This window comes from Fringilla coelebs (assembly GCF_963513975.1).
Source record: "Fringilla coelebs genome assembly, chromosome: 12".
NCBI classification, from domain to species: domain Eukaryota; kingdom Metazoa; phylum Chordata; class Aves; order Passeriformes; family Fringillidae; genus Fringilla; species Fringilla coelebs.
The window spans coordinates 10,754,912-10,898,723 of NC_140038.1; the positions used below are offsets into that span (position 1 = coordinate 10,754,912).

The 143,812-nt window shown below is 41.3% G+C and overlaps 4 protein-coding genes across 6 annotated transcripts; 1 reads left to right on the top strand and 3 right to left on the bottom strand.

The window, feature by feature from the left end:
* Positions 1-7,651: 7,651 nt before the first annotated feature.
* SCG3 (secretogranin III) lies at positions 7,652-32,494 on the bottom strand. Of its 2 annotated transcripts, none has more exons than XM_084213539.1 (12): positions 32,230-32,494; positions 31,477-31,529; positions 30,893-30,938; positions 30,588-30,803; positions 29,414-29,556; positions 28,121-28,282; positions 27,630-27,807; positions 25,663-25,779; positions 14,448-14,531; positions 13,719-13,847; positions 12,097-12,177; positions 7,652-8,022 (listed from the first exon to the last, which is right to left on the bottom strand). In XM_084213539.1, exons 1-12 carry the CDS (start codon positions 32,312-32,314, stop codon positions 7,904-7,906), a joined length of 1,413 nt encoding a protein of 470 aa, XP_084069665.1. In that variant the 5' UTR covers positions 32,315-32,494; the 3' UTR covers positions 7,652-7,903. The 2 variants fall into 2 exon arrangements, with proteins under 2 accessions (XP_084069665.1, XP_084069664.1); XM_084213538.1 differs by having other exon boundaries at positions 12,109-12,177; positions 32,230-32,357.
* A 4,195-nt stretch (positions 32,495-36,689) lies between these two features.
* AP4E1 (adaptor related protein complex 4 subunit epsilon 1) lies at positions 36,690-56,751 on the top strand. 2 transcript variants are annotated; one of them, XM_084213713.1, is made up of 21 exons: positions 36,690-36,857; positions 37,173-37,244; positions 38,101-38,224; positions 39,317-39,390; positions 40,661-40,782; positions 41,563-41,722; positions 42,204-42,370; positions 42,938-43,011; positions 45,094-45,216; positions 45,305-45,414; positions 45,680-45,819; positions 47,059-47,171; positions 47,312-47,430; positions 48,126-48,428; positions 48,984-49,098; positions 49,458-49,593; positions 50,168-50,423; positions 51,161-51,739; positions 53,099-53,283; positions 53,977-54,134; positions 54,575-56,751. In XM_084213713.1, exons 1-21 carry the CDS (start codon positions 36,696-36,698, stop codon positions 54,733-54,735), a joined length of 3,453 nt encoding a protein of 1,150 aa, XP_084069839.1. In that variant the 5' UTR covers positions 36,690-36,695; the 3' UTR covers positions 54,736-56,751. The 2 variants fall into 2 exon arrangements, with proteins under 2 accessions (XP_084069839.1, XP_084069840.1); XM_084213714.1 differs by having other exon boundaries at positions 36,784-36,857; positions 37,177-37,244.
* A 4,495-nt stretch (positions 56,752-61,246) lies between these two features.
* On the bottom strand, positions 61,247-103,675 carry TNFAIP8L3 (TNF alpha induced protein 8 like 3). The gene is made up of 2 exons (XM_084213847.1): positions 103,581-103,675; positions 61,247-61,948 (listed from the first exon to the last, which is right to left on the bottom strand). Exons 1-2 carry the CDS (start codon positions 103,630-103,632, stop codon positions 61,386-61,388), a joined length of 615 nt encoding a protein of 204 aa, XP_084069973.1. The 5' UTR covers positions 103,633-103,675; the 3' UTR covers positions 61,247-61,385.
* A 24,585-nt stretch (positions 103,676-128,260) lies between these two features.
* On the bottom strand, positions 128,261-141,211 carry CYP19A1 (cytochrome P450 family 19 subfamily A member 1; the record flags this gene model as incomplete). Its single annotated transcript, XM_084213473.1, has 9 exons — positions 128,261-128,527; positions 131,466-131,707; positions 133,075-133,237; positions 133,825-133,939; positions 135,727-135,841; positions 136,556-136,732; positions 137,395-137,549; positions 139,961-140,111; positions 141,067-141,211. 9 exons carry the CDS (start codon positions 141,209-141,211, stop codon positions 128,261-128,263), a joined length of 1,530 nt encoding a protein of 509 aa, XP_084069599.1.
* Between the last annotated feature and the right edge of the window lie 2,601 nt (positions 141,212-143,812).

Sequence of the window (143,812 nt, forward strand, 5' to 3'; positions counted from 1 at the left end):
CTGCCCTAACCCTAGGCTGATTGGCTGCCCTGCCTAGGGTTAGGGTTAGGGTTACGCCTAGGGTTAGGGTTTCCGCAAACTAAAAGGCCCAGAGCTCCGGGCACACTGCAGCTGCAAAGGGCATCCCAGGGGCATCGCAAAACTGCCACAAGCTGGCCTCCTCGAGGCCTTTCTCCTTGGCACCTGCCCTAACCCTAGGCTGATTGGCTGCCCTGCCTAGGGTTAGGGTTAGGGTTACGCCTAGGGTTAGGGTTCCGCAAACTAAAAGGCCCAGAGCTCCGGGCACACTGCAGCTGCAAAGGGCATCCCAGGGGCATCGCAAAACTGCCACAAGCTGGCCTCCTCGAGGCCTTTCTCCTTGGCACCTGCCCTAACCCTAGGCTGATTGGCTGCCCTGCCTAGGGTTAGGGTTAGGGTTACGCCTAGGGTTAGGGTTCCGCAAACTAAAAGGCCCAGAGCTCCGGGCACACTGCAGCTGCAAAGGGCATCCCAGGGGCATCGCAAAACTGCCACAAGCTGGCCTCCTCGAGGCCTTTCTCCTTGGCACCTGCCCTAACCCTAGGCTGATTGGCTGCCCTGCCTAGGGTTAGGGTTACGCCTAGGGTTAGGGTTCCGCAAACTAAAAGGCCCAGAGCTCCGGGCACACTGCAGCTGCAAAGGGCATCCCAGGGGCATCGCAAAACTGCCACAAGCTGGCCTCCTCGAGGCCTTTCTCCTTGGCACCTGCCCTAACCCTAGGCTGATTGGCTGCCCTGCCTAGGGTTAGGGTTAGGGTTACGCCTAGGGTTAGGGTTCCGCAAACTAAAAGGCCCAGAGCTCCGGGCACACTGCAGCTGCAAAGGGCATCCCAGGGGCATCGCAAAACTGCCACAAGCTGGCCTCCTCGAGGCCTTTCTCCTTGGCACCTGCCCTAACCCTAGGCTGATTGGCTGCCCAACCTAGGGTTAGGGTTAGGGTTACGCCTAGGGTTAGGGTTTCCGCAAACTAAAAGGCCCAGAGCTCCGGGCACACTGCAGCTGCAAAGGGCATCCCAGGGGCATCGCAAAACTGCCACAAGCTGGCCTCCTCGAGGCCTTTCTCCTTGGCACCTGCCCTAACCCTAGGCTGATTGGCTGCCCTGCCTAGGGTTAGGGTTAGGGTTACGCCTAGGGTTAGGGTTCCGCAAACTAAAAGGCCCAGAGCTCCGGGCACACTGCAGCTGCAAAGGGCATCCCAGGGGCATCGCAAAACTGCCACAAGCTGGCCTCCTCGAGGCCTTTCTCCTTGGCACCTGCCCTAACCCTAGGCTGATTGGCTGCCCTGCCTAGGTTTAGGGTTACGCCTAGGGTTAGGGTTCCGCAAACTAAAAGGCCCAGAGCTCCGGGCACACTGCAGCTGCAAAGGGCATCCCAGGGGCATCGCAAAACTGCCACAAGCTGGCCTCCTCGAGGCCTTTCTCCTTGGCACCTGCCCTAACCCTAGGCTGATTGGCTGCCCTGCCTAGGGTTAGGGTTAGGGTTACGCCTAGGGTTAGGGTTCCGCAAACTAAAAGGCCCAGAGCTCCGGGCACACTGCAGCTGCAAAGGGCATCCCAGGGGCATCGCAAAACTGCCACAAGCTGGCCTCCTCGAGGCCTTTCTCCTTGGCACCTGCCCTAACCCTAGGCTGATTGGCTGCCCTGCCTAGGGTTAGGGTTAGGGTTACGCCTAGGGTTAGGGTTCCGCAAACTAAAAGGCCCAGAGCTCCGGGCACACTGCAGCTGCAAAGGGCATCCCAGGGGCATCGCAAAACTGCCACAAGCTGGCCTCCTCGAGGCCTTTCTCCTTGGCACCTGCCCTAACCCTAGGCTGATTGGCTGCCCTGCCTAGGGTTAGGGTTAGGGTTACGCCTAGGGTTAGGGTTCCGCAAACTAAAAGGCCCAGAGCTCCGGGCACACTGCAGCTGCAAAGGGCATCCCAGGGGCATCGCAAAACTGCCACAAGCTGGCCTCCTCGAGGCCTTTCTCCTTGGCACCTGCCCTAACCCTAGGCTGATTGGCTGCCCTGCCTAGGGTTAGGGTTAGGCCTAGGGTTAGGGTTCCGCAAACTAAAAGGCCCAGAGCTCCGGGCACACTGCAGCTGCAAAGGGCATCCCAGGGGCATCGCAAAACTGCCACAAGCTGGCCTCCTCGAGGCCTTTCTCCTTGGCACCTGCCCTAACCCTAGGCTGATTGGCTGCCCTGCCTAGGGTTAGGGTTAGGGTTACGCCTAGGGTTAGGGTTCCGCAAACTAAAAGGCCCAGAGCTCCGGGCACACTGCAGCTGCAAAGGGCATCCCAGGGGCATCGCAAAACTGCCACAAGCTGGCCTCCTCGAGGCCTTTCTCCTTGGCACCTGCCCTAACCCTAGGCTGATTGGCTGCCCTGCCTAGGGTTAGGGTTACGCCTAGGGTTAGGGTTCCGCAAACTAAAAGGCCCAGAGCTCCGGGCACACTGCAGCTGCAAAGGGCATCCCAGGGGCATCGCAAAACTGCCACAAGCTGGCCTCCTCGAGGCCTTTCTCCTTGGCACCTGCCCTAACCCTAGGCTGATTGGCTGCCCTGCCTAGGGTTAGGGTTAGGGTTACGCCTAGGGTTAGGGTTTCCGCAAACTAAAAGGCCCAGAGCTCCGGGCACACTGCAGCTGCAAAGGGCATCCCAGGGGCATCGCAAAACTGCCACAAGCTGGCCTCCTCGAGGCCTTTCTCCTTGGCACCTGCCCTAACCCTAGGCTGATTGGCTGCCCTGCCTAGGGTTAGGGTTAGGGTTACGCCTAGGGTTAGGGTTCCGCAAACTAAAAGGCCCAGAGCTCCGGGCACACTCCAGCTGCAAAGGGCATCCCAGGGGCATCGCAAAACTGCCACAAGCTGGCCTCCTCGAGGCCTTTCTCCTTGGCACCTGCCCTAACCCTAGGCTGATTGGCTGCCCTGCCTAGGGTTAGGGTTAGGGTTACGCCTAGGGTTAGGGTTCTGCAAACTAAAAGGCCCAGAGCTCCGGGCACACTGCAGCTGCAAAGGGCATCCCAGGGGCATCGCAAAACTGCCACAAGCTGGCCTCCTTGAGGCCTTTCTCCTTGGCACCTGCCCTAACCCTAGGCTGATTGGCTGCCCTGCCCTGCCTAGGGTTAGGGTTAGGGTTACGCCTAGGGTTAGGGTTCCGCAAACTAAAAGGCCCAGAGCTCTGGGCACACTGCAGCTGCAAAGGGCATCCCAGGGGCATCGCAAAACTGCCACAAGCTGGCCTCCTCGAGGCCTTTCTCCTTGGCACCTGCCCTAACCCTAGGCTGATTGGCTGCCCTGCCTAGGGTTAGTGTTAGGGTTACGCCTAGGGTTAGGGTTCCGCAAACTAAAAGGCCCAGAGCTCCGGGCACACTGCAGCTGCAAAGGGCATCCCAGGGGCATCGCAAAACTGCCACAAGCTGGCCTCCTCGAGGCCTTTCTCCTTGGCACCTGCCCTAACCCTAGGCTGATTGGCTGCCCTGCCTAGGGTTAGGGTTACGCCTAGGGTTAGGGTTCTGCAAACTAAAAGGCCCAGAGCTCCGGGCACACTGCAGCTGCACCGGGCAACTCAAGGGGAGCGCATAACTTCCACAACGTGGCCTCCTTGATGGTTTTCTCCTTGGCACCGTCTATAACCCTAGGTTGATTGGCTGCTCTGCCGAAATTTTTGGTTACGCCCAGGGTTAACATCTCGGAAACCACAAAGCCCGGAGGGCACATTGCAGCTGTTAAAGGTATCCCATGGGGATCGCTAACCTGCCACAACATGCCTGTCTCTATGCCTTTTTCCTCTCAAGCAGCCTTAGTCCAGGGCTGCTTTTCCCTCTTAGGGTTTGGCTTCTAATAATCACAAAGCTCCACCCGGCAGCTCATCCCCTCACTCTTCTTAGAGATCGACGAGCTAGTTCTGCATGAGAGTGAAAGGCATAAAACTCCTAAGTTCAGATAAAGCCAGTTTCATAGGTAATGCAAAAGTTGGGCATGAAAGTAAAGAGAAGGTATTCATTCAGGTCTTCCCCTGGGCAGGCAGCTTTTCAGCCATCTCCAAGAAGGCCGGGTTCCACCATAGCTCACAGTTATTTGGGAAAACAAACAATTTTACTCTTAACACCCCTTTCCCCTTCCTCCTCCTTCCCTGGCATTACACACCAAGCATGGCACCACACAGTCTTGTGTTGTCATCTTATTGCAAAGCTCCCATACCTTTTCGGTGATATCTCATGGGCAGCTCCTCACAGCACTAACTCCTTTTCCACTGCACAGCCAACAAACTGCAGCTCTCTCCTCACCCAGCTAACCCACTCTGGCATAGCACTCATTAGACTCAGCTGTGGCCTGTTAAGGGCAGGCCTGCTCCTAATCTTTGATAATTAGTGCAGCTGTAAGCCCTAAGGGGTGAAATTAGCTTCTGCACTATATTTATTTTCTTACATTCTATCCCCCCACGGTCTGGGACATCCCTTGGTTAGGGTTAGTGTTTAGGGTTAGGAGATAAGGAAGGGTTAGGAGATAAGGATCGGGTTTGGCATAGGGTTTGTGTTAAGGAATTTGGGATCAGCTGTCCTGCCTGGGTCCCCTCCCAGCTTCTCATGCAGCCCCAGCCTCCTCAGGGGTGGGGTGAGGAGCAGGAAAGGCCTTGGCTCTGTGCAAGCTCTGCTCAGCAGAAATGAAAACGTCTCTGTGTTATCAAGACATTTGTGTTTCCAGGACAGATCCAAAATATAGCCCTAAACTGGCCACTGTGGAGAAATAAACTCCACCCCCACCAAAAGCAGCACACTAATGTAGCTTGTAGTAAAGTGTTTAATAAAGTACAGTATCAGAAACAATAGTCTATTAGAAAAGCTCAAAAGGTGAATACTATATATATTGTACTTATTACATTTTTAGTCATAATTTAGAAGTGAAGGATTTCTGAAGGATCCAGCAGAGATAGAAACAACACAGAAACAAATTTTTGTCAGTTTTGAAACAGAGGTGTGTAGTTGTTGAAAACACCTTTCTTATCAGGAAGAAAGCAAGCACTATGATTTACTAATTATGGCTAAACACACAGCAGTGCATGTCAAGTCCTAACGTGCTCCAAGTGTTCCCTGCAAATAAAGTACTGATCTGTGATGCAAGTTGAAACTTGCATCACTTGGTTTGATTTTATTTTGGGTAAGCCACAGCCCTTTAGGAATGCAGGGTGATTCATCAGGCTGGCTGTGTTCCACTGTCTGGTTCTGAAAGGTGTGATGTACAGATAGATGTCCATTCCATGTACCAGCAGTGGAACCAGTATTTGAAGCATTCAAGGAACAAGTTGAGTGGGCTTGGTCAGGATGGAAAGTGAATTTAGTTTGAGGAACTGTAGCTGTGATTTCTGGTCTATCTGTCAGAGGCTTGCTCTGTTTTCAGCTACTCATCAGGCTGCTCCAATTATCTCCATGTGTACCCCCAGGGATGCACAGCAGCTGGGTAAGTACAGAACAACTCCAAGAATGTGCACACTCTGAAATACAATCAGGGCATACCCATTGTTGGGTTTTTGTTTTCCCAAGTTATGCCACTGATACTTTGTTCAAGCTATAAAATTTGCAAAACTCAGAGGTTAACAAATATCACCACACACTGTACATAGTCACTGGTCACTGGTTGATGACATCTGCCTTTTAGTACCAGGCTCGTGAGAGGACAAAGCAAGAAACTGGCTTCCAATGAAAACTGGAATTATTTTTATACTACTCATCATGTTGACAGGAGAAGAAAATTTGGGGCCTTTTAAAAGTAGTCATTGGAGAAGGACAGTTTGTCCTTTTTTGTTTTTTCAAGTGCAGATCCTAAGTCACTGCCACTTCTCCTATCTGTAGAGGTCTATGGTTAGTTACCATCCTCCTGATTTCTGTCATAAATCCAAATTTGGGAAACAGTCTGCTTTTCCCACGTGATGGTCATATAAGAAACGAAGTCTGAAGCTGCTGCAGAATGCAACTGAGATCTATAGAGACATAAAGAAATTAGGATCTTTGGGAACAATAGCAAGTAATAATAAACAAAAAGAGGGTTTAGATGAGAAAAAATGTACTGATTTAAAATAACATTAATTCTTTTTTCCTAATTTTTTCTATATAGTTTCTAAGGGACTATTTGTTAGGGGAGGATTACATTGAATACATTTTTGAATATGGTTTTTACCATTAGTGACTGATACTGCAATTCAGTGATTCATGTCAGGATGTGTATGAGCAGGCAGTGATGATGTATTTTGTGGATGCTAGAAAACATTCACTGGCTTATGTTTCATCAGTCTGCAAGGAGTTATACTATTACACCTCAGCGCTATCACATTCACTTAATGCTGATTATCAATAATGCTCAGTTGACAATTTATGTTTTGCAGGGATTGCAGAGTTTACTTCAGTTGGCTGAGAAACATTGCTGAAATCTCCTCCTCTTTAATCTCCAGCTGTGAGGAAGGAAATGAGCCAAGGAGTGACTCAACACAGATCTTTGTGCTGTGCAGGCAGTGCTCTAAGTTAGTATCTCCATTCACTGGCAGGCAAATTCCAACCTCTGCATCAGATAACATTTTTTAACTGTATCAATCTTAGAGATATCATAAGATTAAAAAAAAAAAAAAAGAGAGAAGGGATAACCTCAATTATGAATGAAGAATCTGTAAGTAAAGAGTATAGGACTTTCCTGGAGTTCCTCTACTCAACTGAGTCCAAGGCTTACATCTTCTGGGACTCTAAAATTTACCTTTCTAAATGCTGCTTTACCTTTGATCTTGCTTCGTTAGTTCTTCATACATAAAGTTATCCACTCACTTTAAGGTTAAAGACCTCATAAACCATTTTTCCAAAATTTTGTTAGATGAGGAAGAAGGATGAGGATGACATTTTTGGGTTTTTTTTTGATTCTTTGGCAAGTACCAAATTCTTGGCTAATGCTAGCATATATAGGCCAAAAAAATAAAATAAGTTCTCCAAGATAATACTGCTCAGCACAGAACAGAGGTCATTAATCAGACCACAGCCTTGATATTCAGCGATACTGAGATACAATAGATTCTTTAAGTCTTTCTGAAAAGCAGGGCCCCTGTTCCTAAAAACCCATCTCTAGTCGAAAACTTCCCTTTCCATACAAAATGACTTGAATTGCTTTCTTTTTATTTTCTTTAGAGAAAAGAATGGCTATTTACACTTGCTATCAGGATACTCACATCAGGAATTCAATTAATTATGCATGCACAATCATCAAATGGTGCGAAGAGAATGTTCACACATGCTGAAGAAGAGAATATTCTTCTAATATGGAAGGCAATTGTAATGTCAAAGATTTTTCAATTTACTAAGGACACTACAGTCCACGTTACAGAATACTACATATAGAAATAAAAAAGAATTTTAAAAAAGTGTTAGTATTTAAAACCAAAATAAATGAATATAAAATAATATTAAGATTAATGAAAATTTTAATGGGTAAATTATTTTCAAATACTTTATTTAGAGAACTATGAACTATTTTCTAATAATGCCCTTTACATAGTTGCATCTATAGAAAGCTTGTTGAGTGAAAGCAAAAAAAGTAGCATTAAAAGAAATTTCCATCAGAAATGATTGGTTTAGCTACAAAAGTAAACCAAACATGAACAATAAATCAAAGAGAGCATTACAGAAATATTTACCTTATCAAATAGAAATTCAGTGTCAGAATTTGGTGTTTAGAGTTGATTTGTGAATGTAGGAAAATACCGTATGCAGAAAGTGAATGGAGCACTACAGCTCTTCATTTCTGTCTAGAGTTGTCAGTACAAGGTAAACAGAGCATTTCTAATGATATCCTCAAATTAACAGATCATAAGTCATTGAGCCAGGAGTGGGGGAAACTAGCCTAGATTCCTACAGGTTTGGCAGTCACTAACGATTACAGGCTGCCATAGATGCGTTTAATTACATCGGCCTCTTCCTTGTCCAGGATGCCCTTGTCCACATAAGCATCAGCCTGCTGATCAATGAAATCTCTCAGCTTTGAAAGATCATAGTCTGAAAAACAAGAATTCATTTGCACAATGAGTCATTGCCATTATACTGCTTCACCTAAGAAACAATGTCATTGTAAAGTTATCCAACCAATGCACTTCATTACACATGAAGAGAATTCTCTCTAAGTGCATCCCAGGAAAACATGAAAAACCCCAAAATAGCCGCACAAAGTCTTTTTACACACCATGGTGCTTTTATTATCCAAGAGAAATAATAATCTCTTGCTTTTGATTGATTGCTATCAAATGCTAAAGCAAGAGTATTTTCCAGTCCAGGGACTTGATGTTCTAGTCTGCACAGCAAAAGCTGTTGCACCCTATTATTTTCACAACTGTCTTGGAATCAGAAGAAAGTATTAAATAGACTATTTCCAGTTGAAATCCCAGTAAAATTCCCACTTGCTACCATTGTAGTGGAAATTCATGAAAGCAACTCCCTGAAAATAGATCAAAATAATACAATTATTTACCTTGATACAGAACATAATATTCTGGTTTGAAAACTACTGCAGTGAGCAGCCTTTGTGACAGTGTTAGTGTCAGTTTTTGACAATCTTCCTCTGTCAATCTGCAACAGAGTGCTGTAAGGTCCTTCCTCCTTTTCCAATAGATCAGTGCATCTGTGCAGCCTGATTCACAACATATGCATTAAATAGACTTCTCCTATGCTGGAGAACATCACTATTTTCCATGAAAAGAATTCTACTGCAGAGCAATTTTTCAAATAACATAGAAAGGAAACCTATTGTGTAGTTGTGACTCTGGCAGCACATTCAGTATATTCATATATAAACCCAATAAAGTTTCAGTTACATAATTAGCTGGATAAATGTAAAGCCTAATTTGTTAGAATCAGAAGAACATCAATGTTTTAAATGTTCATACTAAGTTAAATGAATTAGCATCTTTCACAAGAATGAATACATTCTGAATTTTTCAGTATAAATTACTTATTCCACAGACTGAGCCTTCAGAATACATTAAAACTGATTTTGCAATGTCCAATGTATAACATCACACAGCAGTATGTGGAAGAACCTTTTTTCAAACTGTGCATTCTTAACAAAATAGACAATAATGAATTTGTGGTTTTTTAGGTTTCAAAAATTGACCAAAACAGGATAAAAATAGAAAGATATTAAGAACCGAATTGATGCTTGTGATCATTTTTATAAAAGCATCAGGCAATTTCAAATGAGTAATACAGAAAATTTATATTCAACATTCCCCACTCCTGCAGAGGTGTTCTCTCCATATCTGAGTTAGCAGTAATTTTGCCATTTGTTGTACTGAGGTGAGAATTTCTTCTCTGCTGTGTTACTGTCATTACCTAAGAGAATGTAACCTGCTTGTGTCTCCATCCTGTGTGAGGAACAGGGACAAATAGTACTGAGCTATTTTGTAACTGGGATGAGAGATTTTATTCATCTTGACAGAATGAGGGTCTCCATTGAAAGATACCAAGGAATGGAAATGAAGGAAGAACAAATACTAAATTAATTTAATATCCACATTTTTCAAATTAAAATATCTGTGCTTATTTTACTTCTAGAATATTTTTTCTAACTCTAAGATTGTTATGTGGAGATGTGAAGGTTTAATTACTAAACATCCTGTATGGGATTGCAACCATTATGACATTATCCAATTCGGGATAATTTGTATATCTCACAGCAATTTAAATTGTTTTTTTCCTAGAAATTGATAGCTGCCAATTTCTAATACTTACTTAGAATCTATTGTAATTAGAAAAATCAGCTTTGCATGCTGATTCACTGCAACAGCTGCAGCATTACATGGAGCTGTGAAACAGCTCCAGTAAATGAAGCGAGCTCTTATTTGCATATTCAGATCGAGCCATTTCCCATTGAAATTAATGATAGGATTTACTTTCATTTCTAAATGGCTGCTGTTAGTGAGCTGAAGCTCTGAAGTACCTAAGTGTTTGTTGAACAACCCACTCATGCTCTTTGCCTGTATTGGTTAAATGCTCAGCTCTGCAATGGTTTCAAGCATCAAGCCCGGTCTGGGAGATATGAAGGACAGGCCCATGGTGTCTGTAGGTTGTAAACAGGCAAAACAAACTTTGGACACAAAAGGCAATGAGCCCCAAATCCAGGCTTTTGACATGTTTGTCTTTAAATCACCCCAGCCACTCAAGCTTACCAGCCTCCTTAATAGGCAATTGATACTTCCAAACTGCAGAAATGCAAATCAACATTTCCAGGGTTATTAGTCATTGAATGAATAATATCTACTGAAATTCATACAAAATTAAGGACCCACAAACATTTGCTTGAAGAAAACCTAAACCTCTTCAAGGGTATTTGGTGAGTAACCCAATCCATGAGTAGGGCTGGGAAAGTCTGGCCATTTTAATACATGAATTACTTTGAGAATTGCTTTTCTGCCAGCCCCCAGGTGCCAGCTGGAAGTGGAGAAATGATTGATGAGCACAGCAACACCACCTAATCTTGCACTGAAGAAACACTGCAATATATTCATAGTTAGATAAGCTTACCCTGACTGTCCTTCCTTTAACATTGTCCATGGGGAACTGAATTAACATTTTACAAAAATAAAGAGTATGAAAATGCAAAATAAAGATCATGTATCAGAAGAGTAAAAATCCTATTCTAATTTTGTGATAACTTACACTCACTTAAAGGCCTATTTCCATTGCCAGAGGATAATAAAGATAGTTTAGTGCAAATGAAAATCCATCTACACAGATATATATATCTTCGTGCATCCATAGGCAGTAAAACGCTATTGATCTGCAGTCACAGCCATTTTCAGACTGCAGCAGTGCAGAAGAAGGATTACTACAAAGAGGAGTGAGGGGCTGCTCAGGCAGTATGTGGGATACAGAGATATAATCACACATGATGGAGATCTAATTACATCAATGAGTACATTGCTAAACAGAACCATTAATTAAAATTGGCAGGAAAACTCTTGAGCAAATATGCAGCCCTGCTGCTAACTGCTATCCCTGGCATTGTGTGGAAGTGATTTGAGAGATGGGAATGGTTTTTTTAATAGTCTTTCCTATTACAGCTTCTGTACAGCAAAATGAATGTGCTGGGCTGCAGGCATGCACTCATCTCTGAAATGGAATTCATACACACTTCAGCTCACAGAGAGGATGGATAGATGACCCAGGGCTACTCTCATCTCAGATCACCCTCTGCTTGGCTGGTGCAAGAAGGATCCTTCTCGCCAGGCACCACTCATAGCCCAGGGACAGATCCCCCGGCTAGGAACCTTCCCTTCCAGAGCGGGCCATGGCAGAGAATAGGGATTGGAGGGAGGCTGGTTTTATGTGAGAACTTGAGGGAAAAGATGGTATGGAGGAATAAAAATCTGTGAAAAATAAAGGAGAAATTCTGCTGCTGTTCTGTCCCTCCAGCAGCTCTCACACGGCCCTGCCTCCAAGGAAGAGGCAAATGGTGGGACAGCTGGTGAGCAAAGCCTGTGCAGCTGCTTCAGTCACTGCTCCCTTCTACACAGCCTTGCATGTGAGAGCTACAAGTCATTCGAGTTGATTTGGGCAGTAATCCAATGTATTACAGTGCTACTGACATAAGTTTGTATCTCAGCTGTTCCTGGTTATGGAACCAGACTTGTTGCTGTTGGTGCAGGCACGCTAGCCAGATACACCGAGCTCCTCTAGACCTGTCCAGACATCTCATCTACAAAGCCAGAATCAAACATGATGAGCTAAGAAATGAAGCACCAGACCAGGCTGACACAGCTACCTGGTGACAGGCAGAGCACCATGACAGCACATGACTGACTCCCTGCTGGTCAGCCTCTGGGCTTTGTGGCCAGTGGCCATTCGACCCAGTTTATATTAATCTACCTTAGTTCACTATTTATGTTCATTGGCTTAACTTTTACATGACCTCTATTATTTAACTCTAACACCACTAATGACCACTATAATCTAGACAAGCAGAGTTTCACATTACTATTATTTAAGGTATAGCACAAGTTATACAACGCCATATAAATTACTTGCTTTTTAATGCATATGGTGCCCAACCTAAAGTCAAGACCTTTTACTTCATACCTTCTTTGTTACCTTGTTTATTATGTTTTTTCAGCCATTCTATGTTCTTCCGGATTGCTTCCAAATATGCCTCAGATTTCCCTGGAGGAAAGGATGAGAGAGAAATCAAGCACTTACATCAATGATTGATGCAGCTTGCTTAACTGGGTGAAGTTGCTCACAGCAAAGGCAGATTAAAACTATTCTTAGTTTCTGTTTAAAACCTGAGTCCTGTCAAACTCAGTCAGGCAAAATTCCCAGAGATGGTTGCCTGTGCAAGATTAGTCATACACAAACCTAGGAACATGGTTTTTTTGATCTTTATACATAACTTTTGGTGGCATCCACAGAAACTGCATATGTGGATTAAAAACAACCTGTAGCTTTTTGATCATCATAATTGTTCAGCAAAGAAAAAGCTGTTGAGATAGCAAGGAATGACTTAATTAGGGCTGAGAGCTTTCAGTATCAAAACTCCTCCGTACAGTAGTACTAGCAGCATACTGCAAACCTAAAATTGTGATATTTTGGAAAGACAACTTGAAATGTATTTACTGAGAAAAAAGATGTATTCAAATTACCATGATAACTCCTTGTTATAGTTTAACTTTAAAGTGAGGGCTATTTTTGGATCAGAAAGCACACGGGAGACAATTAGTACAGGATTACCTAATAAGGCCCCTAAGAAAATATTCCAGCTAATGGATTTTGAATTCCTAGCTTGGCTGGAGCTTTATTGATGTAATGTTCTTACATTTGTCAGGAATAAAAACCTAGTGTGATTAGTGTGTAGAAGGTACTATTGCCAGCTATGCAGGTCTGCTCCTGTCAGTAAGTGGATACAGTATTAGATACACCCTCATTTTGGAGCTGGGAGTGCAGTAACTTTACAGTAAGTTAAGCAAGGGCATTGCATGATGAGATAAACAACAAATACTGATCCAATTTGAATTTTTAAAAAGCTATTAGGCTGAAGATAAAGGAAAATAACCTGAACCAAACTGAAAAGACAAATCTTCAAGAGACAAGCAAAATGTGTTATCACTTCCTACCAAAAAGTAATTCAGCACATGTCTGTGAAAAATAAAGGAGAAATTCTGCTGCTGTTCTGTCAGAAATAACTGTTCTGACAGAAATAACTGCACTACTGTGCTAGGGTTCTCAGGGAGACACTAACTTACTGTAACGTTTTCAATGTTACATTAAATAGGTTGATTACTGATAACCTTTAACCTCTGGCAGTGGGAAATGTAAATTGTGTCACTGCAGAACTCCTCACTGCCTTGGAGTACCAGCTTGCTTTAACACAAACTATAGAAATCAATGAGCCTGCTCAGATATTGAATATTCTGGCTATCCTGAAAAGCCACAGATGCAAAGAAGCAAAATTTCTTGGTACTACTGCATCAAACTGCATTTCCTATTGTTCTAAAAGGGTCTATGAATTCTGTGAATGTCTGCTCAGCAAGGGATGCAGTGTCATACGTTTAAAACTTGGCAGCTAAGCACACTTCCAAATCAAGCTCTTGTGTGCTGACTCCCAGTGACTACAGACTGAAGATATTTATGCTAACACCATGGAAAATCAATACCAAAGAGAGGAAAAGACTCCAATCACTTGGAGGAAAAGCAATATTCTGTACCTCTGGATTCTTCACTGTTTCCCGCTGCATTTTGGCCTTCATTTTTTGTAGAATCCTTTGAAACTTCATATTCCTTTTCCATTTTAGCTGCTTCTTCCTTTGTACTGTCTGCTTCTTCACTGCTCTTGTCTAAAGAAATAACAAAAGCAAACAATTTTGTATCAAATGTCCAGGAGCATTTCCCAATCACATCAATACAATCTTGGCAAGTAAAGCATTTTGACTGCTGCTCAAGGAAGAGCCTCATTGGAGCCTGTCTCAAGTGGTTCCTAAAGGTCATCTCTACTCCAGACCTCTGGAAGGAGGAATGCTTGTTTCTGCTCTCACAAAAAATAGCTGAATACAGGTGACTGCAATGCAAAGGCACATTTCTTTGTGCAGAGAAAAAAATCTGTGAAATTTGCATTTGCAACATTCTAAGTCAACATATAATGCTTTCTCATTATTATTTTAGCATTAAAAAGCACTGATACAGCTTGCTTTTGTATATGTGTAACATCTAGACTCCAGAGAAGCAGAAGAGAGTGAATATACTTCTCAAAGACTGTGCAATTAAGTGAAAATTTCTCTCTTGTTGTGAACTTAGACAACCAAGCTATGGCTTGGTGCAGGTCCTTGAGAGACTGTGGCTTTAACAAGCAGTCTGGCTGCCAAAGCAATTAGCATACTTTCAACTGAATAGGTGAAAAAAAAGTGTTATTCCAGAAAAGAAAATTGTAGACTAAGTACCTGCTGTTAGTTTTGTCCTGGTTTTAGTGGAAGGGTTCTCAAGCTTCTTCTTTGTCTGCTCAGCTATCATTGTATCTAGGTTTTCTAGAAATCAAGGCAAAACAAAACCAAACCCCAGTTATTCTCCAATGGATAAGATGCAGAATCCATACTACATTTTCCCCACCACCAGTGTGAATGGTAAGTAGAAATCTAAAAGAACAGCCTTCATCCTCCCCCCTGAACAATTAATGCAGAGCCAATGCTAAAAGAACAAACAAATATGCAATATCGATCAATCTTATTAAAAAAATTAACAACTGAATCATGACAATGTGAGTACCAAATAGTGCCAAGATGCATAAAGTCAGTAAAAGTGTGCATCCTGTTCCATATTTCAGTCATGTAAGTCACAAAATACTGATGACTATCTGTAGCAATTTATTCTGATGAAAGCAACGAAAGGCTTTAATTAACTTCACAAAAAAGACAAGACTATGAAATATGTGCTTCATCCTGGTGGGAAAACACTATCCCAAACTGCCTGTGTGTCTCAATTTTATATGGTTTCATTAGAAAAAATGTCTAGTAAAAGGCTTTAAATTGTATTTAGATGAAATAAACATGTAAATTGAAGAGATGAAAACAAATACTTAAGTTGCTGAAGTCAAACATTTACCTGAAAACCAACTAGACAGTCGTGGCCATGTACACAGCTCTAGAAGACTAGAAAATGTATTTCCATGCAAATTTCAGGGCTGAATTAATCTCATTTGAAAGTAAAAGCACCTCTTCATAAAGATGGATGTTTCAGATATAAACATTGTATGATTATGTGGGAAAAAGTCCTTTTGGTACCACACTTGGTAGATATTCAAAATACCGATCACCTACAACCTGCCATGTTTTCTCAGTCATATTATGGATACAGTGTAGAATTTCCCTTCCTTTTATTATATTTAAAAGTTCAGTTAAAAATTGATTCAAAATTTCATACATACTATCTTGTTGGTGGGTATTTTTGAGAGATTTTGTTTTGAAATTTATCAAAATTCCATTAATATAAACAGCTGAAACATTCAGTGTGTGATGTGGGAACTGTGGCAGAATAGATATAATAAGGATAATAATATTTTAAATTATATTTTCTGTATAAGGCCAGTATTTTATGCATCAGCTGGGAGCATTTTTTCCTTTAGAAAGATACTCAGCAGTGAAACCTAAGCAGTAGTTTTTTAGTAAGCATATTTCTCTTTGTGATAGATCACTATAAGCAATTGTGCCTCCCATCTGATGAGAAATCACATAATCCTGTCTGCCTGCATCTTCTGTATTTTCTTATTTACATAAAATTAAAATGCAAGCAGTATTTGTTGGCACCCTGCCTGATTGCACCCTCTCAATTCTACATCACATACTGGTTTTTTTGGGAATATTTTCATTTGGTACATATACCTTTAATGTGATTCCTGACCTTGCCCCATTTGCCCTAACCAAAAGAGATCTGGGCTGTGTTACAAGCTGGATCAGACATCCTGGTGAAATAAAAAACAAGCTAGAATTATAGTGGTAGTATTGATGCCTCACTAATCACTTGATCCAAAGCTTATTGAAAGGACTGTAAACATCCCTTTCAGTTCATTTTAAGATTCTATTTTTCATCCTGGATCAGTACCATACCAGTTTTCCAACAGGAATATAAGGATTTCTCTGTTGCAAGAGGCACAGTTTTCAGGATAAGATTCTTAAAAACCCTTTGTAAACTCAAACAAATAGATTATTCTCCTTCGCTAATTCATGCAAATGCAAAAATGTCACTGATTTTGGAGCTTAATCTGGCATGTTCTATTAAATTAGGCTTAATTTTAAAAAATAAGAGTATTCAAAAATTTAAAATATTACACATATATAAGTGCGTTGATTCTTAAGTGCCTTTCATGTTCTTCCTTTAAAGTGTCTGCATTTAGGCAGCAAGTTTCTATTAGCAGGAAATAAAAAGACTCTACCACCAGATAGATTAATAACCTGCCAAGACATCTTTGGATTTAAATGTCTGACACTGCTGTTTCTGAAAGGTTTTGTTCTGTCAATAGATTGTAGTGTTTAAAAGTTGTACATATATCCACATACAGCATGTGCTACTGCAGGCAATGGGATTCATGGTCCTCCATTATTTATTCACTTCTATAAATAGCATCAGGAATTGTACAGTTTCTCTGAGTCCTTTGATTTGGGTAACAATTTCATGTGAGTTCACTCTCACTCCTTGGTGAGTGCAGAATTGCTGCCCAGCCCCATGAAGGGTAACAAGGCACTGCCAATGACCTGAGCTTTGCCACTGAAGCCAGACTGAATACCATAATCACTGTGTTCCATTTCCAGAGCTTTGTTTTGTCAGTAAAGATGTAGACAAACTTACAAGACAGGCCTTTTCACAGGCACTACATTTGACAAGAGAAGTGGTGAAGTTAGCCTGCCAGCTGGAGGGCACATCAACATGGATCTGAACATTGACAATCAGCTGCATTTCCTGAGTGACAGAGTCCATGTTTGAGGGGCTTGTTTGATGTGCCTACATGTGTACCCTAGAGAGAATATTGCCAGATAATCCCAGCTCTTCCTGAACAGGATTTATTGCTCTTGCTCCGCATCAAAAGTAATGCTTTAACAGCTGGTATTGTTTCAAAACGTGTTTGTACCTGCCATGTGTGGCTGGGCCAGGGCTGAGCAGTGTTTGCTCTGGGTTCCAGTGATGGAGTGAATCATGCTCTGGAGTGAGCTGTGCCTCTGAGCAGCTAAGCAACGCTGTCCTAGCCAGGTCTAACCAGGACTGATCACTTTTCCAGTGTCGTCTCCTGGGCAACCTCATTTGCACAGAGGAAGTGCTCAGAAAGGTACTGACCTTTCCACACTGCTGGCCACTCATTTGAAATGGCACTAATTAAAACAACAGGACAATAACTACTGAGCTAATGGAAGTGACCCAGGCTGGTAAATAGGTCAGTGCACTGGCACAGCTTTCTGCAGAGAGGGATAATCTCCTCATCCAAGCAGATACCTGAGTCACAAGATCTGCTTTCTGCCTTGCCTCACTTTCTAACTTGCTCTTTGATCTGGGATGACTCACTGGAGCATTCAGGCTGCAGGAGGGCTTCTGTTTTGAGTAGGCTTTCTGAGACATCCTAGGTCCAGTTCCTACACTGATAGATGCTCTTAATTCCACCTGAAAATGCAAATTCCCAGCAGTTTTGAAACTCTAAAGTCCTTCAAGTTGGGCATCCAAAAATCTGAACTGGCATAAACCCAGAATGTTTTATCTTTACTCTGGGAGAATGTACTGTAGTAACAACCTCCAAATCCATAGGATACTACATGGATTACTATTGAGAATTAGATTACTTTGTTCTGATTAGAGAGGCAGAAACTAACATACCCATCTGAGTATTTAATGGAATTGGTAATGGAAGCCTGACATGGACCTTTCTCCATAGACAGATTCATGGTGTTTTCCAGACTCTTGCACATTTTCCTGCAAAGGGTTTTTTTTCCAGCATAATTATCCAGTACCTCGGAGGCAGTTTCACATTCTATCCTCACCAAATTGACTGAAGCTGAGATTCTGTGTCATTAAATTGCTACAGAAAGACCTGCTTTGCTGCTCTGTTTTCATGCAGCATAAAAAGACTGTGTTTATTAAAGGAGAAAAGGGATCATCAAGGTACCTAAGATCACTTTTAACACTAGCTAAAAAATTAGTTTACTTAATGAGTTCATAACTCCAACTGCTTCAGCTGGAAAGCTTTGTGCTGATGACTGCTTGTGTGACATGCACATATTTCAGGCATTAAGAAACCACAGTTCTCCTAGGGCTTTTCTGTCTCCTGTTGTAGATGATCCTTAAGAGTTTGCAAGGCCATTTTCCATCTCTGAAAAATCTCTAGACATCTCAGCATTTGCTTGGGACTATTCTATGGGAAGAGTATATCCAGTTAATTCTTTGGACAAGTGCATGTCCAAGAACTGTCAATCTCCATTGGATTTTCCCCAAGGTAGCCAAAAGCAGAGTTTGACCTTCGGTCAGCTATAGCTGCATCAAGCATATGTCACATAAACTACTAAAACTGTGATGAACAAGAGAAATTCCTCCATTGTGGAATTACAGATGGGTCTCAGCCTTGCAAATCTCCTGCTGCTCTCCAACTCCCTGCCTTACATGTCAAGATAGGGAATTTTCTTTCTGAATCTCCCTGTTTGACTGATTTGATGTGACAGAGTGTCTGAAGCCTAATGCTGCCATGGGGAGTGACACATCAGGTGACAAGTCCCAGGTCATGGCATCACTTGTAAAGAGATTACAGGTGAGATGGTCAGAATGATCTGAAATTAGGACAGCAACAGTATCACTTGGCAATCAGGTTAAAAGCAACTCCAAAAGTAAAACACAATTAAATAGATGTGCTTTGAGGTAAACATAGCTCTGACCAAGTCTCCTTTATCATCCTCATTAAATTCCCTACCTCACAGGCTATTTCTCAGATTTATCCTTTTAATATTCTACAGGCATTTCTTTTGCATTACTGCAGGTCTCCTAGAGCTGTGTGGTGCAGTCCTTTGCTAAGCCTTTCCCATCCTGGAGCTGTTCCATGGCCTGTGCCCACATTTTCTGTGTTTTCACAGCATGCCCTTCACAAGCATGATGGTTTGGGACAGAAGCAGCACAGAGCTGCCTCTCCTGCAGGAGTGGGATGGAGTTTTCAATGTTCAGTGACACCTTCTTTACCCCACACCCACATAATCATGTCAAACTTACGGTCTCAGAGCTCAACTGTCAACAGGGTGGCTCTGAATTCAGAAAGTAGGGAGGGGTTTATGGAGCTATTAAATACAGTGAGAAAAAATAAAAGCTTTGCCCTCCTTTAGAAACACCACTTGGGAGGGTGCAAACCCTAGATTTTCAGGAACCAAGCAATATATTTGTCAAATAAGATACTATCAGAAGATGGAGATTTCCATCCAGTTGGGAAAGCACAGAAGAGACAGTGAAGGGAAATGGAGGAAGAGGCAATATATTTGCAAGAAATAACTGCAAATTTAAAGGGCAGACAGTGATAAGCAAAGGAATGAACAGTAAAGTATTTATTTGGATTCTTGAACACATGATTTGATAGTCATGTAATGTGGTGGGAAAAGCAATTAGTAAGGCTAAAACTCTTGGATCTCTCCCAAAACATATCTGAGAAGATTTAGAACCTGTGGATACAAAAATACTCTGCTCTCACACGCAGTGTCACCCTCAGGTGATGCCCAGTTTCCTGAGTTGTGTAGTGGAACTGTGAGGTCACAGACTTTCCACACCACAGCCACTCATTTGTTTTATTATGCAGTGAGACTGAATGGGGGAAAAGAGGAGATAAGATCTAAGTAGCGGAGTAAAAAACCACATTCATGTGTTTATTTAAATGCAAAAGTAGCAGGGGACAGACATGGAGGTGGTTGCAGAAAGAACAGCTATAAAGGTGCAGTGAGATCTGCAATCAATATACTGCCTAGATTCCAGTCTTGCCTGGGGTCTTTGCACACTCTCTGTCCCCACATAATTTTAACTTATCTCTATGCAAATTCATCTTGGGTTTAACTATTTGCATGTACTTCACAGAACCACTGCTGCTCCTCAGTATTCAGCTCACTCTTGCCATCTGAGGTGTCTCTGATTTGTACTTTTCAGATATAGTACAGTATACTGACATCTGTGTGACTTTAGTTCATAAGATAAAAAATAAATAGCAGAGAAAAGAGCTGCCTGAAATTAAATAACTCCCACTGGCAGCTGTATTCATCATTCACATGATAAATACTGGGTAAGGAAAATCACTAAAAGGAAAATTAAGGTAGGGAAAAAATTGTTAAATAATTTAATGTTTATGAAGAAAATTTGCAGTAGCAACAAAGAGACCTTTGGGAAAAAAGGATTTTTTAAAAAGAAAAATATGGTATTATGCATAAATGGTTCCCTTCATGAAATACTGTCAGTGCCCTTCATGGCCCAGGTCAAAATGAACAAAAGTTCCACATGACACTGTCCCTATTCCACTTGCAGCCTCTGGCTCTGCTTTAGCCAGACCTTCCCTCACCCTCTGAAATCACAGTCTGCATCAGGGAGCATCAGCTTATGGTCACAGTGAGGAGAGGAAAGATGATGCCAGTGTGGGCTGTGATCTGCACTTTGCCTCACACTCTTGGCTCTCTGCCTGTTCTTGGCTAGCTGAACAAATATCAGGATCAGATCTTTGGCCCGCAGCATCTGTGCTGATGAGAATGTCAGGCATTAGTCACATTATTCACACAAGTTCTCCTCTCCCAGGAAAAGGCCAGATTGTGGCTACTGTGCACTGACATCCAATGGGGAAATCACAGAGCTTTGCCTTCATCAGAAGCGGAGCTGTGGGAGGTACCAAGAATGAATCCGAGAGGCTCAACAGCTATTTCATATTCCTTAGTGTGGAGAGGCAGGGACACGTCAAAAATCAACACAGGAGACTTTCTGCCTCTTTTCCTTCTCCTCTCACACAGGCTGTCTGCCTAAAAGACAGTATTGTAGTAAAACAACATCCCAGCTGGTCCTTAGGAAAGGACCAGACTAATGAGAGCTCGTACTCTCCAGCAGAGCTCCCCACGAACAATCCATCTCCCAGTGCTCCTGGGTCCTGCAGCTTGGTCCTCTCCCCTGCTGGCCACAAAGAACAAATGATGTGAGGGTGGAAAAGGTAAACAGAGACATCTGTTCATGCCCATTTCCAACTAACACAGTCTCCTACTCAGTCACGGGGGACAGTGTGGGTTCTGACAGTGAGTCAGAGCCAAAGGGAGAGGTGTGAGAGGTGGCTTTGGTTTGGTCTAGGGAAGAAGGCAGCTGTGACTCAAACACTGCACTCTGATCAGCTGCAATGATTTCTCTATTTCCCTCCTAAATACAAGGGGGTTTGCTCCTCAACCAGTCTGCTGTGGGCTGTGTTCTACACTGTGACTCCAGTAGACTAAATTTTCAGTAGTCTTTTTACCACAAGGAGGTAAAAAGTGGGATCCCCTTCAAATAGAGCAAAGCTACAGAGTTCTTAATTTTCTTCCCAGTCCTTTGCCCCTTTCTTTTCTCCAATTGTGGAAGATACAGTATTTCTCTATCTCACAGATGTGACATAGAGAAGTACTGATGGCAAAAGTTTGTGCCACATGTGCTAGTCAATAAATGAGAACTCCACACAAGGCTACAATGTGCACATAACTAATCTGCATTTTTAGGGCAATAGTTTATTGAGTAACATATTTTTCACTTGGTTGGGGTGGCAATGAATACATTTGCTACAAATCTACTCTCGTAAACAGCACACAGCAGGAGAATATAATTAATCTACTGTGTACAAGGATTCATATATACACACTGGTGTCTCTTAAGAATTTGTCCATCATCTCTGAAAGCTGTATTTTTTATGGCCCCAAGCCTCTAATTGCAAATATTTCCTAAAATGGTTCTAAAAATCACTCATTATTTTGGTCTTATTAGTGGGAGATGATTTACAACAGTATCTGAACAAACCGGCTGAAACCATTTGTTCCTGTTTCTAAGCTGACAACAATATTATTAAAATAAATCAATTACAAAACTATAGTTTACATAATTACTATAAATAGAGCTTTTATCAAGATGGTAGAGGACTGATACGCTTTAATTTTAAAACTAGTTAGATAGTCTGGCATATACAGGGCAAATCACCTGTCATACAAAAAATTCTTTGTGTGGTGTAAATGAAGATTTTCTTTAATATTTATCTGGTCTGTGATAGATGGCTTTGGTGGAAAGGCTATCAGAGCGAATCTCCACCATCATGTTACTCAACAGACAGAAGGAGAATGAAGGAAAGTGTGATATAAGTCACAAACTAATATTCCAACAGTATCTGTGCAATGCATGCCTTGTTGTGCTCTGCTGAAATCAGTGAGTTTTGCAATTGGCTCAAACAGTTCTTTTTCTCTTGAAGCACTCAGCACTGTGAAGGATAGTCCCTTCAGTTGTGCATGGAGCATCAGATATTTATGCATCAGTATCAGCTATTTATGCAATATAAATATTATGAGTGCCATGAATAATGAAATATTTTATGCTGAATCAGTAATAAATCATCTGAAAGCCTCCTACTGCTTTCTGCTGGTCACTATATGGGAGAGTTCCAACACTTCCACTCCCCTCTGCCACTGCACCCTTGCCAACAGCAACATCATTTCAGTAACTGTCCCAAGCCCTTTCCAAAACTCAGCTTGTTCAGGGAGAGCAGCTTGTACCTCTGGAAGGCTGGGGCAAGCAAGAAGAGTTCAGCTGTTTGGGGAGCTTTTGCTGGATGCTGCCAACACACCCAAAGGGGGCTAAATTAATACTACAGTTTGATCTAATTCATGAGCTACTTGTGCTCCTGAGATCCTGTGTCACAATTTACTGCCTTAAGCTTTCTGTGCCAAACAATGTTTGTCCGTTCTTTTAACTGCAAAAATGATTTTAAAGCGGCTTTCAATATTCAGAGGGCAGATGGTCTTTCTAGAAAGATTTCTGAAAGCCTTTGAACAGGCTAGAAATATATAATGAGGCTTTCACTCCACAGAAAAATTTGCCTTCTCTAACAGCAGAAAGTAAAGAGTGATAGAAAATTGTGGCATTTTGCCACATCAGGATAATTATCAAATAAGGTGCACCTCAGCTGAACACACATTTTCTATCAGTTTGTTACAGTCTCTTAATGCTTCCAGAGCTATACTTTCTGAACATATACTGTAAAAGGTAGGCATTACTTTTTCTCCTGATTCATATATATAAATATGCTGGTCTGGGCTTTCTGTATTCTGTTACAGATTACATTTAGCATTTGGAAAGATGTTAAATATGCATTACATAATATTGAATATATGTATTTAAAAAAATAAACTTATTCCTTGTGTTTCCATGTACGTGCATCTGTGTTTTTCTTGCACCACACTGCAGCTAGACCCTTTGTAACTTTAGATAAACCCAATAACATCAGTCACTGCTGCAGCAAAATACTTTCCCCTAGAGTAATATACAATGATGATGACATAATGCTGTGGTTTCCAAATCCCAAGCCAGCTGTTACTGGTATATGCATTCAAATTCACTGTCTCTGCACCTCTGTGACAGGCAAAAAAGCTGCACCTTGTGACTTGATTCAGTAAATGATTTATCATTTTGAATGTATAATTCAGAGGCTTAGCTTACGCATGGCTTCAGTCACAGAGTGGGGAAAATTAATTTAGGCAGTTTCCTACTGTAATAAAATGGAGAGAGGATGTAATCCATCTGCACAGACCCAGTAGGTATTTTCCACCAAGCAGCACAGAATCTGCTCACTGACTGGGGAAACAACAAAACAGCTGTCAATTTTTTCCATTGATTCTTCTCTCTGACAGGTATTCATACTAATTCCTTTATCTGCTATAAATAAGCACAGCTGTGTATCAATCCCCTAATCAAAACTGCACCAAGGTGCACAGTAGCTATCCAGCTGTTACAGACTATAGAACTTTCAGTTCAGTAAGAGTGGCAATAAAACTGCTGCCATGCTTAAGGATAGTGCAAGAAGCTAAAATGCTCCTGTGGATTCTCTTCCTCATTATTTGAGAGTATAACCTCAATAAATGAAGGTCAGCTTTAAAACAATTTCTCAACAGCAAGTCTAAAAAAAGAATACCACAGAAGCAACCTGAGAATCTATGAGAAAGCTTTTTCCACTACAGTAAGTTGCTTTGATGGAGCACAAAAATCCATCTCTGCATAAATCCCTCATTTGCAAGGCAGAGTCTGGATACATCAGTTGATAGTCTTACTTTAAATCCAGACTAAATCAGACCTCTTAAACTCTTAACCCAATCCTTGCCTTCTGTACTACGTCATCAAGGCAATTTGTTTCCAGGGTTACAGTATCTATTTGCTCAAACAAAAGTCAATGTGAACAACTGCCCTGAATTTTAGCAGGAAAAATGCTTTCCTAGTGCAATTCCATTATCTGCATGGTCTTGCATCAGGGATGAATTTAGCCTGTTAAGTTTTGGCGATGTCTAATCAAGCCATAGTATCTTCATTTCTAGAATGACACTGAAACCACTGTGCTTAAAATCAACCATTTCTTTATGTACATTTTCTTTAGATGTACTGGCAGACAGAGAAATAAAGAGCTGGACTGAGGCATAAGTTGTCCAAATATTCCAAAATTCAAGGAGATTTCTTGGTCAGATCATGAATTCTTTAGAGAAGAGGTGCAATCATGCACTGAATGTGAGTCATGATTTACTGGATCTTTTGTAGGCAGGTAATTGATAATCGATCCATATAGTTACAATTTCATCAATCAAGTATCTGCAACGTAGAAAGACTTTTGCCAGTCCTCTCTCTGTGACAGGCTGATTTATGAAACTGAGAAATTTCCCTGATGCAAACAAAAACTTTTTAGACTAATGCAGATCAGAAATACTTCAGAAAAATGAAAGAGTTGAGCAGTTTGTACCGATGACCCCTTCTTCTGTAGGTCAGCATGTTTAACTAGACAGCCTACAGTGAATAGAAGACAGTTTGTCAAAGCCAGGAAAGGTGTGTGAGACACAAACCAGGCCATGCCAAATTGCCTCTCCAGGAAATGCTAACAATTTTACAAAACCTACATATCCACAGACTCTAAAATGGATCCAGAAAAGAGCACTTCAAAATCTGCTCCTGTGCCAGGATGTAACACGCTTCATAGATGGAAGGAGTTTTACTTGATGGACAAACTTAGCATTAGGTCCCATCTAGTTCAGCTACCTGCAGCGAGAGATTAAAGCAGTTGAAGTGCTGGATTATTTCTGGGAAATGCAGAATCCACTTTAATAGAACAGAGAAAACCCTAATATTCCCCTGACATAAAGTAATTGAAATAAATTGTGCTTCACAGATACAAAAGTGTAATAATACTCTACATGCATATCTGATATATTACCTTTCCTTCATTAGATGGAAATATTAAAGCAGTATGGAGTTGAACATTGCTGTAGGGAATGATCAATAATTTAAAAGCTTTAGCATTTTCAATGAACAAATCTGAAACAGGTTTCATAAGAGCAAGGAAGATCAGAAGATAATTATCACTGCTGGGAGAGGAAGAACACACCATTAATAACAGTTGTATAAAGTATGTACTCTCACCAAGATAGGAAACTCCTTCTTCTGGTGTGATTGTTCCATATTTAACCATCATCTTCACAAAATCAATCAGGGTTTTCATGATAGTTATCAAGGTCTCTTTCTCTTTTGTCTCTGTCTCTGTGTGAGGGGATGAAGCAAAACTAGTCAACCTTCAGGCAACTTGGAAAAACTGTTCTGCAAACTGTGCAAAATTCATGCATCAAGAATGACCTACTCATTAAAAGAGAAAATGCTGTGCTGGATTAGAATGAGAATGTACATACACGTTTCTTTTTAAGCTGTCCCTGCAAGGTACATACTTTAAAACATCAGGGGTAGGTTCTTCTTGATAGCTTTTTGTCTTGAGAGGCTGTGTCATTGGCTTGGAAGGCCAGTGGTATTAATTCCATTTTACAGCTAAGAACACTAAGCACAAAAAGATGGAATGATCTGACAGTTCAAACTGATGTTTGGAGGGCAGATGTAGGTAGAGTTTTCTAGAGTATGTAATTTTCAATTTATTTGCTTGAAAGTATTTAGTAGATCAGTCTGGCTCTGTATGAAAGAGATCTTTTCTCCTACAAGATCCATGGGTTCAATGACAAAAATATGAAGTGTCCCAAATGAGATTGTTACTTGGACAAGTCCATGACTTGCATACTGGGACAACAAAGCATTACGTGGCTGGGAGGATCATGACTTCAGAAAAGGATTCCATTAAAATTTTTTTTTATATAAATAATCAGGTTTTGCCCACACTTACCTGCTTCTTAGCTTTTCTTTTCCCACTGTGTTTTATGTGCTGAACAATATTACTGCTATTTCTGCATCAGCAGTGTGAAACTCCCCCATGACAGTCACACAGGCTTTCCCCACTGCCCAGGCTGTCACTGAAGGACCCAACAGAGGCAGGGGCACTGTCAGTCAGGGACAGTCAGAAACATACTCCCAACCTTGGCAAAGGGCCAGCCACTCTGGAGAGCTGCTGAACAGGCTTTTTATTGCTGCCTGCAATTTAACCCACAGCTGTAGGATGCAACTGAATCCTCTCCTCCAGCCCGATACAATCTGACAGGTGAACACATAAAGCAGGAGATGTGCAGCCAGTGGACCTGGTTTGTTTGCTTCATAACCTGTTAAACCCAACATGCCTGCCTGTATTGTGAGTAGAAAACAGAGGAGAACTAGCATGCAGAATTGCCATGGGAAAATTAAACAGAACAGGAAGAAGAATTCAAAATTTGTCGATTGGACTTGAGCAAAACATGCCCTCAGGTTTTTCATTTCAGCTCTCCACTCAGGTGCACATGGGGACAATTTGAAGCAATTATTAATGCTCCTGCAGGACAAGGGATCTACAAAATACCACCCTCCCCCATCCCTCCAAAAGTTAGTGTGTGGCTGCAGAGAGTGGGTGTGTGTAGAGGGTGATGACACAGGGAGTGGCAAGGAGCCACAGTCTTGCCTGCAGTAACTGGAAGCTGTGATGTCCAGCACCGGAATAGGAAGAGACTGCAGGGCTTTCACTGCAATAAACAGCAAACCTGTGGTTTGTGGAAAGGCTGGGAGGCTCACACTCATTTACTGGTACCATCACTGTGAGGATTCTACTGTGGCTTACTCGTATCTCTTGGCTTAGAAGACATGGATGTTACTGGAAAGATCTCCAGGGAAAACCATTTGCCAGCTTTTCATCATGTCCTTACAGGAATTAAAAGAATTCGGGACTTCTGAATCACACAGCACAAGAAGGGAAGGGCTGTCTAGACCACACTCTTTGCAGTTCTGAGTGTTGTTCCTGCCAGTGTTTTGCCATCAAAATCACTAATCAAATTAGTTTCTGCTATGTATCTTACAGAACATTTTCAAAGCACATGGTCTCTCGCAACTGGGGAAGCTGTGGGGAAGAGACAAGAGGAAGAGGAAACAGAGAATCTTAATTCTTAAAGTTTTTTCCTAACATTTCTGTAACCACATGACAAGCTCACCTGAGTTAAGACTTTTTAATAATGCATAAAAATTTGGAAAATACTGGAGGTCTTCGAAATTATCTTCAGAAGGCAGCTCATTTCTTCTTTCCAACACATTAGATGAGGACCACGTGTTATCCAGTGTATCATCAACTTCTCCATTAATGAAACTATCCTGATCAGATTTGCTTGGGGTCTCCACATAAGACATAATAAAAAAAAATAATCTTTAAGCACATTGGTTTGGATGATAGAGTTAGTAGAGCAAAAATTTCTATCACAACCTCATGCTAACATTGTCCTAATTGCAAGGTGAAGACTATAGTATTTTCTCAGTTATTTCAATTGACATCTGGCTTAAATTTTAAAGTAACTCATGATTCTTTTTTCTATCAGACAGAATTTCTTTAAGAACACCTCCTCTTTCCAGATTGAACTAACTATTCCCTGAAGAGCACAGTACTAGTATCATTTGGCAAGCAAGACAAAATTATTGGCTAAGAAATTACCATTCTCTCCTGTTGCTTTTCTTTTGTATCACTATCTGCTCTGCTGGCAGGGTAATCAAAATCTTCAGACTCCTTCTCACGATCCTTTGCTTCATTTGCAATTAGCTGCTGTAAAACCTCTGCCACTTCATATTCCAGGGTATAGGCCTGACTCTCTGTGATCTGTTAAAATATTTGTGCAGAGTACTTATAATATACTGTGCTTTTTCCAAATCAAACATCAGTATGAAACCTGATATCAATATGAAAATAGGTTGCTGTATGTTTGCTTCAAAGCTGAGCATAGCCAAATGAGGTGTAATACCTGTGTGTACATATAGACATGTAAACATGTGTACATTTATAACACTTCTATACATATATACATAGAAATGCACATCTAATCTGTGTGTACATATAAACCCCACCCAATCACACATACAGCCTTCAAACCAAACCTCTTTAGGACTTAACACAGTGGAGTGCAGCTTGAAAGATGGAGCTGCAAGTGTTGCACCTCCCTATATGTGTGTCCATGTGTGTGTATATAGAAACACATTTGCTCTGCAACACATCTATGGGCAGTTGAATAATTACAACAGAATTCAGTAATACAGAATGGGAAAAAAGCAAACAGCTTTCTATGATATCATTAAAATGCTTTCTCTTTGCTTCATAACAGCTGTCACTTGAACAAGAACTCTCCCAGCAGCTGTCCCACAGCTCCCTCTGTAATCAGTGGGGCGCAATACTCAGCTGCAAAATCTAGTGCTCAAAAGATAAGGTGAGTATTTTAAAATATAAAGATCCCAATGGCAATGGCTAAAGCCATTGAGACATTCAGAGGTCAGAGACAAATCCACCCTTCCTAAAAATCAGTAATGTAAAATATCCTCAACTAGCCAGCAACATTATGTGTTTGCTGATGACAATAATCAGCATTAGGTGGATAGGAATGAGCTCAGACCTTTTCCCCCTTTAAGTATAGAAGAGAAATTAATAATAAAAAAGTACTCAGAGAAAATCAGAAGAAAAAAATAAAGGAAGAATGAGGGCAGAGATGGGAGGAGTACAATCAGCGAATGCTTTTTCAACATCAGAAACATTCTGCAGTTTGGCCTATTTTGTTGCAAAGACATCAGAGGAACAACAATGTTATTGCAGAGCTCAACCAGCAAGCCCAAATAGCTCTAGAAATTTGCTTAGACCCTGAGTCCCACTCGCTTCAGACAAAATGTGCATCTGAATTGTTTTCAGAAAGAGCATTAATCCAATCCAAAACACAGTTAAATGATGATTTCCCAAGATACTTACTAGCCCCAGATTTAGAAGTTTTGAAACAATCTTGTCAAACACTCCTCTGTCATTTTCCTCATAAATTCTTGCAGCAATTTTTTGAACAATGTCTTCAGCAGTTAAAGGAGTGCCATCTAATTGATGGAGACCATCTGGATCATCTGAAAGGATTACAGTTTTACTGTGTGCTGACCATCCTAACTCATTTAGATTAAACATCTCATAAAAAAATATCTGCCCACATCTTTTTCTCTTCAGAACAAAGCTGCATTTTTAGATACATTAGGAATATACTTCGATACACACTTTGCAAGCCATTAAATCAGTCACAGGGAAAAGTTCCTTGTGTCAATTTTACACATCTGAAATATATCTTTCTGAGTGGCTCTTCCGAAAGAGCAGAGATGAACTTTCGGGGCTTCCTCTCCTGTTTATAGAAAATATTGGTAGAATTTCTATATCCACTTATTCGTGTCTTCCTGGTACCTACTTTCATTGTATGGCCACTTAAATCAAAACAGTTCATTACAATAGCACATAATCTTGTTTGAATTTCAACAAATTCACTTTAAATTATGTAATTGTTACCTATGGCAAATAATATCATCGTGACAATGGGAGAGGGAACACAATGAGTGAGCTTTGGTCTATGATCAGCATACTTTGATATAATTAAAAATATCCTGAGCTAAATGCTGTTTACAATTCTCAGAAGACTCACTTAAACTACAAGTCAATTAACTACTCCTGTAGCAAAGGCAAGTATTCTTTGGCCTTTGGTAATTTCTTCTAGGTTTGTGATTATGAGAATTATCTAAACTGCTCATAATATTTGGAATAAATATATGTGATTTAGCTGCATATAGAAGTGCTTCTTCCTCACAAACCAGAATAAATATATTTTCATCCAAAAATATGTCCCATTTTCCTTCCATCAAATTTAAATTGCTAAAAGACATTACAAATTACACAATTAGACTTTCCTCCATGGAAGTCTGCTAAAATCAAAGCAATTCTTTTGTACTGTGTTTCAATAACCTAACTGTAATACAAGCTTCCACAATTGGAAATAATTGAAACTGCACTCCAGTAACAAACAGAGCTCATGTTTAGTGGTGAATGCAACATTCATGAAAGCAATCAGTTTGCAAGAAAAATCTAACCCAGAAGTCACTGAAAGATTATGGAATACCTTGGAATTTATAATCCAGCCCACTTTTAGTGGAGTCATAGTCATCCACAAGCCTGCGGTTCTTGGTGGAGTCTGCATCATCAATGGCCACTTGCTGTTCATACAAAGAGCTTCTAATTGACTCCCTCTCCTTCTCATGCCTTTCTCTTTCTGCTACTGATTTGAGCAGGTTCAGGTCATCAACAAAGGAATAATTCCTGAACTCTGGCTTGTTTTCTGGAAGATATATCAATATCAACATAAAATCTTATACCGCTTTGATTGCCATTATGAATATTGTTATTAAACAAGGAAAGATATTTTACCTGTGGGAGCGATTTTCCTATTCTTGTCTGCCTCAGCTTCAGCAATCTAATATACAAAAATAAAGCACACAAAATAGCAAACAGGTAGAAGGAATAAAATGTGTGATCTCTTGATTTATCAGTATTAGCAGAGGGCTTAATGCCTGATTTTCACTCTTAGTAAGAAGTTTGCCTGAATGAGTAGAACGGGAATAGGCACGAGAGACTTTCATCAGTACCACCCACCTTCTGATCAGAACCAGACATTATGAGAAGCTGCATTTTAAGAAAAATGCAAGTTACAATTTCCTTCTTCATTCCAAGCTCATGCTACATTCCCAAAGGATTTCAATAGACAGGCACATCTGTGAGCTGTTGGAGCTAACAGCCTGCTTTTAGAATGCTGGACAGCGAAAGTCTATATGCCATTTAAAAAAAAATTATTGAAACCCTATTTTGTATCTAACCCCATCAAATATCACTTTATTGACAAATCTATTTTTTACCTATTCATGATATTCATGGATCCAGTACTGGAAGGCTAAAAATATTTACAGGAATTCCACAAAAAAAAAAAAAAAGCAAATATGTTTTATTTCACTCACCTGTTCTTCCAAAGGTCTTTCTACACTTAATTGTCTGTTGTGTATAGCTTTATCTAGAATAAACACACACACACACATATATATATACTCAGTTATATGATATATGCAACTACAAAGAGACAGGACATTTTTCCTTAATTTATAGTTTTCTCCAGTGCAACATGGTGTCTTAATAGGATGCCAACTGCATCCTTTTTTTTTTCTTGCAAAAAAAATACATTTCAGTGTTCCTAGAAAAATGGGAACACAATAAAAAAAGTCAAACCTTTGAACAAAGCATGACTGGGGAAGAGGGAGAGGTTCTGCAGCAGACAGAAATACAGTTATAGACTCAGCAACCTCTTTCCGATCAGAAAACTCACGAATTGGGGAAAAAAGTGCTGGAGGAGATTGACTAAAATAGCAATAATCGGATTGGCACAAGCAAGAGATTAAAAATCTCCTCCATCCAGAATGCGGCGGGAGACCGGGGGAAGCCAAGACTTGTGCAGACACTGATGCAGAATGGATGGAAACATCGCTTGGACAAGACGGAAAAAATTCGGAGCTCTTCCCTCTACCAACACCTATCCCTTCACTTTAATATTAGATTGCAGCTTCAGTGATCGGTGCCTTGCACCAGGAATATTGTCGCTTTAGGATCTCATTGCTTTTAGCCAAGTGGAAGGAAAGTTTTGACCATCCTCTACGTCTATCCCGCAGAACTTTCCCCATCCGCGGCAAAGGGCGAGAAGGCTCGGGGCGGGCGCTTACCTGTGCCCGCGGGTTTGGGGAAGCCGTGCCCGCGGCTCGCCAGCAGCGCCAGCACCTGCAGCGCGACGGCCAGCCCGAGGAACATGGTGCGGCCGCGCCGCCCGGGCCCGCCTCGCTCCGGGAGCCGCCCGCGGGAGCCGCCCGGCCCGGCGGGCGCTGTCCGGCCCGCGGTGCTGAAGCTCGGGGAAAACGCTGCCCGGGGCTCGGCCCCTCGTCCCCGCGCCCGCAGAAATGGTCGAGCCCGGCCCCGGCGGCGGCCCCGGGCACGGGGAGGAGCGGGGGGCGGGCCGGGCCCCGAGCATGCGCGGGCCCCTCGCCCCGCGGCCGGGCAGCGCCGGGCCCGGGGCGGCGGCGGCTCCGGAACGGCCCCGGCGGCGCCCAGCGGCCCCGGGAGGCTGCGCTCACAGCCGGGCGCAGGGCGAGCGGAACGTCGGTCCCGCACGGGCCGCCTGTGAATCGCTGCCTGTCATCTGCTCAAAGCCTCTCCACGGGGCTGAATTACACAGCGAAGGCACAGCCGGCCGTGACACTTCTTACGACAAAGAGAGGACGTGGAAAGTGTAATTTTAGCACATCCTGCTCTTTAAAATTTAGGATTTAAAAAAGCAGAAGCACAAATGACAATAAGCATGTAGGGTATTTCTGAACGTTTTTAATATTAAAATTTAGCCCTTGTAGACGCAGAACACCAACAAATCCCCGGGGATCGGTGGAAGACATTTTCACCAGTGCGCGGCTGAACAAAGGATTGCAGCGGCAGCTCTTTTCAGAGCTACAGAAGCTGCTTCCAAAAGAAATCACAGTGTTCGTTCTTCAGAAAAGAGCTCATAATTCTGTAGTCACAAATGCACGCACTCAGGGAGCAGACGAAAATACTTAAACGTTAGAATTGTCAGTTCTTTCTGACTGCTAAAAATGGCTAAAAACTCTTATTTGAAGAGATGAAAAGGACCAGTGCTTTCACAAGTTAAAAGCAGGAACACAGCCCAACTGTTCATTCCTTTATTAATGAATATATACACAGCACTATAGCATAAACTATGAAGAACACACAAAAAAGATAAGAGAATGATAATTAATTTAACCACAAGCACTAAAAACAATTACATTTTTTTTGCCTTAGCAGCCACTGTATATTATAGTCAAGCCTTTGCATATAATTTAGATAAAATGATGCTCTAATTTACATCAGATTCACTTCTATAAATTGTTCTTCAACATCCAGAGCAATGAAAATAAATTCCAGAAATGTACTGATAGCTTCAGAATCCTCACTTATTATCAGGCTTGGTAATTCTTGGAGCTGAGCCAGAGTTAGGAATTGTAGAATATTTTGGATAAAAACCTTTTAAGCACAGTTGCATATAAGAAGAAAACAGCCTTATTTACGCATTGCTTGGTGACCTACAAGGAAAACTATTATAATAAACAGATCCTTCATTTTAGAAGCAGAGAAGATAAGCAGCTTTCACAAGGAAGTGTAGAGTAACCTCCCCTGGCATCTTCAGCAGATGTGTGTGTACACCAACAGGAACCTCAAAACTACAGAATAAGCCTGATAAAGAAAAATTAAAAGATCAGTTCTTACTTTAATGTAGTTTTATATTCCATCCCAGTCTGGAATTAATTCAACAGTTCATTGCCTGTATAATGTTCTCAATGTGACAAAAACATGGACTTTGTCTCCAGGTACCCTTCCTGATGTTTATTTCCATTCCACTGAAACATTTCTCACAACGCATCCACGTTTTCTAAACGTGCATCCATTGCTAAGACTCTACACATTTCTCACTCAGTCAAAACCACTGAACAATACAAAAGCAGTGAATATTTTAAACTTGCTGAAAGGAAGTCTGTCTGTCAAGCAGTGAGACCGGAAAGGGAGCTCTAATTAGAGACAACAGCATGAAGAAGGTGCAGGTCAAAACCATGCCTGTTTATGTGATATATCCACATATGGCTTTTGGGGTATAATGATACATCTAATTGTGTTCAAATGTGTTTATTTTACAGGACATCCTTCTGTTTATGTGATAAATGTTGTCTATTTCTGTGAAATCTGTTCTGTATTATTTCCCAGATCCATACGGTTTATTTCCCTAGTGCTAAAGTGTCTCCTGATTTGGCAAGCCTCTCTAACAAGGAACGATGAGAAGGACAGGGCAGGAGCTGGGACTGATGGTGGGGAGAGAAGAGAATTCAAAACCTGCCGTCACTAAAGCTTCAGACACAAATTCTTTCCCTGTTCACGGGCACTGCCAGCCACGTGCTGCAGCTGTGAGCACAGAGCACACTGGCACTGCCCCCTCTGCTTTGGCACACTGGTCCCCCTGCTCCATGGCGGTGCCCTGGTGAGCCTGTGTGACCTGTGACAGATAATACATAATCTCTGCTAATTATGACAAAGTAGGTTTAATCCTCACAGAAAAATGACTGGGTAAGAGTGCTGTATTTGTTTCTCATTACACCTGTTTCATTTGGCATCATCTGCATCATCTACTACTACACACTCCTCTGCCCAGTGCAGAGACAACATGGTGAAGAGCACAAGCTCTTCTATTTTGGATTCTATTTTGGCTCATACACAATCAACCCATTTTCTATTCTGGAACTCTGTATTTCCAGAGATGTGAAATGAGCCAGAAAGAATACCACTTGCCTATCAGATGCCAAGGAGAACTCAGAGGAATGGCAATTAGAATGTTTCTTGATATGGTGAGAGCTGTTGATATGAACCATAGAGAAATAACTGAAATGCAGCCTTTCAGTGTTACATCTGCAGTTGTTTTATAACCACACTTCAAAGTTTTTCCTCTAGCTGATGGAAAAAGGAGGCAGATGAAAGCAGGAAAAAGGCACAACAAGCCACCTTGCCAAGTTTATGCCTAGATGGTAGACATTCCTTACTTCTGTGGATTTGCTTTCTTTGTCTCATATAATGCAAATTATATATTAAATAACACAGTGCTTAAAAGGAAAAAAAAAGTGTTGGAAGAGTTACTGGTGATCTTTATGCAAGGCATTAGGTGTATCTATAATCATCTGACTATAAGTCATGTATTTTGCACATATGTGTGCACTATGAATAGTCCTCTTGATTTCAATGCAATCATCAACAATTAACCCTGCACATGCCTGAGGGTTTGTGCTTTACAAATCATTTTATACACAGCATTTATTTATACACCACCTAAGGCAAAGAAAAGGATTTAAAACTCTAGAACCATGAAAATTTAAAAAAAAAAAAAAAGCCAAAGCTAGTGCGTTTTGAGCATTTATTCAAGTTCCATCAACTTTACCTATGCTTATTAAATGTACATTTTTGGTCTGCAAAGCTTACAAGTTTTTCATGCTTCTACAATGTAATGTGATGTTTTTACATGAGCAGTTCTTAACTGAAATATTCTTAACCAACTCATTTTGTAAAGTGAACTTCAAAGATTACAAGTCCATATCTTTTATCTTAGCTTCAAGGAAATGCCCACTTTTAATACTTTAAAAAACAGTGATCTCAGTTGGTTCCTGTTGGGCTTTTCTCTTTTTCTGATAAGAAATCAGTTTATAGCTTTGAAATTCAGTATGATTTTCTGTCCAGATGTGTGTAGGAGACGAAGGGATACCTTTTCATTGGCTTGGAAGGGATTGTTTCAGTTTCTTCCCCACCCTTTCTAGGAAAAAAAAATAACAAAACTATCTTTGAACTGAAATACATGCTCCCTGGTGAAAACCTTCCCAAGAGGACAAAATGCTACCAGGGTTATGGGTATCACCTCAGATCAGCACTCTGGCAGCCTCCCACCCACTCTTTAAGAATAATATTTTTCATAATTGGGAGATTTAGATTGGACATCTGGAAGAATTTCTTCACAGGAAGGGTGATTAGATATTGGAATGGGCTGTCCAGGGAGGTGGTGAAGTCACGGTCCCTGGAAGGGTTTAAGGAGAATTACATGTAGCATTCAGTGCCATGGTCCAATTGACATGGTGGTGTTTGGTGACTCGCTGGTCTCTATCACCGAACCGATCCCGTGACAAGCTGAGGTCTGAACCGAACCGATCCCGTGACAAGCTGAGGTCTGAACCGAACCGATCCTGTGACAAGCTGCCACCCGCTGCCATTGGAGCCGGCTGAAGTGTCTGTTCCGTGCTGCCGACACCGCAGCCCCCGCGGGCAGACCGGCGCTCGGGCCGCGCCGGGCCGGGCCGCGCTCCCTCCGGGCAGCGCCGCCGGCGAAGGCTCCGTGCCCGCCACACCCGCCGCGGCTGCCCCGCTCCGAACGCGGGGCTCCAGCTCCACCTCCCGGCCCAGCCGGGCGGCGGGCAGGGCCCGGGGAGCGGCCCCTCCTCGCCCGGCCCCGCCGCCCCTCCTCGCCCGGCCCCGCCGCCCCTCCCGGCCGGCACCGCCTCCCGCCCCGCCCCGGAAGGGGCCGCCCGGGCCCGGCTCTTCCGGGGGCGGCGGGTCCGGCATGAGCGACGTGGTGGAGCGGACGCTGAGCGCCCTGCCCGGGCTGCTGGGGCAGCACGACCCGGGCTCCGGCCCGGGCGGTGCCGGCGGCCCCGGCAGGGTATCGGCCTCCTCCCGGCTCGGGAGCCTCATCCGGAGCATCACGGCGCTCACCTCCAAGCACGTACGGGCTGCGGGGCCGGGCTCCTCTCCCTTCCCGCCCCGGGGGAGCCGGCGCGGGGCTGGGCTGGGGGCCCTGGGCGCGGCGTCTCCCCTCGGCCGCGATGAAGCCCCCGATAAAACTCCTCGTGTTTGTGGTGGCCGCGTTCCGCTGCTCTGGGCACGGGCTGGGCGAGCACGGCCGCTGTGCTGGCGGCGAGCGGAGAGAGGGACGCGCTGCCTTGGGAGCGTGGGGCAGCGCGGAGTGACCGTGTCTCCTCTGGTTCTTCTTTTTGCCTGTGAAATCTATACGAGGTTAAAACAAGTTTAATTCTTCTAGGAAGAAGAAAAATTAATCCAGCAGGAACTAACCAGTTTGAAAACAACAGTTTCAGCCCCCAGCACAACACTTGTAAGTTCTGTTAGTGGCTGCAGGCAGTGGAACAGCACACCGAAGGTGAAGGACAGAGTGTTCTCACTCTTTATGGCAGGGGGATGTCCAGGCTATCTGCATTATAGATATTTAATCATCAGCATTAAAAACTACCAACACATACGGGTTTGCAGCATGGTTAAAACAGTGAGGACACTGATTCTGATGGATGTGAACAAACTGTAACAATATGACCCTACTGTCATTCTGTGGTTTCTGAAGTAATGCAAACAGCAAAGCTAGGTGATGGGCTGCTTCCATCAAATAACACTCTTTGCAGGCTGACATTGCTCTTACAATTGGTTAGTGCTTTTTAAGAAGCTGTGCTTTCTTGTATGCACTGTTGTCATGTCTGAGTTTCAGGAGATGATTCATTCTGGTTTGAATTAGTTAAAACATATGTCAGTCCCATGAATAAGGATTTTTGAAAAGGGAAAAATGAAATTTTATCTCACATGTAGTGAGAAACCATCCTAAGTCAGGGTAATAATTGGTAAAAAATAATTTGTGTTAACAGTGTGATCATCATAATGCTTCAGATAATTAATATTTTTTATGTTGTCATAGTTAATCTGCTGTTGATCACATGCGTACTAATCAAAATAAGAACTTTTTTAGGGGTAGAATAGGAGGAGTTCTGCCTTTTTAGCAGAAATTTAACCCTGCTTTGCAGAAGAAGTTCATGGCAAAGAAAAAATTATGAATACTGAGATTCCAGAAAATGCGTAAATTCACGTGTTTCTATGAGATAAAGTTCTTTGTTTCAGTAGAGCAGTGAAGAAGAGCATAAAACATGTGGAACTTAAAATTTTCAATAAGTTTTCTGGTGTTTTAGAGGCTAATGAAAGAATGCATGGTGAGACTCATCTATTGTGAAATGCTGGGCTACGAGTCTTCCTTTGGATACATCCATGCAATCAAACTTGCCCAGCAAGGGAATCTTCTGGAGAAGAGAGTTGGTATGTGCATGAAGCTGTAACCTTTATAATGTTCTCAAACTCCCAGTTTTAAAGTTTTTTTAGGATTTATAATTCATGTCAAATACAACCTACTTAAAATGTTCCTCTATATTCTTGGTCTTGTTTCATGGTCTGTTACTTTTTGAAATTATCTAAATGCTTGGCTTGTGAGGTGCTTAGTGTTGTTTTGCAATGGTATGTGATACATGAGGGCAATCTTCTCAGTTCTTGGTCAGTTCTTACCAGGGTTTGTGTTGAGGAATTGTCAGGTGAGCTGGTCAAGGTGAGTGACTCCTTTACCCAGCGTGAGCCTTGATTCAGGATTGTGAGCTCTCCCTTTGTGTATGTGCTGAGCTGATCGTGGCCATGATCATAAGCAGACAGATCTGTCTGATAGCCCAGGCAGTGCAGTTATTTATTTTCCAGTTGTTCGTTTTGATCCCCAAGCTCTGTATGAACCAAGAATTCTCTCAAATCTCTCTCTGAAGTACAGCTCTTGCTATAAGTTGTAGCACACTCTCCCTACCCCCCACTTAACTCCCTTAGTTTAAAAGCAGAGAGGGGCCTTGGAGAAGAAGAAGTTGCTGGCAGGTTTCTTTTCCTGTGTTCTGGAATGGTTTCCTCATTGTTAGAAAATAACATAGGAGTTCTTGGCATAGGATGCTGGATTTACTTTTGCATATTCCAAGTTGAATATAAAATTTCTTTGAAGAGTAATTTTATTATTTGAAAAAAAAAATCAGCTATAAGGAAGTACACTCATGTTGTATAGTCTAAAAGTAATAGTTTTTTCCCTGTGCAGAGAAGACATTAGTTTTCCAGGAAGTGATTTATAATAAAAGGGTGCTCTTGACTGTTCTTTAGATGTAAAAGTATTGTAATGTCTCTTATTTCTCACAACTTATGAATTCTTAGCTGGTATTTGTTGAGCTTCACTGCCGTTTAAATGTAACCGATTTGCCTGGAAAAAGAGAGTCTTGATATTTAAAGCAGGAACAACTTTGAGTTACCTCTTGTGTTACAGTCTTAAAATTTCTGTCATAAAGTTGCTTATTGCTTGAAAATAATAATGATGTCTGCTTTCTTTTATAGGTTACTTGGCAGTTTCTCTATTTCTACATGAAAATCATGAACTGCTGCTTCTACTTGTGAACACAGTTGTGAAGGTATAGTGGTATAGTGCTTTTGTAAAAAAAAAGAAAATCTTACAGGCACAGGAGAGGCTGTTTCCATGTGCCAGATGAGCCAGTGGGGAAGAACACCTGGTTGAACAGAGAGCTTTGCCCCCCCCCTCCCCCCAGCTTTTTAATTTGATCTTAATGTTTTTGCATCCATATTTTAAAAGTTCTTTCAGAGGAGATATGCCATAAACTTTACTTTATAAATGTACCAGTTACATACATTCTCAACTCCAGGAGGAGCCATGCATGCATATTGCAATGTTAGCTTTGGCTTTTAGCTGATGGCAAGTGTCTTTTGCCTTCTCTGAGATCATCTGATAACTTTGACAGAAAATGGAAATACATTTTGGAGTACCACTGAAAATCTATTACTGATGTCTCTTACATGAAGCAATTGTGATTTATTATAACTCTTTCTGTGTAATGTTTATTTTCTTACTGCAGTAGGCCAAAGTCCCAGAAATTGCAGATTAAAGGTGATGGTTGTTTTGTTGCTGTGATTGAAAACTTTTTTATAATGTTTAAAAATATGGCTTGAAACTCACTAAGAATTAAACCAAAATAAGGACTGAAACTTATCTGGGAGAGATGAGCCAAGGAAGTTATATCAGCTAGAAATCTCACACATTTAATTTGTTTTGAAAAGTAATTGTAGTCTTCATAAGTTCATCCATTTGGGTTTTTTTTTGGTTTAAGGTTATAGTGAGCCATACCTACTATATTTGATTGTATGTGGGACAGACTGAGATTGTTAGTTTTGTGGAATGTTACTTGTAATTTGCATTTGCTTCTTAGGAAGTAGGTAATATTGTAGTGTACAGATAGGTAATTGGCAGTTTTATTGAGCTTGCTCATTTTTTAAAATTCTTTGGGCTAAATCAAAAGCAGTAGAGACAGTACTATTGAATTCTGTGGGAAGTGACTAATCTCCCTGATCCAAATAGGGACTCAACATATTTTTGCAGTCATTTCAGCAAACAAAAATTGATTGTAGCTCTACATGTTAATGTTGCACATTTAATGTTTAAAGTAAGAATGTAGTTCTGTAAGAAGAGTTTGAGGAGCTGCCAGTTTCCTCTTCCTGTGGAGGAGAAGAGCCTGGTGAGAGCTGGCTCCTCTCAAACCTGAGCAGGATGCTGGCTGTGGGTGGGCTCTCTAGGGGGGGGTAGGTCCAGTGTGCTTGTGAAAGATTTGGGGGATGTCTGTGCAGAATTTCAAAGTCTTAAGGAAAATTTTACTGTGTTTTATATGACAGGACTTGCAGAGCACTAATCTGGTAGAGGTGTGCATGGCATTAACTGTTGTCAGCCAGATCTTTCCACGGGAGATGATTCCAGCTGTTCTGCCCCTAATAGAAGACAAGCTTCAGCATTCTAAGTAGGTATTCATTACAGAACTTCAAATGGCCTTGTACAGCTGAATAACTTAATTTTGTAGGTAGTTTTAGTATAAACTAGTGTTTCTTCTCTCAGTTGGTCTTTTCTAGTCATCACCTTTAGAAATGCATCCTTTCTTTGTGTTTTTTCTTGGATTCTTGTTTCATTTATTTACAGCTTGACTGAGTATTGAATAGATAGAAAATTTTTTCATAGCTAGTGTGGATAGGTAAATGTAATTGAATTTATTTGCTGGAGTCCTTTTAACCAGTATGCATGAAGAAGTGTTTGTTGAGTAGGTGGGGAAACAGATCCAGATCCTTGAACTTCACTGATACTTTTTTCATAAAGCTCTTTAGAGAAACTGATGAAGGTGTATCTGTGGATACCCTTGATTTGTTTGAATTGTAGTTTACTATATCCCATAAAGAGAGGAAAAAGCTGTAATTATTGATTTGAAAGGGAATTGCAGAATGAATTAATCCAGTAACTTCTAGACGTGGTTTTTTTTTGGAGCTGCATGTATGACCACAGCAGATGAATCATGGCCTATTTCATTGTTTATTTGGTGGACATTGTTTTAAATCATCAATCTGACATCCATCCCTGCTAGGCTTTAAAGCTGGCTTTGTCACTTCCTTGCTTAGGTGGTATTTGCAGAGTCATTTGTAACCAACATGTAAAACTGGTTCTTATCTCTGCAAATCATGATCTGGGGTCTTGGCAAGTTTTTTTGTAAAGTAAAGTGCACTTGTTTTGTTAAGTGTAAATCTCATTTCAGGGAAATTATCCGAAGAAAAGCTGTTCAGGCTTTATACAAATTCTATCTCATTGCTCCTAACCAAGTTCAGCACATCCACGATAAGTTCCGGAAGGCTTTATGTGACAGGGATGCTGGAGTCATGGCTGCTTCTTTGCATATTTATCTGCAAATGATTAAGGTAGGCAAAGAATTAAAAGCCCAATTGAATTTGGGAGATATTTTTGTGGTTTTTATTTTAAATACACTGTGCTCTACAAAGGTCTTGCGGAAAAAACTCACTGTAGTAGTTAGAAAAGTTAATTTATGTAGTCATGTGTTACATTTGTTTCTGCCAATCCTTCATTTAGCTGGGCACTTCTTCCAGGGTCTGAATGCTCAGCATTGCTGGGTCCCTAGCTGGTGGATCTAAGTCCTGCAGTGGGTTAAAGGGAAGTTTCATTGTAAGTGTATTACACCTGCTCCCTTTGCAAATGTGTGAGGAAAGAGCATAGGCTTAAAGTGAAGAGCATATGGGTGCTGAGGGTTGAGAGCAGAAGTCTGATTTCAAGAAATGATGCCATCAGTGTAGGTATTTTGATCTCACTCAAGTTGTGGATTATTTTTTGCTTTTGAGCTGTTGTATTGAAATATTTGAGTTGAATTTAATTTTCATTATGTAGGAAAACTCATCTGGATACAAGGACTTGACTGGGAGTTTTGTAACCATCCTGAAGCAGGTGGTGGGAGGAAAGCTCTCTGCTGACTTCAACTATCACAGTGTGCCAGCACCATGGTTACAAATTCAGCTTTTAAGAATTTTGGGGCTGTTGGGAAAAGATGATCCAAGGTAACCAGATTTTTCTCTGTAAGTAATAATTTGAAGTACAGTAACAGCCTGCCTCTCACAGACTGAAAGAGGCTTTCAGTGTCGAAATTCTTGCACATTTGTTTTTAACCAAGACAGTGAGCAGATTAATTTCTGCAAATTAGTTTCTCAGCTTCTGGACTGTCTAAACAATTGTTGTGGAATATGATTAAAATGTAATTTTACTGGGACTTCTGTTACAATGTTACCAAATAACAGTGAAGAGCTGGAGTAAAACTATTTTAAAAGAGTGCTGCCATTTTGTGAGGACCTGGTTGTCCATGATCCTTTTCCTGTTGACCTGTTTATTTATGCAAGCAGCAAGGGAAGTGTTTTTATTCTTATAATATGGTAAATGTTTCTTTTGAAAGCTTCAAGCATCCTGTTAAATGCCATTTAGGATCATGTTATAGAGCTCTTCTGTGTTATAGCAAATTTGTGGATATGAATAATGTGTTACAGTTTTCAATAATACCTCTGAACTGTTTGGCATAATAAGACTGCATGCTTATTAGTGGTGCAATTAATTGTAAATATTTTCTTAAATAGGACAAGTGAATTGATGTATGATGTTCTAGATGAATCTTTAAGAAGAGCAGAGATTAATCATAATATTACATATGGTGGGTAAGGTTATTTTATGTAATTATCAATATTTGAAAGAAAATGAGTAGTTGGTTATGCTAAAATACTTACACAGTACTTTTGAAAAATCTAATTATAGACTTAACATTAATTGCATTCTCAAGTGTCCAGCTAGTAAATAGTAGCACAAGTGATGCATTGCTGTACAGCATTAATTTTTTATCATTGAAGTAAAACACATCTATATACAGGGAATTCTGTTCTGCTCCAAAGCCATTATCCTGTGTTTGCATTGAGCCTGCCCTTAAATACACAAAGTCAGCTGCTTCATGAAAGCTTTTATTGGACATTGCTTAAGTTGAAGTAAGCAATAAAAGAAAATCCTGCTGATACATCTCTGTGTGGTAGAAATGCTTCAGTTTCTCTTCACTGCCCTGAGAAAGGCAATAGTGTGCAGGGACAATGCCAGTTCTTTGCAGCTGTGTAGGGTTTTTCCTCTGGGCACAGTTAATAAACATTACACCTCCAGAGTTCAGTGACAGTGCTGCCTGTGAAAGGATGTCTTTGGCACACGTCTCAATTGAAAATTTCTAAAACGTAGCAGAAGGTTCATTTTGGTAGAAACCAATTTGGTAGAAATCATTGTCTTCTCAGTAGAGAAAGCTGGTTTTGTTGCTACTACAAAGCAAAAGGAATAGTTGCACTGTTGACTTTTTTCCTACTAAAAAGTTGAGCAATTTATTTGTCGTTTTTCTTTGTCTTCTCCTCCCCAGGTCTGAATACCTCCCCAAAATCCCAGTTCTGATGCTCGAGAACCCTACTTTAAAAGCTGTTTTACTACTAAAAAAACCCTACCACCCCAATTTTTTTGTTGTTAAATAAAGCTCTACAGATGTGCCCAAGTCCCTGTGCTAATGGAATGGAAAGAAAGTTGAGCCTTTCTTAAAACAACAGTGAGGGGTGAAACAAAAAAGGAACATGGCTCAAAGCTGTAGATGTCTAACACCTACATCATGCATATGCTGTAAAGCATTGTGTAAGCCTCACTTCCATAAAAAGGGGAGCTTTGGGGAAGTATTCTTTTAGTAAATAATAAATGAGGAAGCATTTGTCAGATGTTCAGAGTATTCAGCTGATTGCTTCTGTTCTTTTAGGCAAGAACATACAACTTACTGGGAGATGTGTTGACTTTTAATACAGGCTATTTGCATATGCCAAGAGTTAAACATTAAGTTTGTTTTGAGCACTTAAAGGGAAAAAGTGGTCAGTTCATTATCATTTGTGCAAGGACATAGAAGTAGTTTTTGTTCACCTATGGCAAGCATTTTATAAAACTGTAGTTGATAATCCCAGACAAAAGAAAAATATAATTCTGAGTGATTGCTCTTTCCTATAAAAAGTCATTGGTTATGGCATGTTTCTTACAGGGGGTTTTGTTGTGTGCTAGTCTTTGTGAGCTTTAGTCTGGAATGGCTAAGGAAGAGAGGGGGCTGTCTGTTGGACAGTTCAGATAGGCACTGAATTGCAGGAACAGTGTCATGATTTTAAGCCCTAATTGGGAGACTAACTTGAACTAAATCTTTGCCCAAATTGTTGCCATAAAGGAGTAATTACTTTTTGTGTATTGTTCAGTTTATTTCTAGATTTTTCTCAAACAACTGTACAAAGCTGTTGGGGTTTTTTTCTGGTTTTGTTTCTGTTTTAATTTTTCATTGGTTCTTTTTTTTCCAAGAATATTCTTGGGATGATTTTGGCTGTTGGTAGTAGCTAAGAAATTATATGAGTTACCAAAAATAATTTGTCTCAAATCCTTTATAGTTGCTTGTTGGCTTTCTGAAGACTGTCCCAGTCCAGTGCCTTGAGCAGCTGTAGGAGACTTCAAGGTTGGAAGAACTTTAAGGACAGAAAGTTGTATGCAGGGGCTAATTAAAACATGTATGTACTAAAGGAGATAGACTTTGACCTGCTTTTCCTTATGTCAGATGGTACTCTGGTTAGATTCAGTGGGAGTGGGATAGCACTGCCAGTCCTTAAGGAACACTGAGCTCATTTGTTTGTTAAAAATTTTGGATTATAGAGGTATTTAATACACATTAATTAGGTGTCTTCTCCTCCTGCAGCCATCTTGTTTGAATGTGTCCAAACAATTTATACCATTTATCCCAAATCGGAATTACTTGAAAAAGCTGCCAAGTGCATTGGAAAATTTGTTTTGTCACCCAAAATTAATTTGAAGTACTTAGGTAAGGATGCCTGATTTCATTGTGCTGTCTTTAATTTGGCCATAGTGGTAGCATTGCCTTACATCACTTGCAATCACTTACATTCCAGGTTTAAAGGCTCTGACCTATGTTATCCAGCAGGATCCAAACCTGGCACTTCAGCACCAGATGACAATAATTGAATGTCTGGACCATCCAGATCCCATTATTAAAAGGGAGGTCAGTGAATTTCTAAATGTCAAAAATTAAGGTAATTGTTAAGGTGGGGGATAAGTTCTGTAAAATGAGTACTTTAAAAATGTTATATTTCCATAATGGTGAGAGAGCAGTTGCAAACGCTGTTAATGTGACAAGCTGTGTAGAGAAGCAGTGTATTTCGTTTACGAATAGTTGCTCAGTTTGGTGTTCTAAAGCTGCTGTTTTACTGCTGCTTTTTTTTTTGATTCATCAGAACCAATTAATTTTTTTGTGCTTTCTCTTTCAGACTTTAGAGCTTCTCTACAGGATTACAAATGGGCAGAATGTAATTGTCATAGTCCAGAAGATGCTTGATTACTTAAAAGAAAGCCAAGAAGAATATGCTATCATCAGCCTAGTTGGCAAAATAGCAGAACTAGCTGAGAAATATCCTTTTATTTTTCTGAACTAGTTGAGAAATATCCTTTTATTTTTCTGAAACTTTGAAGTCAAAGCTGAGGCACCTGTAGCATTGGTACCTATCAAAGCATCTTTCATGATCTTGTGAAGTAGGAAGTGTTAGAGCTGTGCTTCCCATCCTTTCAAATGCAAAAGAAAGCACATACAATAATGACTACAGTGTTTCTTGTGTTTCACTGAGAGAAGCTAATTGCACACAAATTTTGGCTTTGGAGTTTAGCATTAAAACCTTGTGTTTTAAATTCAAACTTTGAAGCCTTATACCACTGCATAGAGAGAGATGTCTCAGTGCTACTTGAAGTGCTGTTCTGTAATTGTGGGACTGATCTTCCCTGATAGAACTCTTCATTGATGTATGGATTTTAAGAACAGCACACTTTGATAGAAATAAAGAAAAGATTTTTTTAAAAATGCCATAAAAGATGAAAGTAATGATTAGGGATTTGGTTTATGATGGGCATTGCTGTTAGGCCTGCCACTGCCTGGTTTCTGTGTGTGTTTTTGTCTGATATCTTGAGTTGTAAGCTTTTGGTAACAGAGAGCTGCCTTATCCTGTTTGTGCAGTGCTTGGCATGGAGTATTGTACTATAAAAAGCTCTGTTGTCCTGCAGTATGTAAAAATGAATGCAATAACTCTGAAATTTCTGTGCTGTTAAAAATTTCCATTAATTAACTGTGTGTTCTCAGCACTTGTCTGAGAGAAGCCAAAAGCCCAAATTTCAAAGTTAGTACTAAGGCTGATCAAAAGTTAAATCCTCACATATTTATGTGGAGTGCTTCAAAAAGTTTTTCTAAAGTTGGTAAATCAACAGCAAAGCACTGCTGAAAAGAACTGTTTTGTTACCATTGATCAAGTCATGCTGGGTAAACAAAAGATTATCTGGAAGCCTAGCACAGGACAAGTGTGAGCTTAAAATAGAGTAGGACAAATGTGGACATATTGTTCCTAATGTGTGAGGCCTGAATAAACTCAACTTTTTCAACAAAGTAACTTCAGACTTTTCTAACTGATCACCAGTTTTCATGGCTTTTAGAAACACCTTCTAAAAGATATCAAGAATATTTCCTCTTAAGTTAGGTGGAGCTGGTATTTGCCCATCAGATCCCAGCTTACTGGGGAGATCATGATGGGCATTCCTCTGGAAATACAATAAAAAAGAAAGAAAAAGTTATGCCTTAGCATTTCATTCCTTAACATCTGGACACATATGCCCCTAACAATGAGTGGTTCATCCAGACAATGAATGCTGTGTTCTCAGTTGGAGGTGATGTTGTGCATTCTGATATCCCTAACAACTTCCTGAGGCTGTTGGCTGAAGGTAACTGCCCACATGCTCTGAAGAATTAGACATCTTCCTTAGTAATCTGGGAACAGTTTTATTTTCTTAAAATGTACTTTGAAACATTTGGTAGGATATGATATTTGTGTTTCACAGAAACTCTGCTGTTTTCTGTCTAGGATTTGATGATGAAAAAGAAGATCATCAGCTACGGATGTATGCAGTTCAGTCTTATTTGGCATTACTTGAGGAGGAAGATAAATTGTATCCACAGAAATTCCTACAAGTTATGAGTTGGGTAAGGTAGACACATGGTCAGAGTTGCATACACGGATTTGAGGAAGCTGTCAAAGATGATAATGTTTTTAATAAATATTTATTAAACTTTAATTTTTAGTCACTTTTACTTGAAGTCAAGCTAACATGCTGAAATCTATTTTAGTGACCTCTCTGGTGGCTGAGGACTCTTAACTTGGGGCTTGTGGAAAAGCTGACTTGCTCCCTTTTATGCAGGTGACTGTTGGAATGGCTTAGCAGCCACCTGAATCTCACTGCATACTGGGAGCCTTTCTGTCTTCATCCAAATTAGCCAGATGTTGTTGTGAAATGCTCTTGTAGCCCTGCAGATGATTGGCCAGGTGCTGTGCTGGTGTTGTCTGATACCTGGGGAAGCTTCAGCTCCCACCCAAGAGTGGCTGCAGTTTGAGGAGATTGTGGTTTTTCAGGGTCTAGTTATGTTCAGCTTTCTTTTCAAGACAGTTACTTGATTTTTAAGAAGCCAAAAGTTGGAGTCTGTTGAGGTGAACACAAAGGTCAATTCATCCCTTTGACATATGAAACACAGCATGGTAAAGAAATAACTTGGAACATGTTTAAATAATAGTTTCTTGAATGTGAGGTGGATTTATTGTGTTGTTATTTTAATACTATATTCCAATCTCAAAACTGAGAGCACTGCTCTAAATGCATATTTTGTCTGTTCTTTGTGAATAGGTGTTGGGAGAATATTTCAGTCTTGTTACAGATGTTGATCCAGAAGTTATTTTGACAAAGCTGCACAGCCTGCTGAAGAAGACTTTTGTTACTTCTGAAACTAAAGCGTGGATAATGGCTGCAGTCACCAAGATAGCATCACACACCTCCTGCTCAAAAACAGTGGATGAACTAATCCAAGAACTCAGCAGCTCGCTGGATACATGCCTGAGACAATATGCCTTTGAATTGAAGCATCTGTGTGAAGACAAAGCACTGATGAAAAGCTTGCTTCCATTTGATGCTAGTTGCAGTGACCTGGTGGTAAGACACATTCCAGGTTCTTTTTCATGAACTTCTTTGTGGTCCAAGGGGATGAATATTTTGATGGAAAGGTGTTTCCAAAATGAATGGCATTTGCAGTTCTCACTGGGTGCAAGTCTGCTTAAAGTGAGTTTTCAGAAACACTTTTCCAGGCATATGGGATGAATCATAGTGTTCTGTACTGAAAGATAAAGAACCATGGTGTTTTACTTAAGTAAGCTGAAGTAGCTTTTAGCAAAATTATCATTTCATACCCTGGTTCATTTTTAGTTGTCTTTTGTTTTTTTCAAAGATAGGTAGGCTGCTTTAGTGAGGGAGCACTGCTTTTGAATTCAAAGGGTTTGCCTCCTATTTAAAAACTACTGATTTTGACTATGAAATTTCCACAGTAAATCATGAAAAGATTCTGCCTATATAGCATCTTAACTGGTAGATATGGGACATATGATGTGAAGATCCTGATTTGCTGATAAGACACCGTATTCTTCTGGTGACATCTGGCTCACACAGAACAGTAATTTTCATTGCCTTTTCATTCCTTTAAATTCTGTGTAGGTAGATGCTTCCTTATCTTTTCTGGATGGGTTTGTGGCTGAGGGACTTGGTCATGGTGCAGCACCATATAAGCCTCATCACCAGAGACAAGAGGAGAAACTTTCTCAGGAAAAAGGTGAGAGTTCACTGCATTTATTTAATACTGGTAAATTATCTGAGAAGTGTTAACAATTAAAGTGTACAGTTAATTTATCTTCTTAAAATAGTAGTATCTCAGCGCAGCTCTTGTCTGTAGACAAGAGCTGAGTTCAACTTAGATTTTAGTTCCACCTTTATCTAGCTGAAGTATATAGATTGTTGTTCTGTAGGTGAGAAAATCTTACTGTAATCCTTGCTGATCTAGAGGATTAAATTTATGGGAATTATTCAAGTAAAAGCCTGAGAAGTCCAGCAGTACAGGGATATCTATTTTCAGAAAATAGATTTAATTCTTTTTTTTTTATGCCTCCTTGTAATTTTAAAATTGTCTTGCAGCTCTGAATTTTGAACCATATGGATTGTCATTTGCTTCAAGTGTGTCCTCATCTGGTGTCACTGGCAGACAGTCTCCCACTGGTTTATCTTTTGGCTCTGATATATCTGGGAATAGTGCTGAGACGGGGCACAAAGAGTGAGTTCATTTGTGTTTGAAGTGAAGTACATTTAAGATTCTGTTCTTGTCATTATCATGGATCTTTGTTGCTTCATTGCATGGAATTAGAACGAGTGCAGTTGAACTTGGAAACCTCTGTCACATAAGAAGAAGATCAGGTGTTGGCATCTGTGTAATAAGTAGGAAAACAGCTGATGTGGTCAGACTCTTCTGCCACTTCATAGACTGCAGTTGAGGTGATAGCTAATGCAGTAACATTGGGGCAGGATTGCCTGATGATTTCATTGTTTACTATTTTTTCTGCTGTCTTTCCTTTTCTAAGATAAAAGTGAGGTTAAGGTTTGCAGTGTAAGATGCTCCTTTGTTTTTAGTGCACTACACATTAATTCCATATCCATAGTTTCATACAAATTAATAACTTCATTTATACTCTTCTAAACTGGCATGCAGGAAACCTTTCCAGAATCTTTATATTTTACTGTTCACTCTTGTCTATGGAAGCACCAAAGTAATGAATGGTGTTTGAGTGTTGGCATGTTTTTATGAACGTGTTCATATGGCTGATCCTGCTTTGTTTTGTTTCCCTTTTTAGGACAAATACTCTGAAACTTGAGGGAGTACGCAAGCTGTGGGGAAAAGAAGGTTACCTTCCAAAGAAAGAAAACAAAACAGGGAAAGAAAACGAGCCACAAACAGTGCCTTGTGGCAGCTTGTTAGCAGGGCAGGTGGGAGAACCTCCTGCATTGCAGCCTGAGCAAGGTGCCAGCCTGTCTGAGGAAGACAAAGAGAAGCAGCAGTTGGCATCAACTTTGTTCATTGGGCTGGGATCAAGTGCTGGTGTCAGCCTGGTGAGTGATTCTTTTGAGACTTAGCAGTTTAATTAGCAGGTCTTATTGAAAATTATAGATACTTGTATGCAAGTGGAGATCAAATTAGTGGTAAGACAACCTCACCCCCACAAGTCATTGACAAACTATTGAGAGTGGCTTTTGCAGTGTGATATTTTATTGAAGCCTGAAACAGCTTGATGAAACAACCTCTGAGGCAGATCTGATTTGGTAACTGGAACTTTCCTCTGTTTGCATGTTGTGCTCCAAGTTTTAGTGTTAGTTTTCCTGAACAACTGTTCCTTGACCCAGCCTTGTAGAGCTGTCACCATTCATTTGGATGTAAGGCTAGAATTTGACAGCCTATGTCAAGACCATTTTAAATTTATGTATGGTAGTATGTGGAACATAAAAGAATTCACTATTAGGTAATATTTTAAGACTGGCATCATATTAGTCAGCTCAAACCTTGGCACTTAGCACTGGTTAACCAGATACTACCTTTGCTTAGTCTTTTATTAATAAGAGCTTTTAGTTAGTTGAGAGAATCTTGAGTCATTCTTACATTATCAGCTGATTTACTACTCTGTAAGAGATACAGCAAACCCCTGGATCCATTAACATGTTTGGAATCTCTTTGTATTTGTCATCTGTTTTGATTCCTCAGTCCTTCCTGTCCTCACTGCATGGTATTAACAGTAAAACAGCTGATTGCTAGGAACTTTTCCACCCTTTTTTTTTTTCTCTTTCCTTTTCAGATGGGCAAAGCAGACACTGCTACTCAGAAGTTCAAAAGGAAATCAAAGATAACTGAAACTCAGCAGTTGAGTGAGGAGGCATCAGACTTCCAAAACACTGCTGCTTCAGATTTTGGTCCCTTACTTGATACAGTACCTATTAATGTGGAGAACTCTGAGGGAAGTTTGCACACAAGGTTAAGGAAAGCCTCCCCTTCTTCTTCAGATATTGTAGAAGACAATTTAGCATTTGAAACACCTCAGTCCCTCAGAAAACCTGTGCTGGATGACAGAATTTCAGCTAACAGGCTGTCACAGTCATCTTTGTTTGCTGATAGCAATATTGAAATTTTTCAGCCTTCTTCAAGTGCTCAGTGTGAAAGTGCCAGTGAAACACCATTGGTCCCTTCCTTACCAGAAGAACTTGAAGAACTTCCTCACTCTGAAGTAGTGATACTTTGTCAGAGTGATGCCTTAGCTCTGCATTTATGTAAGGTGTGGACAGATGACTCTCTGTTGCTCATTGTTTTTGTTTCAAATAAAACTACTTCTGCACTTCATGCTGTGAACTTAGTGTTTGAAGAAACAGAACACTTTCAGGTAAGAAACTTTGTTTCCATTGTATTTTAAATTCCCTTGGAACTTCTTGCTTTTTGCTTGCACTTAACTATGCAATATTTGGTTTAATGTGGTAGCCATGCCTTTTTTCCAAGTATTTCCTTAAAACTTGTGGTGCACCTGTTATACATAGCTTTAAAAGGAGGTGAGAGAAATCTCACTATAAACTTACTGTTACTGGCTATAAAAGTTAGCCTCTCACTTTTTCAATTCACCTTGATTTTGTTTGCCTCTGTGTAATGAATATGTGGGATTTTTCCATTCTGAATGCAAAGACTAAACCAAATGGAAACCTCACTGGTCCTGCTTGGAGTGGTATGACTTGAGTTCACCTCACTGTGTAGCTTTCTTTTGTCTGGATGTGGCTACTGTGCTTGTGCATTCATTTGTATTTACCTGATAGGCAATCATGATGCTTTCCTGACACCAAATTTGTGTAAGCTTCTTTCATGTTTTTTTTCAATGACATCAGTCATGGTTCACTCTCATGCATTCAGTTGAGGATGCAGAGGAGTTGATCAGTTCATTTTTTTACGTTGGCTACATTAGGGATTTAAATATGATTGGTAAAGGCATGTTATAGTCATAAATAAAACTTCATTTAAATATTTGGAATGATATTTAGGAATTGCCAATTGATTGATCTATCCACAGATTTTGCTTAAAAGAAGCACAGAATTATTAAACAACTCAGCAAGTGATAACTGGATTAAAATAATTAAGTGGATTGATTCTTTTAGAATTGACTTAATCAAGGAACTGCTAATTAGTTATGGAGTCCCTTTCCTTTCCATTTCTGACTTGAATCGAACTTGTCTTGGCATTGACAGAGAGTGAGCATCTCTTGTCTAGATTTTTCTAGTAATTCATTTAAATTCCCATGCAGACCACCACCACGGATGGAATTTCTGTTACTAGTTTGTGTGGAGAGCCAGGGCCTGCTGAGTAATCTAGAAATCCTCCTTTTTATTAGGGATGTTTTCTCCACTTTTTGCTTTTAGTGTATAGCTTGATGTGATGCTGCTTGCTTGTATATTAGTTTATGGTGGGACTGAGCTACAGAATTCAGGTTCCTGATGCAGTTCTTTGGAGCTGGGAGAAGCCAATTGTCAGAGACCAATTTCACTGGTGCTGTGTATCCCATAGAATGTTTGTAGGTGTTAGTGATTGATTTATCCTTCATGAGGGCTGAGGTATGGTAGCTCTGCTCACTTGTCAAATACTCCAAGAACAATCAACAGAAATAAAAGGCACTTACACAGTTTTATAGCTGTATCTGAATCACTTGCACAACTTGACAGCAAGACTTACATTCTTTATTCCTTTTATGACATTATCTAGATTTTGGAGAGTGCCACCTTCCAGTTTCCTGTAATTGAAGCTCAAAGTGTGGAACATTGCCAGAAATGCATGAGGATGAACAAAGTCTGTACACAGGCAATTCTTCCTGGCTCTGTTAGCTACCAGTCAGAGATGGAAACTTGCCTTGAATTTTCAGTAACTTTATCATTGATGGACTTCATCAGGTAAATAAAATAAGCTGCAGTTATTAAAAACACTTCTATACAGCTCAGTGTTAGACAAAGGGAGGATGATTTGGGTACTGACTATGAAAATATAAGGCTTCCCCTTGAGCAGCTAATTCAAATCTGAGATGATTGGTAAAGATAATAAAGGGTTATTTTACACTTGCAAAAAAGGGGTAAAGTTCCAGCAAGAAGTACAAAGGCAGGGAGAATATTGACTGTTACTGTTTTTGAGGAGACTAAAGAACAGAGAACAGAAGGACATGATGCTTTAAAATATGGCATAATGTAAACATGTCAAGAAGAAACAAGTGGTTTGAGTGCAGAAACCAGAACACTGTATGAAAAACTTGACAACTTTTGCAGAGGAAGAAGAAAGCTCATTCTTTTGATTTTTGAACACTGCATTTATTTTAGGAGTAGGAGAAAACAAGGATCCTTTGTCCAACAGACTTTTCTTTTGAAGTGAAATTTGAAAATTAATTTTTTAAAATATAGGAATCTAAAGCAAGACATAGAAACACTTTTTAAATCTTAGGCTGGAAAGAGGAGGTGTTTGATTAGACTAATATATTTTTACTTATTGTGGGCTCCATTGTCCAGTTGCTTCCATATACAGGGTTTTTTTGAGACCAGAGATATTCTGATTTATAAGTGTTGTTTGGCTAAGAAATGTGGTGAACTTTCTTTTAGGCCAATGGAAATGACTACAGAAGACTTTGGGAAGCTGTGGTTGTCTCTTTCCAATGATGTGAAACAGAATATAAAAATGTCATCTTGCCAAGATTCCCTTTCAGCAGCCCTGGATACGCTGCAACAGAAGCTGAAACTCCACAGAGTTGATGTTATAGGTAAGGGAAAGTATGCTCTGGGGTGCTCACAGGATAATTTGTCCCAGGAAAACAAGTGCAAGGAAGAGAGTATCTTGCAGGTTAAGGGAGGGAATGTTTGGGAGCATGGTAAACAAGGGACTGGTGTCCCATGGACTTTGCTTCACTCAGGGGTCTGTGGGAAGGTGATGTAAAGGTACAAGTGTTCAGCAAACACTGGATTTACAAAGGAGAAAACTTGCACTCTGGAGAATTTTGGGTAGGACAGAAAGGAAATGAAGCTGTATGACAAATACAAAGGTGGGATTTTGGCATGATTTGTGGTGATGTGTTCCATGAGTTCAAGGTAAGAGAAGGGGAAAACAGCAGACATGGAGTGTGGCAGATGCATTTTCTGTGAAGTGTGCTATAGCAGTTGCTGCTTGCTAATTGTGACTGCATTTGTCCCTGTGCTCTGTCAGGTAATGAGGGAATCCTGGCCTGCCAGCTCCTTCCTTCTGTGCCCTGTCTGCTGCACTGCCGTACTCACTCAGGGATGCTGGCCCTGTGGTTCAGGTCCCCTTGTGCTGCTCTTCCAGATGGTTTGCTCTATCAGTGCCAGAAGGTGATGGAGGAATCCTGAGAACAATAGTGCCTGCCTTAATCTATTTGGTGTGTGAAAGCAAGTCAAGATTTATACAGTTGCACAGATAATTACCAAAGGTAAACTAAGATACTGCTTCTCCAAGTATTAAAAGTTTTCTTCCAGCTGGCAATGTCCAACTGGACTTGCAGGGGAAAAATGGTGACCTAAATTACCCCTGCAAAAACATGCTCAGGACTGTACAGTACATTAAAGTATTGTTACCTGTGTAAGTGAAATGTATATTAATTTTGTTGTAAATTACTGAAAGTATTTATTTTTATTACACAGCTTTTATAGATGCAAACACTTATTCTTCATGGCAACTACTTAAATATGATTTTGAAGAAAACATATTTCCATTATGAGGTCAGACATGATCAGTTATTTAATTTTATTTTGATAATTTTTCTAAAGCTATTTTTAAGCACTGCTGGCAACAAGACCCATATTGGTGGTTATATAAAATAACTTAAATAACTTATGTAGCAACAAATGCATGGTTTTAAAAGAGTTAAAAGATTCTAGGGAGCAAAACACTTCCCATGATCTTTGATATTTACCATGGAAGGGATAACATCTAAATAGATTTTTGATAGGAGTCAGGCATGTGGAATTGTTTGGAAGCACCTCCTGAGGGATTAGCTAAAGCCCTTCAGGTTAGTTCCTGTCTGCAGTTCTTCCTGCCCCAGATTTCAGTCTCATTCCCTTTCCACAGGGGTCTGTGACAGTCACTGAGTATTTGAGCATGTCTAAGCTGAAGTTCCATGTGGATCAGCTCAGAGCTGGGGGCACTTGGCTGTGGACATGTTGACTCCTTGATATTTGTTTAGTGAACATGTTCATTGCTTTCCAGTCCACCCTATAAATTTCATCTGGCCAAAATCCCTGTGCATGAAAATTCACGGGGGGAAAACTTCCATTTATTTTTATTTCTAATTATTTATAGCCTTGGTATGACTCATCAAAGGTCTGACTGTAGAGATGTGGCTGTGTTGTGTGTGCATGCCTGGGAACTGCAGCAAGGCGTGAGAGATTAAATCACAGCAGCAAATGTGGAAAATGTGTCTGAGCAGATTGTCTCCTCTTCCTGCAGTAACCTCACAATCTTGAAAATCCAGCAATCTTCATTTATTTGGATGCTAAATGAAAAATAGTACTGGTTAGTATTTATAGCTCGTCTTGTTTTGTTGAAGCATCCAAGATTGTGCACACAGTTCAGACATGGTACAAAGGGATTCTGTGGTGGAGTTCTCTGCTTTGTGTGTTTAGTAGTAACAAGGAGCCTCTCACATGTCAGCATTACTGATTCTCACCTGATAAGCACTGGTTGTAAAGGAAAATAAAGTATTCTTTTACTTTGATGTTTTGGTAAATGTTCATGAAATTGTTGTAAGAAAGTTAATGTGCTGATAGCAATTTTTCTTTTAAGTCAAGCTACTTGTGTTATCACAAGTATAATCATCCAAGCAAAGTTCCTTTTTTATTGTTGTTTCAGTACCCTCTTACTGAGGAATTTAAAGTGCACTGAACCTGTAAATATATTTAATGTTCTGCATACTTAAATGTTTACTTGGCACTTCAAGACAGTTTATATAAATGCAAACTGATTTATAGTGGAATAATTTCCAGCAGATGATTTCCCTGCTGGTAAGTCAGACTTGTGTTATGCAATTGGACTTCTGTAATTATAGGAACTCTGATACAAGTATCTGTTTGTGGCCTATGCATTTAAACCATTTCAGCAAGGAGATGTTCAATGTCCCGGTGTTTAAAGAACTGCAAAGACAACAATGCCTTCTGTTGTTAATGTAATGTTCTGTGTAACCTTTCTCACTGTATGAATAGTGTATGTCAAGGTGTCAGTATTCTGATTCTGATTGCTTTATGGTATCATCACTTAAAGGAGTGTGCAGGGAATTGTACCTGTGTCGGTCATTATTTTTGGATTGCCCAACAAATAATGTTCTGAATCTATCATCATATTTGCATTTCTTGCAGTTTAATAAAATTCAGTTTTATTAAAAAAAAAAGTTTGATACTTGTTAAATATTCTTTTCCATCACATGTAGCAGTGTTTCTGTATATTAAGAACTAGTTTCTAAATTGTTTCTTTTTGCATCTGAACAGTGAAACATCACAGAAGTCTTGAATCCATTAATAATTTAAACGTCTTGTTTCTCAGTTGGAGATGTGAAAACAGTGAAGGACTACACTTTTTAAGCAGCATTGTGTACCAGCTCACATTATCCAATCCCTTTTTTGGAATACTGCCAGAGTCTGATTTTGGTTTTAGGCATCACAGGAGATTTCAGTGTCTCTTGTTATTCACAGCTGACAGGAATAGCATATTTTTAAGTTCAGTACAAGCCTAAGCCATTGCTGTGGAGTTGGGAGCTTGGCAAGGGTGACATGGGCTGAGTTGAAGGTGGTTGCAGCCCTGAGCTGAGCCATGAGGCTGTTTGGTGTAACAAAGCTGCTGCTGTGCACCAGGAGTCCTGGCTGAGCTGGGGAACTTGGGCCCTGGAGAGCCTCCAGGGTTAACACATGTCAGCATTTCAGTGCTGGCAGTCCTTCTGATCTTGAGCCAGCATCCAGTTGTCTCAGAAACAGAGCTGCAGAGGTAACTCTTCAAAGAGTTACTCCATTCCAAATGATTCCATCTAGCTCTGTATTGAAAAGTCTGTTGAGAGTATCCTCATCTTCCATAGTGTTACAATTTCTTTTCTTTGTGGCTTCATCTTTGAAGCATGAACCTGTTTTCCAGGAAGGGAGGTAAGGTGCAGAGAAGCAGGCTGGAAGGAAGAGAGCACATAACCAGTTTGCATGAAGGAGCTGGCTCAAGAGGCAACCAGTCAGTCTGTACTGACCATGCTGAGCTGGCAGGCTAGCAGGGACTGCACCAAACCCTTAGGTACCTGGAGGCCTCCCTGTTCCACTGCTGTGTGTCCTGTGAGTTCTGACATGTGGGGGTCAGCAGGAAAGTGAGTGTATTGGATCCATATTTCAACTGTTTTGTTAGCTTCTACCTCCTTACCCCAAGTACTTTCAGGTATTTTTACTGAAACAAACACTTTGGTAGGACAACTGGAAGTGCAACATGGCAGTTTGAGGCAGGCTGTTTTCTTAGATACAGACTAAATCTGTTGGCTTGTATTACTTTTTGCTAAGTATTCCCAAATCCTCCTCTGTAAGGACCCAAAAGAGTATATTTGTGTAATGGATGGCAGAATCTTGAGGTTTTCCTGTACTTGCAAGTAGCTCATAAATGACATTGATGGTTTCTAAGCATTGGAAAAGTGTTTCTCTCTTGTAGAGTCCCATCAGTAGTTTTTCAGCATAAAAAGCTGTATTATCTTTTTCTGTGTGGGTAAGACTGTGTGTGGCCTTTTTCTGGCATTGATTTATGTAAAAACCAAAATAGACCTGCTTAAGTCATCCAGTTAAAACTTGCTTTTTGCATTTCTGTTGCTGTGGTGAGACTTAATTTTGCTTTACTGCTTGGTTGTCTTCAGGGCCAGCTATTTATGTGCCTGTCTCTGAGAATATTTCTCTAGCACAAATCAGATCACATGTTCAGCATGATGTGCAGCTCTGTGGCACAGGCACCATTTCATGAACATGTTAAAAGTGGTCACTCCCATGAGAGTTTCTTAAACATTAGCATTCTTGTCTTTATATAATAAAGTTGGCAGTGATGAAGCAAAGAATATTGTGTCCTGCCATGATATGATTCATAAAATTAACCTGACAGAAATGTTTTACCAGCAGGAAGGCTCAAAGCACCACTTAAGGAGATTGCTTTAAACTTTGATTTTAAGGTAGTTGTCAGTTTTCTCTTTGTGCCAGTATTGCACTGCTTTCAGTATAATTGCCATGTGAGCTGTTTGCAAATCCTGAGCTCTTTCAGCCAAAACAGTTTGCCTTTTCTGGGAATAAGGACAGGAGAATAAATGTTTCCTGTTAAAATGTTCTGGTAGGTTCCAGCATCTCCATGTTTAGGACAGGGCTGTTCTGAAATCTGTCAGGAATATGTTTTCTATCTACCTTAAATCACATCAAGCTAAACTGGGCTGAATATATAAGGGGAAACTTACAAGAAGGTCCTTGGAGGAGTGAGATTTTGGATTGTGGTACCTGCTCTTTTGCTGCTGACATGTGCTTGTAATACAATAGAGGTGGTAGGATAAATAAATCTAAAGGAAACAAAAAGGGCAGTAATCACACATTTTTAATCCACAAACGTGATAATACATAATATATTTAAGGTGACCTGAACATTGCCCATATTTTAGCAATGTTTTTACATACCAAGCTACAAGTACAAAAGTAAACAATGAATATACAGGATATGCAAGTATGAGAAATACTTGAAAACATATCTTTCCTTAAGGCTACTCAGATTATTTTTAAATAAAACAACAGATGTTCAGCTGGTGTGTTTAAAATACCAGAATCTGAATATTGATACTTGAAACACACAAAAAGTCACAAATACAGGATATCCCTTTCCTTTAGACATCTTGAATGTTGAATAATCTTTTTCTGGCCTTTAAAGAAGAACTTAAATTTGTTTGCCACAAATGAAACACACAAAATCTGACATGTGCACTGGGACAGGAGCATTGAATACAAGAAATACAGTTCAAAAGCATCAGTTGACAAGTACATGCCTGGAAGAAATGCAGGTAATGTTGCATGTAAATATGGCTCTGCAATGGCTGAACTTGCAACCCCAAACGTTGCTGTTTCATTTCTGTGTTGCAAAGGAGTTGTCCATCTTCATTGCAACTAAATCTACTTTTGATGGTTAAAGGAAATATGTGGGGGAAATTTACGCCATTAAAAACTGTTCTGCCAATGTCTTTCATTTTTACTGTGCTTCAAATGAGTTCTGGGAACAGGTAAAAATCCATCTAGGACAACCCAAGTGAGTATATGACCTGGGTGTGTGTATTCTCAACTGTATAAAGGTATGACAGTAAAAACTGTTATTGCAAGAGATAAAATATAGTTATTCTAGGGTGAGGAAAGGCAGAAGGATAATAAGAATTTTGAACAGTTTTCTATTAATACCATAGTATTCAAGAGTTTATTTAAATGAGAAACATGTTGGCTTTTTTTTTTCCTCTTATCCTAAAGTAATGAGTGATCCACATGTAAGTTTTCCTTAGAGAGGAATGGCTTTCAGATATATTTTCTTGCCTTTGTCAACTTTGAGATACATGCATCTCTCTATTATAGTATACATGATATGGAAGGTGTTACCCCCAGATGATGGCACTGTCTGCTCTCTGTGTCAGCTGAAAGGAGAGGGCTCCTGACACTGCAGTGTCAGGAGACAGAGATGAGTCTGGAGGATAAGATGGAGAGGACAAGGAGAGGAGAGATTTCTGAATATGTGTTTTTTACTCTGGATCAATCTCCACCTACCCAAGTTCTGCAAGTGGCAGCCAGAGGATCCACTCTGCTCCCACACTCCCTGTGTCCAACCACGCCTGCACAAAACCCACTCTTTCTTGGCAAAATGTTTTCAGTTTGAAGACATTGCTATATCTTGTTTCAAAAAAACCTAGAAAATTCACTGAAATCATTCTGAACAAAAACTCACTCCAGGAACTCACCAGAGTCACTAAGGCTGTTCTGTTTTGACAACTGTGGATATGCTACACTTGGAGGCACTGCACAAATAGTGGATGGGGTTCCTTTGTATCCCACCTCAGATTTACTGTAGGCACAAATGTCATGGGTACATTAAACCAAGAGTATTATCTAGGCTGATATTTTTTGAGGATGTAAATGTTGGTGTCTCAGGTGTGCTGCTCCTCACAAGGGCAATTTCAAAATCTTCACAAAGAGTATTTCGTTCTGCCAGGCAGATCAGTAAGAGCAGCACAACCTTCAGTCTGAACTCACCTGCTGTTACCCAATGGACAAGCCCTGAGAGCAGGGGAACTGCTGTACCACTTTATCTGCCTTTGAGCTTGAACCACTGAGCTGCTTTTCAAATTAAAATGAAACCTCCTCTCTGTTGTTAGCAGGTATAAAACTAAACTGATGAAACTGTTTTTTCATAGAGCACTTCTTTAGATTTTCTCCTGCTTGTATGATTTGTAACTCTCTTATTAGATTTATATACCATGTAAAATCAGAGATGTTTTCTCATATTGATTCCTGATCCTTTTGAAAGGAGTGAACTTAATCCATCACAGCCCTACTTTCTGTCAAAGCCTTTTCAGTTAGCGTGGAAATAATAAAAATATATGCACCAAGGGCCTTGGGGGTAAATTCCATGTATTGCTCTTGCCTTCATCTGTCTATTTTTACATAGCCATGCATCAGAGTTAACTTTCTGTTCAGCCTTGAACACAAAGCTAGCGAGATCATGGTGAATAGCAATCTGTGTCTGAACAATATATATCAGCAGCCTCGTTCACTCTGCTCCTTGAAAAAGACTGAATTATCTGAACAAAGCCTTAAAATCGATAGCTTTCTGCTTTAAGTTTTCCACTTCATCACGAGCCTGGTGAGCACCTTCTGGGCCCTGCAGGGGACTGTAGTAAGACTGATGGGAAGGAAGCTTGCTTGCCTACCATGGCTTAGGAAGGGCGGCCAGTTCTAGAGAGAAGTTTTTGGTCGGTTTCTTGGTTTCAAAGAACCTTCTCATCCAGCAGTTTGTTGATGCCGTTGCAGATCTTTTTGAGGTAGGGCCGGCAGTCCCCGTCCAGGCTGTAGAGGGCCGACAGGAACTCCACGTCCGCAAAGTGGTTGAAGACGTGGTTGATGCGCCCGTGGGAGCGCGCCGTCAGGTGCCGCCCCACGAGTTCGTGCACGAGCTCCTTGCACTCGTTCAGCAGTTCTGCCAGCACGTTCCTGTCAAAGGTGTACTCCACCTCGTAGAAGCTGACGATGGTCATGGCAGTTTGGTTCAGCTTCTTCCTGAACTTGTCCACGATCTCCAGCTCTTCCTGGTTGAACTGGTTGTTTCGGTAGAGGATCCCGATTTTTATGGCCACTTTGATCAGGTCTTTCATGATTTTATGGGCTTCCTTTTTGTTCCTGGTGTGCTCCTTTGTTACTTTGTACAGCTCGTCGAAGATTTCGCTGCTCGTGTCATCGATGAGCATGTTAGCCATGGTTTTGGTTGCCATTTTACTCAGGATCTTTTTCTGGGCTTGCAGCGCAAGATTCTTGGAGCTGAAATAATCGGGACCTGGTTTGGGAAAGAAAAAAAGGGGGAAATGTTGATTTTATTTGGTGAATTCTTTTTGCAATCAGTTAAGAAAAGAAGTACCTGCATGCTTAATTGAGACCTTGCATGTGTCACTGAGCAGAAGAGTCACAACTGCAGGAACACCCCCGACACAGTATTGCCAGGTGTCCTGGGGTTCCACACACCCACGTTTCAGGTCCTGCAGCCACTTTATTTTGCTTGCAAATAAAGAACGGAATATTCTGGCAGGGGATATATATGCTGATTCTGTGATAGTAATTTAATTTTGTAGTTCAGTATGAAAGCTTTCTTGGCAGAGAAATCTGCTGAGATGTGGTGGTTGAAATAATACATGAAGTATCAGAGACCAGCAAAAAGATATAGTGACAAGCAATATCTGAACCTTCAAAGTTGCACTCTGGTCATTGGGAGGCACTGTTGTTCCATGGTAAGGCTAAGCAGATTCACAAGAATGCATTTATTTTGCCTTAATCTATAGTATCAATGCCTTGCCCTTTTGTTATCAATTTGCAAAATTATAGAATACGACTTTTATAAAATGTTGGTGCCTCAGTGTATGCAGTTCCTGACAGACAAAAATATCTGAGCTATTTACACTACATTTATCAAACAGATATTTTGACTCATATCTGCACATTTCACTCAGCAGAGCACCCGAACACATGGCTACTGCTGGGCTTTATCTCATGAACTGTAATTCTTAGTCGAGATTAATTTGACCTTCCTCTGTTCTTCACATTAATGTTGGCTTCTAACCAATCCTCTGTGGACGAAGCAAAGGAAATATGGATGTGAAATAATTGTCCAGGTTAATACTGGGGCAGCAAAGGCTGTGTTGGATCAAAGGGCACTTTATTAGTGTAGCCAGGTGCTGGAGAGGGTGTGTATCTGGGGAGGACAGCCAGTGAGCTCTGAGTGATGGCAGAGTGGCCTCTTTGTTCCCAGACCTTCCTTGCCTTTCCCTCACATCTCCCCTCAGTCTGTGCTCCTGCAGAGGAGGTGCCCCTGTGTCCCTGCCAGCTGGGGACCTCCCTCTGCTCACCAGGACACTTGGCTGCTCCCAGGGGAATGGAGGTAACCATCTCCTTCACCAGCTGCTGGGAAATCAAACCACTAAGAGATTAAAAATGACAATAAAAATCAAATCTTCCAGTACTTATTCAATTGTGGGGTCTGAGTGAGTCTTTAAGCTGGTGGGGTGAGCTCCAAGGCCCTTTCCAGCCTTCAGCACAGGAGCGTTGTCACCTCCCCTGTGCTCCTTACACCCTCATGCCAGGAAAAAGGGGTGCTGGCTGCCAGTGCTCACTTGGAATTTAAAGTCCTCTTTTTAATTCTGATTTTCAAGTTGGCTGGAATATTAAAGTTGTGGTCTTTGTGTGCCACAGCTGTACCGCTGAGCAATGTTAAAGAGTAACATTTAATTTCAACTGAACCACCACCTGGAAAAAATAATTCAATGTGCTTAAAAGAATTGCCTGTCATTTGGAGAGAAAATTGTGGGGCTGAGCTGCTGTCTGGAGGAAATAGGAAAAACTGTGATTTAATCTAGAAATGATAAAACCAGGATGAAAGCATTCTTTCACTTAGCAGTACGTGGGCATATAAATAGTATCCATGATGAGTAATTATGTGCATTTGACACGCTGAAACGGGAGATTGTTAGTGTCTGTTTCTGTAGTGAGTGCTTGCTATTAATCAAGTGGATGTGGCTGATCAGCACCTGGTTTGATCAAAAACTGAAAAGAATTGCAGTAGATTTTTAGGATATTAATTTTACTGAAGTTCATGACGCTTCAGTCTCATGTCCCTTTGCCCAGGTGGGAGCCCAGCTGAATCCTTTGTGCCTGGCCCTGCTGCAGGGACAGCCCTGCAGAGCTGCTGCAGTTCTGTGGCTCCAAACACAGCCAGCAGTTGGGGTGAGCGAAACATCCCACGCCCATCCCATACCCTGGGGGGGTCTGGGACCAGCAGAGCCACCAGCCCCTCAAATACAGGCACATGCAGCTTCCCTCCCTCCCATGTGATCTCTGAGACAAAGCTGGACTTTAAATCAGCACATAAAAGCTGCTAATGAACTTTTCAGAAGGGAGAGTTGTCTGGGACAGAAAATAAAGTGTGATATATATTTGTGTGTCCAAAGTTCTGTCTCTTAGCCACAAAACTGGGCAGGGTGACCATCAAACATGGGTCTCCTTCCTGGGACACCCCTGGGTTTGGTAGCTCAGACAATGATACCACAGCTCCCAGTGAAAGGTGCAGGCTGTGAAAAGCACAGGACAGCTGGAAACCATCAGGCCAAGTTTAACTCAATGTTAAGGCTGGAATTCTTTTCTATGGTGAGTCCCAAGTGTGGGATCTACTATTTAATAGCACGAGACTGAGCTCCTCCTCATCCTTCTAAAAGTAAAATAAAGAAATGTATTATTGCATTGCTGCCGTGTCTCCCTCCCCACTTTGTGCTCCTGCCTCTCCATCCTATCCTTCCCTGGCACCTGCAGCCCCCCAGCCATGCCGTTCCTCAGGAGCCAGGCAGCCCCAAATCCTTTGGGCAGGCTCCTTTCCCCTGGCTCTCTCCATGACCTGTGCTGCTCTCTGTGCTGCACCATCTGCAGGAGCTGGCAATGGTTTCACCACTGGGGCTGCCCTGAGCTCCATCCCACTCAGCTGTGCCAGGCAGAAGAGGTTCCAGCAGGCAGGCAGAGCCTGGTGGGACACAGATTGTTGTGTCTGTGGAACAGAGAAGCCGCAGCTGCTGCCATGGTCCCCGCACCACGTCCGGAGCTGCTGCCAAGCTCTGGAGGAGGTGAAGGGCAGCATCCACCTGTCCCAGGGCTGCCTGCCTGGGCCCTGGCATGGGCACTCTGCCCAGCCCCAGCATGGCCTGCCCTGGCCCAGCTCCTGCTGCTGCACTCAGGCCGTGGGTGGGATGGGGAGAAGGCAGGCAGCAGCCACCAGCCCACTCGTGCGTCCGGCCAGCGGCGTGGGGGCTGCTCACAAAGGGCTGTGCTCGGCTGGGCTTTGATTCTGGGTGTGCTCAGCTTTGCAGCAGCATCTGCTGGAGAGGGAGAGAAGCTGTTTGGATTGATTGTCTGGATTCCTGCCTCCAAAATCACACTGTGCTCAGACACCCAGGTGACGCCTTGCCTTTCAAAGATCACAAGTGGTTAGCCACATGATTACATTCAGGCTTTGGTGGGGACAGCATGTTTACCGTGGCAGCCTTTTCTTGCTGCAGCACATTGCTCACTACACAAAACACATCTTCACCTCCTACATACAGCAATTCTATTTTCTGCTTTCTTTCATACAGCAAAACAAATCAGCAATGACATTATAGATGCTGTTAGCTTTCAGGAACATTTCACCAAGGCTAAAAATGAGAAACCACCCTCCAAGCATTCTGCTTTGTTGGGTAGTGATTAGCTTCCATTATAGATAATCTTACATCTTAGTTTTTACTAAAGAAAGGGCCAGTTCTGCTTCAGACCTGCTCTCACCTTCTCTCTGTCATCTAGAGAGCTGTGTATGATAAAAGCTGTTTAAGAAGCTCCTTGTGGTGGGATTGATCCTACAGCAATCTTCCACCCTCCTGGAAGCGCAGCTCTCCAGCCCTGTTTCCCCTGCTGTGGTGCCCACGGAGGGTGGTGAGTGCCCAGCTGTGGGCAGGAGGATGGGGAGAGGCTCCCTGTGCCCAGGGAGTCCTGTGGTCAGGGCAGCACACCACTCCCCACCAGTGACCACCCAGCTCCTGGCAGGCAGGGTTGAACACAACAAAGATGTCTCACATCCACTAAACTTAATGACACAATTGCTTAATAACAGAGTTGCTTAATAACAGAAGTGCAGAAAAAGTTTGGCAACTCTAGAAGGCGGATGTAGGAGTTTTATATTTTAGGAGTTTTTGAGACGAACATGCAAGAACATCTGTAATATTCTCCAAACGTTTTGATTGCAGATGGCTGTACCAAGTACAAAATGGTCAGAACTAAATGCTCAGCAATACTATTTTTATGTAAATCTGCATTCAGCTGCTCTGTACAAAACACACAGAAAATCCACTCAACCAGAAGATGCTTCCACTATGGTGAGGAGGGAGAATGGTCAACGTTTGCTGGAAGCAATTATGAGGATCTGGAAACCAGCCTCCTGAACAATGAATCCATTTCCCCCCCAGTCAGCCACTTAGTCAAAGCCATGATGCCATTTTGCAGCCAGGATATTTTCTCCCCTGGCTAATGGCTGAAAGCTGTTGAAGTGAACTCTGGAGAGAGTGTGGCTTCACCACAAAAATGGAGAGAGGAGGAGTTGGTCTAAAGGGTTCCTGTGGAGGTTGTGCAGTGCATTTTTAATTGTATCAGCAGGCTGGCTGGAATTTCACTGACACTGGGAGCTGTTACCCCAGCGCCTGCTGCAGCTTGTCCTGGGCAATCCCTCACCTCAGCCATTGGCTTCACCTGCTCCAAAGTGAGACACACGTGGAGCTTTGCCTGATTTTCCACTAGACTGGCTGCAACCCCAGCTCAGAGCAGTCAGGGTGGTTGTGTTTTCCAGCCAAGGAGTGCACGTGGTGGAGCTACTGAGTAGGCTTGAGAGCATCCTGGAGAGGTGAGTTGAACTGTTTTAAATTGAAGGTCTGAGCTAAAACCATGAAGAGGCTGCAGGTCTGAAGAGGGTTCTTGCAGCTTGGCAGGACTGGGAGGTGCTGGGAACCAGAAAAGGTTCCCTGCATCTGTGCTCCAGCTGTACTGGAAATAAGCAAAGGGCTGAATCTTAACTGAACAAGATAGAAATGCATAAGAAAGTAAAGATGATGAAGAGGCTGAAATATTTTTAATACTCCTGAATCTTCACTTTTAAAATGCAGCTTCTGCAGCAAAAGACAGGCTTCAAGAAGTCAGCAGTGCTGCTGGAAACGTGGGCATCCCTCCAGCTGCAAGAATTTGCTCAGGCTTGTGGGAGATGGACCAAGCCAAGGGCCAGGCACACTCTCAGAGTCTGCCACAGCGTGAGGTGGCTGGGTTGTGAAAATTGTTGTAGAAATGTGCTGTTTTAATGACTTGTGTGACCCAGTTTGAATGCATCTGTGTACTTTAACTTAGTGATATACCTGCCCCTGAGCCTGGAGAGTCAGGGAATGGCAATGAGGCAGTTGGATTGTAAAAATCTTGCAGTGGATATCTGAATGGTTGATTCAGTGCTGCTGCTGGTGTTGATAACTTACTGTTTCTTTATAACCTAAAGATCTTCCTGTAATGGCTCCTTTTCTTAACATACATACAAAAAAAAAAAATCTACTTGCTTCATTTCCATCATTCAGGCAAAACGTTAGAGGAAATGAGCTGCAAATGTGTGTGTGTTATTTATCCATCAAGTGTTACTTGCATGTTATAGGATTGATTAGAAATGTGAACTGTAGAGGATTTCAATGTAGCTCTAAAAGCAGACAGGAAAAAAAGTCCACTAAAGCCACTTGTAGTGAAGTGTTTTAGTGCTGGGCAGCCCAGGCACGGGCTCTGAGTGTGTGTATTACTCTTGGACAGCCACAGGATCACTGCAGAAGAAACATTCAGTGTTTCCAGTAACTTTAAGCCAAGAAATCCAATAGAGCAGATGGAATACATCAGCTTTCAGGGAGGGCCAATTCAAACACGTGTAAGCACCAGGGGCCCAGTGCTCAAACTTTAACACTTCCAAATTGTTACTGTGAGCATAAAAGGGTTGCTCATATCCGCAGTGGAACAGGAGATTACAGACTGATAATTATATGATCCTGGGAGAATGTACCAGTGCCCAAACGTCTGAAAGCAGAACTTGGCCATGCTGGAAAGGGCAGCAACAGCCCTGTACAGAGGAAATATGACTGAATGGAAAAAAAGACCATTTTTCCTTTCAGTGCTTTAGATGAGCAGTAACTATGCCACAAAAACATCTCTGTCTGGGAACCTGGGGACTGGAGATTCCAATGGACAGTCCTATTTCTGCTGCTGGTTTGTATCTGGCATTTGCTTTTCTAGTACTCTATTGTTGCTACATACTGGAGTTGCCTTTCAATACCTGGAGGAGGTGGTGGAAGGCTGGGAGGCCCCTTCTGTAAGAGAAGAAGAGCAGTGAGAGTGAGTGGATAGACTGCTGTCCTCTGGGTAGGGCCTCCAGGAGCCTGTCCAGGGGAGAAGAGCTCAGCTGCAGTTTCCATCAGCTCTGTTGGAGTTGCCAAAAAAGGGTCTGGCTGAGTTTTGCTCCTGCTGCCCCTGGTAGCTGGCTGGGAGCTGAACTGCACTGCTGTGCTGCTCTCCTGGGTCTGAAAGCAGTAGCTGGCAAGTGGAGTGTGGGTGACAGCACTGTCCCAGAGCTGAGCCTGGCTCACAGGGTGGAAACCCTCCCAGGCACTCCCTAGAATATATGGCAGGGCTGACACCAGGCTGGGATTTTGTACGGCTGCTGTTTGACATTGCAAATGAGACACTGCGCTTGGTCACATCCTGCAAACTCACAGCCAGCCTGTGGGACAGGAAACCACTCCCTGCCAAAGGGGCTCACTGAGGATCATCTCTGTGTCCCACAGCCATGGGCTGGACCAGGCAGCAGCTGCTCTGGTCAGGGCCCAGCCCTGGTCCAGCTGGGCACGTGCAAGCAGCAGACGCCTCTCTGAAAGTGGCCACCAAAGCTTTTAATTTTATTAACCTGATAATGTAAATCAGAACCAAAGCCTAAACCCAGCTCAGGGCATGGTATCTTTGTAGGGTGACTTTCAAGAGTTCATTTCCAACTTTGCACCTTGTATGTTGCAGCATAGGGGGAAGCTCTGCCAAGGCAGCAAACACATCTGGATAGGTCCTGGCAGCTGGCAGTGAGCGATGCAGAGCTCGCACAGCAGCCTGGGGCACACCCAGAGTGTGAGCAAGGCTTTGCTCTCAAGTGAACTGCTCAGGAGTTAAAGTCTGTCTGCCAGGAGTGAAGTAAAATACCAGGGTGTTTGGGTTTCTAAGCTTTGCTGTACAACTAAAAGAGGTTTTAATAAAGTGACCACTGTATTTTACAAACAGGTTTAAAGTCTTTTGATGTCAGTTTATGTTCATGTCAAAATACAGTGCAGAGTGAACACCCCTATCCCAGAAGAAGCTTGTTTAGCTCTGCCTGACACTGCCAGACAAAAAGGTTCCCCACTGACAGCAGAATTTTGACAAGGGAATATTCGTTACTACCCCTTGCAATGACCTATTGATACTGGTCTCGTTTTGAGGTGTTTATGACTATATTAATGTGGGGTTTTTTAAATGCTAGTTTTACTCTAAAAGACTTCTTCTGACCAAAGAGGCACGGTGGCACACCCAAAACACCACAGCCAGATCTCATTTAAGCATGGATAGCTCACCAACCCCAGCAGCCCCAGCCTTGGTGGCACTCAGGGACATCTTCAATTGGCCAGGAGGTTTTGGCCTTCAAATGTCTGTATAGTTTTTTTCCCCAATGTAGGCTCTCCAGAAATCTTGGGCAGGAACTATTGAAGAATTTAACTTCAGCCTCTGAAACATTTTGTGTTTCATGTCCTTAGCCTTTCCCACAATTACCACGTTTATTACACTGGCCTTTCTAGAGGACACAGCAGGGAAAAAAGAAGCTATCATGGGGACTGTGTGGCAAAAATACCCAATTAGTCAAATAATTATTATCTCTATAGGAAAATTATGCTTGTTTTAATGTCTGGCCATGTAATTTTCACAACAGGATTGTAATGAGTTCTTTGATATGTGCTAAGGGGTTGTTTATTGCTTAGAAGGGACAGAGGCTCTTGGGGAATATCAGGCATATAATGAATGATAAACAATTATCTTGTTAAGGAATGAAGGCTTGTAGGCTTCTTTGAAAGGATTCAACCATCATGTTCTTCCACACTAAGGTAACAATTATCCAGGAAAGAAAGGATTTTCTAGCCAGAGTTGTTTATCACAGAGACTTAAAAGCCATGTGAAACCTTTGAAGATCTGGCAGCTGTCCTGTTTTATCCAGATGCAATTGTTGTAGCAGCTTCTCTTTGTCAATGATCTGTAGAACTTGCTTGCAGTGGTTCCAAACTGAGATTTGTTCTGAACAAAAACTTGAAAAGCTGTTTGAACATTGTGACACTTGCACAGGTCTTGGGGGCTTGCAGTCCAGTTTCATGAATGACTGGAATCCTTGATGAGGGTGTGCACGGTTTTCATGGATCCCTTTATCCCCTCCTCTGGCAGGGTGAGGGAGAGAGGGAGGCTGTGGAGGCATCTGTGCCTTTGTGGGCTTGGTGCTGGGCAGTTGCCACAGGCACCACTCCTGGTTAAGGGGAGGGTCAGATTTCCCTGTGCTTCTGCAGCTCAAACGCTTTCTGTTCCTTCCAAAGGAGTCTCTTTAGCATGCAGGAGCTGGCTGTTCCCAGTAGGAACAAAATAATATGCTGTGAGTAAAGCAAGGCCCATCAATATCAGCCCTAAATATTAAACAAGGCCTCTGTGCAGTCTGGGTGCTTTAAATAGTTAAAGTGCAGCTATGAAACAAGCTACTGGTACTGCTTCACCAATTGCTATTTTTTCCCCCACCCATTTCTCATCCTCTCAGGAAGAAAATGTTGAGGGTTTATTTTTGTGCCTTCAAATTGCTTGCTGTTGCACTATGCTGCTCTTTCTCCGGAGATAAAACGCTCTTGCCTCTTACATAGAATAATTCTATTTTTGACTCTAATATATTAAGAATGGCATGAAAAATAACCATGTCTATGCTCTAGGGATGTACAAAATTCCATGAGAAAGCAAGCACTGGGGACCCCAAGGGTAGCTGGTCTGAAGATGCTGTGAAACTGAGATGGCATTTCTCTGTAGCCTGACGTGAGGCTGAAAGAACATGGGAAGGGGGAAGCATTTCTGCTAAACCAGGTCAAGGTGAATCAACTCCAAAGAACCCACACCAGGATGCAGCTGCAGCAGGTGTCCAGTGGCTGTGTGAGCTGAGCTCTGCCGTGTCCAGAGGACGAGGATGGGGCAGCAGCTCCTCCATCCATCCCTGCAGAGCCATCCCAGACACGCTGCTTGGGGTGTGAGAGGCACAGCTGTAACTCACTCTGCTTCTCTGGTTCTGGTCTTGGGTTTTAAAAACAGGCAAACCCCCTGGAAAACAGCCCTGTGTCTTCTCTGCTTGCAGTGCTTCAAGCACTGACCCAGTGGGAGCTGGCTGGGCTGGGTGACACCTGCCAGGGTGTGTGGGAATGGGAAGAGGCCAAGGGCAGTGCAGGGGAAGGACAGGCTGCTGGAGCTTGATGTGAGTTAATGGCAAAAGAGGGAGATACTCTTTTATGGACACTGTGTGCTATTGTTTTCCTAATTTGGTATTTGGTTGCTTGACCACTTGGTTTTGAATTAAGAAGGTGATGGATGGAAGGGGAATAAACCAATGCCAGATATCAGGTGCAGCTGGAAAAACATACTGTTGGTCCCTAAATAAAAAGGCCAGAGGAGCTGTTAATTTTCACATTTAATTCCAGCCATGCTTCCAAACTCTGTTTATACCAGAGAACAAAGTCAAATGAGGGGAAGGTGAAGAGGACAATAATGGCAAGAAATGTGTGACAGCAGTTCACTTTCCTAAGTCAGGAACAGACACTGTAGACTGATCACAGCATGTTTATTAAGGAAAGAAGGTTTCCTTAACCTTTTGCATAGGCCATTTATTGTCTAATTTTTATTCTCTGTGTATGTGTTTTGGGGCAGTCAGTTAAAAATTTGGAAGCTGCTGATCAGTGCTCACAGCTCTGGAAGATGAGGGCTCCCATTTGGAGCTGCTGTTTGACAGTGCACAGAGAGGCACAGCTGTGGCTATCTTACAGCAGGGAGGGCAGAACTGTGATGTGAGCATCACTAAACAAACCAAGGATGTCAAACCTGCTCCAACAGGAGAGCCTGGTATGGGCATAAGGGAGCTTCAAGTGAGGCTTATCCTATGATGGACTGATGCTCCTTAACAGATTAAACCAAAAAACAACCCAAACCCCAACCCTCCCCCTCAATAAAACAAACACAACTCCTTCACCAAGCAGAAAATCCCACTCAAAACCACAACCCCAAACTCTTGCTAGAAGAGGCTCTGCAGATGTGTGTGTCTATTACTAAAGGAACAGTTTTGTGAGCCCTCCCCTCAGTGATATTGTCTATGTCACAGAATCATTACTTACAAGGAATGTGGGTGCACTTGTCTCTGTATTTATAACAGTTTTCACTCCCTCCATGAATGCAAAGGCCTGGAGTTGTAAAGGCATCTAATTTATCACTGACTGCAGTCCAAAATTTTAGCTCCTATTCTGAGAAATGTGCAGGAGGTAAAAAAGGACTTAAACAGATTTGGAAGAGTTGATGCAACTTGTGAAGTCTTTTGGGGTGAAGAAGATGCTCTGGATTAATTCATGGCTCCCCCTGCAAGGACTCTCCTCATGCCTTCCAGAGCCCCCCGTGCCCCAGGGCTGTGTGCCACTGCAGGCTGGGACAGCAGCAGCATTTCTGAGCCAGGTGTTCAACTGGTGCACCTACAGCCGCTTTCAGGTGCACACCTGAGCTCTAAGGTGGCAGTGAGGGTTTCACTGCTGCTTGAAGCAGTTTTGTTCCATCCAGCCCCAATTAATTGTTGACTGTGCTGCAGCTTTATGAGCCCAGCACAATACCAGATGGGAATGTTGCTTATGCAAGTTCCTAAAAGACCTAAGGGTACCCTTCCTCTCTGAGCAAGAGCTGCTGATAATATCAGTTTCTGAATGATGCCTGCTCTAGTTTCTTCTAACTCATTTGAAGTTTTTGGGTTTTCTTTAACAATTTCCTTACAGGCTTGTAACAGACAATCTCACCGTGGCCTTGCTGAAACAAACCTTGCTTGCTGTTTGATTATTACCACCAGGATTGATATTGCAGAATCCACCTACAGTGAGTTAGTTCAGTGGTATAGTTATAAATGAACTGGTGGGGTTACAAGTTTAAAAGAGAAAATGTATTCTTAAATGTCACTGGCTTCTCCTTGCTGACAAGCAAATGAGGAAATTCCTTTTCCTTGTAGTTTTGGCATTTTCCCCCTTCTCCAACAGAGAGGAGATTAAGCCTGTGCTGTACTGAAACAGCTGCCCCCATATCAGCGCTGGAGCTCTGCACACCTTTAAGGAAAATCTGACCTCAACATGTCAATATCCTCAATGCAGGGTGAAACCAATGCCTTGTTTTCTGTCAGAAGGTGCTAGAAAAGTATTTGTTAACAACAGCAAAGCTGAAACTGAAAGGGCAGAAGATGTGACTACTTAGAAGAAGAGTTTGCTGTTTAGTGTTGTTCCCCAAAGGGGACAACAAAACTAAAAGAGTCTCCATTTACTTATTATTTTTAACAATGCTTTACTGTTTGCCTGGTTGCTAAAAGGAAAAGGAAAGACATTTCTACAGTTGCAGAACATTAGGCTGTGTAGAATCCTTGAGTAATTTTATTTTCCTTTTTTTTTTGTTTCTTCTTACCCCTGTCCCTAGAGAAGGATTAGTTGCTGGGGAGATGGCCAACCCAGATTCTAAATGGAAAACTCCTGAACAAAGGAAAAATTAATGCTGGTCAATGCAGCTGGGATTCATCACCCTGCATCTCTTACCAGTTTTTGTGCATCTGACTGGGGATTTATTGGTAGGAACACGTTGCCTTATGCCTCAGATGTGATCTATAACTTTGTTTTCCTTTAAAATGAAGTCTGATTTGGACTTTAATATATCCTTTGTGTGATTTCCTCTGCACTGCTTGTCTACACTGTCAGGTCAAGCACCTGATCAAGATGCACAAAACACTAGGAATGAATAAGTGATGAATTCCATCTCTGTGGAAGAAAGGACACAGGTTAATATATCTATCTATCCCACATGAACCAGACCACCTGCTGGACTCTCCACACTTGTCCTTGGCAATCCTGCCACAGGGAATGAATGACCACTGTGAAAAACTTAGTCCAGGCTAATGAAAGCTGAGCCTTGCAGTACAAGCAAAAGCCTGTTTCCTTTATACAGACAGAAAACCTGGGAAGGTAGAATTGCAGGCCAATTCTGTTCCTCCTTGGTTCAAAATCTGCATGAGTCTTGTCTGCCAAAACTTATCGTGTCTTAGTGTCTTACACCAATGAAAGAAAAATCCTGAATTTATACTGGGGGAAAAAAAATAAAAAAGGAGGAGAAACCTGACAACTGGTGATGGTTTCCTCGTTATGGGTTTAAAGTAAACTGCTAAGCATGGCATCAGTATCTTCACAGTGAGGTACCTGACTTACACAGCACACACAACACCTGACAGCCAGAGCTCCTGCAGAGGATAAACACTTATGAAGATAATCTGGTTTTGTGCTTTTACCCCGTTCATTGTGTGTATACATAGTGCAAAGTACATCGTGCCAGGAGGGAAATTCTGATAACAGGGATGCTTTTGCTGTCATCAGTCTCTAATAACACTGTAACAGCAGTGGCTGTAACCACCCATGGTGCTGAAGTTCACTCAAGTACAACTCTTTATTTTGGGAAAGCAGAAACGGGAAAGATGCTGGAGAAGTACTGAGAGGGTCAAGACAGCTCTTAGAAGGTCTGTGTCATGTGAGTAACAGCAATGGGTTGTGTGGGGGTTTATATATATATATATGTGTATGTATGCACATGTATCCTCATTACATAACACTGCAGCTCCAAGGAGTCAGGGTTGAATTTGCACAGGAAAAAGCCAAAACTCACTGCCTCTGCATTACCTACAGAAAAGCCTGAGAGGAAAAGCCTCACCACCAAACACAGATAACCAGAATGTGCCATCCCTGATGGTCTCAATTCTGTGAAATCTCAGAGCACACAGGCACTGATTTGTGATGAGAGCATCCAGCTGGGCCATGCAGAAGGGAACCTCTGAGTGCAGCAGTGACATTGGCCTCTGGAGAGGCTCCCCAGGAGCTGAATCTGGCCCAGGCTGATGCTGAGAGAAAGCCCTGCAGCTCAGCCCCCAGGCTGCCATCCTCTGGCTGCTCCAGCTGCTCTGGCTCTGGCTGCTGGGGATGGAACAGCAGAGCCCCACAGCCTGGAGGGAACGCTGGGCTCACCAGCAGGAACTCATTCCACCCCACACCTGACACTTCTGAAGGGACTTTGGCCAATGCAGCCCTTTCTTGACCTCAAGCATGCATTTTTAAAGTGTCTGTGGTACCTGCTGAAGAAGCAAAGGCACTGGGCTGTTACTTCTCCTTCTGGAGCCATTTTAAGCATAGGCAGCTTCTTGAGGCTGACCTAGAAAGTTTCCAAAGGTGAGTTTAGATCCATGTTGTATCTCCTGGAATTGACAAGGTATTCAAAGACTGAACACCCTGTGGAACTTTCTCAGATAGACCAGCAGCCACCTGAGGGAAAATGCTGCTTTCTTTCCTCTTGCTGCTTTGTAGGACTTGGTAAATCCCTCTTCCCTAGAAAATTAATCTTGCCTTTCTCAGTCCTGCTCTAGGACACTGGGCTCAGTGCTCTTCCTGCCTGAAGAAATGTGACAAAATCCAAATTCTTGCTCCGCTCTCGTCAGTCCTGTAGGAAAAAATCGGATTTTTCCCGATCCTATATTTCCCATTCAACTTCTTATACAACAAAGGAAAGTGTTAATTCCTTTCATGCAGGGGGTTTGAGCAGTTCTGGCATGTCCTGCTGCAGATGGGCAATCCCCAGAGGGGTCTTTGTCAGGCAGGGATTGCCCAGATTGCTTGGAGCCCAGTTCTCATGCCTGGCCCAAGTCCCTTTAGTGAGGAGGTCCAGCAACTCCTGTCACACACTTGGCTGGAAAAATGAGAGTCCAGTGCTCCTGCTTCTGCAGGGTTTGGGTTTTCTATCTGTAGCTCCTGCTTGTGCTCCAGCTGTTGCCATAGCACAAGCCAGGGACATTCGCATCTAAGTGCACAAGGAATGAGCAGAAAGCAGAGAGCTTTTGATCAAATGAGACATTTCTATGCTTTTAAATGGAGATAGGAGCCTTACAGAGGAATGACTGTATATGTGTAATTCATTACTATTATTTCATAAACACAATAATCTTGAGATTCCTATGGGTTTGCACCAAAAGCCTAGAGAGTGATAATCCAGTGTTTGAGCTCTGAATACAGGTATTGCTCATGGGGAATAAACTGCTGGCAGGAGCACTTCAATAAACTCTATCATCAAGCTGAACGATACTTTAAAATAATTGTTTAACTTTTACTAACAGTCATTATTAATTTAATGAAGTTTCCCAGGATGCTTTAAACCAAAAGAGAGAATGTTTGCAGTCCTCTGCATGGAGACATCACACATTACATATTCAACAGGAAAGGTCTGGCAGAGGAGCCCTTTTGTTTATTCTTATTTCCTTTTAACCAATGCTAATCTGAGCTCCAAGTCTCATGCTGTTAAACCCTACACTTGGTATGGCTGAAGCTTCCCCTGGCAAATAACTGAGCAGCAATTTAACCCTCACCTTAGTGAGCTGGGTTTGCTGCCAAAGAGAGCTGGCCTGCTTTTCTTTTTTAGGTTTCTTTTCCCCCACCCAAGTCTATTCAAATAGTTTCTTTTGCAGCAATCTGTTCCCTTCCCCTGGGCCCGATGCTGTTGCTGAGGTGCCCTTGGCATGGAGCTCTTCATGCTGCCTTTGCTCCTCTGCATTTCTCCGGCTCCTGGCAGCCTTGGTGCCTCCCTGCCCACTGCTCTCTCAGGGCTTGTTTCAGGAGCAGCACCTCCCCATCACTCAGCTGTCTGTCCTTTCTCCAAGCCTAAAGCCAGAAGGTGCTTTGCCACTTGCCACTTTTCAGTATTTCCTCCCCAAATACTCTCATGCTTACAGAGAAAGCACCTGCAGAAGCTTTGGCTTTTTGGCTTGCTTAACAACCTATGCAAAATATGTCTGTGATAAAATTGCACTTTCTCATGGCCAGTGGGCTCCCCAGTGAGCCCCTCAGACTCCCCACTGTGTGAGCTCTCATTAAGGGCAGCCCAGGGGTGGTACTGTGATGTTGCTTCAGTGGACATTTGTTTGACTTTAATACACACCAAATTGCTTGTGGAAAGCTTTTATCAAAGAAGTAAAACTCCAGATAGCAGAACTCTGTTTTTATCTAGTGAGAGATACCCTATAAATCCAAGCAGCCTGTTGGAGATTGCAAGATTTCTGACAAATGGAAAGAGTGGGGTAAAAATAAGAAAGTCAGCTGTCATTGTGTGTGCTCTGTCCCATGTTCATGCTCGTGGCTGGCTGAAGCAATTTCTCCTTGGAACTCACACAAAGGATCCATCCTAAGACAGCAGCTGAAGAGGAATTTGTATCCAGTGACTTTTGGTTAAGTGAGACAATTAATGCTCTGAACTCAAGTCTAAAATGTGATGATGGGCCACGGTTTATTCAGGGCAGCTCTGAGTTTCTTAATCAAGATGGTTATAATCATGATACTGCTTTGGACACTGGTCAAATGGGACCTGATAAATCTCCTTAACAATCTGATGGGTATGGTTTGTAGGATTCTAGAGATGCTTGACAACTGTATAGCAATCTCCTTTGTTCCAGAATAAAACTTGGTCCAGCACTATAAAAAGAATGTAGCCTATATTAATATTCTAAAAGCATACACCTGGATGTCTTAGTTTGGGCATTCCTGTAATGGCTTCTTCTAATACAATTTAATTGCTTTCTTATTTTAGATTTACCCATAAAAGTTCTTTATTTTATAATCAATGAAACTATATGCATTTGGAGGCAGCTTTTCCCCTTCATTTTCTTTACAAAGAGAAATTTACGGAAATTGAAATATATGGCCAAGATGTTGTAGTAAAAAAAAGTTATCTGCTCAGATAAGCTACAGAAACAAAATGTTTGAAGAAAATACTTGCCTTTTTTTCTTCACAAAAGTGAAGAAAATACTGCCTTGTGGAGGAGCATTTGCTGTATGGGGATTTGCCTCTGAAATAGCTGGAGATCCCAAAGGTTGCATCTGAGCAAGATTTAGGACTCCATTCTACTTCCTTTTACATAGATAAGAATTATTTTGCTACATTTAGAGTTTCATGAAAGAAAGTCTTTACTGATATAAATGATAATGGCCTAAAGTGGCCAGGTAAAATTCTGATGTCACATAGGATGACACAGAGCTTTCTTCTTCCATGATGTACTTAGGTTTGACTCAACCACTTCTCATCCAAACATGACTTAATCTCCAGCAGGTCCTCTTTCCTAAGTCTTTTAGAGGGAACTCACTATTTAAAGGGGACATATCCCAATCAACCATTAGATATTTTTGGGTGCACTTCACCACCTTTCTCAGAATCTGTTTTGCTACAAGATATTTGGTGTTATGCTTCTGATTTCCCACAGCTGCCAGAGCACAACCCTGCATTGCACAGTGGCTCCAGTCTGAATTAATGTCTTGAATTTATAAAATATGTCTGTCTCATACTCAAGCTCTCACCCTCCCCACTGGGGACTGAATCAGCAAATGAAGAGAAGGACTATTTTCTGCTTTCTTTTACTCATGTTTATTTTTCCCTAAGACAACTTCTCAGAGAACAAGCTGAAATCTTACTGTGTCTGCTCTTTCCTAAATTTTTTTTTTCTCACCACAAAATAATAGAAATCATCTGGAATATGGGGATATAAATTATTTATGTCAATGGCTACATTTAGGAGTGACTGGCATAATCTTTGCTTCAGAAGTGAAGAGACCACAGGCATAGGTCAGTAAAGCAGGAAAGGGAAAAAAAAAGCTTTAGAGACAAGAATGGAGAAATGTGTGCAGTGGATGCTTTAAAGTTTAGAAATACAATAGGCTAATTCCACCAAACTCCAATGATTTGTAAGATCTCCGAAACTCTTAGTTCTATGCCATTTCTTGGCTGTCACTTTTATGTAGGCTAATTACTGTATTTTGGTTAAATGTCAGCAACTATAATCACAGTCTGTTCTTCCAATCCTGCTTGTGCAATCTTTCTTTGTCAAACAAGGAGAATGGACTTCCATCTTCAAAGGTTTACGTGGGACCTTTAAAAGATTCCATGCAAAAAGTTTCCTGCGATCCCTTGCAGAGTTTGCAGCGTCACATTGCAGCACTCCCATGAATGAGCTCCAGAGAGTAAAGCTGCTGGGGCTGCTTTCCCTAATTGAGATGTGCAGAAATGAGCTGAGCACTCTAAGTGGAACAAAGAGATCCTATGTGAACCTTTTTGAGGCAAGTGTAGTGTGGACCTTTTTGGGCAGGTGGACCTTTGGAGGTCCTGTGACAGTCTGTGAGGGGTTGGTCACACCAGCAAAGCCACCCCCCACACAAAAATATAAAATCCTTATCCCTTGAACAGCTGCCAGAAGGAGCCTTTTCCCCTCAGTCAGTCCTGACTAAGGCACTGAAGTGGGAAGAAGTGAATGAAAAGACGTTTGGCTCTCCACTGCCAGAGAACAGCTCTGAGAACAGAGCTTTTCAGCAGTACCCTGATTGGAATGGCTGCAGGCTCAGGGGACTCCCTGTTGCCAGCCTTGGCACCTTGCTGATTTTCAGCACTATTTGTTACTTTTTTTAAACCCAAAGCCAGTTGAAACTAATGAAAACACGCTTCCTTAGCAGCCAGGGATTTCGCAGCCAAGCGCTGCTTAAACTTTCGAATGTAAATAGCTTTGTCATTTTATGGGGTATGTTCTCAAATGAGCAGAGCTTACTGGGAAATTGAATTAAAAAATATTGATTTCCCTCCTTCCTCATATCTTTCCAAATATGTCCTTAATTTTTGCCAGTTCTAAGGTGACCCTGTTCATGCAATCTAATGTTTAATAGCTATATTGAATAATATCCCAAGGATGAGTCACAGCATGGCTGAAATTTGCACTGAAGTCATAGAAAAACAGAACCCCTAAATCAAAAATAATTTGTGGTCTTTCCTATACCCTCTGGCCCTAGGTACAGATTCAGCCTCTGAAAAGGTTTGCTTGCCTTTAAAATAAGCTCAGTCCTCTGGTGTACACCAGCACAATCCCACCTGTGCTGGCACACTGCTCCGCTTCTACACCAGAGAGGGAGCACTCCCCTCATCAGATTTATTTTTAATAGGTTGACTGAAGAACAATACCCACTCTGCACCTAATGAGACTTAAGACTGGACAAATACTACAACTTTATCTACTTATGCAGTTGAGAACAGGGAAAATCACAAGTCACAGACTGTCTCTAGTATTCATATAAGCTGGAATTCTTAAGCTATTTTGATAGAAAATGTTGGCTGGATGAAATATTGTTGGAAGTGCATGTATTTTTTCTAAAATCCCTAGTGATTTCCTGTCAATCTCTCAGGTTTTCAGCCCTTTCTTCTTGAGTCTGCCATTTGAGTCAGCCTTGCTGCACCGGTTTTGGCTGAAAAAGTGAATTGTTCCCCCATGCAATTGGGAATCCAGCTCAGTCCTCTCTTCAGACTAAGAGAGCTGATACTGACCTTGGTCACATAGACTTGGTATGTTTTTGGAAAAAACTCCTAAAAAAAAAATCAAAACAAACCAAAAACCCCAGAATATGTATATGCATAGATATGTTACATTTTTTTCAGGGAATTTTTCATTCTCAGTGACAACGCAGCACCACTATATTTTGCAGTGCAAAGACTGCCTTTTAATCAAATCTAATCTTGCATACACTTATGTCGATCTCCCTAATGATAATTTCACCTCTGTGACACCACAGGACTGGTAATACTAATTGTTTCAGCATGTTATTATTGTTTCAGTTGTTATTGTTACCTGTTGTCCAATGCCTTTGTCATTTCATAGGACAGCAAATGCATTTATTGTGATATCCTATTTCTAAAATATACAACAGAAGAATTATTATCATCATAAAATGTTCTAAATGTGTGAAGCATGAAAGGACCAACTCTATTTCTCATTCACATTGAAGGGTTAAGTCACATGCTTTGGGAGCACTGTCGCTTATTAAAAAATTATTTATGAGCTGAATTGTATCACTTCTAAATATATAAAGAGTTGGGATGGCTTCCAACAATTACTGAAGAAGCCAGCCAAGTGATGCTTTCCAATTAAATCAGGCTGAGTTGTTTGCTTTTTTTCTTTTTTAACTTCTCAGTGTCCTGTGTTCTTGCTTCTGTTTTTGATGATTCCCACAGACAATGTATTAACCTCGTGCAAGTGAAGTCTCACACGCCTCCTCTTTGGTCTCCTTTCATGTGCTGGGGAGCAGTAGGAGTCTCTGTAGGTACTCCCCACATGAAAGGTGTCTTTCTAGTCCACAGAAGTGCTGCTGCTGGTGCTTCAGTCCTTGCTTTTATTTAGAACCAGCTGTTATACAAACCTTCAAAGCTTTTAACTTCAGATAGCTTATTTATATTTGTAATGTTCAATCTTTGATAATGACTGTGTTAAAAAACCTGAGTAAAGAGTGCAGAGCTGAAAGCGTTGACTTCCATCGTTGTGCCTGTGCAGTTCAGGCTATACAGAGACAGATGAAAGTCCATGATGTCCAATTTATTAGAGGGGAAGTAAAGAACAAATTAATTATAAAGAAAAATGCTGGACAGAAAACAAGAAAATAAAAAGCACTAAGCCCTGAAGTATTCCCTTTCCTCCTTGTATTGGATGTTTACAGGGATGTCATGCACCACTACTCACGTGTGGTATCACACTGGTGCCAGCACTTGATAGAGAAAAAATTCCACAATTCTCCACTGGTTTATTTCCTGGATGAAGCATTTTGTAGGAGGTTACATCTTTATATCTAGGCTGAGTCCTGGACTGTGGACCTGCAGGATATACCCAGACCACAGCAGCCCATGAACTTTTACCAAGATGTCTGAGAAAAAGGTAATTATGAAAACCTAGTCAAGTCTTTATAAGCCTAAATTTACTGTAAGCACTCTGAACTGAAAAAAAAAGTTACATAATCTGCAAAATTAAACAGAACACTGAAAACACTGCAGCAGACTACTGAGTGCTTATTCCTTGGGAGTGCTTACTCCTTCCCATAGCTGGCTATAGTCATCATTGCTGCAGAGCTCACTTTGTTCTATGCTGAAGAAATATGTCAGCTCCAGAGTACACAGGGCCTGCCTTTATTGCTGGGATTGGAAGTTTGCCACTCAAAGATTTAATCAGAATAGTTTATTTTTTTCACCGCTCTGGAGTAGATAACAAAATGATTTGGGTACCTGGCATATTTATTTAGCTCTGTTACAGGTTTACCTACTCACCCATGATGGTTTACAAGATTTAAATAAACGTTTCTCCTCGATTAGTGCTGGAAAATGAAACCAGCTTGTGCAACTTGGAAAAATGATTTAAAATGATGGAAATTATTCTTGTACGAGGAAGACAGAAATAGCCCAACACAAGTGCATTCTGCAGTTGCCAGTTGAAACAGCAGCCTATTTTGTGCTGTGCCTTTTACTGATTCATTTCTAGGGTTGTTCTCTAAAAAGAATCTACAGTTAGTGGGACTGAACTGCTGCTTTCTGTCAAGTGGAAACTGAGTGGCTGTTCCATAGCCTTTTTCCAAAAGGTTCCTTTGAAAGCTGAAACACTGGAGCACAGAGATCTGCCAGAGCCTGCCGCTGGGAATGCAGGAGTGCAGTCCTTGCCCAGGGTCTGCAGGTCCTGCCAGCTCCTCCCTTTCTGCTGGGACAGCTCAGATGCTGCAAGAACCTATTGCTGCCCATGCCACACTCAGGAGTTTCAGCCAGAGGATTTGGGAAGCCAAATCTGTTTGTCACATGTCTGCATCTCCACCAGCCTCTCCAAGAGCACCCCAGGAACAACATGCTGCAGTCCTGCAGGTGGGGCAGGGCTTGACACACACTCTCCTTCCCACAGAGTGGAATTGCCCTGCCATGCTGCTGTCCCTTAAGGGATTGGCACTTACAGACCTGTCCCCTGTTTTCAATAAAGATCTTTTTGGGGTTGGTTTCAGGAGCCCAAGTTTTCTGGGCACATCAGTACTACCTGTATTGATGCTGCAACCATCTCTGTGTGGGAGACACCCAATGACAGCTCTTGCTGAGAATGTCTTCTGCTGGCAGAATTAGGCAGAGAGTGATGTACCCTGGGTAGGGTTCCTGACCAGGTGCTTTTCTGTCACATTGCACAGCCAGAACACCAGGGACTCCAGAGCAATGCAGTCCTGAGCAGCAAGCCAGAAGAGAGGTGGTCTGTGAGGCGTCAGCCAAAGAGCACCACAGGACTGTGGATGAGTTTGTCCTTACTAAAGCTGAGCTACTCCAGCTCAGGGTTAGTTTTACTCACAGACTAGTCCCATTAAAAAAATGCAAACCCACTCTGCTTGGTCCAGGTGGGGCTGTCAGTCCCTCAAGTAACATCCCTTACAATCAAATGATGCATTACATTTGGGAATTGGCAACAAAGCTCCCCATCCCGTGGAGTTACATGTCTCACCACATTTCCACAATGACATTCAAAGAGTAACAAAACACTAAAATACTGATGTACTTCCAACACAGTGGCCTTCAACAGATTTCTGTGGAATGTCCACATGCTTCTGAAAACTGTACTCTCACAAGACAGCAAGCTTCTGTGAAACTCTTACCAGCCATGATCCACCATGGACCATCTTTCACTGCTGGAATTGAAGATTTTCTTAAACCTGTGTTATCTGAGGGCAATAGGACACATAAAGAATCCCTGCAGAGCTCTCCAAATTGCTGAAGACCAACACGAGCCCCTAGCAACAGACATTCTTTAGCTCCTTACTGAAGTGTTTCTTATGGGTATCTTTTTACCCGTAAGAATTTCACAGTCTGAGCTGGGATCAGCAGATGAAAGAGTGGGAGAAAGGGAAGTTTTATCCCACTTCCACCCCCAGTTCTGCTCAGTTCACTCATTTCATTATGTGCTCCTGGCTGCACCCACCCCTGCTTTAACCTCTTTCTGCCCCAGTGACAACAGCTGGTTGTTCAGCTGATGTCCAAAATAGCACTGGGCTGCTCCAAAAATTACCATAGCTTCTCCTCTGGGGCACAGCCAATGTGGTCTCACTCAAACTATTTATTTACAATAGAACTTAAAAGCCCTCTGACATCCCAATCAGCAGCTAAATGAAATAAACATTGATTTGTTACAAGATGTATGAATCTTTCTACCATCAGGGAGAGGAAGGAAAATAGAAGCTTTAGAAACAATCAGAGTAATAACTTTTGAATCCTAGTCTGGAAATTGCAACACACACAAAAATAGACATTTTTAACATATAAAGATCTAAAACATATTTTCTACATTTTTATAATTTGAAGGCTCTCAAAGCATAACGAACACAAATATCTTTTTGTTTGCAGTGTATATCCTGCTTAATAAACCATCACACAAAGCATTTTGGCTCTTAAAAATAACTGCTAAAATGAAGGCTGTCTAACAGAGCATAGATAGAGATGGTTATTAATGCTAACACTTGGCACCTAGATAGTCTGTCAGAGGCTCTGCTCAGTAAGAACCGAGAAGTTCATTGCACTTGTCTTAGAAATGTCTCTCCATAATATCCATATTTGGAAAAGAAATGGGAAAAGACACTGAAGGAAAATATTCTTTTCCTCTCCAAGCAGAACTTAAAAAAATTTTATATTATCTAAAACTGTACCAAAAAAATGCTTTCACAGCAATCAGTTTCTGAGGTATTTAAAATTCTCTTACTTAGCTAAAAAACAATCTCACTGCAATCTCAAATTTGCTAGAAAGAGAATGACAGATCTGCCCTGAACTTCAAGTATCAGGCACTTGTTCATTGTTCTTTCCTTATGAAATATCAAATTTTCACTCCTGTTTGGAAATCAAATGACAAGATTGTTTGACTACAGCTATGCACAACAAAGGCACTAATTAGAAAATTCCCTGGCAAATGACACAGCCAAGACTGATTTCTGTTCAAGACTATGATGTTTACCCTTGTTTGGGTAAATAAGAAATACAGAAGACAAGGATAATCAGTTATTTTGTGCATCCTAAACATTTCTAGTCCCAAATAACTTCCACATAAAATTATACCTTCAAATCTTCTAAAAAAGCCCAGTAGCATCTTTTACTTCCCACCTTCTCCTAAGCTGTAACCCTTTTCCTGCTGTATATGTTATCCATGGCAGAAAACAAATTCCTTTTGTTTTAATTTATCCAATCACATCACCTTTGTTTGTACCCATCGGAATTGACACTCAAGCTGAGAATTTTCATTAAGGCCTGCAAAAGGACAGGTTTTGGGACAGAGCTAATCATGATTCCTTTATCCTTCCCTTGTTTTACAAACCACTCCAGGAAATGTAAACTTTCCAAAGCTTTTTAGCATTTGAACATTTTGATTGAGAAGGAATCCTCAGCTTGTCACTTGTGTTGGTTTGTGCTTTTAAACATGAAGGGTGTCTCTTTCTGCTCATGGCAGGGATCCCACTTCACACATCAGCTAATTAACCACAATTTACACTGAAGTACCCATGATTACTCTGCTGTAATGCTGCTGTTTCTTAGCAACCATGAAAGATATGGTAAAGGATGTGAGACAGAGACCCAAATAACATCATTTCCAGATTGAGAACTTCCACCTAGACTAACCTACCAGTGGGACAGTAAATTAATTTTAAATTTCTATTTCCCTACTTCAGTGCTATGTCCCTTTTAGGCTATTGACAGTGTGCTTTTCCCAGTCCATGATGACAGGCAAACATTTAACTTCCCCAGAGCTGAGGATACCTGCTAGCTACTCCAAATAATAACTTGTAAGGCTTAATTAGAAAAACATTTCCTGCATTATTCCCATGTGATGACATGTCTAGCACTAATTCCTCACTTGATGGGAGCCCTACCAAACTAAAGCTGCAAGGTTAGGTCTTGCTTCAGTGTTACACAATAAACAAAAGTCTATTTTATTAGTAGCAAATTTGTAGTAGGTAATTATGTTTTTCTTCATAGTCCTCTTCATAATAGTTTCACAATAAGGTATTTTGAGCACTTAAATTGCCTTACTCTGATCTGAAGATACTTATTTTATGTATTAACCAACTTTATACTGCAAGACAATTCTGCCAATGCTTTTCAAAACTATTGACAGAATTAAAAAAAGTCTGACCACTGAAAGTCCAATTAAAAATCAAATTCCTTTAATATTTAATGCATCCTTTTATGACTTGCTATATAGCTCTATTCTGTGATTGCTACTTCCATATGATGATGTTAATAGTGCAGATTTAATTTTTATTCTGGAAGAAATGGAAAATTGGTTTCTGTGATCCTATTTATATTCTGCTTTTGAACACAGGAATGACTGAAGTAGAAAACCAATAAGCAGACTTTGAAGTACCAAAGTAGGACAAAAGCTGAGGGCTCAAACTCAGAAGAGGCAGGTGCCCACATTTTGGACTATGTGTCCGAGGCACACAGAACGTGCAGCCATGGGAGACACACATGGTGCCACTGCCAGCCCCAGCAGCTGGGAAAGCTGCACGGGAGGGATGAGCTTTGTGCAAGTGCTGGGGGTCTCATGGCTCACCTGGGGGGCACAACCCCTACAGGATGCATGTGGCATTCACATTTTCTGGAAAAATCCCTTCGCCCATGATTCTTCTGGGAAGCTGAGCAGCCTTGGAGAAAAAGGGAAACAATAACTATCTGATTTGCTTCTCCAGTGTTTTGCTCCTCTGGAATGTGTTTGGAGATTGTTTACAGATGATTGTTTCAGTGGATTTCTGGTGTGTTTTGACTCATTGGCCACTCAGGGCCAAGCTGCGTTGGGACTCTGGAAAGAGACACGAGTTTGCATTATTATCTTTTTAGCCTTCTGTAAGGATCCTTTCTGTATTCTTTAGTAGAGTTTAGTATTCTTTAATATAACATAGTATCATAAAATAATAAATTAGCCTTCTGAGAACATGGAGTCAGATTCATCATTCCTTCCTTCCTTGGGGTACCCCACAAATACAACAGATGCAGAACTTCAGTGTCTGCACCACCAGTGTGCCAGGCAGGGCTCAGCCTGCGATGGCAAACTCCCCTGGCAGCGAGGGCAGGACAGGGCTGTCAGGAGGCAATGGGGGCACCTGCCAGCCCTTCTGCAGTGGCACCTTCCTGGGACACAGCCCTGACCCAAGCACATTGGTGCTGTGCCCCCTGGCACCAGGTGCTCCCCATCAGCAGAGGCAGGGCTGCACTGAGCAGCTGCACCTGGGGCTATAAATGTGGGAGAGGCAGGGGAGGGGTTATTCCTGCAGGGAAGGCTGGGGGAGAAGGTGGCTGTGGAAGGCTGGAACATGGCACACACGGCTTGCAGGGTGAGTGAGCAGCTCCTGGGTGCTGCTGGCTTCTTGTCTTCTTGCTTGGGGTTGTTTGTGGTGAGGAATTGCTTTGCTGGTATCACAACATGCTCAGTTGTTGTTTGGGGTTTTGCTGCTGTGAGACATGGTGTGCTGGGCTGGAAGGAGCCCTGGTCCCACCTGGGCACTGCTCTGTCCAGTAGTGCCTGGGACCTGCAGGCAAAACCTCTGTGAGAGAGGGTGGCTGTGTCACAGTGCCCCAGGCCTGCACAGGGCAGGGCTTTGTGCTGCTTTCTGCTGCTCTGGCAGCAGGTACAGGTGGAACCTGGGGCTGTCTGCATGGGGGCTGTAGTTTTGTTTCATCATCTTGTGGAACTGAAAATGGACCCCACTTGTGTAAGTTTTTCATTCTCTTTTTGCTGAAAGAAGAGAAATGTAAAAATCTGACATTACAGCTCTTTATTCATGCATTCATAGTGGTGTCTTGCAGGGCATTTGGCAAAGTTCTGCAAGAACCCAGGAGTCAATTCCCCTGGCACTGTGTGTGGTAACACCCCACCAGCCAGTCTGACTATGGGTTTAAAGGACACCTCTTCACTTTCTGACTTTAAAAGTCAAGCTAGTTAATAATGTTTGGACTTTTACTTGTTTAGGTTGTGCGGCTTTCTTTTTTGTTGTGTTTGGTTTTGGCTTTTTTTTTTTTCTTTGTTGGTTGGTTTGTTGCTTTTTTAAAGCAGAGATATTAATTAGTAGTCTGAAACAAAGAGAGTAAACTATTGGATTAATCAGTATAAATAAGTACATCGTCCATGCTCAAGAGGAGTTCACAGAAAGGGTATTTTCTTGTAGTGCAAGTTTACATGGTCTTTGGGAATACTCTTCTATTATAATTTTAGCTGCTTTCTGTTGAGGTATTTTATTTTCATCTAGAAGAGCAATGAATCTCCTTTAATATTCAAATGAATATCATCAAGATAAGTTGATAAGTTTATTTCTGGTAGCAGCATAGCTGAACATGATAACATGATGCCAATCACCTTGTTATAGTAGTGTTGTTTGTGCATTGCACTTCAGTAATTTTGCTCTGATGTGCTTTTCTTGTACAGCTCAGAGAGACTTTGCAGCTCTCTCCCTGAGAGGAAAAATGACTTTCCCCCTTGTCTTCCCTCTAGGCAATAAAACTTTAGAAAACCTTTTTTTCCCTCCCCCTCTTTTAGTCTGTTTACATTTTTCCAGGGGAAAGTTAGAGCACTATGAAATAAGGGCTAACTATAACTCACAGGTTCTAACATTCCTTTTAATTTCTGGTTCAAAATCAGATTCCCAAGACAGATGGTCTGTTTAGTCTATCTTAGGTCACTTCAGGAACAGGTCTACTTTAGTAAGACTTTTTTCTTGCTATATATAGCTGTGCTATAACAAGATTAAAATGAAAACCCCAGATGTTTAATGTATAAAGTTACATTGTCCAGTTTGACAGAAAGTGTGTCTGCTCCTCAGCACCTACACTTGGTATTCATTTGTCTCCTGGCCTCACTGCACTCTTGAGCTCTAAATCAATGTATAATCAGTTTGCAGGCTGGGAGTAGATGGTGTATTTGTAATTAAAACCCACCTTCCTTTTTCTCCAGCTGTAACTTATCCCCACAAAGTGTTTCTAGTAGGCATTGGTCAAGTTGCACCTACAACTACCTGTGGGTGATCCATTTTGCTGTTAATGAAGGGGGGAGGTGTCAATAGTGGCTATAGGGTATGGAAGTATAAATGTTATTGACAGACCACCAGGTACAATCTGCTGATGATTTGGGCTGGCTCTTTTGCTGCCTCCAAAGCCGGCTGGCACAGCAGCTGGCTGCCCCTGGCTCCTGCAGGAGCACCAGGTGAGGCCAGCCCAGGCTCCAGGGCAGTGCCTGCTGCAGCAGTCAGGGACCAGCAGTACCTGAGGGGATGCTGGCAGGAATCAGCCTGGGGTGAATCCAGGGAGGTGAGAATGGCTTGTGAAAGTGATCTGACACCATGGGGTACACACAAGGGGTCTGATCTCATGGCTCAATGCCATCTATGGATTTTGGGCTTGCTGCAGATTGGAGGATAAGGATATTTGAGTATGTTTAGAACTTTTTTTCATCTGTCTTGATGAGCCTCTGCAACTGAACTGTCTGCATTTACACCTTGGAAAGCAATGTTTGTGTTAGAAATCACCTGCAATGTCATCAGGTAACTGATCACTGAATGAGGTGCAGCTGGCAGGGCTGATGTTAGGATGGGGCAATCCACACAGCTATTAACTGATGGAATTACACCCTCCAGAACCATTGGAGGCTTTATCTAAAAGGCTATCAGTGCTAAAATGAGATGGAGTTAAGGACTGAGTTTTGGCAAAGTTTATTCTGTGTGCTCACATGGAAAGTGAGTCTTGCTTGGTGTAAAAAATGGTTGTTTACATCACTGAGCTAAAGCTTTGAACTGCTGTGTATTGTTTCAGTGCCATAGAAACCTGGCCTTGAAGGAAAAATAAAAACATATCAACCATCTAATCCATTCCTTTCTCTGATAAGGCTAACAGGCTAGCAGGGACAGTTGTCTGATATGTTCCTAAAGACCAAGGTTCCTTCTCAGAGGTTGTAACTCTGATTTTCCTAAAGTCAGGCTGAATCTCCCTGGCTGCAAACTTGCTGAGTGCCTCTTGTCTCTCCAGCAGACACCCACCCCTCTGTGCAGTAACAGGGCTCAGCATTCCTCCAGTTTGTGAGAGTGTGGAAAGTGATCTCCTGCCATGATTTCATTTCTAGGTTAAATAAACTGATCTTGAGGAGTGAGAGAATGAAAATAACATTATCCACTACAGCTGCTTACTAGCAAGTCTTCAGCCTGTGTTTCTGCAGGCAAGGTGACTCTCAGAGCTCTGTTAATGAAAAGCTGTGTTTTGGCCGGAGCTGACTTTGGAGTTTGTTGGATTTCAGGCCAGGTTTGTTGGATTTCATCTGGCTCTGCAGAATGTGAGGGTTAGTGCCAGGTTACCAGACCCTGTGACCCTTGAACAGGACTTGATGTTTCTTGCACTAAGGCACTGCCTGAGATGAAGCAGCGTTGGGCAGATGGCTTTCAAGCACAAATTCACACCCTAGAAGCCAGCTTCCTGCAGGGAAGCCTTAACAGACAGGACTGGAAAATGTCCATATTCCTTGGCCTGCTCACAAGGGAGCCTGGCAGCAAGCACCCTTGGGAAGATGATTGTGTGGGTGGGTGATGTCTGTGGAGCCCACACCAACTCCTTCATGTGCAAGCCCTGAAACTTGGGCTGCAGAGAAGGCAGTGGCTCTATGTGAGGTGGGAGAACTCTTCCCTGTGGCTCACAGCAGGTTTCTCATGGATGATGGAGTGTTGCACCATGGTGTGTGTACAAAGGCCAGGCAGCAAAGGCTCTGTCCAATCACTTGATCAGGATTTTGTTTTTGTGCTTGATCCCACCTTGCAAAGACTTGTATCAGAATATACCAGCAGCCATCAGCAGGTTAGGGCTGCCAAACCCTTTCTGGTAAATTCTCTTTGGGTGAATGGCTTTTCTCATTTCAGAAAGAATATATTAAAGGGGAAAGCAAAACAAGGTAACACAGGATAACTTCAAATTGTGGGGTCTGTTTTGATTCCAAACATATTTTCACTGCCAGAAAGCAAAACAGTTGGAATCAGAAACAAATGGAAAAATGGAGGGGGAAAATGTGTGCTCCCTTTAGCTCAACTGGTAAAAATAGGAATTTTCTACTTTTGCTAGTAACATTCCTTTGTCTTATGATATACAGTAGCACTGATTATTGAAAAAAAATAATTTCAGTGATTTGATTAATGTGACAAAATGTCAAGTCTGGTTAAGATAAAACAGTGTACAAACTGCAGTCTTTTTCATAAAAAACTTCTGAAGTCCTTATTGATGCATATGTATCAGATTTAAAATGTGTGAACTGCAGAAGGGCAGATTTTTTTCTCTGGTAGGGAAGGAAGCCCTCTGATAATGTACCTGTAAAGGTACCATGAGGGACCATGCCCTGCACTGATATTAGTATTTACATGCTTTTCACAAAACATCTCAGGGTTCTTACTGCACAAGTGTAATGAAAGACATTCCTCATCTAAAAATAGTGAAGGTAAAAACAGGCAAGGACCAGGAATGGGAGGAGACATAGACACAAGTGAAAAACTTGCTTAAGGCTGTCATTAAGATCCTGCTGACAGCCCAGTACTTTATCCACCAGATTTCGAAAAGTTATCATATGGGAGGCTGCACAAAGAAATTAGCCTAGTGTCTTTACAGTGTCCTTAAATTTCCAGTTTTATTTGCTTTGAAATTCAGGAAGGTGTTATTTAACAGAGACCTGCTGCAAGGTGTATTTTGAAAGATATACTGATTACAGAGGCCTTTTACAATCTGCTAAATTAGTTTACTATGAATACAGTGTTATTAGTGCACAAACCTGACTGGGATGTCACACAAAGAAAGGATTCCAGCCGCTGTAGGTTTTTGGGGGCTTTTTAATTTTTGTTGTTTGGTTGGGTTTTTTTGTGTATATGTTTGGGGTTCTTTTTATGAAGGAAAAATTTATTTAGATATTCTTTCTTTCTTTTTTCCAAATAAGCATGTGAAAACATGGCAAAGCTTTTTAAATACTGCCATTCTCTGTTATTCTGCATGTCTGTCCCCGAGTACTCTGTTAGAACAGCTCTGAGTTACATAAACCCCAAATCAGCAATCCATCTGTTGGAATCTGACACATCCATGCACTTCCTAAACCCCTTCAGTGCAGCCATCTAACATTTCTTCTGTGATGTCTGCTCTGCCTAAATAACTGCTTCTGCAGAATCAGTCCCCTGCTTTCAATGGCTCAGGCAGCACTGTCCCAGGATTCATTTTTATTTGCTGTAGACAAGCTTCTGGTTCCCCTTTGTCATCATGAAAGCTGTGTGTCTGGGAGCCCAAGTGAAAGTGACTTTAAATACCAATTTTTCATGTTTGTGTTCATATTAACTCATTTGTGGTGTGTCTGCTAAAAGAAAGAGAAGGAGAAAATCAAGCAAGAGCATCTGGACCAACTCCTACCACAATCCAGGTCTGCCACCCTCAAGAGCTGAGTAGAAGTTGCAGAAGGTCTGCATGCGGGACTTTTCCCTCAGCAGCAGCACAGTGACTCCCTAGGGATGCAGAATCCTGGCCATGGTGTGCCTGGGGCAGCTCTGGAGGGCAGGGACTGCTCTGTCCCCACTGGCTCTGCAGCTCTGATGGCACAGCCATGCCCTGCAGCATTCTTCCTTCCCCAGAGCTGCTATTCCACACTCTGCATCTCAGGAGCTGTGGAGGCAACACCTTCTCTGCCTTATTCAGGTTGTGACATTTATTAAAAATATTTAGAACTCAGTGTTAGCCACTGATGTGTGCAGCTCCCATTGATGGTAACAGGGAATGATGATTAGTAGAGGGGAAAATGTGAACCAGCAGGATAAATGACTTCCACTCTGCACAACACTGTTCTCTTTACTAGGTGTTTCTGATGTTCTGTGTGTTCCTGTGCAGGAAATTGCTTTTTTATAGTTTGTCCTCCTGCCTCCCTGGGGATGGTGTTAACAAATCTCCTGAAGTCTGTGACTTGAAAGTCTTCAGATTTCCTTCTATATATAGCATTTCCTTACTTAGGGAAAATCTTTTTTTGTCCATTTTACATATGTATAAAAAAGCTTAGTTATAGTCAATCACATGCTGTTTGTATAAAAAATGTTCTCAACTCAAAAAATGCTAGACCAAGGCAAGTTTCAAACCAAATGAATTCAAGTAGATATCTGTAAAACTTCTTCACCAACAAAATTACTGTGAGCTTTATGATCTCATATGTATTTTTATCACTTTATCATAGTAAAGAAACCACATTGCTTTAAAAGCAAGCTAAGTACTTATTTAAAGATTTGTTTTCAATCTCTTTAATGGCATATGAGCAGAGTTTGTATTTTAGTCAGTGATGAGTGATTGGCACAGGCCTTAGCTGTACCTAAAATAATGCCCTTTAAGAAGTGTAACTACTGCCCTAATGCCTGTAAAAGAGAGGAAAGGAGGGAAGTATTCCAGGATTGTTTAACATAATGGCATGCATGCTATCTGAATTCCATCAGAGGAGGCCACGAGGAAAAAGGAATTATAAATATAGAAAAGCTTCTTCAGTGACAAGTATATAATTACTTTTTTAAACAACCTCTTGCAGTCTGCATGGGTTATTTGGGATGTCTAGTCATGCTTTATTTTGGTGCTCAGCCAGAGGTATTCCACGTGCACACTGCTGCTTGTCATTGACTGCTGTAACTTCAAGGAAATTAAATTCTCTTATACCAAAATATGGAAAACACTGAATAATCTCTCCCCCACCATCCTAAATTCTCTTCCTATGTGTCACGTGTCTCTTCTTCAATAATACTCAGCTGTTGCCAAGGCACCACTTCCCTCACCAGGTTCTGAAGGTGAATCCAGAGAGCTCCAGGCAGGGCAGGGCAGCTGTGCCCACCCTGCAGACATGGATGGGCAGAGGCACACACAGCCTGGGCACTCTGACACTGATTCTGGCTGCAGAATGGGAGATGGTCCTGCTGCCCTGTGGGGGCTGTGCCCTCCCTGTCTGCCAGGCAGGGCTGTGCCCCTCTCAGGTCACTGCTGACCAAGGACACGGGAGGACGTGGCTTGGGCAGAGCCAGCGCTCCAGAGAGAGCTGCTGTGGTGGGCAATGGGGACCCTGGTTCTGGCAACCTTGTTTCTCTTCCCCAGTGATGGAAGAGGAAACCAGAGTGTCAGAGGGGCTGCTGAGCCTCCAAAGGGCAGGATGGGCCCAATTTTGGTTTGATCCAGGTCAGTCAGGAGCAGAGTGGAAGGGTGGATGTGGGCACTGTGCTGGTGTTCTGGTGGGTCTGTACCCACCTGGCAATCCCTGTGCTTCAGCCCCTTCCCTGAAGCCTCCCTCCCTGCATTCCTGTGCTCTCATCCTGATCTTATTGGCAGAAGAAAATCCAAATAGGCATTCTTGTCCCAAGTGAAGATGAGTATAGTTTACAGAAGCATATTTTGCTTTCATTGCCTTTTCACAGCTGTTTAAAGCTTCTGATTACTTTCCAGAGGCAATTTTTGTGAATTCTCTTCTAATATTTTTTTAAATGAAAGTATATTGTCACTTTTTAATAAATACATATTCGTTACCTCATGTGGGGGAGATCTGCACACTGTGAATCAGCACAAAACTCTGCAAAATGGCAAGGCTCTGCTTTCCTTTATTCCTTGTAGTGAAGCTCTATCAGTAGAAAACAGTGTCCTCCTCTGACCTCGTTTGATCAGTGACAGTCACAGACTGCTGTGTCTGGTGACACATGCAATTCTCCCCTGGATTTGCTATTCAAGCCCAATGATTTGAACTTATAGTGGTGAGGATATTCTGTTTCTTCAGGGAGTTGTTCGTTCAGGAATGCATTCTGGAAATAGCTGGGAAGCCCTTGTTATCTGAGAGGATGCCGTTATCTTCTCACTTTCTTGCAAATATTGCATCTACCTGTTTCTGTATTTCAAAATCAAATTAACTTTCCTGATCCCACTTGGAAGCCCACTGTCTGGATTTTTTGTTTGCCAGAGGAGGCATGTTAGTTCCTGTTTCTAGAACCTTTAGTTACAATACCAAGTCGATATCTTACCTCCATCCATTTCCCTTTCTTGAAATATAACCTAACAGCATTTACTCCCTTTTTTTTTAGTGGTAGAAATCATAAGCCCAGGAGCATTTGAGACGAAATAAGTTAAGGAGGAAAAATCAGATCAATACTGGAAGAATTGAGGCTTGAGGAGGGCAGCATATTGGCTGGGGCACAGAGAAGTGAGAGATCAGTGAAGTGCTAGAAAGATGTGGGTATCTGGAGAATGAACAAATTGCTAGTGTAAGATGTGAGGGCAGATGGGAAAAGAGAGAATTTTAAAGTACTCTAGAGGCTAGAAAATGGAGAATATAGCCAAAATGTACGTGCCTGCCTTCCTGCAAGGGCCTTAGCCTCTTTGGGGGCAGGGGCAGTCCAAGTAAGGGTGCAGGGAAACTTCAGACCTTCCTCTCCTTGTGCCTTTTCTCAAAGCAGGAGGAGTTTGTGCCTGTCCTCCCTCACTGCTCCTGATGGAGTGGAAACATCCATTTGCACCAGCACAAGTATGTGGCAACTGTCTGTCCCCAACTTTCTAGGCTTTCCAACATCTAGCACAGAGTAAAATCAGCCAGTTTAAGGGAAAGTTGTGCAAAGTGAACGACAGCAACTAGTTAAGAGCCCTAGCTCACAGTCTGGCTTCAGAACTACCGGAGATATCCAGGTCTGGAGGATGAACAGATGCCAGCTGATTAACTACTAAGTATTGGGACTGCTTTAAGCCCTCCAGCATCTGATTTAATCCAAACTACAAAGTTAAATCATGAAATTGTTGAAAACATTGGTATTCATCTGTCCTTGAGACAATTTGTTCTTGGCTTTCCATCAGTTCTGTATGATTTCTGTAAGGGGAAGTGCTCTACAGAGAAATGCCAGTGGTGACTGTTCTGCATGAGTGTACAGGTCTGGGGGTTTTGGGTGGTTGTTTTTGTTTCTTGTTGTTGCTTTTGCATTTGGTTGTGGGTCTTTGATTTGGGGGAGAGGAATGGACAGGAGTGCAGGCAGGAGTAAACTCTCTTGGGGCTGTATCTGCCCCAAGGATGCAAAGTGTTACATCCTTCTTATGCAGGATAATCTGACCTTTAAGAACTGGTATAGAAATAGACTCTGAAAAACAAATGCAGGTAAGAGAGAAGCCAGAGAAACCTCAGCTGAGGTCAGGCTGGATTCATACAGCAGAAGCTGGTTTCTGATAGAGGTGAGGTTTAATCACTGAACAGAAGCTTCCTCTCAGCTGTACAGACCCTGGTGTGTTTAAAGAGCACTGGTCAGTCCAAGGGGGTGAGAAGGGGACACACTGGCACTGTATACAATTTGTGCAAGTGGTTTTTATGTATACTTAGGCTTGAAGTTTTTTATCCCATTCTTAAGCCTGTCATTCCAGTCAATACTTTTCCTCACCAATTCTTTATCACTTTCTAATTAATCCAGTAGCTGTGTATCATGATTGCACTGATTACTTTTGTATCTACTAGTAAACGTTCTTCCTAACAGTGGAGATGATTAATAATGGATAAAAATAGTGAGGCACCAACTATAACTTGCTTTGAAGTGAATGTGAAGGTCATTCTTGATACCTTTTAGCCTACTTCCTTCTCACTTCTGGGAGTTAGAGGGAAATGATGCACAAAAACACAAAGCTGAAGTTAAATGCAAGTAAATAAAAGCTACAGATATTCACCTGGCATAACACTACATAGCACAGAGCTTTTGCTGAAAAAATAATCTGAAAGATGGTTATCTTAATTTAAAAATAAAAACAAAAACCCCTGACTTTGAAAAGTCTAAGAAACCTGTATTTGTTTGATCTGCATCTGTCAGTGATTTGACCATGTAAACTATAGGCTCTAAAAGTAGATCGAAAATTATTTGGAAAGGAAGCACTAACACAATAATAGTGTTAATACATTTCTTCAAAGAGAGAATTTAGTTTTTCCTGCAACAAAAACTGCTTGGATAAGCAAAGTTAATGGCAGGAATGAGATGGTGATAAGTGAGGTATTATGCTAACTTTTACTGTTAGTGTTACAAAAGATTGCCTTTCATGTTAAGCTAGCACTAGTAAGAAGACCTAGGAGAATGTCTTCATGGTGAAGTGTTTGTTTCACAGATGGCATAATCTTCCTGCCCTATTTTGTGTTGTTGTATCAACAGATGTCAGCCAGAACCTGCCCCTGTACAGAGGGACTGGTCAGTCTGTTCCTCTGCAGAAAGGCTGAACAGAGCCAACTGCTCAAACCTGACATAAACCAGCATCTGTACCAGGGAGGGATTAGTGACCACTGAAAAGACATCCAAGTGACTCTTGCTCTTTCCCAGCCTATTTTGTTAAAGATGTCTGCCTTGAAGAGCAGAAAAACTCACTGGCTACCAGCCCATGTCTGAGCTCAGCTTGGCTTTTCAAGATGATGTTTGAGGCTTGGCTATGAAGTTGTAGTAATTGCAGCAAGTCTCAGCCTCCCATGAATCTCCTCCAGCTGCACTTGTCAGCCCATGAAATGACCTCCCATAATGTAACTGGCAAAGAGATTTCTGCAGGCAAATGGCAAATAACACACTTTTAATTGGGCAAGGCTCCAAAGCCAGGTCTCAGCCCAGGGAAGCTGCCCTGAGCAGGCACCAGAGGCCACAGTAAGAGTGGAGAACCTCTGCAGCCTGCTCTGACCACAGGGTCTCTGTCTGTAAATACACCAGCACAGAACCTTTTGTCCATGCATTGTCCTGCCATCTGGATACAGGCTGAATTCTTTCCCACACTCCAAATGTTGTTTAATTCATACTGGCCACTGTTATCCTCTGTCTCATGCCAGGACATTTAGTGGGAGGCTATCTAGCATGGGCTGAAACCGTGCCAGGGAGAGTATTAATAGATAAACAGTTTAGAGGATTGTGTACCACTGCTTGGGCTCACAGCCAGGTCCTGCTTAGTTTACCAGATAAGACAGTGAGGTCTCAGAAAGTTACAGGGTTCTCCTGCCTTCCTGGGAGGGCCTGTCACCCTAAGGCTGATGCTGTGGGTAGAATGCAAGTACCAAAGGTTTTTCAGTTTTCAGGAAAACTCTCATCTGTCTGGCATACTGTTGTTCTTTTTACCTGGGATTTATAGCTTGGTTGCTCTGTTACCAGCTAAATAAGGTGACATACTCTTCCCCACCATGACTTTTTAGTCTTTGCTGTAGAGGGCATGAAAGGCTAAAGGATTTATTTCTTCAAAGGGGAAGTGTGAGTTTTCTGAGGCAGTGCACTCATTGCTTTGGACAGGTCACTCCTTACTGCCAAAATATCACTTTAAATAGAATTCAGTCTCATCCCAGACCTTTGGCAAGGCAGACAGCAATGGCCAATAATTGCTGTGTGACAGCAATTGCTTCATATTCTACTTATGAGTTGAATATGCCATCATAAATTCCTTGTCCATATCCACATATTAGAAAGAGTGGAGGCTCCCTGCTCACTGACTGCTAGCAGCACCAAAATTTCAGGTGTGGGAACAGCTTGGTCATGATCCTGCACAAGCAGGTGAGTTTGGGCTTCCATCCAGTGCTTCATGAAGTTCATATTTCCACTTGATTTTAAGAACAGAACCCTGAACAAATTGACTTGTTCAAGAGAATTATTGTTTGTCCAAGGTGTCAATTTGACAGAAGTGGAAATCTTCATGGTCTTTACTATCCGTACAGTGTGCTCAAAATTTTTTCCTTATAAAATTTTTACTTTTTTTTTTATCCCTGCTGGACAAGACTCCCTTACTGGCAGCTGCTGTGCTAATGAGGGCTCTGTATGCAAATCAGCAGCCCAGGTGATTCCTGGAGGGAACACTAAAAGAAAATATTCACCCAACCAGGCTCTTGGCTCACATCCTTGCCCTGGCTGCTGCTGCCTGCTCATCCCAAAGCATCTCTTGCCCACTCTCTTGGCAGGCAGAGCTGGACCTGTCTCAGTTTGCAGTGTGATGCAGAAGCCCTGTAACAGTCTGGTGCACACCTCCCATGGCATGTTAGCTCATGTCTGTTGTCTGTCCATCTCTTCTTTAATTAGCTTTGTTTTCCTTTGTTGTCCAGCAGAAAGCAAAGGGAGAGCCTTTATTAGGTAGTTGTTAGAAAGAACTTCATAGAAATTCTTTGCTTTTGAAATATTTTTCTAGTTTTCATACCTTGAACATGTTCTCTACTATTTCTTCTGGCTTGTCTGAAGTCTAATAAATATTATTGTTTATCTTTGGAACATTCTATGTCGAATCAAAACAAGGCTTTGGTAAACCAAACCCTCTTTCTTCACACAAGTATTCCTTGGGGCAAAGGCTGTATTTTTCAAATGGTGTGATACTGCAAAAGGTTAAGCAATGCTTACTTGCACTATACATCACATAAGCATGTTACTGATGCCTCAAATAATAATTCTTAAATGTCTTCATTACACTTTCTAATTCATTTTGTATTTACAAGAATATATTAACTCTTGAATGGCATTACCTCTGTAAAACAGTGATTAAAATATGTAACAGGCTTCAAAGATTAACATCAGAGAACTACAGACAGTCCACATGACATGATAAATAATTTGCAGAAAAAAATTACTTGCTGAGCATTGCAAATCAAATAATAGTACAGCTCTAAAAAAATTATTCATGTCTGTAGAGGTGATTTTATACCAGTAAATAATGATTCAATCTGTTGGGTTTTTTACTAAGTATATATTTATTGTCCGGGGAAAAGCTCAGATAATTTATCATATTATTTTAAATGCATTACCAGTTTTTGTGCTAAGAGTTCCAGTGTAAGATCTTGGCCCTGTTGAAGAGGTACTGAAATAATCATCAGGCTCCCACTGCCCTTATGGATTCAAGCCTGGTGATAAGGTCACCTTCATCTTGGTCTCCTTGCCATTATACAAAGCTATAGGCTTCACACTGTCAATTCTTTAAAAAAAACCCCAAAAAACCAAAGCCCTGCCACCAATTTAGAGCTCCATTGGAGTACAAACTGCTCTTTCCTAGGACAAACATCTTTTGACTTCTGTGGAAGGAAAGCCAGAGAAGGGATCAGCAACAGCTTGCTCTCCACAGTATGTTAAACTTCACGAGGATAATCTGTATTGTTTCAGAGGCCATTTAGCCTCTGGTTATCTTCTGTTACTACTGTAACATAACAGCTCCAGCAAAACAAACATGAAAATCCATGCTGGGACTTAGTGGCTTGTATAAAGGCCTAAATCAGTGCACATAAAAGCTACATGGCCAGATTCCTGCCTGTTTCAGCCAGGGAACCTAGGACAAGGCACACCAAGTGCAGGTCTCACATCTTTATTCTCCTACATGCAGGATTTCCAAACCCACTGTGAAATCATTTCTGTTGGTGATGACCTGAATTTCTGAAATGTTACTCTGAAAGATGACATGGAGGATCATTCTTTCATGTGGCAGGATGACTATGAAAGAGCTGAGGGAAAGGAGACCATTACTCTATTGAAAAGGGCTTTTTTGAAACCCAACCTCTCAATAGGTGGACATTAAAAAGTGAGAACAATGTTCTATTTTAAGATTACCTGTTCAGCTCTTAAAAGCTCTTCTGTAGGACAAGAAAAAGAATGTGACTAGTCACCCCTACAGTAAAACTAGAAATTTCATTAGCCACTAAGCATGTAACTTTTCTTCTTTTGCACCACAATACATAATTTTTTTCAGAATCATGACCACCTGTTTAATGTTCTTAATAGGAGTCTGTCTCATGAGTAACCATTTTTGAAAACCAAAGCTTTTTGACCCTCTAGACACCTCAAGTGCAGAGCAGTAATAGATGGGCGTGGGAGACTCGTGGGAGCCAAGGCTGTAGAGCTAAATGTTGTTAGAGGTGTGGTGGTTTTTCTGTTTGTTTGCCTTAAAGTACAGCTGACATCTTGCCCTGCTCACATATAAGGAGCCTTTTGTTTGCACCAAAGGAACGTGAAGATGCTTTTGTGACACTATGTTCGGAATAAATACAGAAAAATATTTCTGCCTCCTTGAGGCTCAAGTTTGAAGAGGGCTATTAAAGCAAATGAGGCTGTGGGGGTCTTGGAGCAAGACTCCAGCTGGTTCTTGGAAGCCACGTGTGTATGGCAGATGGTGGGGGGGCACTAGGCAGCCTCCTGCACCCGCCTGTGAGCCCAGGAATGGCAAGGGTGCCGCTCTCTGGGACAGAACAAAAGGCTGGGAGAGCGCTGCAGGAGCAGGGCGATCCCTGAGCTGGGCTGTGCTTGAAACATCTGTGTTGCATCAGCGCGGTGGAGCCCTGGAGATAAAGCACGCAGCATCCCCGGGGCTCAGCAGCGCCTGCAGGGAGCCGGGGCTGTGCCAGCTGAAGCCCGGGCAAGTGTGAGCACTGCTAATGAGGAGAGCAGGCTGAACGCTGGGCTTGCTGTCAGTTTCAGTGCAAAATTCTAGCTGTACTAAAATCGGTGTCCAAAATCAAGCCACCACCAGGGCTTCATCCCAAATTTTCCTCCAAGACGCTGTGCTTGCCCTCTGAGCTGTGGGGTGGGCACCTCCCCGAGCAAGGGGGTGGCTGAACCCCACACTGAGCCCCTCATCTGCTGTGCCTGCAGCAGTGACTGACAGCCTGACTGAACACCCACGTACAGAGAGAGGCTGCACTACACATATGGCAGGGAACAGAAAAAATACCCAAGGAAATCCAGCAAGAATATCTATTTTTCAGAAGATGAGGGGGGATACAAAGAGCATGTAATTCTTTAGTGCAGGAAAAAAAAATTGCAGCTGGGTAAGACAGAACATCCAAGTTTTCTCTCTATATTCCAGTTTTATTCTACTGCATAGGCATCTGCCATGTATGGCCAAAGTACCAGATTTTTCTTCTCTTAAACAGAACAAAGAAGGAATAGAAAAGAGGAAAGGAGACTGATGAACATCAACTCTTGGCAGCTAGCAAGTGATGACATGAAAACCACTTATGGCAATCTCTGAGCATAGTTATTTTAAATTTATTTAGAAGACATTCCTCTTCAGAACAGGAGTAATTTGTTGGCAGGAACTCTATTATATTAATTTGTCTATAAAGTAATGTTTGTAACTTGCTCTTCATGCATGGCTTGGAAGATTTGTTTGGATGAAAAATTATAGCTGTTGGTGGTCTTTGCAAGTAAGCTCAGCCTAACAGAGTTCTGTGAATATAAGGAGCTTTGTGACCTGTTGCTGATCTTGTTTAATTCTCCAGCTCTCAAGTAAGAAAATACAAAGCAAGATATCAGGAGTAAACACCCCTATATTTAAAACTGAATTAGATTTCAGATTATGCTATGATATGTTCTGCTGGGAGACTAGAAAACACATTTATCTTATGACTTCCTACTATTGTTTATCACTGCTGTATTAATAGGACAGGTGAACTATTTCAAAAAATATGCTTTTCTGCCTTTGTAGTTAGAATATTGGTGTTCAAATCCTTCTTTTTGGGGATGCAGAAGGGTGTTAGCTGGCATGAAGTACACATTCAAACTGAACTGATTATGGGGAGAAGATTTTTCTCAAAGATCTCATAACATAATACAGCAACTTTCCATTTGGATTTATTATGATCACTGGGACTATTTCAGGCATCATTCCAATTGCACTTGCATCTGATGCCAGTTAAATGGCTTCAGAGCAGGATGTCTATGACTTTCACTGTGGGAAGCTGGAGGTCAAACAGGTTCCTTCTGCACCTGGTGTCAGTGACAGCCAAGCATCTGTCAGGTGCCAGCCGTGTGTGTGACACCCTTGCAGCCCAGTGCTGTGTCTGTCTGTCTGTGTGTGACAGCCCTGCAGCCCAGCGCTGTGTGTGACACCCTGCTGCCCGCTCTGCTGCGGGCAGGGTGACACCGCCGCTGAGCCCAGGCTCGGGCACCCAGAGGTGTGGCCGGGAGGTGACAGCGCATCTCTGGGCCACGTGCAGTGCTGGCAGAGCGAACCTACCTCCGTGTGTTTCACGCGAGTTTGTTGTCCCCGTTTTCACCGTGTGTGCGGGATGGCCTTTGCCCACGGCGCGTTAACCATTATTTGCTTCGCGTAAGACACAAGAACGTGAAGGTTTGGAAAGGGCAGGATAGGTTTTTAATTTTTTTTTTCCTTCTGTGTCATCCAAGAACTATGTGGGTTGCAGCAACCAGACAGCATGGTTCCTGTGACAAGTTCAGACTCGAAAACAAAAGCCCAGCAGCCCGGGGGCTCGGCTCCGGACGGGGGCGTCCCCCGTTCTGTAGGCGCGCCAGGCGCGGTGGCCCCGGAGCGACGGCGGAATGAATAGCCGCGACCAAACCCCCGAAAACTTTGCAGCCTCTGGGCGCAAAGCATCGGCTAGCGCCAGCGCTGCGATTTAATCAGCTGTCACGTCGCAGCCCTTGGGGCAGCTCTCCCGCACGCCGGGCAGCAGCGGAGCGGGGCCGCAGCCCCGAGCCCGCGGGTCCGTGCCCGAGAGCCGCGGCGGCCGGACCGGGGCCGGCGCTCGGCTCTGCCGGCAGCGGGGACGGCGCTGCCCTGAGCCCCGCAGCGCTGCCCGGAGCCGCCTCACGGCACGGGGACCTGAGAGCAGCGGACGGGAAGGGACCCGGACCCGGCGCCCGTCCGCCGCGCAGCCGGCGCTTACCTGCGGGCGAGACCAGCTCGCCTTCGCTGAGCTCCGCCGAGTCCGAGTCCATGCCGCAGGCAGCCGGGGGGCAGCTGGGGCCGCCGCTGGCAGGAGCAGTGCCCGGAGCGGCGGAGCGCAGCCCGCTCCTTCCCTGCGCTCGCAGCCGGCGCTGGGTCGGCGCCGCCGCCCGCCCCGTGCCATTGGCTGCGGGCGGAGCGCGGCCGGGCGGGCGCGCCGGGGGCGGAGGCAGCGGGGGCGCGGCGGAGGAGCGGCTCCTGCCCCGTCCGACACGAGTCGGGCTGCACGGCCCGGGGCAGCTCCCGAGGCAGCGCTGCCGAGCGCAAAAATACCGAAATGACGGTCCTGTGCATTGCCATCGCATCTCCCGTCTGTCTTTTCCATCGCTCTACTTGTGGGCATCTCCCCTGAGCTTCAGTCGCCTTTTCTCTTTTCCCTGGTTCTGTCTCCTTTACGATAAGTGTCCTCAAAAATTAGAGAGGAAGTTAATGGGGAAGTGCCAGTTCTTGTTGGGTATTAGTGCCCAGAAGAATAATGAAAGTCTGAATTCTGTTGCTTCCTGCTTATATGTTTTTCCGAGAGAGACAGTGCAATATCTGGTAAATGGCCATGTCATTAGATTGTTTTGAAGTGAAAAATTGTATAACTTAGATTCTGCAGGCCTTGCTTCTGTCATGCAAGCTACTACAGTCATGAGCCATCCCTTAATTCAGAGCGTTGAGGTCACTTGTTCAGGTCTGAGGTTAGTCAGATCTTAAACTAGAAATGAATAGAAGGTGTTATTGACCAAATGTGACTTGAATTCTAGGGCAAAAATCTCAGGAAAGTAGTAGTAAAAAGTACTTCTCTAACTGGGAACCAAACACCATCCTAAAACAGGCCTTAGAGATCTAATGAATCCATGGATATGTCACATCCTAAAAGCTGCCTGGGGCCTTCAACACTTACCTGCAGCACACTTCAAGCTCCAGCCAGATGTTTATGCCTGTAGCTGTAGACCACAGCTTTAGTCTGGAATTCTCTTCCCAAAACCATACACCCTTGTTGCTGGAAAAAGCCATGTCTGGATGCTGCTTTCAGGCTGCATGTAGAAAATTATCTATTGCATCAGATCAAGCTTGACACTCTTGAAAAGTGTGAAGACTTTTTCTTAACATAGAGCATGAGATTTAAAAAAAAGTTGTTTTTTTTTTTAACTTGAGGGGCTGTGTCAAAGTCTTTCTGGGGATGGCTTATCTTGTGCAATGCTACAGTACTAAAAATGAAGGCTGTTTTATGTTCTAAGGTTGCTTCCCTGCCTTCAAATCAGGTTGGGCCTGAAGAGACAAAAGACCTCAAACTTTCTGACCCTAGAGTGCACACATTGCTGTCATCAGTTCAGACACAAAAACCTTCAACTTCTGGAGTGAAAAGTTAGTTCTCATGTAATTTGGGCCATTGCTGTCATCACCTGAGCCCATACTGTTAAGACACTTACAGGTTTTATTCCATGAAAACAAATTCTGACTTTTGTTTGTAGATGTTTTCATTAAGTTTAAAATGACATTCCAAATACTGCTAAACATAATTTCATAAATTAGTACTCATGTAAAGAGAAACATCTAAATCAAAGTGATTCTAGGATTCTGTTGTGAAAAGCCAATGCAAAATTTGACTGCAGAATATGTGGGGAATCTACAGTCGTGATATAAACAACGTAGCAACAGAAACAACGTAGCAACAGAAAAGTCCCAATATTATATTACAGAAATAATCCCAGATGCCACACCAAACACAGAATCTGAGAGCTGAAAGGATTTTAGTGTCTCTCTCATTCTATTTTTGTTATCATTGTTCTTGTTTGCATTTATGATTGTCAAAAGCAACCTAAATCACCTCCCCAAAAAGCACAGTTTAGCAGAAGAGCAAGTTTGCATTTTTAGTGCAATTAATTAATTTTGCGGACTGTCTTCAATTGCTAGAAAAACTAATGATAATTTCTAACCTGGACAAATTCTGACTATTTAAAGGCAATGGCTGTAATCAGATAAGCAGAGGAACATGGTGGTTTTTGGAAGGGACGTGTCCAGCAGAACACTTCCAGCTCTGTCAGTTGCAAAGGGGGCTGCCTCTGCAGTGAGTTCTGGGTCATGCATGGGCCTGATACAGTGCAGCTGTGGATGCCTTTCCAAGGTGTGTTCCAGGCACTGGCCTTACCCTATTTTCTGTGCGGCATTTTTTCTTTTCTGAGTGTATAGCCTTTGCTATAATTGGAATTGAATGTTAAGGTCTTGAATAGTCCTACTTCTCTGCCACTGATCATAGTTGAGTTAGTAGAAGGAAAAGTTATTTTTCATGATCCTCTCAAAGATGGAAGTCTTAGCACGGAACATTTACAAGAAAGACCCAAGCCCCAGTTATTTCAATTCCTGTCAGGTTTTTTATCCTTGTATAAGCACACTAATAAATATAATGATGGAAATGGTATAACTCAATCAGTATTGTATTGCATCATGCTCGCCATACATACATTGGGTATTCTCATTACTCTGCTGTAATTACTTGCTACTTGACAGTAAATTCTGCCTCAAGATTACTTTCCCTTTTTATTACTGCTAACCATAAAGCAGTTAGAAAAGTTTTCAGCTGTAACAGAATGAGCATATTGTTTCATTTCAAAGCATATGGTTAGAATTCAGGGATTTTTTTTCCTCTCAGTGTTCTCTGCCCAGCGCAGGCCCGCACTTGGTTTAACATGTGACCTGGAAAATTCCATATGCTTAGAGCTCTGAACTTCATAGTTTCCAGTCCTTACAATACTGGTGCACAGAAAAAGCACAAAAAGTTTATTAACAGCAAATATGCACTTATCTCGATGCCTGTTCAATGAAATTCCACATGGAGAAAGCTGGCATTTCATGATTTATTTTTTGCATTTGGTACAAATAGTGCAATTATATATTCATTGTTATAAACTGAATCTCTGACTGTAGCTCTGCAACTGCTTTCTTTATTCCTTCCTAAAGACTGGGATGTTTGGAATCTGGAATGTTTTTTCTCAAGGGCCAGTTAATATATTTGTCTATAAATCACTACCAATAGGATGTAGCAGGGGAGCCAGCAACCTTGGAGCTGCCCCATGTAATCCCAGTTATATGATGCTACATCTCTGTGTGGCTCCTCCATTCACATTTCAGCTGCATCTGGTCTTGATCTTCATTCCATATGGAACTTAGCTGAAACTCTCCTCTGCCCACTCATTGTGTAAGTGCTGGAGATGTGCCTATGACAGCTTCTAGGACTCATGCTTTTGCAGTGCTCTGTTGGCAAATCACACTTGCATGTTCACACAAATATAATTTCATTGTATTCTAAATGCTTAGGGCACCCATTCCATCCATGTCTTACATTTATCCTTATAGGCCTGCTGTGAAATCAAGATAGTAGCATTTTTCTTTTTTAGAGGGAAATGAGGTTCTGAGAACCTGTGTTTTACAGTCAAATGTAGAGCACAAACTTTCACCTGAACCCCATGAGCTGTACCTGAACTGTCCAGTTATCCATTTCTGCTGAATGAAAGGCTGGTTTGCTACTCAAGCTTTCCTCCTTGAAACTGAGCCTTCAAAGCTATGACAGAAAACAGTCTCTCTTCTCTTTCCATTGTTACATCTAACAGAACCCCTGGACCATCTTTGTGTTTGACTTGTCTCCTTTACACTGTCCAGGCAGGTGTGTAGGATTGTCTCTTCCTCTCAGTCCTAAATGTAAAAATGTAAGGTTATATTTTTTCCTCACAAAGTATTTCTTTATTTAAATTCATCTACCCTAGGTTGTACTGTTTCTAAGCTTGTTGACTGATATTTTATTGCGCTATTTATTTTATTGTCTTTCATACACGTTAAGGAACTTTTCAGGTCTGACCCTTTATGAAACTCTCTGGCAGTGACACTCCAGCCCAACAATGCCAAGCACCATTGCTACTGAGTGTATTAAACAGAACAGCATCTCCCACAGGCTCACACTCTTGGAGTGTGCTGTAGCAGGATTTAGATTTTTTTTCCCAATTTCTTCCTAGTGTATCTGTATGTATTTCATGAAGAAAACTCCCCCCCCCCCCCCCCATTATTGCCAGAACATGAATAATTGGTGTCAGTGTCAACTATTTTGTCATGTTGGCAACTTAGACTCTTGCTGGTGTTTGGAAGCCAATCAGCATGCACTGCAGATGTACATCTCGTGTGCACTGCTAGGAGATTTTCATTGCAATCATGCATCTATTGTGATCTGCAAGCAGGCTGATTTGATTTAGAGTTCAAATGATGAACAAGATGTCTGTGTTAGTTAATTCTTTCTCATGGGCCAGTAGGCATCCAAAGATTGAGGGTTTTGTAACACATGATTGTAGGCAGTGCTTGTACATCCTGCTTTGAGAGGATAAATACGGAAGAGTTCCGTATTTCCTGTTCCCTCCCTTTTTAAGTAGCTGTAAGAGATGGGGAGCATCAGTTCTGGATGCCAACCATAGCATGGACGTATTTTTAGCCATTGGTCTTGCTGAATTTTGTTCTGCTGCTGGTGCTGACTTCTTAAAGCAGAGCTGAGGAAGCAGTCACAGGCTGAGACTGCAGCCTGGCACTGCTGTGAGCCTGTGCTGTGATGTTTGGAATATCAGATTTGAAGATTGAGGCTGAATTTCAGTCCTATCATCTCAATGCCTTGTAAGCTGCTCTCAGGAGATTTTCATTCCGAGTGAAATAAAGTGAAAAGGCAAAGTAGTAACTTATCCCATTTCCTCTTAGCTTGTAGAAACAAGACTCCTATGGGAGCTGAACAGCAGAAACGTTCGTGTACGCTTTTGGCCATGAGGATGTTGTTACTTTTCTGTGCAGTTTTGGTAGGATTTTGCCTGTAGTGTAAGGCTTTCTGTATTAAACTCTAAATTGGATTGCCTGGGAAGTTCATGGTTTTCTACTACTTTAGTGGTATTGGGTTTTATTTTCTTACAAATACCTGACCATTCCTTTGTGTGAGAGGGTGATTTATCCTGTGCTTAGAAAGATATAACTCCTTTAAGTTATAGATGCAATTACCTGTATATTGGCCAACTCTTGAATTCATAACCTGGCTTTCTAAGTTATTAAAGAAATGAAAGCTACTTTCCAAATTGAAAAACCACTTGTTAATTCTATTGGTGGGAAAATTCTTTTGAGGAATTTCTGCATGAAAATTGTATTGTTTAAACAATACCCCCCCTTTTTTTTAATGAGGCAGAATTTAGGCATTATATAAACTATCAAGCCTTTAAAATAATTTTACTTGCTACTTTACATTTCATTACAGATAGGATACTAATAATAGAAACGGCTAAAACTGATTAGCTGAAATGCTTTCTCTGTTCTGGGGGTGGGGAAATAAATTTTAAAGAATTTTTCTTAAGGGGAATCACTGTGAAATATAGGCTAAACCAGGAGAATTTTTTTCTGTTTTATTCCTATTCTGATGCTGTCTAGGGAAAGCAGGGGGACAGCTGCCAGTCTAAACCTTTTTCTCTTCTGTCAGTTTCTTTAGGAATTACTTTTAATTCTTGTGGAGCTCACTGAAGGTGTTTTAAAATATGTCACATTCCTTGGTTTTCACATGTTATTGAGTGATGCCCTTCAGTACAAGGGTTGATTACTCTAAGGCTAGATTAGTCTAAGCCTTTGACCTTGTCTAATATGCAAATTAAACACAGTTGAGCCAGCAGTGCCTTTTACTGAGCTGTGTTTCAGGATGCTTTGAGGCAGTTTTATGCTTCTAGCCTGGAAGATGGGTCATCCTTGTTTTCATCCCTGATTTCAAATTGTGTGTAGGAGGATTCCACAACTTCACCATACTCTGAGAAAGCAGAGAAAATTTTGTTGCTAGGAAACCATGGAGGACCTATACTGTACTGTCTTTCCAGAATGTTTATAGGTAGCATCAGTTACTTAATTAACTTCTCTAATCCTGTTCTTTATGCTAGCATCCACTTTTTATAGTCATGCTGTTTGTTACATGCTTCTGTATCCTAGAAAATGCATTCTTGCTGTGGTTATTTCTGTATAGCTTTATTTAACGCACAAACCCCAACTTCCCTAGCATTTCAAATTAGGTTGTGTTTAGAAAGCTGTTGTTTATTCACATAATAATGATGCCTATGCATCCTCATTTATTAGAACAGGTAGGTCACACTTTCCCACAAAAGACAAATGCTGAAATCCACAGAGCTGCACATTTTGTGCAGAACTTTAATAAATTGGATATTATCAGGACAAGTGTTAAAGCATTCAGTGTTTTGCAGCTGGCTGGGTCTGGATGCTTCCTTACATTTGATGCTGACTCTGACTCACAGCCACGAGTGGTACCTGCACACTGGCCAGGTGACAGAATCCATGATGTGGATTTCAGCCCAGGAGTGCTACAGCTGTGACTGAGAGGGTGATGCAGCAGCTGGGATTGGTCTTGGGGTAGAGTTTCTGGTAAGAAGTGTAGCACCCTTTGAGCTAAAGGGAATTATGGTCTCTGAGAGGCAATCAGAGAGGCAGGAATCAATATTTTGTGGAGCAATTCACTAACATCCACAAATAGCTCAGAACGCTCAAATGGCAGAATGTTAATATGCTCATTTGTGGTTTCTGTAGAGCTTGATGTGATTTTTGGAACAGCATGGAAGCATCATCTTCATCTGACTGTGTGGGCATTACTTCATGACCATCTCTAATAGCATGGCAAAAAGCACTCTGCTGCCCACCTATCTATAAATAACTAAATACCATCAACCCAGGAATAAAATTGCATTTTATGGGTAGTCTTGGGAACATGCAACATAGGCAATTAGATTACATGTAGTCCTACAACAGTTCCACTAAAGGGAATGAAATTACTTTGAAACTTGCTGTCCAGGCCACTTTCAGGTGAGTTATTTCTCTTGCACACACAGAGGGCTTCAGAGTACCCATAAATGCAATATATGAGGAACTTGAATTCAACTTGGACAATGCAAATCTGTCTTTAGATAAGATCTAGGGACTTTATTGCTTCTAATGAAATTTTTGGATTGTAGATCTTGGGTCCTTTTTTGCAACTAAGACAAAAGACTTAAGACATTCTTTTAGTATTGTTTGGATCAGTACTGTGGGATGTGTCAGCCTAATATCTTCTCAACAATTTTATGAGAATTATACCTATTTCCAGTATAGAATAACAGAATCATTAAGGTTGGAAAAGGCCTCCAAGATTGAGTCCAACCTTTGGTCAAACACCACCTTACAATTAAGCCTCAGCACTGAAGTGCCACATCCAGCTGTTTCCTGCTGCTACAGCTGTTTGTGTGAGGGGTCATGGTCACTGTTTATGCTCCTTAGGGAAAAAGAAATACTAATATGAAGGAAGGAAAAAATACCTTGGATTTCTGACTTTCATTGCTGCTCCGTGTCAAGGACCTAGAATAGAGATGGGAGTTTGGGACAGAGATGCTGTGGGAAGAATTCACATTGAAATGCTTGAAGTCTCAGATTTTTTTCACTGCATGAGGGACTCCCTTTGCTCTTCCAGTGCTTTATTTGTCAAAGACATGCAGAGAAAAGTAGCTGGAAAAAACAAGATTATGCCATGCATAATGCAGTAGTGCTGCATTGAACTGGTGTAATGTGTGTGGCTGCCAGTGAGGCTGTGAAACTGCTTGGGACAGTCCAGGCTGGAAGGCATCTCAGGGCATTAACCAGTCAAACCTCAGAGGATACAGCACCAGTCTGCAGGGCATCTTCCCTCTGGGTTTGTTATGCACCTGTGAAAGACATAAAAATGAAGTAATGAAACCAAAAACTGTAGGTAGGAGAGAATCAGATCCATTCTATGAAGCAGTTTAGAGCCAAAGATGATAACCCACCCATTCCTATAACAACTGTTCCTTCCAAGGTTTTTGTCATATTAAAATGACAAAATGTCTGGGTATTTGAAAAGAATGCCAAGTAAAGATTGAGTCATGAGGGAGGCTGAACATTTCCCATTTTCAGAAAAACAGGTGCAAGTGGAGGCTCAGCATCTCCCAGGAAGCACTGAGCACCACCAGGGACTGGGGAGTGCCAGGGAAGATGAGTGTTGGTGTGGAGGGTGCTGGAGTGGGATGATCAGATGAGCAGCACGTGGCACAAAACCTGAGGAGGAGACAGCACTGGGTGTTTTGGAATGTGAGAATCCAAACCCTCTCTGTGCAGGGCTGAGAGGCCCAGCTCCTTCTGAGAGCCAAAGTGAGGGAGCAGGTTTGTGATGGTGTCCATGGGTGGGTTGTGTAACACCACTCAGCTCCCATGGAGAGCTCAGGGAGCGGCTGAGTCACTGCAGAGACTCATGGTGAGAGCACCAGCCCAGGGGCAGAGCAGCGGCTGCAGCAGGTGTTATAAGGAAAGAGTCTGAAGAAGCACAGAAAATCATGCCAAAGTCAGTGAACTGAAATGCTGCAGGGGATCATCAGGGTACTGAGGCCAGTGTGCTCCTTCCTGAGATTAAATAAAGTCTCCCACCATTTTGAGGGACAATGAACCCTGACTGAACCCAATAAATGACAAAAATCACACCCAGAGAACACCAGTCTGACTAAATGAGACCACATAGCCCTAAAGAGAGCATTCAGAGCCTCATTAGAGCCAACCAGGTGCCATGAAGTTGTAACTCTACTGAGAATTTAGAGAGAAGGATCTATAGTAGCAGCTGATATAATTCTGGAAATAAAAATATCTTATCTGGGGTAAAACAGCCTGGCCACTCATGACTTTACTGAAGGACAGCATTCTTTGTTCTAATGAGCTCTAGGGATTTAAGAGGTCTGATAAGCAAAGTTTAGCACTGAAGGAGGCAAGGATCCTGTGCTGTTGCTGTCATCTCAGAGCATCATACAATAGGAATGAGGATTGGGTCAAATATCCACAGCTGGGGTACAGTTACAGCTAAATTTTGGTATGAAGTACTGGAACTGCTAGGAGAGGAAATCCTTCATTAACTGGTTGTGTAACTTGTAAATTTTTTTAAAGTTATGCATAGATTTAAGAGGTGGAGATGAAAATAAATATAAGTAGTACAAGGACATCTACAGTAATCACTACAAAGCATCCAGGCTCACACTGACCACTAGCCAAACCTGCTTTGGGATAACTGCCTCAACTTCAGAAATGGGCTTTAATTGTTTAAAGTGAGATGCTGGTGATATTGAAAAAATGCTATTTGAAAAGGCACTCTTGCACAGCACTGGACAAAGTGTATGTGGGTTGGATTTAAGCAGTCCATTTTTTGTACCCCTCTAATGTGCTGTGATCAAATGAATCCTGAAATACCTTGTATTATGACTCATCTGATATTAAGATGTGTCAGTGTTCATAAACAATGCTGTTCATCTTCTGTGTGTGTGCATGTGTAAGAGGTGTAGGTGGAAGCTGAAGTTTTAGTTGTGATGACTCAGCCTTTATACACTGTTTCTCTCATGTCTGATTTATGAAGAAATTCTCTTCTTTCCTGTTCACTTGGATGGGTGAGGTTCAAGGGCTCAGTGAGGAATGTAATATGTTCGTTTCCTGGAACAATCCTGAGGTTTTTATGTCTCAGATATTTGACTATTGAAAATTCCATCTTCTGACCCAGGCAGTAATCTGGATTTTTGGCCCTCATTTCTTCACCCCCTTTCTTGGTGACCCCCTTGAGTTAATGGAGAAATTTCACCTACCCTCTTCTCTGTTGGGTTCTATATGTTACTGCTAAAGTGGTTTTGTGGGTAAAGATTTTTAAGAGAAATATGCCTTTTATGATTTCCAAATTCTCATTTTGTTATCTTGCCAGACTGTTTGATAAGCGGCGATCAATCAGAATACAGTGAAAGATGTTTATGCAAAAATTAGGGAAAGTAAGTTTTGGTGGTGATTTAGGTCTTGGTTGGTAAAGAGATGAAATAAGCTGTTCAACTTTCCACCGTGCTGGGGGTTTCTTGTTTGTTTTGTTTTTAAATGAGGATTTGTATCATTAAAATTATTATGTTCTCTAATTTGCATAATCGATCAGGTGATAAAGTCTCCTTGAATAAAGCGTGGAAAAGGTGAGTTGTTTAGCAGCAGGGCTGAGTTGAGCAGTGATTCGGCAGCGGGGAGCCGCAGGCGCTCAGCGCAGCCGGCAGATGGAGGGGCTGCACCGGCTGCTCCCAGCGCTGCTCGCCGGGCAGGCGCACCCGACCGCAAAAACGCTCCTGCACTTTCGATACTTCGTGCCTCTTACCAAGCAAGAACCTCTGCTTCAAAAGATGGACCCTGCTATTTGAGCTATCTTTTCTTCACGTTTATGATTTGCTCAGTTTGTGACTTTTAAACCTTTATGGATGGTAATAGCATGTAGAAATCAGCTGATCATTACAAAGCCAGGACATAAATATGTACATGTGGGAGGAGGGGGGAGAGGTGTGGAAGGGCTGAGTGCATTTCTTTTTAGCATCATGAAAACCCAAAGGTCCATAATAGAAATAGGCCTGCCAGTGTCAATATATTGCAATGATGTGTGAATGATAGGTTATGGGGCTGCAGGAGCATTGTAAGTGCATAAATATACATGGTAGTTGCAGCTATCCTCTGACTGCTGAGTGCAGATGTTGTTCTGGAGCTTCTCAAAACCTTGTTGCATCTGGTCAAATGGATGCAATATTGTTGGTGCAGTAATCCCTTTGTTTAGGGCAGGTTCAACCTGAGACTCTCTCTCTTATTTTGTTACCTGCTCACTGATTGGATGGCTAAAGCCACTTCAGTACAAAACCTGATGGAAACTGTGGCAGCCTAGGGAGTCCCAAGAGCAGGAAGGCAAGAGGCAGTTGTGCCAGGGGATGTTGGTATGGTATCACATATTCTCTGCCAAGTTCTGATCCCCTGCACTTTGGGGAATAGGGGCACCAGTAACAGAAGCAAGCTGTTTGTGATCCCCCCAAGTTTTCCCCTTGTCTGTTCCACAATGGGTTTGCTGGACCATCTCCCTCTGTTTCTTTTTAGCTGGTCAGCCAACACAGCAGGGCTTTTCCCCGGCTGCCTGCCATCTGCCTGTAGACTCTCTTCTCCTTTTGTTTCCCTTTAGAAGCTCACTCCTGTGAGACACTGAGAGCCTGCCATGAAATCCTAAACAGTCCTGTTTCCTGCTGATATTTAGGAAAAATCATTGCTGGCCATCAGTGAAGAGAGTTTAGCATCTCCAGAGAGGAGGGAGTGACTTGTAAAGCCAGCAAGGGCAGCTCTGCTTGAGCCGTGTCTCTCATCGCCGTGTAATGATGTCCTAATGAATATTTATCATTATTTGTGATGCCCTATTTTCAGCAGTTGTGTATTCTAGTAACAGCTGACAAAATGTTCGTTTTGGTTTGTAATGAAATTGTCTCTGTTTTAGCTGCTTATTATGGTGGGGATGTCCCTCCCCTGCCATTGTGTCTGCCATTATAACCCAGCTGGATTATTGGCAGGTTAGCAGGGTTAAAGGCATATCTCTCTGAGAAGTTTCTTGTCGGGATGAGGGTCTCTGAGTGGAAATGTTAACTCTTTGCACTGTGCATTTATCTTGTACCAGTGTGTTTTTTAGTTTTTTTTTTTGTTTGGGTTTTTTTGTTTTTTTTTTTTTGTTTGTTTTTAGCATTAAAAAAGTCTTCCAAAACTTCCCAAACTTTGAAGTGGCAACCCCTAAAATCAAACTCCTTCAGTAAGAAGCAACACAGATGTGCTCACTGATAAAGTAAATTAAATTGAGTTAGACTCTTAACATTTTGTCAGTGGAAGTTGTCAGTATTGTAAGTATTGCAGCGAGGAATGCTTGCTGGGTGTGTGCCACAAGAAAGCTGTGGTGCTGTTTGGCAAAGTGTGATTAGGTAGTGATTTCTTTTGAGCAATAACCAAGCCCTTGGCTCATGTGTCAGGCATTGTACATCCTTTCCTGTAGCCTTATTATTAGGCCAAGACAGAAATCCAGAGACTGATTCCTGTAACATGGACAAGGCAAGTGGATGGGCTTTTTGTGCACGTATTCTTCCTTTCACTGCAAATGCAAGCTGACACAGAAGCTGTGTATCTGAGTAATCCAAAGAAAGCTGGTTTGGAAGCCAGGACCTTTAATTTCTTTCCTGCCCATGTCCATTAACCATGGTCCAAGTGATGCATTAATAACAAACCCTGAACCTATTTAAAGTGGCACACAGCCTTGGGTTTCAGCTACCATGCAATTATTCCAGATCTCATCAGTGAAAATAATTTATAATTTTACAATTACATTTAGGAATCTGGTCCAAATCTTCCAAGTGTTTTTTGATTGTTTTCCCAGATCTAAGTCTTAGAACAACCCATGCTGGTCTGGAAACTCTTCACACTGTTCTTTTTCCAGCTATGAAACCTTCATGGAAATGTTCACTAGGCTGAAGACAAACTTTTGCCAACAGAGAACAGCTTTAACTAAACAGTATTTTGGGATTTCTGTTTCCCTTTTCTCAAATAATGCTGCAGTCCTGAGGATGCTCGGTTTAGGCAAATGACATTTTGATAAAAAGTGACTCTATTAAAAATTGACATCCAGCTCTAACCTAATTCTGTATGATGGATTGAACCCTTTTTTATCCTTTTTATCATTAGGTTGTCTTTGCACTGTTAATTTTGAAGATGCAGACAAATTTGGGCTTAGTCTTACTTATATAAACTGAAGTTCATTTACATTGGAGTGGAAAAGGAATCTGGGTGATTGACTCTCCCTTTGGGAAATATCCCTTCCACTAAAAATTGAAAAGAAATGGGTCTGATTCTGCTGTAGAAAAGTGTACTGCAGTTGGGTTGTCACTATTAAAAAGAAACTGGAGTGATTTGGATCTTCACTCTTCACAAATTCTGGACTTAGCAGTAGGAAATATCTCCTCTTGGTATGGTATGGCACAGAGCATTAAGTAATAAGTTTGTCATGCAGTACATATCACACCACATCTGGTTTCTCCTTACATCCTCAACTTGGAAATGGATGTTCAGCTGGTACCATAATGAGAGCTGTGCTGGCATTTTAATTTCTAAAAAGCACATTCTAGAATTCTTAAAGCAGGAGCATCCTTTCAAAATTGTCTGAGTTCTTGTAACAGAGTGTAGAAAGTGTTAATAATATAACACAGCACACAAGAACAGATGTCCCATGGCAGAGTTGAAACAAAATTGGAAGAAATTAACACCCAGTTTGATAATGCACAGCAGTGCAAACTTTGTTCTGCATGTGGGGGCTCAGGCTTAGATGCTTACAACCCCTCCCCTTCATTACTGAACAAAGAGGAAAATAGGAACACAATAAAAATAGAAACTGATAAAGAAAGCTCAGTCAGTGCATTCATTTTTATCCCGCAGCAGAATTTCATTTGCTGATCCATTTTCTTTGCATAAATACCAATGAATTGAGCTCACCTTTAATCTCTGAAGCTTAACTCTTAATTGTACAAATTCTGTCTATAAAAGGTATGAAACTTTATCCCAGTTCCAGAACACTGTTACTTTGATCTTTTCCTGAACCATCATGACATATGAGGCTGTTTGAATTTAACAATCTTGGAAATTTAAGGTGTTTAGATAAATTATTTCAGGTGTGACTTGTCACATTTAAAGTGGAGATAAAGAAATATTATGAATAAAGTTCAGCATCATTTTGCACGTTTTACATTGTCTCAAGGAAGTTTCAAATTTTACCTTTTCAGCACTTTAGCGAATTTCCTTGGGAAAAAAATGTTCCCCATTATTGAAACTTTCTTTGACTACAGGGCAAAATTACTTCAATATCACAACAGAAATACGTGGACAAGTGATAGAGAGAAACTCTTGGTAGCTATACATGTGTTTCAGCAAGATTTTCTCTAGTCTAATCAACCAGTTTTGTGTATTTAACTGGTTTTGTCAACTGGTTTGTATAGAATTTTACATCCAGTTTGAGCAAACCCCACTTGAGATTTATGCAAAATATAATTTATCTCACATGCTGCAGCGGTGGGACAATTGTCTGAGGTTTGATGTGAGACAGAAGATTTTTGAGCTGTCAAACAGAAGTTTTGTTGGAAAGCAGGAGGAAGGAGTAGTTTGGGAAAACTCATGAAGAGACAGACCAGAACCAGGCAGGCAGAAGGTTGTTTTTTTTTAGGACATAACGTATTAGGACTAATAAAATCTGTCTTTAATTTGATAAAATAGCCCTTCCCAATAGCTGTGGTGGTACAGTGTGTCTGAGTGCCCTATGACATGGAGATCTGTACATGTCCCATTCAACACCTGGGAACTGGGATGTCTGAGCAGCAAAAGGGAGCCCTTGGATAAAGGGAGAGAGAGAGAGAGAGAGAGAGAACCCTGCACGAGATTTCCTGGTGCTGCTGAAAGCCAGGCCCGTCTGCCTGACCTGAACAAAGCTGAATAACATCATATAACATCAAATCCCAGCCAGAGAGCTCAGACTTCTGTGTGTCCATGTCTGAAACAGGAAAAGGTCCTGGTTTCTGAGATTGGAGGCAGGGAAGACAACCTCACACTTTCATGTAGAAAGGCAAGGACACTCCTACGAGACTTTTTCATAGCAAAAAAATGTAAACTACTGCTTGGTTCCATCCCAGGGGACACCTGAAAAATCAGTCTCATTTAAGACATAACTTCTGCTTTGTTTTTTACCATTGACAGACATGGTGAAGGTTTTTGAAATTTTAGAATGAAACAATACCCTTTCCCAAGCATGTTATTAAAGCTTTATTGAGATTGGGCTGGCTAGTGAGGAGGACCTTTCTTATTTGCACAACTCTTGATATCAAGTCACAATTTTCAAGTTAGAAAAATGGTGATGAATCAACCATTAATTAGGACTAAGTACTTGAATTCAAGATTTGGGATTTGCATGAGTAAGGTCTCCTTTGGTTCAGGTGCAGTCACAGTTTCTTCAGTGTCTTCTTTTGGAGGCTGAAAACTGCAGAATTAGAGGAAATGAGAAGAGAGTTGCATTTGACTTGAGTTATAGGCATAAAAATACCCAAAAGGTGCTTCACTGGTGTGAAGGAGAGGTCTGCAGAATGATGTCCTTCTCTGCCATGGATATGGGGAGGAAATATTGCAGCAGAGTTGGCTGAGAACAAATGGCCTTCCTGTTGCAAAAGAGTAAATGTAGCATATCCTTAATAAAGGTACTGACAAAATCTCTTCTGGTTAAAATGGGAACAGGATAAAGTCTGTTTAGGCTTTTGTATTGCCCTTTACCTTTTTAAGAACTAGATACAGCCAAGATGCCTTAGATAGTCTGCCTTATGTGAGGCAAAAATATTGCATCTTTTAATACATGTTCTGAGACTTTTTAATTTCTTTACTGGTGTTTTTATGCAAAATTGAATGGGATTTTTTTTTTTCAAAGAAAAAAGTTTTGTTGGGTGTTCTGACCAGTGATGGGGTTTTGCCAGTGGATAAATTTCGAGTGTTTAACTTTTTATATGCATGCATGTACTTGATATAATCACCCCCATAACAATCAGTCCTTTGGCATTCTTTAATAACAGCCTCACAGGATAGTTGTGATGGACAGCTCTGTTGTTTATCAGTTGTTTATCTTGTACACAAGCATCAGTCTAATAAAAGATAATTATTTCTGGGAGTCATTGCTCTAGGCCCAAAAATGATATGCCCTCTTGGCAAAAAACATGTTTCTACTAATGTATGACACCTGAAAAATAATTTAAGCCAGTTTGCAATGAATGTTTCATTCTTGTTGTTTGTCTTCAAAAGATATTTAATTCTGAAGAGATATTGGAGGCAACTTATTCCCTAAATAATTTTAAAAAGTCTTGATGTAGCTTCTTTTGTACATTTAATTTTGAAAGCACAATAGACTTGACTTTACAGTCCAGATTTATTAACTGATATTTTTACTCCTGAGAGATAATTAAACTGAAAATTGTTTGCCAAGTGTATTTCCTTAGCATGACTCTTGATGTCTATATTTCATCCACATGGTGCTCTGTCATTTTCTAAGGGATAATATCAGAGTTCAAGTGTTCATCCAGTTTGTTCTCAACAGAAGCAATTGCTTTTGCTTAAGAAGTTGTGTGGTTTAGGTCCAGTGATCCCATTTCATTCTTTGTGGTTTGTGGCTTACAGAGGCATTTCTCTCCCTGGTACAAGATTCCCCAAGGGCTGGGAGGAAGACAAAAAGGTTCTGTTTGGTGAATAGGAATTGAGTTCTGTGCAACCAGGATTAGGAAAGTCCAATTTATTTCTTGTGCTTACTTTTGTTTAATGAGCTGTGGGCACAAAATTTTTGTCTTTTTAAGAAAGCTCCATCACATCTAATAAATTAGGAGTGTGGGTTTTTTTCCTTCAGATACAGTGTTTTTGTATTGCTGCATGTTTTAGAAAACTGGTATATATGGGACTCGAAATAGTTTAAAAATTTTCTTCCCTTCCACTTTTTATTACATTAAGTACAAAAACTTTTTAGATGAGAGCACACAAAAAGAATGTGTCATTGCTTAATCCTTATTTTTGAGTAAATGGGATTAGCAATGTACAGGTTGCTCTTTGATTTCTGCATGTATCTATGCATGCAGTAGGTGAAACAATCTTTGTTCCTCCCTTTCCATACAAGGTTACACACAAAAGACGTGATGCATAAAACATCTTTTAACAACCCAGTGAGGGGAGGGCAATTATTTCTCTTCATTAAACTTCTCAGTGCTTATGTTAAAGTAATCAGGAAACTGTATGCTTTACAGGCTTGCATGGTTAAGGCATATCCATTTCTGCATGTTCTGTAACACCAAAACCCCAAATTATACTGAAGGGTTAGAAAATACTTGTGGTCAAATGGTAATTTTAGAAATGGCACTCAAGAGGTGTTAATTAAATCTTAGTTTTCCTTGGTATGTGTTTTAACTTTTGTATAGAAATTAATAGAGAATACCTGGCTACTGCAAGAATCTGTGAGCATTTGTTCCTGAATGTAACCTGAAGTTAAATCTGCAAGATTTGGAAAGGTTTTTTTCTATCCACTGGAAATGGATTTGAAGACAATTCAGATATAAGCGCTTTTTTCTCCAAGGCAGTTCAGAATCTGAACACGTTTTGCATGCACAAAGTGCAACCTTAATATTTCAGAATTAAAATACTATAAAAATAATAGTGGCAAACCTCTGCAGATGAGGTAAACTATACAGTATCTCAGAGGTCAGGCTAAAGGAAGACAATCTAGGATTTATGTTGTACATGGGTACTGCTGTTAATTGCTAATCAATTAGAAGAACATGGAGTCTTTGCTATTAATTTCAAAATGTGTTTAGGATTATTTTTTCCTTACTTTCAGGAGCAGTCATAAAACTTCTAAATCCCACTAGCTTTACATGACATTGCATTAGACTTGCTCAGAATACTGAGATGAACCCCTGTGAAGCACACATTGTAAGTTCTCTAAAGGCTTGGTGAATAAATGTCACACTTTAGCTTACTTTTAACTTTTCAGACTGGGGGCCAATATAAAAATACTCCCTGTATTTGTAAAGGCTCCCCTCCAGTAATATTCATTTAGGGTTTTTACTCTGATCCAAGTCCAGTCTGTGGTATTTTGTTTGAAAGACTATGGTGTCACTGAAACACACTTCTAAATTATCAGCTTCTTCAGAAGCCAAACACTGAAGTGATGCTTTGTATTTAATCTCCTATTGCTCTAATCATGTTTTGCTCCTGCTCTCTGTTCTGTGCAGAACTCCTTAAATTCTCAGAGGAGATTTGGGAATTTAAAAACTTAATTATAAAAAATCAATGTGGAAGCAGATACATGTTAGCAGGCTTAAACAGAATATTTCATAAGTATTTTGAAATTTAAGTAGGTCCGTTATTGAATCTGCTCAAAAATTTATGATCCGTAACTTGACAAATTTAAAGGATATGGCAAAACTGATTTTATAGTAGTTTATAAATTTGGACACCATTCCTGCATGTCAATACTGCACACTGCATCATTGCCCCTATTTCAGGAAATATTCCGGGTTGTTGGTTGGTATGGTGGTGAGTTTGCTCTGTTTTCTTTTTACAAATACATGTACTTGGATTATCCTTTTGGCAGTATTGGCAAATTTCTGAGCCTTGGCCATCTGAAGCTTGAGTTCTCTCGCAGGCTTTTTGAGCACAGTGTCCAAAGAGCCCAGGAGAGTAAATGCTCACTAGGGAGTACAACTTTTCTGTGTCATCTGCAAAAACCTCCTCCTCCTGTGGGTCACAAACCTCACCAGCTTGTGTCAGTGTTTTGTACTAGAGTGCTGCACAAAAACCTTTAACCCTCTAGGATGCCGTTCTCAAAAAAAATAATCCTTTGTGGAGTTGTCACAGTTTCCATGGCATTTCCAGAAACAATTAGTGATAAGAGACTAATTTAAGAGAATTTCAACAGACTTCTGTATTTGCCAGGTGACCTGCTGCTATTGTGGCAAAGAGCTGTAGTGAGAAGCAGGAACTGAAAATGGGGGGCTCTCATTCCTTGATGTAATTTTAAGTAGCTGTTGAAAAAACAGCCAACCAAAGCTTGAGGCTCTTGCAGGGGTTATTTCAAGTGGGATATTTGCCTGCAACAAAGGGAAACACACAATAATTTACTGCCAACCTCGTTAATAATGATAAGGAAGCAGTAGTAAATCACAGCTGGCATGTTTTAACAAGATGTATAGATCCTTCTTGAAGTGTTCTTGCATCTCAATTATGTAATAAAATTATACAAATGTGTTATTAAGGTCGAGCCTGTTCCTTCCAAGGTGGGGGTTCCAACAAGGCATTGTCCCCAGTTCTGACAAGATGTTCTTCCTGATGGTGCTGCCATCATCTTCCCCTGCAGGTTCTCTGGAGCCACACTGACAGTAGGAGCTGGCTCATCTTCCTATGTCCCTTTAGTCTGAAACTTTCTGCTGTCCCTGAGTTTTACTCAGGTTGGAGCCAAAGTATTGTCAGGGACAGTTCCTGCTCCACAGCCTTTGGTTAGGCTGTTCATGGCATGGTTTATCTAGGCAAATGTTTACTGTGTATGCAATCTTGTTTACTCACACCATCCTCATAGATGCTGACTCAAATATATCCTGACACCCAAGCAAAGACCTTGAAAATGGATTATTGTCCTCATGTCTCGGGGCTTTGTCCAAACCTTGTCTGAGTGAAGGGGTCCGTGGGTAATTAGGTCCAGAGCTACACAGTTACATTGGTTTTTTACTGTAACCTTTCCTTGAGGCAGGCATTTATGAAATCAGCTTCATTGCAAGATTTAATTGATTCTCATAACGTGCTTTGAGTTCATTAGATGAAGTAATACAATGGATTGATAACACTTCTGCAGAATGAATTTCTCTTTGCATTGTTGTTAACATTAGAAGGAAGACCATGCATACAGTTGCATTTGTATTTATACATCTGAGCTGTAATACTCCATTTGAAAACATTTCAAACAGAAAGAGATCCATTTGGAGCTGCTTTAGAATTCATTCAGCAGCTGGACCGAGTTCTTTTGCAAAATTTAATTATGTGCTTTCTGAAATGGCAGTAAGCGGCAATTTTCTTAATGCAGTTACCACCATACTTAATATTATAATAATACTGATTTATACTCTTCTCATGTCTCTCTTGAACTATTGTTTAACACTGAAAAATATCTTCCAATATTTGTTGGAATTAAAAAAGGATGACTATAAATACAAACATGCATATAGGTGTTAGAAGGTGCAGTTTCTGAATACAGTTATCTTGATCTATAATTACTTGCTAAGAATATTTCAATGATTGTTAAATGGAGAATGAAATTCAACTCCATCTACATATCATTACAAGGTAAGGGTAAGTTTATAAGGCATTGAGTGAAATGCTAATCAGCCCTTCTGAAATTAAAGAGGAATTAAATGATTGAAATCCAGTGGGAGGTATTTCAGCTCTAATCAGGTTAATAGAGTTGTGCACATTGTGCCAAATATGCCCTATTTTGAATCTGACTTGATTTTGACCAGCAATTAATTAAAGAATAAAGAGTTATTATGAAGACCTGCTCAATTCTTGGGCTAAGTTGGCACCTTCTGCAGAAGTGTGGTGAGGCTCCATCAGGTGTTGGGCCCTGCTACTCATAAAAATCTAATTCCAAAGACCAGAATGTTTCCTTAAGGATTGCTGTGCTACTATGGAATAATGCCATAGAGGCACTACATTAAATTAAGCCAGCAAGAGAGAAAATATTGTATTAAGATATCATATTGAGAGAGTGTGTTGGTATCAGTACATCAAATTAATTGTTGAATTGTACTTAAAATACCAGCAAAATACAGTTTCTCAGAAATATTTTGAGCCCTACCAAGTTAGGTTCTTCTGATCTTGGTGCCAAAATGATACATAAAGATTCAACTAGACTGGGAGAATTCTTTTAGCAAAAGGTGATACTGGAAAATGTTCTATGCTAATTGGAATAATAAATAAATGGGATATTAAATAAGCGGGATGATTCCTTGCCAATTCCAGTTTTAAATTACAAAAGCATTTACTTCAAGCAGATTTGGTTTAAATTCTGAACTATTTTCCTCTATCTATGTAGTATCCTCTGTTTGACAGAGGATACTACAGTATTCCTTTCTACTGGAAACTGTCAAGTGGAATTTTCTTTTGAGGTTAGAATTGAATTTAATAGGATATTAACTGTGTCTATAACATTGGATTGTATTGGGGAATACAGAAAGTGAACAATCTATAAAATGAAAATTGTTTATTAATGTTTAAAAATTACTAATTAGGCTTGTAAAATTCTAGGATAACTATTCTCATTGGGAGCATCTCAAGATCAGGTCAGTGTCTGAAAAATCTGTTTGCAGCTATGTTGAAGAGTTTTGTGATCTTTTAAATTTTGTTTTTTAGTGTGCCATTCATTTACTACCTTCCAGTTCCTTGTCACTCAGCCAGATGTTTATCATGCTGAAAGCTTTTAATTTGACAGTGAAAAAAATTAGGCATTGGATACAAATGGAATTTGTCGTGCTATCTTTTTATGAGTACAAAATGAGATTAAATTTTTTACTTTCAACTTTAGAGTCAGTTTAATTATTTTTTGTTTCATCTTTTTTTATTACTTTAGATACTTTTATCACTGATAGCTGACTCCTTTATTTGTATCATTAAGCCAATTTTTTTGGTTATATTCAAAATATCTGTTATCTTAAGAGCCACCAAAACCTACCTCTTCCTTCTTTTAAAGCTTTGATAAAGTGCATTCCTAGGAAAGTAGTCTTATACAAATTGAAATTATTTTAATTATGTTTTCTTCCTATAATGAAAAATCTCTTGACAATAATACAGTCTCTAAAATCAGTGGGAATTTTGATTTTAGAACATGGTAGATTTCATCCTTATATCTAATACATTGATCTGTTAATTCATGCAGACACACTCATGCATTTTAACACAATCTCGTCGTTCTCACATTGGGAAAACATGATGAAACACGACTTTAAACTCTTTTGCATACAACTTTTATTTGATGTTTATTTTATTTGCTGACAACATCCACATCCATGTGCTGTGAGCAGCCCATAATCACAGTGAAGTATAAAACACAGCTGAGTTTGTTGTGTGTTATGCACTGAACGTCGATGGAGCAGCCACCTGACGACTCTGGGCTCGATGTGGTTCAGAAAGCCACTGGAGTTTGTGCAGTAAAACACTGCTCAAAACCAGAGCTCTGTTCTGTACAGGGAAAGGTTGAATCTGCTCGTACCCACATGGCAAGTTCTGGAACTCTGCTTCCCCAGCTGCAGCTCTCAAGCAGGTGAGAGATTATGGGATGGGGGAATGGAGCTGGCAGTGCAAATACTCATGCAAACAGACCGCTGAGGAGCAGCCCCAATAAAGTCAGGGAGAGCAGGGGTCAGATGGGCTGACAGCTCACATTAATTACAGCTTTGCTGTCCAAATATGGCCCAAAATAAATGCTGTAGACCAAAACCAGGACCAGAAATGCTATGCTCAAAACAGATCAGACACAGTGGGAAATAACTCTGCTGTTTTGCTGAGAAAAAGTAAAAAACGATACTGCTTTATTTGGTCCATAGAATAATCATGGCAGTCATTTTTCTGAAGTTCCTGCCTACAAATTCAACAATATAGAATACATTCAAGAAATCAGAGCAGCATGCATTTTTCATCTATTTGATTTCATAAAATTACTTCAAAATTTGAATGATAATTTATTAATTTCAAGCTTGTGAAAAATTTTACTTGGAGGAGGCCTATAATTGCGAGGTGGGAAAATCAGAAAGTAAATTATCACTACAAAATTGGTTTTGTGTGTGAAATAAGCAAAGATATGTATCCTGTGTATAAAATAGTAGTTTATTCCCAAGAAAAAAAGCCTTCAGTGGATTTCTTTTCAGAGTTCTTATGCAAATAAGAAATACATGCCCACTGGAGCACCCTGAAGTGTTTTATGATACAGAAAGAGTAAAAAGGTTTTAAATATGGTTGTGTTTGTTCGTTCTTCTCCCAACCGCTTTATCAATTTCCTAATTTAAAGGGTACAAAGAATGTAGAAACAGAGGTCACATTAGATATTCCACAGATTCATACCACTGTGGCACTTCATGACCTAAAAAATAGAAGTCCTAGAGAACATAGAACATTTTAATTTGGAAGAGATGATTGAGTCTTACCATTAAATCCTATTTATTTGTGTCTTCAACTGCTCAGTTTTGTCTGTATGTCCAGGTGGTACATGATTGCACTTTGCTGTTGTAATTTTTGGTATAATGCAAAGGTTATGGAGAAAGTTTTAAAAGTAACCTAGCTGCAATAAATTGTTCAATAAATGCTTTCAAGTTTGATTTTTTTAAAATTACTGTAGAAAATTTGTATGTGTTGTTTTGAGAATTACCCTAAAGAGGCAGCTCCTCTTCCTCATCACCATTCCCAGTCTAATTCATTACCTTTGGGTGAGGCACATGATTATTTGTTGGGTCTCTGCAGTTTTTCTGTGCTACTGGATAGATCTTTCCCTGCTGGACTTGTGCCTGAGATCACTGGTCTGAAGGAATAGATTAATTAACCAATTTTAATTATATTTTCAAAGTAAAGACACAATTTTTCTTTTTTCCCTTTTTTTCTTGACTTCTATTATAGAATAAATGACTTGGAAGGAAAAGGTTAATATAAAGCCTATTCTACATTGGTTAGTTGTCTTTATCAAGGCACTTTATCTGGAAAATCCTTTTCTTTGTTACACAGTATGAAAACTCAAGCTTAATGAAAATGGGAGGTCTCTGTCAAGGAATGTTGTTGTTTAGCCAGGAAGATCTTTTTCTTCTTGACCAAGTTGGCAACTCCTCATTAGGCTAGTAAAGATATCAGTGTCCAGACTGTACAGATTTCAAGATTGGTCAATTCTGAACAGAAGTGTTGAGTAGTTGTCCCTTTTTCCTGTTAAGGATTAAGTACAAACCCCAGACTGGTTTATAGTTAAAAACCTGTGTATGCAAAACACCTTGAAAAACATTTTCTAGAAATCTGCTTGTTAGTTCAGAACTTCTCTCCTTTTTCACTACCAAACTCTGGGCACTTACCCAGTGACATTTGCCTCTTGTGAGTGTTTATTTTTATAAGCTCAGGACCTCTGTACATCAGTGGGCATGGAGCAAGATGCTGGAGAGCAGGACACAGCCCCGAGCTCTTACAGGAGAAGCACCAGGAGTTGTTTGGATCATGAGCAGGGGACACTGTCTCCTGCTGTGGTGTGGGAACCTAGGCAGCAACTCCACTCTCTGAAGTGGAATTGAGCTACTAAAACCAGGTCAAAATAGGATTTGGCACAGGTTAGGCAGTTTAGAGGGAATTTGACCTTCACTCGAGATGAGGGGAGGTGGGAAATTTCTATAGTCAGTCATGTGAGGAGGTGGGGCTGAAAGTCACCCACCCATGGAATGCTGGTGGCATGTTTGGGGCTCATTGCCTCATTCTCACCTGGCCTTTATTAATAAGATGTTTACAGACCCCCTGCAGCAGGAGACTGGGTTTTAAAAACATACAACAGTTATCTCAACTACCAGTATTACCTAGTACTCTGCAAATTACTGCTATTGGAAAAATCTGTGTGACACTGTGAATCTTTGGTAGCTGTTTAACAGGCCAGCAACATGGTCAAGAAAAATGTTTGAATGGCTTCTTGTTCAAACATTTCTTTACAACTTATAGATGTCTTAAATACTTCAAATTGTTTCTTAGTCTTGAAATGAACTAATATTATTCATTCAGATGTTTTGAAAACGGATAATTAGAGCTTTTGCTGTGGTCAAATATTGCTAGGTCCAGCTTCTGGGAGGTGGGGGAAAAGGGAATTAAGCACACATCAGGTATGTTGGTTTGCTGACCCTCAAACCTCAGAACTGGCAGTGTTTGAAAGGGAAGGCATAACTTTGTCTGAACTCTATAGTTTTAAAAAGCAATCAGGAATTGTATAGCATGGCTTCATCCACAAACAAAACTATTCTGTACTTTCAGTCTTACCAATTGTGGCCTGTGGTTCTGCTGCACAGGCAGAACAAGGTGTCACCTGGAGTCATTTAGGGGCAACAAAACGTTTTGCATTCAGTATTTAACTAGGAATGATGAATATTTCTAAGTGGTTGAGTAAATCCTGTAGCTTTAGTGCTGATCCATTCTATCCCCCTGACTCTCGCTTGCATTTCTTCTGGGTGTAAAAACCATCTCCAGCAGAGGCTGCCTCTCTATGGGGTGCATGGATAAGTCATTGTTTTTCTGGATGTTGTTCAGGCCTCTTCCTTTCACGGTTTGCACTCTGCAGCGCCTCAGCAGAGTCACTAGGATCGCCTTCATCATGACCATGGCGATGAACTTCCCCACGCAGCTCCGGGGGCCGAACCCAAAGGGCTGGAAATAGCGGGAAGGGACCTGCGGAGAGCAACGTCAGGAGTCAACTCAGAGGCTGGTTTTTCTCCATAAGAGCAGTGAAAATAAGGATGGGAATTGGTAGTAGATATTATTGCCTGTTGGGGGCTGTGTACGAGTCAGGAACGGGACGGGACTGCTGGGAACGCGCCTTGAGCTGTTTTATTTTCCAGCATCAGTCTCATTACGTGGTTATGACAGTGGGAAGATGCCAGCAGCTCACATCCCAGGCTACAGACTGAGAACTTAATGTTACAACTGACTTGAAAGGTTTTTTTGACCAATCACACAAAGCAAAAGCACATTGACAGTCGTCTACCCAATCACTACAAGCACACGTACCTTCAGTTAAAACAGTGCTTGCTTGTTTCAAATACAATGCTGGTGAGCCTTAAAACACAATGCACAGGGCCCCGTTATTAAGCTTAGAACTACCTAATATCTCTCTAGATATGCTTTTCTGAAGCTTAGGGAGTTATTCTAGACAAGCATTAATACACACACCATTGTTCTATTTGTCCTTACTTTTCTACTTCCTACATAATTTTTTCTGCTGACCAATCTCATGGTGACTGCTTCGCTCCAATCACAGTTCTGCTGTCTCTGAGGCCTGCCTTTTGCAGCTTTCCCAAAACCCTCTGATTTGATGGATTCCCACAGATATTCTAAAAAAAATGCGGAAATAAACTTTTAAGAGCAATTCCTCCTTTCACACTGGAAATCCCACCCAAGTCAGGCCCAGCTACGGGCACTGACAGAATTAAGGACCAGCCCTTTTAAATTCAGAGGTAGCAGGGATTGTACAGTTAAACAATTGAATTCTGTTCATGTGTTTGTCCTGGGAACTACAGGGATTTCACCACAAGCTGTGAAATGGAGTGAAGCCTCTGCTCTTCAAATCTATTAAAGTTCGTTAAAAAGTTCTTCAGAAAATGTTCATTATAAAGCTTATAAATATCTGAAATACAGGCTGATGCCTTGTCTAAAGATAATCACTGAGCCATACGCCTACTCCATTTGTAATTATAAAGCTAATGTTTCTGAGAACTAATTTGTCATAAAATTAAACATTAAAATTTTTGATATTTAATGGAGAAATAACACAAAATTGTCTTCTGTCTTGTCAGCTGAAATAGGAATTGCAGGATTCCCAGGACTGCTGAAGAATCAACAGCTAGTTTCTGCTACTTTTATTGCCATTGAGTAGATCAGTTAAAAAGAAAGTCTGGTTATAAAGAAATTATTTTTCTTCATCAGTGTAACTTCTTTTTTAAAAAGTCAGTTATTAACCATGTTCTGACTTCCTATTTAACAATAATAGAGTAGAAACCGTTTATTTATATCAAATCATCTGGAAAATGTGTACTGTTTTTTCTTATTTTGAGACTGACAGAAGTATTCTCTTTAATTTTTTTTTTTGAATAAACTGAGCTGTGCTTTTGGAAAAATTATAGATAAATACAAGTGTTTATAACACAGAGCAAGTACAGCAGCTGGCAGTACAGCACAATGGCAAATGCACAGCCTGTGAAAATGGAAAAATGTTTAGATTCTAACAATGGCATCTTATCATAAATAATGCTGTGGATTGCTATTCACTTAGAGAACTGGAGGGAAATTGTGCCTGCCACAATAATTATGTGGCAAGCAGAATGCATCAAGTCAGACAGAAAATGTGTGGTTAAATATTTGGTCAAGGGGAAATATTTTTAGTAGCAAAATGTCCTCGTAAATTAAGCAAGATATCAATTTTTGATAGAAATACTTGGAATGTAAATAATGGGTGGCAAAATGGAGTCTATTCACAGGGAATTGTAATTTCGATAAACTTCATCACTTACTCTCTTCTTGAATTTTCTACAAAGACTTTTTTTTTGAGCTGTTGTCTTTAATTTTTTGCTCAGGGTAACCCAACAGCAGTTGAGAAATATTAACAAGGTGGATTAATGCTCATTTTTGGTGTGTAGCATATTTGATACTCAGCTTTTTTGATAAGAAATAGGTCAACCTTAAAGGTTTTTTCTGGCTTGAACACTCATATCTTCTTTTTTTTGTTTTTTCTTAGCTGTTGCTTCAGGTATTTTTACTGGTGAGTCCGTTTTTGGTGTGTCAGAGTAGTCTGGTTCTTTCCTTAAAGCTGAAGTTGTTGCTGTCAGTGTTCATGTGTGCAGCTGCTAACATATCAGTGCAGTTTTAATCTCTCCAGGTTAGTATTGCTGAACAAATACAGTTTCACAAAACCGATTGTTTATCAGTAATCAGCAGAGCAGAGGTCTGAGTGAATAATCTGAAGGATGATTTGAACAGTAGGGGATTACAAGAAGAAAAAAATATTCACATATTGCTTTTGATGATAGTTCTCCTGGTAGCTAGAACATAACTTCATTTGAAATTCAGTGCTGAACAGGAACTTAATTACTCAACATCCGCAGCATTAAGTTAGTTAAAACTTAACATTTTCATTATGGTCTGTAAAATATTGTGAGCTTAAAAAGAAGAAAAGAATAACATGGGCACTAGATCCCCAGTCTCTGAGGAGTTACTACCCTGCTTCACATCTCCAGAGAATCCTCAGCTCTGTGTGAACTGCTGGCATGGCTCTAGCCCCCTAAAGCCTCTTTGTTTTGTCCAGTGTCAGGGGATAGAATGGCAACCATGTGTGTCTGACAAATTCAATCTGAGATTTTTTTAATCAAAACTATTACATCTGGAAAAACTGTTCTCTATATTATAATTATTATTTATTTAAAAGGCATCTTGACAGGAAAATATCTGCCCAGCTCGAATAATAATAACAACAGTAATAAGCAGGTTGTATGGCTAACTAGGGACTTAGACAAAGGAAAAACTGTCTTATGGTCACAAGGTTCTTGAGCAAAGTAAGAGACATTAGCAATAAATAATATCCAAATTTCTGTAAGAAACAAGATGGAAAACTTACATTTTTCTCAAAATTTTCAAGAGAGAACTCGTTTGGCTTTGGGAAGAATTCGAGTTTGTGCATGCGGCCGATGTTGAGGATGATGTTTGTGCCCTTTTTCACGGGGTAGCCGTCAATGACATCGTCCTGCAGGGCTTTCCTCATGATCAGGTCCACCACTGGCTGGTATCTCATGCTCTCATAAATAAAATTCTCCACAGTCTTTAAGTTTGGCATGTCATCACTTTGGATGTCTCTGTCGCCTTGTGGAATAAAGCAGATGGTGAAGAGATTGGTTAGGAATTTACACTGTAGAAATATCGGAACATTTTGGGAAGATTCTTGGGTTCTGAAGTAGTAGAAAGGATCCAACAGCTTCTAAGGAGTTTTGTGTGGCCTTACTTATTGAGGAAATCTGGTATATTGTTCATTAGCATAAATCCTAGTTGATTAATTGACAATCTTCTTATCATCTTATCACTCTTTGTTCTTGTCAGCAACAAAACTCTGGGGGTCTTTCCTGGGCTTTTGCACAGGAGATCAACAAGGCACAACACAAATCCTCCAGGAGCTGACAGCAAACAGAACCTGGGGATAATCTGGAGCTAATTCTGTAGGGACCCTAAATTTTCCCCCTGTGTTTGGGTGTGGCTGGGTGTCCATCCCTTCCCTGACAATCCCAGGTGGGATGGGCAGGTGCCAGCAGCAGGGGCAGTGCTGGGATGTGCTGCCCTGGGCAGCTTCACTGCTGCTTTCCAGCCCCAAGGAGCCCAGGGGCTGCAGGCTGCTGCTTGCCAGACAAAAAGCACTTTGGAGCTGGGCACTTCCACAAGGAAAAGACAACATTCTTACCTTGGAGGGTAAGGCTTCAGAAGGAAGCAGGGAAAATGAGAGAGGGCGTACTCTCATGAGGACAGTACAATAAGGATTATTAAAAGTACCTTAGAAAAAGAGTAAAGGACTTGTGATACATTTTCTGGTGTTTAACAGACCAGAAGTAAGACTTAAATAAGAGTGGATGAAATTAGTTTCTATATTGGTTCAGTGTCAGGCTTTGAATGAAGGCTAGAGAAGGGGAAGAATACAAATTTGGAATATCTTGATTGTGTTTTGAATAGTTAGTAATTAGTACTTAGAGGAGGCCAATTTGAGATCAAAATGGATGACAGCAGAATATGATTTTAATTTTGTCTAGTCTTTTCCTTCTAGAGTTATAATGCAACTTAGAGAAGTTCTGTTTTTTTAGCACAGAAAAATACTGGTGATTAGAATTATTTGAAACAAGTGCCCCCTTTTGCTATTTCAGTGTAACAGGAAAATAATTTCAATGAAACTTGAGGTGAATGCTGATTTTTACACTGTGGCTGCTGAGATGAGAATATACCACATTATTTCTAATAGGCTATCAATTCTGTTGATTACTATTTTATTTTATTTCACAAATTTCTCACATTTTTTTCATTTGCTCTTTAACATAATCTTTTTACATACAATAGTAGTTCATTTGTCTTACTGCAAACACTTCTGTTGGGGAAAATGCTTAAAATTGTCAGGTTTAGATAAATGAAATTAGATCACTGCTGAAGCAAAACTATATTCCCACATCACTGGCTTTGCAGCTCCTGCTTACCCACAACAGTTTCAATTTCTCTCATCATCTCCTCTTCCACCGTGGGGTGCTCTGCAATCAGGATTAGCATAAAGAAGAGAGTCACAGACAGAGTGTCAGGAGCAGCAATCATCATCTCCAGCACACACTGGTTCACATTCTCAGCAGTCAGATCCCCTCTGTTCTGGAAAAAAAAAAAAAAAAAAAGGTAATTTTTGAGAAAACACAGATTGCTGACCTCTGATGCCAGCAAAGGTCTTATAGACTGCACAATTTCTGGACAGTCTCTCTTATGCTAAATAGCATTTCTTTTTTGTCTTTCAGAGAATGACAGAAAGCTGATGTTCTGATGGATGTGTGGTGTCCTGCAGAAAAGCAGAAATGTGTGTTCTTAGCTCAGGTTCTTCTTAGTTTATTGCATTTCCTCAAGAGTTGGTGAGCTGTCAGAGATTATAAAAAATAGGATAATTTGAAACCTTTGCAAACAAAAGGCAATACATTAAACAATACACAGGGGTTAGGGAAAGACTGAAGGGCACTCAGGGATAGATGCAAGAGTTTAGGGATGTTGTTTAAGCCATGAAATAAATATGGCAAGCACCTGGTCCTGAAATACAAGTATTCCTGTTGGAGTCACTCAGGGACTCCACAGCACCCCTTTATGCTGATGTGACTTTGAGAGAGGCACATGAAGATTAAATTGCAAGGCCTGTGTTCAGGAGAACGTCAGAGAAACCAAAACTAGCCATACTCTGAGTAAATTCCCATTACCTGTGCAAAAATCAACTGGGATGCAAAATCCATGTGTTCATCCAACTTTTCCACCGTGGAAAGCTTTTGTCGTTTCTGTTCTATCAAAGTTTCCATTGCTCCTTTGAGATCCTTGCTGAAAACAGATGAAATCCAACATATTGATAAATATCTGCACCAGGGCATGGCTAGAAATACAGAGATATACCAAGAAAAGCATCTAAGGATGGCAGAAATGAAGTATTCCTAAGAACAATTATATGGTTTCCTGCAAAAGTAGTAATACTTAGGCCAGGTGTATTTTCTTATGATTCTTAAATAATTGCTTGTCAGTCTGGAATGAAATCGTAATCTCTTTTTATAGAATAGACTGAAAAGGAGGAAAAGGTGTCTATATTAAAGAACAAAGGTGTATTTTAAAGGTGTATTACCATTTCTGAAGATTTTGTTTATTGCCTTGTATTTATACTGTGTTTTATCAATAAGTAAAATTAATTTTTTCATTTTACTTATTGATAAAACAAGGGATGATTTTCAGATTTGTATCCTGGAGTAAAGTTTATTTAAACTTTTCATATTTAAATACTAATACTGTGTCAACAGTTTTTGTTCCAGTGGTGGAAAAAGTAAAGTTCAAAAGTTGTTATAAATTTTGGGGCAATTTTCATTTAATTGTAGATTTGAAGGCAATTGTTTAAAAAAAAGTATTCTGAAAAGGTTTTGAATGGAATCTTCAGGCTTTTCAAATGTGGGTTTGTTACTGTTGAGATGGATAATTTGTGTTTCCAGGGGAAATGTATTTAGAACTTCAATCCCCATAAAGATCTCAGTATTTGTAAATGTTTTATGTATTAGAAATAGTTAGTGGTCCTTTTTGCAAAGTTTATCAGAGGAATATTAGAAGTCTTCATATCCTGTGGTGGTTCTTTGCATTGTCTTAAATCCAGAAAACTTTATATTTTTTTTCTTTGTAATAAAAATTTATTCACGAGTTCTTTTTTCATGGGACTGCATTTGAAATATCAGTATTTGCTTGCAGGGGCTTTCTGCTAATAACTGGGCCATAATAGTTTATCATCAGCAGTAATCAGTGCCATAATAAAATAAAAGTAAATATGAGAGGAGGTGAATCTTATGTCCAGTGCTCAAGGACTGTCAATTAGCTTGGGTGAACCTGATCTTCTCCTTATGTTATGTAGCACTATCAAAGCAATTTATTACATGTCCTTCCTAAGGAGCAATTCCTATCACTAGATGGAAAACAAATCCAAAATGAAAAAAATTGACTGCCAGTTCTTTTTAAAGCCGGCTCTCTTTTGGCAGAAGACAGAAAACAAGATCACAAAAACTGGAAGAGGCACTTTGTGCTTTTGCAAAGAGGAAAATGGCAAAATGTATTTGTTCCTTACCTAGGGAAAAAAACCACAACCTTGAAATGGATTATCACACTGAGGACTAAGTTTTAACTCATAAATGAGCGTTTGACTCAAAAGTCCGTGTTGAGAAATCCAATAACCAGGTACTGCTCCAAGGGTTAAAACCCCTCGGGGGCTGTGCCCTGAATACAGATGGGTTTCCTTCTTTGGATGAGCTGCAACCTGCTCTGATTGTCCTCAACTGGACAGCAAATAATCATTTCATCCATACAATGGCTTTTCCTTGTCTGAAATGAAGTTTAGTTTCACATTTTGGTGAATAAATTGGGACTGGATGGTCAAAGCTTTGAACTGGTCCCAGAATTCAGCTACTTGTACCACCAGTGACAAACCTGGTTCTGTTTTGGCTCTGCAGACAGGGGACCTCAGCAGCTACCTCTGCAAGTGTCACAGTTTTGTTTCTAAAAGGCAGAGGAAAACATCAAGGGAAATGCTCCTTCGCAGAAAGAATCTTACGCAATTGCTCTGTAGAATGGTTGATACTCACACTGCGTCTTTGTACTTCTTGCACAGCCAAGAAATCTTAAAAAATATGTCAGGCTTTAATAAAAGTGCTTGCCAGGCATCAAAGTAGTTTTGAATCTTAAGCACAATGGCATTTTCTGAAAAGAAATGTTAAAAAAATGTCATTAGTTGTAAATGGCTAGTAATGTAAATGCGATACAACAATTATTCAAGTAAGATAAATCCTTCGGAGAATTAATAATAAGGTTGGGTTCCCTACTGCACTAAGTTCATGGGAATTTGATAAGCAACTGGTAGGTAACATTTGTAGCACACTGTAAAAACGGTCTAGATCTTTGCAGAAACTCTTGGTAATTTGCTACAAGGACAGAGGTGTGTCAGCCAGACTGAAGAGTCTCCCACAGGAGAGCCAAAGCAGGACTATTGCAGAACACTGAAACGAACAATTTAGACATTCTGATAATATTATTTCTGTTATAGGCTGAAGAAACTGTAGAAAATGTAATTTTTTAGGTGAACTTTTCAGAGCATTCATTAAGTTTGGTAGAAAGATTTCAGATTCTTCCATGAATATAATTTAACATTGGAATCGTACCGAATTGGTGCATAAAAATCTCTTTAAAGGGCTCCAATTCATTAAGGTGGGTGACAAGCTACTGCATATTTTTGGTCATGTAAAACTTTTTTGTAACTAGCATGATACTAAATCAATTCCAATTAATTATGTGGTGACACGAGGGTCTGTTCTTGCTCTGTTATTTTGAGACAAAACTGCTGAGCGGTATCAATGAATTTGCCTTGGATATGCATTTCAGACCCATCCTAAGGCCCAAGACTGGAGCTGTCAGTACCATCCAGAGGGACCCCGAGGAAGAGCTTGTTGGATGTGTCCAGCATGATCCTCCTCATGAGGTTGAGCACGTTGATGTTGCCCAGCTCCGTGGTTTCCTCCTGCAGCTGCTCCAGGTGCCCGACGGTTGACTCCACGCAGATTGCGATCATCCGCACCAGCCCGGGGCCGGACAGAGCTGGGGCGTTTGAGCAAAGCCACAAAAGGTTGGTTAGGTTTTCTGCTTTCTTTATAATGCCTCAAGTGGTGATAGCAGTGTTGGTGAAATGGCAAATTGTGTCAGTGGCTGGTGTGAAACCATTCTGGAGCTTCGGGGGTTTATCGTTCTTTGAAAGGAAAATCCAGGGATGGGTTGTAGCAGCCTGAATAGCTGCTGGTGTAGTCCAGGGTAAGGAAGCAAAAAGGGCCTTTGCAGAATACCCACAGGTGTTTTATTCAGCTGTGAGTGAGATGTTCAGGTCCAGGGTAAGGAAGCAAAAAGGGCCTTTGCAGAATACCCACAGGTGTTTTATTCAGCTGTGAGTGAGATGTTCAGGTCCCCAGCCCTACACACCGAGGGTCTCCCTTCTCTCCCCGGGGGCCTGGGGGCTGGCCCTGCTCTCGGGCAGTACAAAGGTGAGGGACAATCAGGGAGTAGGGAAGGAGTGGCTCAGGACACAGGAACAGGGGAAGGAGCCAGTGGGGTCTAACAGCTTTCTGAGGGAAGATTCTTGTGTCTCCCCAGACCAGTAATGCCCCCCCAGGGTCTCCACGGTGGGTTTCAGACAAACCCAGCAGCATTTTGGGAGGGTTGGCTGTGTGTGTCACAGGGATGCAGGGTGTCAGTGCACACTGGGTTACCTTTGGTGAAAAAGGGTCGAATTTCCTTCCAGTGTGCTGGGTTGTTGTTGAATATGATCCCGTTCTCGTACATGCCAATGCACTGCAGTCCAAGCTTGCTCCCAAATCGAGACACGTAGTGCCAGTGCTTCATGACATGAAACACACTGGAGGATCTGGGGAGGGAAGGAGGAAAAAGCCCCCAATAAAAGAACTGTTTCATAGACTAAATACAGCATTTGTATTCTGACATTTTACAGTTGCTCCCAGTGCTGACTCGCATTCTTAATTTAGCAGCAAGTACAATGCTTAGCACGAAATGTTGTTCCTTTTACATAATTAAAAATCTGATCAATGCTTTCAGAATTTATATTAAGGCAATAATTTCTTCTGCTCAGATTTAAACTATTTTTCAATTAAAATGCAAATAGTTAATGAAGGATTTTAAACTGAATAGTGTGTATACATAGAAATGTGTAGATATATATGATACACTTTGGCAGTGCCCAGTGTAAGATATTTCAGAGGGCAAGGTAAAATATTTGATGTGTACTAAATTATAGCTTTACTTTTGAATATTCAATGCTGTGTATTCTTTTGTAGCTCTTTGGTCGTTCTCTGACACATATTGAAAGCACAAAAACACTTGCATAACTTGAATATGCATTATCATAATACAATGGTATGTGTGGCATAAATAATAAATATTCTTAAAGAGACACATAAGGGAAATCCATTATATGCATAATTATATTTGCAGCCAGCAAGATTAATTTGGTGGTGCTGGCAGACAGCATTCTTGCTTTAAGATATAATTTCCTTTAGAGGGAGCCCGCATTTCAGAAATGTGGATGTGATGAAACACTGATCAAAGAGAATCCAGCCAAAAGAAAGACAATCAGAACAAATATTTGAAATGAAACAATATGCTTGTTTCTTTACAGTGTAGAATAGTCTGTGGGCCAGACCCTGGACTACTAACATGGGTTTAGTTTATTTTTTCATTCAGGTAATGTGAATGTGGCTTTTGCTATTGACTGCAAATATCCTTGGTTTCATAATTTTGCATGACCTGGAGGTAAAGTTAACATTTAAGTTTTTTCCCATGTCAGGGCATACCATCTATTTCCCTGAACATGAGAGGATGGTGTTGAATTCTGACAGCTGTCTCCACAAAGGAGAAGGTGCAGCAGGCTCATTTTTCTTCCTCCCATCCCACATGTGTCTATGCAGGAGACACATCATAATGTTTCCAGGAAGGGTTTTGTCAAGTAACCTTGTATAAGCAGGTTTTCCTTATGAAGCTATTTAATGAAGTCCTCCAAAAGACCTCAGCTGTTGTAACCAAGACTGCAAGTCCTTCTCTCTGTGCACTAGCACCTCAGTATTAGACTTGATGCTAAAAGTTCAGATGACATTGGGGAAGAAAGATGACAATGATTTTCTTTTGCGGAAGCCAGGTTGTGTTTAGTTTTGCAGTGAATTTAGGATCCACTGAAACTTTTATTCTATGTTCTTGCTTTAAAAAAAAGTTAGATACTCATTTTCTAGGTATAGCCAATGATATAAAGCAAGAAATATCTGAAAAGAAACAATATATTGGCTGTAAATCTGGCATTGTTTAGCAGCACTCCTGGTTTGTTTCTGATGAATTGGTAGCACAGAGAGGGAAAGACAGCTGTAAGAGTTGGTAGCATTTTCAAAGCATTCAGAGCATTATCAGAACATTTTACTGCTTTAGTTGATATTTGTAACACCTTTGTAGGGTAGGAATGTGAGCAGTTTTCTTGTCATGATTACTTCTTTCTACTGAGGTTTAAATAGAGATGAAGCACCTTGCATCCAGTGGCAAATTCTGTGATTATTCTCTATGCTGCACTGTCTTTCAAAGGCTTTTACTTAATGAAAGTATGAATTGATTGACATTGTTACTTAAAAGGTTCTGATTCTTTATCAATTACATGTGGTAAATCTTTTGCTTCTACTTTTTTTTCTTTTTCATGACATGACTTCTAATCCAATTTAAGAAGAAAGCAATGGAGCTAATAAAATGATAGGCTGAAGTTTAGCATTAGGTTTAATACTGTGCATAATTGAAACATATGAATAATCCCATTAATTGGAGTGGAATTACTCCTAACGCTATAATGCTGTATTTACTTAGTTAAATCACTGAATTGGAGCCATAACCTTTGAGCATTTACTTCCACTTTAAGGAGAAATTTAAAACCACAGAAAATGAAAGTTTGATTTAATCCCACATTGCAGGAAGCCCAGATCCCTAAACTGAATGTTATCTTAATAATAAATGGATAGTAAAATAGATGGTAGATTACTTCTAGGATTGAGCCACAGTACTTTCCTATCCACAAAAAAAATATTAGGAGAATTCACCAAAACTTCAATAGCAGAGTCTTTAAACAGACAAAAGATTAGAAAAAGGTCTGTGAATAGCAGAAAGTAATAGGCTTTTGTTAGGACAATTTTTGAAAATAGTAACTTCAATTCTGCTTTAGAATAAAGTAACAAAGATGTTGTAAAGATATAACACTTTTCAAGTTATTAAGTATAGAAAATAAGGATTTACTTGCTAATTATAAATGTTTCTTCACCGCTGATCCAAACTCTCACAAATTCTCCATATGTCTTATTGTAGTAGTTGCAGGCATTCCCTACTCCCATCCAGAGAAATCGGCCATGAGAGATGAGGGGACCAATTCCCATGCAGTATCCCGGCCCTAAGAAACGGGAGAGAGGGTTGGTCTCAGCAGGGCTCACGGACAAGAAAACACCTCTGAGCACATTAAAAGGAGGTTTAATGTGACAGTCACAGCCCGTGCTGGGCAGCTCACACAGACAGTCCTGCTCTGAAACTCCCAGGAACTGCAGCTGTGCTGCTGAAGTCCCACTGTCAGTGCTTTCAGTGGTACCCACCACAGATGGCATTTATGGCTGCTTTGTACAGCTGCTGCTTGCTTTTGGAGGGACAGTGTCTCCAGCCCAAGGAGAAGAAATTCTCTTTTAGGCAAGGGTCTTTTCCCAGAATTTCTTCCAGGAGTCACTGAACTGGTTTAGGGTTATTCCTGTCCAACACCTGTGGGAGGCTGTGCACTGCTCTCCTCCATGCAGCAGGGTGTTGCATCTGGTGGAAAATAAGCTGAGCCATTAATGTCTAAACAAGCCCCCAAAACATTCCAGAAGGGAAGGGGATTTGATTTTGTTCTGATATGGAGGGTTTTCAGTGCTAAAGATAAAGAAAGATTGATAACCTACTAAAATCTGAACAGCTTCTTAGATAACTGTTAAGAGTAAAGGCAATTTAGGGAGACTTAAACTTTAAAACGAGCAAAAAGTAGTTTATAATGCACAAGAAAATGAGAGTTGTAAAATAGTATGAAATAGTGGAAAATCCTGAGTTGTAAAATAGTATTACAGCTTTCTAGCATACACAAAATAAAGCTGAAGAAGAAATGTCAGATGGCCAAGCCACGATTATTATGGAAGTTCTGAACTTAAATAAGCCTGATTTCCTTTATCAGGTGTCTTTAAGACTCTGTATTACTCAAAACAATTCGTAATAAATTTTGTTGTCACACCATGGTTATTCAGCATTACTTTGTCACTTAAATTTGAGAAACAAACAAAAATTACTCTGAAAACTTTAATGTGGCACAAAAGCTAAAGCTGATTTACCTGGTATTGAAGAAGTCTCTTCATGATTCCATATGAGAAAGAGAAAGCACATGAGGATGAGTATGGGCACGGTGGCCACGGGCATCGTGTCCGGCACCAGGCTGGTGATGTTGTAGTGCATCAGGTTCAGGGTCTCCAGGACCATCTTGTCAAAGATTCTGCTTTGCTTCAGGAGAGAGAGAGAAGGGGGGAGAGAGGCAGGGGCTGTCCAAGTTCTGATGTGTTCAGCTTTGCTTGGTCCCTCTCAGCCCCTTTGTAGTTCCTGCAAATGAGCAAACCCGCTCGGGACGTGGCTTTATAACGAGAGGGGCTGCCCTGAGTGCTTGCTGGGACCAGCCTCATCACAAGTCAAAAGAGACATGAAGCAGACACATTTTTTTGCTTGGGAATAACAAAGGTTTTCTGACCTTGATGCTGAGGCATAGTTTTGGATATTTTGGCTGACAGGCCTTTTATCTCTGATATCGACTTTGCTGGCTAGCACTGAGGTTTACTCCTTGCAAATCTCTAACCAAAACACAAGAAATTAAACTTTCAGCACATGTGAAAGCATTGAATGAGTTCACTTGCCAGCTTTTGTCTCTCTTATTTCGCTGTTCCCTTCCTGCATGCCTGTAGTGCCAGAGTTCCTGAATTTCCAGAATAACTATGGCAGTTTTCAATGATACAGATAAAGTACCCAGAACCACAGCTTTTTGTCTGAGACATGTATTATAGCTTTTTTTTACTGCCAACCTTTGAGTGTAACATAATGTAAATAATGTAATGCCTTTCTTTATGTTTTTTTTTCTGTTAAATACCTTGAAAAATATAATATATGGCATAACAGACAGGGCCATAGATTATCTGTTGCCATATTTTTACTCAGGCTGTAACCAGCATTCAGCATAGGAAAGAAAAACCCAAGGACAGCCAACAGGTCTCTTATGCATAAAGAAAATAAAAGGATTAATTAGAAGGTTTTTTTGCATGTTTTTGAATTGAAAAGTAATATATAATAAGTTGTTGTACCTGGGAAGGAATATGCGTGAGAAGAATGTGAATGAACTCATTTAACCACAGAAAGGTGCTGCTTGAACCTGCATGATATTTAATTAATAAAACATCTGAATTCTGCTCTGGAAATAACTAAGAAGAGATTTGTTTTGTTTCTTCCTGCAACAGTATTTCAAAGTTGAAGGATATATTTACTTAGCAGGAAGCTTTTAGATACAGTTTACATTCAGCAAAGTGCTGTCCTGTCTGTCTTGTGCTTTGGCTGAAAAAAGGAGAGCTTGCTTTGTAGTGACCATCAGTGCTGTAATTATGTTAAACTAAGCCAAGAGTGGGAAAGATGCTTTCTAGATAGTGAGAATCCTGGTGTGTATGGCCCAAGGAGGAAATGCATGGAGTGTAGGAAGGGAATATGGGGAAAGGGAGTAAGCAGGGGTTTAAAACCTTGCAGGTGCATGCAGTGCTCTCTTTTGGATGTTTTGTGTCCAGGCTTCTGGGGTTTTTATGGTCCAAAATGACCACTGTGCCAGGTGACCTTTTAGAAACATCCCTGCTGCTGCAGTGGAGAGCAGCCCAGCCCTCCTGAGAGTGCTCAGGGACAGGTCCCATCCTGGACACCTCCAGCTCTTCCCTTGTCTGGTGTGCTGTGAGAAACAGCTTTGTATTCACAAGCTTTGTTATCATGTCATGGCATTTATTAGTTTGAATTTCCTTGAGTGCTGTTCCTCACCACAACCAAAGCATGCCTGTGTGTATGTAAATATTTTATCAGCTCTGTCCCTTTCACTAATATGAGTTTATAGCATTACAGTGGGAAAACCCCACGCTTGGGGTGTGCAGTTCCATTTTATGTGGCTTTCTCTCTGGATCTGCATAAACTTCATGTTTGTACTCCATTGCCACAGATAGGCTCTGATGTACATGGTGTTTTTCTGGTTTGTTTTTCATTTCTAAGACATTCTGGTGTGTGCACAGTGGTTTCACTGCCTCACATGCCCTGTGAAGACAAGTATGGAGCTGGTTATGCATTTGGGTGCTCTGAAATAAACCAATTTCCTACCTCCCAATGGGGATGTATGAATATTACATCTGCAGGGTGAGCCCTGGTGGAGTTGAAGGCCCTGATATGTTTGCACAGTGTACTTTGCAAGTATGAGTCTCCCCCTTCTATCTTCTAAAAATGAACCCTGAGTTTTGATCTTGTTCAGCTCTTAAATACTCACAGCTAAAGCTTATCATTGTTTTGACAGTGGAATGCAGGCAGGTTTCTGTTTTTTCAAAATATACAGATAGCAATGGACTGGGCTTTACATTCTTGATTGCCCCAGCTTCATGATTTTAGAGTTTTTAGTAAAGGAATCTTTTTCTTTTTCTATGTCCAACAACTTGCTGTTACATTTATAATTTTAACATCCTGGATTGTGCTGCCATGTAGGTGAAAGTACTAAAAGCAAAGTATTTGGTTTGAATATTTTATACACTCTTGACCTGATCTAAAACAGTCTTTAGCCAAAGTGGCTCCTCAAGACCTTAAACAGTTGACATTTCCTGGACTGAGGAGTTCTTTGCTTCATTTCAATGAGTATTAATGAAGCAGACTTTCAGGGCTTGAATTTTTAACCTCTCTTTTTTTTTTTTTTTCATTGCAAAAGCCAGCTGGGCCACGAAAAATTCACCTAAAAAATATTTCCACCCAACTACTTCTCCCACTTTTTATGCATTGCATCTTTTAAGTGAAGCTTGAGCTTAAGTG

Excerpts from the sequence above, each read along its gene's own strand:
- AP4E1 (XM_084213713.1), top strand. The coding sequence starts at position 36,696 with ATGAGCGACGTGGTGGAGCGGACGCTGAGCGCCCTGCCCGGGCTGCTG. Across the intron at positions 40,783-41,562 it reads GACAAGCTTCAGCATTCTAA|GGAAATTATCCGAAGAAAAG; the intron begins GTAGGTATTCAT and ends ATCTCATTTCAG. Across the intron at positions 45,217-45,304 it reads AATTAATTTGAAGTACTTAG|GTTTAAAGGCTCTGACCTAT; the intron begins GTAAGGATGCCT and ends CTTACATTCCAG.
- SCG3 (XM_084213539.1), bottom strand. The coding sequence starts at position 32,314 with ATGTTCCTCGGGCTGGCCGTCGCGCTGCAGGTGCTGGCGCTGCTGGCG. Across the intron at positions 31,530-32,229 it reads CCCCAAACCCGCGGGCACAG|ATAAAGCTATACACAACAGA; the intron begins GTAAGCGCCCGC and ends TGTTTATTCTAG. Across the intron at positions 8,023-12,096 it reads TAAACAAGGTAACAAAGAAG|ACTATGATCTTTCAAAGCTG; the intron begins GTATGAAGTAAA and ends CTTGTTTTTCAG.
- TNFAIP8L3 (XM_084213847.1), bottom strand. The coding sequence starts at position 103,632 with ATGGACTCGGACTCGGCGGAGCTCAGCGAAGGCGAGCTGGTCTCGCCC. Across the intron at positions 61,949-103,580 it reads CGAGCTGGTCTCGCCCGCAG|GTCCCGATTATTTCAGCTCC; the intron begins GTAAGCGCCGGC and ends TTCCCAAACCAG.